This window comes from Heptranchias perlo, chromosome 24, assembly GCF_035084215.1.
Source record: "Heptranchias perlo isolate sHepPer1 chromosome 24, sHepPer1.hap1, whole genome shotgun sequence".
Classification (NCBI taxonomy): Eukaryota; Metazoa; Chordata; class Chondrichthyes; order Hexanchiformes; family Hexanchidae; genus Heptranchias; species Heptranchias perlo.
This window is the reverse complement of record NC_090348.1, coordinates 9,173,528-9,309,776: the sequence shown is the minus strand read 5'-3', so window position 1 is coordinate 9,309,776 and position 136,249 is coordinate 9,173,528. Positions and strand designations below refer to the sequence as shown.

Sequence of the window (136,249 nt, the reverse complement as noted above, 5' to 3'; positions counted from 1 at the left end):
CTGTTAGGAAGGGAGTTCCAGGATTTTGACCCAGCGACGATGAAGGAACGGCGATATATTTCCAAGTCGGGATGGTGTGTGACTTGGAGGGGAACGTGCAGGTGGTGTTGTTCCCATGTACCTGCAGCTCTTGTCTTTCTAGGTGGTAGAGGTCGCGGGTTTGGAAGGTGCTGTCGAAGAAGCTTTGGCAAGTTGCTGCAGTGCATCCTGTGGATGGTGCACAATCCAGCCACTGTGCGCCGGTGGTGAAGGGAGTGAATGTTTAGGGTGGTGGATGGGGTGCCAATCAAGCGGGCTGCTTTATCTTGGATGGTGTCGAGCTTCTTGAGTGTTGTTGGAGCTGCACTCATCCAGGCAAGTGGAGAGTATTCCATCACACTCCTGACTTGTGCCTTGTAGATGGTGGAAAGGGTTTGGGGAGTCAGGAGGTGAGTCACTCGCCACAGAATACCCAGCCTCTGACGTGCTCTTGTATCCACAGCATTTATATGGCTGGTCCAGTTAAGTTTCTGGTCAATGGTGACCCCCCAGGATGTTGATGGTGGGGGATTCGGCGATGGTAATGCTGTTGAATGTCAAGGGGAGGTGGTTAGACTCTCTCTTGTTGGAGATGGTCATTGCCTGGCACTTGTCTGGCGCGAATGTCACTTGCCACCTATGAGCCCAAGCCTGGATGTTGTGCAGATCTTGCTGCATGCGGGCTCGGACTGCTTCATTATTTGAGGGGTTGTGAATGGAACTGAACACTGTGCAATCATCAGCGAACATCCCCATTTCTGACTTTATGATGGAGGGAAGGTCATTGATGAAGCAGCTGAAGATGGTTGGGCCTAGGACGCTGCCCTGAGGAACTCCTGCAGCAATGCACTGGGGCTGAGATGATTGGCCTCCAACAACCACTACCATCTTCCTTTGTACTAGGTATGACTCCAGCCACTGGAGAGTTTTCCCCCTGATTCCCATTGATTTCAATTTTACTAAGGCTCCTTGGTGCCACACTATGTCAAATGCTGCCTTGATGTCAAGGGCAGTCACTCTCACCTCACCTCTGGAATTCAGCTCTTTTGTCCATGTTTGGACCAAGACTGTAATGAGGTCTGGAGCCGAAGTGGTCCTGGTGGAACCCAAACTGAGCATCGGTGAGCAGGTTATTGGTAAGCAAGTGCCGCTTGATAGCACTGTCAACGACACCTTCCATCACTTTGCTGATTATTGAGAGTAGACTGATGGGGTGGTAATTGGCCGGATTGGATTTGTCCTGCTTTTTGTGGACAAGACATACCTAGGCAATTTTCCAGATTGTCGGCTAGATGCCAGTGTTGTAGCTGTACTGGAACAGCTTGGCTAGAGGCGCAGCTAGTTCTGGAGCACAAGTCTTCAGCACTACAGCTGAGATGTTGTCGGGGCCCATAGCCTTTGCTGTATCCAGTGCACTCAGCCGTTTCTTGATATCACGTGGAGTGAATCGAATTGGCTGAAGACTGGCTTCTGTGATGGTGGGGATATCGGGAGGAGGCCGAGATGGATTATCCACTCGGCATTTCTGGCTGAAGATGGCTGCAAACGCTTCAGCCTTGTCTTTTGCACTCACGTGCTGGACTCCGCCATCATTGAGGATGGGGATGTTTACAGAGCCTCCTCCTCCCGTTAGTTGTTTAATTGTCCACCACCATTCACGACTGGATGTGGCAGGACTTGATCTGATCCATTGGTTGTGGAATCGCTTAGCTCTGTCTATAGCATGTTGCTTCCACTGTTTAGCATGCATGTAGTCCTGAGTTGTAGCTTCACCAGGTTGGCACCTCATTTTTAGGTACGCCTGGTGCTGCTCCTGGCATGCTCTTCTACACTCCTCATTGAACCAGGGTTGATCCCCGGCTTGTTGGTAATGGTAGAGTGAGGAATATGCCGGGCCATGAGGTTACAGATTGTGCTGGAATATAATTCTGCTGCTGCTGATGTCCCTCAGCACCTCATGGATGCCCGGTTTTGAGCTGCTAGATCTGTTCTGAATCTATCCCATTTAGCACAGTGGTAGTGTCACACAACACATTGGATGGTGTCCTCAGTGCGAAGATGGGACTTCGTCTCCACGAGGACTGTGCAGTGGTCACTCCTACCAATACTGTCATGGACAGATGCATTTGCGACAGGTAGATTGGTGAGGACAAGATCAAATAAGTTTTTCCCTTGTGTTGGTTCACTCACCACCTGCCGCAGGCCTTGTCTGGCAGCTATGTCCTTCAGGACTCGGCCAGCTCGGTCAGTAGTGGTGCTACCGAGCCACTCTTGGTGATGGACATTGAAGTCCCCCACCCAGAGTACATTCTGTGCCCTTGCTACCCTCAGTGCTTCCTCCAAGTGGTGTTCAACATGGAGGAGGACTGATTCATCAGCTGAGGGAGGGCAGTAGGTGGTAATCAGCAGGAGGTTTCCTTGCCCATGTTTGATCTGATGCCATGAGATTTCATGGGGTCCAGAGTCAATGTTGAGGGCTCCCAGGGCCACTCCCTCCTGACTGTTTATCACTGTACTGCCACCTCTGGTGGGTCTGTCCTGCCGGTGGGACAGGATATACCCAGGGATGGTGATGGAAGAGTCTGGGACGTTGGCTGAAAGGTATAATTCTGTGAGTATGGCTATGTCAGGCTGTTGCTTGACTAGTCTGTGGGACAGCTCTCCCAATTTTGGCACAAGTCCCCAGATGTTAGTGAGGAGGACTTTGCAGGGTCGACTGGGCCTGGTTTGCTTTTGTCGTGTCCGGTGCCTAGTGGTCCGATGCCAGGTGGTCCGTCCGGTTTTATTCTTATTATGACTTTTTTTAGCAAGATTTTACAACTGAGTGGCTCATTCAATCTGTGTCTTATGCTGCTCTCTCTGAGCATAGGTAACTGAAGTGACTTCCATTATCTTGTCATCAGTCTTAACTATCAGTTCAGCCACAAGTTCTCCACTAATACATCTTTGGTGGAGAATCCGTAAAGTCCAATTTCAGCTGGCCTCCTGGTCACGTCGCCCACTGCATTCTGAATCTGCGCAATAATCTTCAATCACAGCAATGTTAATGTGTGAACTTTTGCATCTGACCAATCAGGTTATTATTATTGTCTCCATCAGTGTTTCTATTCCCGTCCCTCTTGCAATAATATTCAGAACTGTAGATAAATTAAGCAAATAGCAAAAAGCCTGAAAGTGATTATATTAAAAGGTAAAAAAAATGCACATCATTTGACAGAAGGCTGGTTGGAAACAGTGGCATAACAGTATGTTCAAAATAAGTACTAATTTTCTGTAACTATTTAATGAGAAACTGGTAAAAATATTTCCTAAGCTTAACCAAAATATCATATAAGAACATAAGAAATAGGAGCAAGAGTAGGCCATGCGGCCCCTCGAACCTGCTCCACCATTCAATAAGATCATGGCTAATCTTCTACCTCATCTCTACTTTCCCGCCCGATCCCCATATCTCTTGATTCCCAGCAGAGGCCCAAGCACTGATCCTTGCAGCACTCCCAAAATACCTATTGACCTCAGTCTTGAATATACTCAACGACTGAGCAGCCCTCTGGGGTAGAGAATACCAAAGATTCACAAACCACTGAGTAAAGAAATTTTTCCTCATCTCGGTCCTAAATGGCCAACCCCTTATCTTGAGTCTATGACCCTTAGTTCTAGGCTCTCCAGGCAAAGGAAACAGCCTCTCAGCATCTACCCTGTCAAGCCCTCTGAGAATTTTATACATTTCAATGAAATCACCTCTCATTCTTCTAAACTCCAGAGAATATGGGCCCATTCAACTCAATCTTTCCTCATAGGACAACCCTCTCATTCCAGGAATCAATATAGTGAAACTTCGTTGCACCCCCTCTAAGGCAAGTATATCCTTCCTTAGGTAAGGAGACCAAAACTGTACATTAGTACTCCAGGTGTGGTCTCACCAGAGCCCTGTATAATTGCAGCAAGACTTGCTTACTCTTGTACTCCAAACCCCTTGCAATAAAGGCTAACATACCATTTGCCTTCCTATTTGCTTGCTGTGCCTGCATGTTAACTTTTTTGTGATTCGTGTACAAGGACACCCAAATCCCTGTGAATGCCAACATTTCTTAGTCTCTCACCTTTTAAAAAATATTCAGCTTTTCTATTCTTCCTACCAAAGTAGATAATTTCACATTTCTCCACATTATACTCCATCTGCCACCTACTCACCGACTCACTTAACCTGTCCATATCCTTTTGCAGCCTCTTTGCGTCCTCCTCACAGCTTACTTTCCCACCTAGCTTTGTATTGTCAGCAAACTTGGATACTTTATACTCGGTCCCCTCATCTAAGTCATTAATATATATTGTAAACCAGCAGAGGCTCAAGCACAGATCCTTGCAGCACTCCACTAGTTACAACCAGCTAGCCCGAAAATGACTCGTTTATTCCTACTCTCTGTTTCCTGTCTCAATCCACGCCATTATATTACCCCCAATCCCATGAGCCCTAATCTTGTGTAACAACCTCTTGTGTGGCACTTTATCGAATGCCTTTTGAAAATCCAAATATACTGCATCCACTGATTCCCCTTTATCTACCCTGCTAGTAACACTCTCAAACAACTCTAATAGATTTGCCATACATAATTTCCCTTCCATAAAACCATGTTGACTCTGCCTGATCATATTATGATTTTCTAGGTGCTCCGTTACCACGTCCTTAATAATAGATTCCAGCATTTTCCCAACTACTGATGTGAGGCTAACTGGCCTATAGTTCCCTGTCTTTTCTCTCCCTCCTTTTTTGAATCGCGGGGTTACACTTGCTACCTTCCAATCCGCTGGGACCAATGCATCGACTATCTCTGCACCCACCTCTTTTAGAACCCTAGGACAGAAAGAGGATGAAATTCAACTTGGGTGGTAGCGCAAAATGGGCGGTATCGCACGACCACCCGTAATACGTGTCGGCCACCCATTATACACCCTCAGTCATTGAATCTGAATATTGGGTGGGCCGTAGAACGGGAGGCCGATTGGATACCGCCAGTTTTGCGCTATGGCCCGAGATGAATTTCTAGCCCTGTAGTGTTTTCACATTACTCACTGACTGCCAGCTCCCAGAGAATGAACCTTCCACAGCTGGGGGCCGCATCAAGTGACATCTACAGGGGTTTTTTTCAGTAAAACCTCCAATGTGTTGCCCTTCTTCAAAAAAAAAAGAGACAGTTGTTAGTAAACTTCTATGGTCTATAATAATGGATGAAATTACTAAATAATTGGCAAAACATGAGTGTATCAGGGCCAGGGGGATTTTAAATAGAGTAGAGGAGCAGAGGGAACTTGGCCTGTGGATACAAGTCATTCAGCATGACAGCGAAAATAGATTAAGACCATTAAAAAAGGCAAATGGAATCCTTGGTTTTTTATCTAGAGGCATAGAATGGAAAAGCAAGGAGGTAATGTCGACATTGAACAAAACCTAAGTCAAGCTGCAGTTGAAGAATTGTGTACAGTTTTGGGAACCCTATTGTAGGAAGGAGATAAAAGCAAAGGGATAAAATGCAGAGTAAATTCACAAGGGTGTTACCAGGGATGAGGGATTACAGGTGAACTTTAGATATTGGGCTTTTTCAATTAGAGCCAAGAAGATTTAAGGATGACCTGATAGAGGTCTTTAAGACTATGCAGGGTTATGATAAGGTAAATAGAGTTAATTTTTTGTTCCACTGGTCAATGGAATGGTAATGAGAGGATACAAATTGAAGACATTCACAAAAAGAATTAACGGAGCCATTAGGAAGAATTTCTTTACAAAATGGGTGGATAGAATGTGGAATTCTTTGCCACAAATCATAAATTCATTTAAAGGGGAATTAGAATAACTGAAAAGGAGGACTATTAAAAGTTATGGGGAGCGAGTAGGAGAGTGGGATTAGAGGAGGTGGCTTGTGTGAAGGAAAACACCATTGCAGATTTGATGGGCCGAATGGCCTAATTCTGCGCAGTGACATTCCACGATTCTAGTTAGTCACCTGTTAAACCTTTAGGGGAACATTTTCTACTGTCACAATGTGGCGCACTTTGAAAATGAACACAAGTTTCTATGTGCGTTGTCCTTTGCCTCATATTGAGTCATGAGGTTAGCAGCTGAGATCAATGAAAATAATATCGAATCATGGTTGTTTATATGGTAAATTAGAACTTTGAAGGCTATTGTATTTCTGTAACCAGTGTGTAAAAGTATTATCATCTAATTATGTAATAAACCTGCAACGTGCATGATAGTGAGTTAAACCATCCCACCCATAGTCATGAATACCAGGGTATTCACAGTAATGAAAATATTAAAACAGCTGCCTCCATGGATTGATAGCTCCCAGTTAAATTCCATCACAAAAGATTCACAATAAATCAAACCCTGATAATGATAGCTCAAGTCTCTGCTAGCTCATTTTCTCTCAGCGTGACTCACTCAAAATATACAGATACAACAGGGGCCACTGTAACGTATAGATTCCAAATTACACAACATTTATGACAGTTGCCGCAATCTACAGCACAAATCTTCTGAAGGTTTTGGCTGAAAATGGAGGTTATGTAAAAAAGCAGGAAAGTGCCTCGTTTGCGGGGCTTCAAAAAGAAGAAAAGGCCAAATCTCTTTGGGTAAGTACAGAGTCTTGCACAAGGTGCATATTTGTCTGTGTGCGTCTTTTAAATGAGACATCCTCATATATTCACACTATTTTCTGAGAGGCACCTGATGGGACTGGGGCATGTACCTCACTCTGCCCTCCATCTGTAGACTTCTGAGGGTGTGGCTGTTGGTGGGTAATGTACAAAAGTCTCACCTTATAATTATTTTAACTTATTATTAATTGGATTAAGCATTCTTGGCTCTGTCATTTCCTGGAAGGTGGAAAAAAATCACTGAACAAATCCAATGTTCAAGTGCATTTGTATATTGGGTCCAGATAAGTTGCTGCCTCTTTAAACACTGCCTTCCTCATCCCATAACATACCTGACCCTAAAAATTGGGAGATCATATCCGCACTAATTTCAATATCATCACCAGAGACTTTTATATTAAAATGAGGTTCTCGCCCATTTTCATGGCTTCCAATCATCCACTCACTCCAGTGTCACTGGCTCTAATGACCAGAAAATCAGCCCTATTAGCTTTGCTGAAACTGAAAGCTCCAGGGTGGATTTGAAAGAAACTTACTTTGTAAATTTCTTTCTCTATTAACCTTGATTTCTATTTCATGTGTGACCTTAGTGGATAGTCTTATAAATACTTTAAATATAGCTTTCAACAGAATTTCATCTTTCAGAGCTGGAAGTATGATATTGGGCCAATCAGCCCCATTATCCTTGCCGAAATAATCGTACGTTGTTATTTCTTGGATTGTGAGGAAGTAATATCCACAATCATTGAAGGGCATTAACCACCTTCTTACTGTGGATTGAAATCCACATTTACATTGGTCTTGCACTCCCTTTCATCCTGAATGGCTAACTATAAATTACAATATTTGAAGTATTCTTTCACACAGATTCCTAAACTGGACATAGCTTCAGCTTTTATTTCAACATAAGACAATTCTGTAATCTCACCAAGCTGCAGCGTTGCCAGAACTTTTTCAGACATGATTTGATTAATTGCGATGTTTTCCATTGCTGTTTGCTTTTTAACTCTTTGAGGACTGCAGCAATTTTGAGTACCGATATGCAACTACTAATGCTTATTCAGATAATACTTTGCATTAATAATTCTGTACGGTTTCATTATGTGCGGTGTTAGGTTAACCGACACCACCAGAAACAGATTAACTGGTCATTTATCTCATTTGCTCTTTGTGGGGCCTTGTTGTGTGCAAATTGGCTGCTGCGTTTGCTTAAAAAATAACAGTAATCACATTGCAAAATCATTCATTGATTGCGAAGCACTTTGGGATGCCTGGAGATGTGAAAGGTGCAATATAAATGCAAGTTCTTTCTATGGCTAAGTTTAAAAGGAAAGTGCTGTCTCAGGACTCGAGTAAAAACCCATATTGGGAGGTGATAGGCCAGTTTAGATAACAGCTTGGCTCAGTGGGTAGCACTCTTGTTTCTAAGTCAGAAGGTTGTTGGTTCAAGTCCCACTCCAGAGACTTGAGTTTATAATGTAGGCTGACACTACAGTGAGGGAGTGCTGCACTGTTGGAGGTGCCGTCTTTTTGGATGAGACGTTAAACTGAGAAGTATGGCCTCTGAGGTTGACGTAAAAGATCCCATGACAAAATTTTGAAGAAGAACAGGAGAGTTCTCCCGGGTGTCCTGGCCAATATTTATCCCTCAACCAACATCAATAGTTACTTTGCCTCAGTATTTACCAGGGAGACTGACAAGGTGGGCATGACATTAGAAGAAGAGATTGAAAAAGAAATAAAGACATTTAAGATAGAAAGGGGGGAATTAATCGATAAACTAATCAAACATAGAGAGGAAAAAACCCCTGGTCTGGATGGATTGCATCCGTGCATATTAAAAGAAGTTAGGGAAGAGATAGCAGGGGCTCCATTCTAAATCATTAGAAAAGGGAATAGTGCCAGAGGACTGATGGACAGCCAATGTGATTCCTATATTTAAAAAGGGCGAAAGGACAAGTCCAGGGAAGTACAGACCAGTTAGCTTAACGTTGGTGGTAGGAAAGATAATGGAATCTTTACTCAAAGATGTAATAGAAAAACATCTAGAAACCGAAAATATAATAAAGAACAGTCAGCACGGATTTCAGAAGGAAAAGTTATGCATGACCAACCTTATTGAATTATTTGAAGAAGTAAAAGAAAGAGTAGACAAGGGTAATATAGTAGATGTAATATATTTGGATTTTCAGAAGGCCTTCGGTAAGGTAGACACAAAACTAAGGTCAGAGCATATGGAGTCAGGTAGAAGAATGGATAGCAAGCTGGCTACAAAACAGAATACAGAGAGTAGGGATTAAGGGTGGCTAATCAGACTGGCAAAAGGTAGGAAGTGGTGTTCCACAAGGATCAGTGCTGGGACCTCTGTCGTTCACCATTTACATAAATGATTTGGACTTCGGAGCGGAAGTACAATTTCAAAATTTGTGGATGACACCAAATTGGGGGGTATAGTTAATACTGAGGGAGAATGCATCAAAATACAAGAAGACATTAATAAACTTGCAGAATGGGCACGTAATTGCCAAATGAATTTCAATATAGATAAGTGTGAGGTGCTGCATTTTGGTAGGGAGCATAAGGACTGCTTGGATAATAAGAGTCTAAATGGAGTAGAGAAATAAAGGGATCAAGGTGTACAGATACACAAATCATTAAAAGTAGCGATGCAGGTTAATAAGGCCATAAAAAAGGCAAACTAAGCTCTGGGGTTCATTTCTAGAAGGATAGAATTGTAAAGCAGAGAAGTTATGTTAAACTTGTATAAAACCTTGGTTAGACCACACTTGGAGTACCGTGCATAGGTTTGGCATCCATATTATAAAAAGGATATAGAGGCATTGGAGAAGGTGCAAAAAAGATTCACAAGGATGATACCAGAACAGAGAGGATATACTTATCAGGAAAGGCTGAACAGGCTAGGGCTCTTTTCACTAGAAAAGAGAGGGCTGAGGAGGTGACGTAATACTGGTCTTTAAGGTAGGGTGGGCATAGAGAAGGTGTTTCCACTTGTGGGGGAGTCCAAAACTAGAGGTCATACATATAAGATAGTCACTAATAAACCCAATTGGGAATTCAGGAGAAACTTCTTTACCCAAAGAGTGGTAAGAATGTGGAACGTGCTGCTACAAGGAGTAGTTGAGGCAAATAGCATAGATGCATTTAAAGGGAAGCTAGATAAGCACAAGAGGGAGAAAGGAATAGAAGGGTATGCTGATAGGGTTAGATGAAGTAGGAAGGGAGGAGGATCGTGTGGAGCATAGACCAGTTGGGTCAAATGGCCTGTTTCTGTGTTGTCGACTTGATGTAACGCGATGTAAATTAGATCATGGCCGATCTGTACCTCATCTCCATTTTCCCGCCTTTGCTCCATATCCCTTGATATCCTTACCCAACAAAAATCTATCAATCGCAGTCTTGAAAGCTCAAATTGTCTCAGCGTCCACAGCCTTTTGAGAGTGAGAGAATTCCAGATTTCTACTATCCTTTTTGTGAAAAAAGTGCTTCCTGATTTCACTCCTGAAGAGCTAGCTCTAATTTAAGATTATTTCCCCTTGCTCTTCATTCCCCCACCAGAGGAAATAGTTTCTCTGTATCTACCCTATTGAATCCTTTGACTTCCTTGTAATCCATTTATCATTAGGAAGAGGAAGTTAGAAAAAAAATTCACACATAGTTAATGGAGTAGGAAATGTGTTCCTTCATGTAGTCATTGTCTAGAGACTATAACAATATTGAAAAGAAAATTGGAAAAATATTTGTCAGGAAGAATATAAAAGGATACCAGGAAAGGACCGAGAAATGGGATTAGAGTAGATAACTCCAATTGAAGAGCTAGTATCAATACAGGTGTGATGGGCCGAGTGGCCTCCTTCTGTGCTGTAATCTGTAAGATTCAAGGGGCACTCTTGATTTAAAAACTTAATGCTTCTTAAACCTTATCCAGCTAAACGAGTTCACTCTAAATAGAACTGGATTTACCCTTTATTTTGCTATGTACAGTATATATTTTGGGGACTATATATATTTGTGCTTTTCTTTTTTTTCACATCCACAACCACAATGTCTAACATGTGTACTGTACAAACTGTATTCAGATTGAAATCAACAGTGAAATCATCACAAGGCTTGAGCTGAGATATCAGTTCAAAAAATGGGCCGTTCCCATTAAGTTTCACTTAACACGACTGACAGGCTTTAACGCACTCTGAGTGATGACTCACCTGCCTTACCAAAGTGGTGTCAAAGGTCACTTGCAGCATATTAGCTGAAAGGATTCTAATGTAATTATAGCTATTTATGTCCAGAGTTTTGGATAGCGGAATATTGCCACTTTTGTTTGTGTCACCATCTACAGTTACCAACCAGAATTGCTAGCATTCATCACTATGTTATTGTGAGAAAGTATAGTAGAGTTATTGATTTCCTAGAAGAATCTTTAGAGAACAGTTGAAGTATATTTTTAAAATTGGATATATATCCATAGTACTCAGCTGCTCTCTCAGAATCCATCTTTGCTGGTGGAGACAGCACTCTTGATTACTTTTTTTTGCTGAAATTCACGGAAACGGGAATATCAGTCCCAGGGAGAAAGAAAGACACCTCTATTGAACTCATAAAAGCATGAATGTAGTTATGCTCTGTCTGGACCTGGGTGAGACTGATGGATGAGGTAAGTAGATGTTGAGTATATTTTAATAGGGAATTCTCTTGCCTTATGTGTTATGTTTTGTCCAGAACAGAAATGAACAGACTATGGAAGATACACCAGACAGATTATGCCATCTTCCATGCCTCGGTCATTGCCCACCCCCTCTGCAATAATTGTCCACTTCTTCAGTGCTTGACTACCATAATCTAGAGAGAGAAAGGCAGCAGGACACCTCTTGAAGGAGGCCCTCAAACCTCTTGAACTGACCGTGGACAGGAGTGAACACATGCTTGCCAAAAGCGTGTGAGCGTACAACAAACATTCCCCATCAAAGCTACATCGCACCAGCCAGCTCCCCATGGGTAACTATTCTATTCACATTCACCACCGAAGTTCTCTAGGAACTTGCCAAAGTTACCAATTAACACATCTTTGCTTTAATTACTGAATCTGCCCTCTCTACCAGCCTGCCATTAAAAGACTGATGATTGTAGATTTATAAGCCATGTTCCAGGGTTTGGTTTCAAATTATGCTGTGTGGATTCCTGCAAATGTTGACTCAATCCCACAAAACCTGTTTCCTAAAACTTATGAAAGATGCAATGCAATGTGCGACCAATTATCAGACACCCTACAGTATTGAGATTTTTATCTCTACTATTATTCGGCTGCAGAAGTCTTAATAAGATGGCAGCAATGTTTATAATGGTTGATCAACATTCATAAAATCAACATCTCTATTTAGCATTTCTGTGGCTTAGTATAAATTCAATAGGATTATCCCCATGATTATAAGGAAACCAAATGGAGCCTACAGATTGCCAAAGATGAAGGTGCCATCTTTCAAAATGTTGGACAGCAAATCCAGAATCAGTTAATGAAGTTTATCTGTGTACAATCCAATGTGCAAGGTGCTGGATTGTATCTGTCAGGGAAGTTGCAATGGTGGGAAAGGGATAGGGGTTGCAATGAAGCCAGAGGCTCCTATACTAAAAGATTGAGGACTATTCCTGGTCCCTGAGCCGTACAAATGCTTTGTCAGGGACAACAGTCGACCTGAACTGTGGAGAGTCCTTCACACAATCTTCAAAGGCCACAGTCAGCATTATGGTGCATCTCTCCTGGCTGTAAAACCTTCCTTCTCAATTAGATCTTACCCCTTGGTACAATCTCCGACGGTGCAGTAATGGTGTAGTTTTCCATCTGTCCTTCTCTCAATACCTCACCTCTTGCTCCATTGCCAACCAGCTTCACTCTTACACAGCTCCAGTTATTATGACCTTGCAAACCCCTTGGCAATCTTTCACAGACCCCCAGTTGTCCATGGACTCCACTTTGAAGACCAATGTCCTACGGGAATAAAGCAACCACGGAAAACTCAATGGAGGATAATCAGGCAAAACGCTTCCCATAGTTCACCTACTCGTCATTTATCATCAACACCATTACCCAAGATCATCAGCATAAGGACAGAGCTAGACCAGGAGAGACAACTCTAACAATTAGGAGTGCAGTGGAACCGGGTAGATATTTCAGGGCAAGTGCTCCTTACCTGTTGTAAGATTTCAGGAGATCCAAGAGGAATTAACTGATAGGCTATAGCCTGATTCTTAATCAGTATTATCTCATGCTCTCTGACAAATAGTAGCCCAGGTTACAGGTTGTTGCCATCACTCTGACTGATGACATCTCTTATGGGTGCAGGGACTTTGCAAACATTTTAAGTAGCTAGACTTCAAGTTGACTGATCTGTTGGGCAAGGTTGTGTGAAAAAGAGGGGACATAGATCAGTCTGTGATCTTAATTCCAATTATTCTCTGTCTGGGTCATTATCTAGAAACCATAGAAACCGTAGAAAAAATACAGCACAGAAGGGGGCCATTCGGCCCTTCGTGTCTGAGCTGGCTCGAAGAACAACCAGGTGCCCATTCTAATCCCACCTTCCAGCACCCGGTCCGTAGCCCTGCAGCTTACAGTACATTAGATGCAGGTCCAGGTACTTTTTAAAAGTGTTGAGGGTCCCTGCCTCTACCACCAATTCGGGCAGCGAATTCCATACACCCACCACCCTCTGGGTAAAAAAGTTTTTCCTCATGTCCCCTCTAATTCTTCCGCCAATCAGCTTAAAACTATGTCCTCTAGTTCTTGAACTCTCCGCTAGGGGAAACAGGTACTTCCTGTCTACTCTATCTGGGCCCCTCATAATTTTGTACACCTAAAGTGTCAGTCTAATGTAACTTCTCCAGACAAAGCAGAGACCATCCAGAAAAAAGAAAACAAGTTGAGGGAAATCCTTTTCTTTTACTGCTGATACTTTCAGGATTGATGGCAATGTGTCTAGGAATGCTGCACAGCTTTGAGCTTGCCCTATCAATGGGGCCTTTTTATCTGCCACCGGGACTTCTTGAACAAAAATACAACATTATCACCCTACAGGTAACAGATTTGGTTCTGTACTTGTGATAAGGTACCATTGCTAACATTTATAGGCTGCTGATAGGACAGTGGGTTCGGACTGCATTTTAACCAGTGCTCAAATCCAGCCTAGATCCTTTCTGATACCTAGAAGGTATGACTTTCGGCACTCTGAATGTGGTTCCCACCGGGGATGCATTCACAGCACAAAACTGACACTAAAGTGGCGATTTTCTGTTGCTATGTGTCGGTGAGTGCAGGAATTTGGCCCGAGTGGTTGCTTCAAATGTACACCAGGAGCGCGACAACCGGTAATTTCCAACTGGGCTGCCCCAGGGGTGAGTAAAATGAGTAAAAGAGCCAGAATTTCAATGAGTAAATGAGGTAGAATTTCAATGAGTAAAAGAGGTAGAAATTTAAACTAGCACTATAGAAATTTGTTGAAATTAGGTATTTTGAGGACTGTACTTATCCTAGTCTCTAAACTCAATCCCTCCTTGCAGGCTTTGCAAGATAGAAGCCAAGTGCCACTGGACAGAGATGAAAACCAGCTCAAATAAATTAGTAAAGGGTAATAAGTGCCCTTTTTATAGGGCCCGTTATAATATTATACCATATTAAAGGTCTTGAATTTATTATGAAGTTACATTTTGTGCCATAAACTGGATACTCGTTATTTATTTGCAGGATATAATTTGCACAGAAGAGGAAGGATTCTATGCAACTAATTCCCCAGTCTCCCTCATCTTCTATAATGAACGTTTGACACCAATCTGTGTATTAATCCTACAAATGTTTTTCTGGTGAATTAAAAAGGACAGGATTACGCTGTACGAACAAGTTTGGTGCTTACATCATTCTTTAGTTTATTTTAGTGGGACCAGAGTAATAATATGAATGATACTACTAGGGAACATTATCATTAAGTTAACATTTCCTTTCATATTGTTGAACCAGGGGGCTGCTGAAAATAACAAAACGCCGTTGTCTGTTATGTCTCCCTCAAGGAAAACAGGAAATCAAAGCGGTGAAAATGAAAGCAGTAAAATGTGGTTTCATAAAATAAATCAGTTGCGAACCAAATTGCACACTTAGCCCCATGCTCGATAAGGTCAGTGAGATGCCGTTGTCCACAATCACACCTACTCTAGATATAGAAAGGGTGACAAATCGGAACCAACGATTGGAACAGAGAAATGTCAGGAGTTTCCATCATGTAAATTTCACCCAAGGAACCTATTTAGACTTTGTGGAAAGGAGCAGCTAACGTGAGGTGACATGAATATGTTCACATAATAATGTCGCCAAATAGATCTGTCATGCATGTCGGTAAATGCCAATGTTACTGCACGTTTGGAATATAAGACACAGTTTATGAATTTGACAAATGAAGTGAAATTTGCCATTATAAACAAAATTATTTGCATTTAGAAAACATACATCCTTCATTGCTATATTCAGGGCGATTGTGTTGAACTTCAAATATATATATCTTCAAATGAACTCTCGTTTAAAGATATCAAGGGGCAGTTTCAAATTATTTTTTGTTTATTTTAATTGAATAGAAAAAAACTCTTTAAATTCTAAACAGTCAGTATGCTCTGAAAGCTTATCGAACTTGCAAGGCTCTTAAAGAATCTTTGGCATCTCACCGTTAGGGAAATGAATCAGAAGCAATAGTATGTTGTAAAAATGTTTATGTCAAATACAATCAGCGCACAGAATGACAAATGTTTATAACCTGTTACATTTAAATTGGCGACGTAAATGATTCATTGTGGTAACAATCTAATTATCTCCTCATTCAATTCTCCTTTAATCAAACTGTATCGGACATTGTTATATATTTTTAAAAATCAAATCAAACATAAAGAAAGGGTCAAAAGTGATAATTTCACTGTTGCATGGCAGCATAATGAAAATACTTCTAGTGTCTATAAGAGGATCTTCATTTAAAAGAAAGCCACCCCTTCTAGCTCAGATACCATATCATTCTGATTTCACTTTGCTATAAGCAAAGTAAATCTTTAGAAATATAGATTCAAGCTATCCAAAAAAACATTTCCAGGTATTTTTCATTTTTAAATGATGTTATCATTCTTTTTAGTCACGTACACTTGTTTAACTTCATTCCATTGCTGCACTGTTATTATATTCTGGGCTTCCAGTAATAGACCCCTGTGCCTGACAAAGTTCCCCGAAGACTTGTATCTTCAGTGCAATCAAATACAGACATCAGTCTTGCCTGAATAACAAGAGCACAGGACCTGTCAATATTCTACTGAAATGGGTCATAGTATTGGTTTGAAGTCCTGCGCTCCATGAAGTAGATATTTCACTTTCTATATTTATAATTTCCACATCAACAAGTGACGCAAGTCCTGTGGATATGTCGCCTTTTACTTAAACAATGTTATCAGTGCTAATGTTTTGTGTCAAAAGTAAAGTGGAACCGTTATAAATGATTAGAAATAGCAACCCCTTTTTCTAAACTTTCAAAAGTTATACCTTTTACATTGAAACTTCTTGTGATAACATAACTGTAGAATGATAAATTGAAAGCTGTATTTTAACAAATGGTGATATATTTCTAATTCTTCGCCTCCGACCCTCAATTTTTATTCCCCTCATCCCGAAAAGGAACAGTGCCAAGTTTCCTCTTCAGGTCTAAGACAGTTCTAACTGGTTTAGAACTGGTGCAATTCATGCCCAAAAGATCAAGAGCAAATAGCATTCAGTTCTCTGGTGTAAACTAATTGAATAATTATTCACAATTCCAGTCACAAACTTAGGCCGGTCTAGGGCAGACATTCATGGTGGGAGAAGAAAATTGCACGTAAGTCAAATCTAAAGGAATGGGGACAACTGGAGGCGAGTGTCACAATTGGGGAACATAAATTCAGAAAGCTTTTGGAGAGCCTTAAAGGGCACCTCAACCCATCAGCCAACCCTGAAGGAGCTGAGGATTAAGAAGTGTCAGGCAAAAATGAAGGGAAATGGAAGCGCAAATGTAAGCATGAGTCCACAGACAGGAGAAGGTGCAGCTCATCCAACCCCATTTGATGGAGGTAGTGCTGCATAAGGTGGTTTTGAGGAGTGCCCTCTGCACTAATGCCATGAATCAGTTCGTCAGTTAGGACGTGCAGCCAAGTTTCAGGCCACAGCTGACCATGACTGTCCATTCACATGCCAGGCCTCTGCTGCATAGTAGCCACAGGTATCCCTACAGCAGTTGGCACAGTTCATCTGGCTCTCTGCCTACCCAGACCCTGAGAAGACAGGTCCTCATGGTCATTGGCAAGTAGGTGTGCCAGCATCTGCAGAAGTGGTTGGTGCCATCTCTTTGGCTGTAGCCAATCAGGCAGCGTCAACTTTCGATCACCCTGGCTTGCCTTCTTTTACACTGTACCGCATAAAGCATGGCATGCCACAATTGGAGTGTTTCTGAAGAACCATCCAGCATAATGGTTAGTCAAGTATTCAGATAATATGATGAAGGCACCCATGGTGGTGACGGTGGGGGGTTCTGTTGACACAGCTTCCTCTGAGAACAGGAGCCCTCCACCAGCATTGTCTGACAATGTGGGCAAAGACAGGGCTCACTGGACAATAAGATTGCCTCATTGACTATTGCTGGGGCACAGATCTCCATGTGGTCCCTCACCTAAAATGGTCATTCTTCATGTCTGATCCAGACAGTGGATGTTGGCGGGCTATTTAACCATAGGGATCATAACAGCTGAGCCCGATTCTTTCCTCACCTTGTGTCCACGCCATTTCTTTCTGCACCAGGTACATTAGACAATGATCATCAATGGAAACTCCAGCTGATTTCATCCCTCCCCCCCACCCCTCTCCTGAGCCCAGGGGTGCTGAGGTCAATTGCAGCTCCCCAAATACTGCACTCAGTGAAATCACAGATTAGGGATCAAACTGAGAACTTCACTGATCTGTAGAGCTCAGTACCACACCAGGTGGTCCATCTATCCACTACAGCCAGTAGTGTGTCCAAATACAGCCAATGGGTTACATCTGGGCCGCAAGCTGTGGCAACCAGATTCGCAAAGCCTAAACAATTCAGATTAACTTGCATTTACCTCTCACCCTATTTGGAGACATGGAAAGGGCCGTTTGAACGGGAAAAAAAGAAAGAACTTACATTTATATAGCACCTTTCGTTACCTCAGGATGTCCCAAAGTGCTTTACAGCCAAGCAGCCAATTTGCACACAGGATGGTCCTGCAAACAACAACGTGATAATGACTAGATACAGTGTATTAGTGACGTTGGCTGAGGGATAAATATTGGCCAGGAGGTCGGGGAGAGCTCCCCTATAGCACTGTTACTTCGTTGGTGGTTAAAGCATTAATCAGAACGCCAAGATCTGTTAGTAGCAGGAACTTGACACATATGCAAATTGATGGGAACAATGATTTAAGCTTTTTATCCATAGTATATACCCAGGAAGACAAAAAGCTTGGACACTCCTGCACTATGGCATCAGAGGAGTTATAAAGCAGCATAATTATCACCAATGATACTGACCCCCTTAGAAAAACTCAGAAATGATAAGTGCACAAAGCTGCTAGTACCAGGCTGCAGAAATGCCAAAGATTGCAATTCAAACAGTCTAGCTAACACCCTCAGACTCCGTTTAGAATAAGAGCAACAACAAAAAATTGAAGAGTTAGGTTGACTCGATGAGTGCACTTTAGAGAATTACAGAATGTAAATTCCTTTTCTTACAGTGATGGCTTTGCTGACATTCTATGATTAAAGCAACGGTTTAATTGGAGCAGGGTAAAGCAGTTTACATATTTAAATACCAGCTTCATCAGGGAAGCGGATAAAATGTCAGTTAATTTTACCAGGATAAGTACCCATCTGAAAAATCTCAGTCAAAATGCTCCTCTTGTGATATTTGAGCTCGTGGATGATCTGACGTGTGGGAAGTTCTACCGAGGTTTATCATGTTATTAATTACAGTAAAACAATTACAACACAAACAGGACTTTAGACTGCAATTTAAAGTCAAGCTGGTACACTCTAGAGACAGTGTATATGTGCTGTTGCTATGATTCATTGCTAAGATTCAACCCATCCCATCCTTGATCTTCTGTAATGTGTACAGTATGTTTACTCTCAGTTCTTTGTTAAGAAATGTTAGTTTTCCACAGAAGTTATAGGAAAATCTAGGAATGGAGGATCCATCCCCACGAACGATACAAAAAATAAGTAAACAGGCAACGGGATCACTTTAGCAAATAAAGCTTTTTTCCAGGCAAGAATCTTTTTCCAATAGTCTGCCTCAAGTTCTTCCCTTCTCCGACCAGCCTGTCTGTGTTATTTCAAGCGCTTCCAACTGTAAGACAGATGTAACGTTGCTTAATGAAAGAAGATAAAGTCTAGAAAATAGAATTATCAGTGAGGTTTTGGAGTCACATCACGAGTTTACTGCATTGTGTAATTCAACTAATCAGTGGGTGGATTGCCTCAGTGTTCACAATGAAAATGGCCAATTTCGCTTATTGAATGTGACGTGATGTGACATGGAATTATTCGGTCTTTGTTTCATTAGAAGTTGCCATTCACCTCTGTAAGCGCAAGCAATGGCATGACATTTCCTCAGTTGTGGAAGCTGACAATATTTAAAGGCTCTGCGCCATTCCATCGGGGAACATGGAGACCGTGCAATCACAATAGTAGCTTATACAGCCTGAAAGTTGTCGCTGTAATGATATGAACCGAAATTGGCACAATTAAAAATAATAAACAGAGATCTGACAAAACTTTTTTTGAAATAAAATATTTTAAAAGTACAATTAAAATCTATATTTTTATACAATATATTATTGCACTGCCAAACTTTCTGAAAATAAATTGTTGCAAAGATTACAGCAAACTTTCATTCTTATGCGTATATTGGAAAATGCAAAATGGCTATTCTAGAAAGAAAGTATTTGCATTTCTATAAGCATCTTTCATGACCTCAGTATGTCCCAAAACGCTTTACAGCCAATGAGGTACTTTTGAAGTGTAGTCAATGTTGTAATGTAGGAAACGCAGCAGCCAATTTGCGCACAGCAAGGTTCCACAAACAGCAATGTAATAATGACCTGAGAATCTGTTTTTGGTGATGTTGGTTGGGAGATAAATATTGGCCAGGACACCTAGGAGAACTCCCCTGCTCTTCTTCGAAATAGTGCTGTGGGATCTTTTACATCTATCTATAACTGCAGGGCTGGTGTGAAGGGAAACTGCCTTTACCATGCTATAGTTGTAGCGTGAATGCACCCTAAGTTGTCTGTAAAATTTTAAACTGCCAGGTGCTTACACCCCATTTGATTGCTCCAGAGCTTAAGTCATACCCCAGCTTTACAAGTTATAAAGGTTTTTATGAAGCTATGACTTATGTGAGATGGGTTTTTATGGTATAATATGTTTATTATTTTAAGATGTTCTGTGAGCTACTAAACAGTGAGTGGCTAAGAGAAGAAGATTAAAGCTGATCCAGCATCTCTGTCTGTGCTGCTTCTTGAACAGAACAATGAATCACTAGCTGAATGAAGATTTTATCATACTAATATTTTGAATCGGCACATTTCAAACCATTCTGAGCCACCATTGAAGATGCGGACAATTGCTCGGGTCGCTTTTACTGATTTATTTCCTGTACCTCAAGCTGCACCAATAGAAACCATCCAATCCACTTAGGATCAACTCTTGTTCATGATCGGTATAAGTACACAATAAAATACATTTAAACTTCTAGCTAAGAGGCTTGCTGTCAGCACACTGATCACAAGAACAGTCATTTCTGAAAGGGTTCTCTTCATGAGGTTTTCCATTTACTGGTTGTATCTTACCGTGGGGTGGGAGCCACTACGGGGGTGGGGGGGTGGTGGTGGGTGTAGATTACAAACTTCTTTAATATGTTTTATAATTAAGTACAAAACCATCATAATCAGACCCAGAATTAATGAGGATGAATGATGGCTACCAGAGTTTGCCACTTATAAGGATGCAAACCTGTACTTCTATATTGTACTAACCTCACATGTTCCAAAGGAAAGATTTTAATGGGTAAGTGAGTTACTGTTCAACCATGCCATTCAACTGTCCCATTTTAACTGGGGTGTCCTAGAATTAAGCAGCACTGCTGGAATGAAAAAAATCGCTGATTGGCTGGCTTTGCAGAAAATCACTCTCCATTCTGGATTCTACCCTTGCAACATATTGCAGGTTGGGAAGTGTGGGGCTGATAATGTGACCTTTGGCCCTTCAGATGTTAGCACCCTGGCTTATGGGGAGCCCAGTGCTGAGAGCTGAGGCTTGCTACACACCAAAGATATGAGAAAGTGGTTGTGAAGTGTCTGTGCTACAAACAACCTGCAGACATGCTGTGCACTAGGCTCATTAAGGACCTAATTTTTACTTAAATGATGGGATGTCCCCATTATGTTTTTGAGGACATAGAAATTTCTAGATGAAAAAGTCCAAGGTCCATCTAGTTCACCTTCTACCACTCTGATAGTCGCATGATACAATGATAATGGAGTTGTTGACTAATCATAGCAATCAATCTCTATCAATTAGTCTGCAACAGACCCAGACATGAGGCGAGAAAATCCCCCAGTGGTGGAGAGCTTTGGGAACCACAGGTCCAAAGTCACCTTTTTCCAAGCATGCTACACTTACCACATGTCATGTCTCAAATTACTCAAATGCTGCATCCCTAAATGTTATTTTCTGAAAGAACTGTATCTAATTTGCATCTGAATGAATCAATACTAACTGCTTCCACCGTCTCCCTTGGGAGTCTATTCCATGGATGGTGGAAACAAGGCAGGAGGGGGCAGTTAAAATGGAACGGAGGAACTTAAAGTTTCAGCAGGGGCGGAGAAATAGCGGTAGCAGATCGGCCGCTCATGATGCACCCCACCCTTTCCATTGACGATGATACAGTGCTTAGTAAGCCTTGCTCTGTATCTAACCTTCCATCCATTTCACCTGGAAGCCATAGTGGGACACTATAGAAGAATGTTTTCACTATAGGTAATCTGTGCTATTCCTGACCTGGGAATGTATGATGGGACAATGTAGACGGAACTTTACTCTGTACCTAACCCATACTGTACCTGCCCTGGGGGTGTTTGGTGGGACGGAGTAGAGGGGGCTTTAGTCTGTATCTAACCTGTGCTGTACCTGACCTGGGAGTGTTTCATGGGACAGTGTAGAGGGAGCTTTACTCTGTATCTAACCCATGCTGTACTTGCCCCAGGAGTGCTTGATGGGACAATGTAGAGGGGGCTTTATTCTTCTTCTAATAAATGCTATGCCTGACCTGGGAGTACTTAAGAACATAAGAACATAAGAAATAGGAGCAGGAGTAGGCCATATGGCCCCTCGTGTCTGCTGCACCATTCAATCTGATCTTCGACCTCAACTCCACTTTCCCGCCCGATCCCCATATCCCTTGATTCCCCTAGAGTCAAAAAATCTATCCATCTCAGCCTTGAATATATTCAATGACTCAGCATCCACAACCCTCTGGGGTAGAGAATTCCAAAGAGTCACAACCCTCTGCATGAAGAAATTCCTCCTCATCTCAGTTTTGAATTGCCGACCTCTTATCCTGAGACTATGCCCCCTAGTTCTAGACTCTCTAGCCAGGGTAAACAATCTCTCAGCATCTACCCTGTCAAGTCCCCTCATAATCTATACGTTTCAATGAGATCACCTCCCAGTCTTCTAAACTCCTGAGAGTATAGGCCCATTCTATTCAACCTCTCTTCATAGGACAACCCTGTCTCCCAGGAATTAATTTAGTGAACCTTTATTGCACCGCCTCTAAGGCAAGTATATCCTTCCTTAGATAAGGAGACCAAAACTATACGCAGTACTCCAGGTGAGGTCTCACTAATGCCCTATACAACTGTGGTAAGACTTCCTTACTTTTGTACTCCAACCCTCTTGCAATAAAGGCCAACATACCATTTGTTTTCCTAATTGCCTGCTGTACCTGCATACTAACTTTTTGTGTTTCTTGTACGAGGACAACCAAGTCTCTCTGAACACCAACATTTAATAGTTTCTCACCATTTAAAAATATTGTTTTTCTATTCTTCCTACCAAAGTGAATAACCTCACATTTCCCCACATTGTACTCCATCTGCCACCTTCTTGCCCATTCATCTAACCTGTCTATATCCCTTTGCAGACTCTTTGTGTACTCCTCACAGCTTACTTTCCCACCTAGCTTTGTATCATCAGCAAACTTGGATACATTACACTCAGTCCCTTCATCTAAGTCATTAATATAGATTGTAAATAGCTGAGGCCCAAGCACCGATCCTTATAGCACCCCACTAATTACAGCCTGCCAACCTGATAATGACCCGTTTATCTCTACTCTCTGTTTTCTGTCCTTCAACCAATCCTCTATCCTTGCTATCCACACTTGAAGGGAAAATACAGAGGGAGCTTTAGTCTGTCCTGTAAACAAAGCTTAACTCTATATCTAAGAAGTGCTCTGTCTGTACTGGAAAACTTGATAGGACTTTGGAGATGGAGCTTGACCCATGCTAGACCTGACCTAGGAGTGTTTGATGGTATGTAGTAGAGGGAGCTTTAATCTGTATCTAACTTGTGTTCTACTGACCTGGTGTGCTTGATGGGACAGTGTGGAAGGAGCATTACTCTGTATCTAACCCATGTTGTGTCTGACCTGAAAATGCTTGATGGGACAGTGTAGAATTGAGCTTTAGTCTGTTCTGTACCTGAATTGGAAGTTCTTGATGGGACTTTACTTTGAATTGAGCCTGCACTGTAACTTCTCTTGGATTGCTTGATGGCCCAGTGTCGAGGGAGCTTCTCTGTATCTATCTGAGATGCCTGATGAAATTAATAACCAATCTTGGCTGTCATCCTGGGGCTTTCGCAAGTCCCCTCTCACCAAACCCAGGCCCTACCCCTCTACAGTCATGAACAGGCTGATGCTAGATATAGATCAGAGCATAGTACATTTGCATTGGACAAATGAATCAACCCAGCCACTCCCCAGAAAAGGTCATGTGGCCCCTATACACCCATGTCTGACCATCCCTCCCTCCCATAGCCACCTTGAACCTGTAACATATAAAGCTGCTGTATTATGGACTTAACCCTTGACTTTAGCTATTCATTTAGTTGGGGGGACTGTTTTGCAGCCTAATGAAGTTATATAGCCTGGAGCTATTGTTATGCATTGTCATGTATCACACAGTGCTGTTGTTACCTGCCCAATGACATTCAACCATCGCCCAATGCTCAAGCAGCTTAGATTTTTTTGCGTTCAGCGAGCCAGACATTTTGGCTTTTGTTCTGTTGGTTGAAGTAACGGTTATATCAATTTGGATTGTGTATATCTTGGGGAACGAAGGGTTGTTAGGACCACTAAACTGTGTCCCCTAATTCTCCTCCACCTATTGATAATGAAGTAGAAGAACCAGCTCAAGGTGAAGAGTAGACCTGTGGAGGAGCAGACCAATGCGAAATACATGCCAAGGCTTCAGTGGCCATTGCACCAGAGCAGGAAGAGATGCAGATAGTGAAGTGAAGCCTCTTGATTCACAAGCGGAGCAACAGCTGATTCAAATATTCCACAACTCTCTGTCTGAGGCAGGTGATGAAGTGAAGCCACACCTAAAGATCACAGTAACTCCTGGCGTGAGGATGAAGTAGCACAATACTGGTATGAGGACTCCTGGTACTGATGTTAAGCTAGGGCAGGTGGACTTTCTGACAATCAATACACTTGTTGGTGGAAACAGCAAATCAGCTGCAGTGAAACCAGGGGTTCATTTTGAAGCGAGTTTAGCTTTGGTTACTTTGCAGGGAGAACAACGAGTCACCGATAAGTAACAGCTCACCAGTAGAGTTGTGGACATTCTTGCTGAAGGAGGGATTGACCACAAGTTGCAAGGACGGTTAGAACACAAGCCAAAAGAAGGCATTGAGCCCAAACGGGGAGAATGGTTTGAGGTCAATTTGGAGGGAAAGGTTGAGCCCAATTTGGAAGAAGGGTTTGAGCCCAAGCCAAAAAAAGGATCGAGCACAAGCTTCGGCTGAGTCTCTGTCCGTGCTCTGCCTTGCAACTTAGCACCTAGAGAGAAGGCATTCTTGCCAGTCTGCGGATAGCATTAGGCAGACTGTGATACAGACATCCAACCCTCAATGTGTTGTCTTGTTGAAGAGTTTGTCATACAAACAATGACAATTTTGGAAAGCACAAGCTGATTTTTTTCAAATCTTTTCATTATAAACAAAATATTTTGGAGGGGAAGGTACAGTATCAGAAATGGAAAATGACTGGGGCCTTTTAAAGTCACGTTTGTAGAGTTACTTGTTCAGGTTAGTTGAAACAAGAAGATCCATTGGAGTTTGTTTATTTGTCATTACTGACTGTTGTTTAAATAAACTAAGTTGTTTCAACTTTCCTAACCTGCCATCTGTGTTTCTTTGATCTACACTTAATTTGTAAATCTAATTCTGGGATGAACGGGCTGATTCTTCGGGTCAGACACTGGTTTTCTACCTCAGGAATCTGAGTTTGAATCCGGCCCACACTAATGGAATTAAAGTTTCCTCTCTACTGGGACTAAGGGACTGGTTCTTGGGCAGGAGTGATCTGTACTTTAATTGAAATTGCAAGGACACAGGTTCAAACTAGTAAAAGGTAAATTAAGGTTGATATCAGGAGGTCCTTCACCTGAGTGATCAACACAGATTAGTGGAGGCAAAACAGATTGCACATGAACAGAGACCAGTATCCTCACAGAAAGATGTCACAGAGCACCCTAGTGCCTGTTCCATGGTTGCTGAAGTCTAGATTATGCTGCATGAGGTGCTTGTGAGGTGAGCTGCCTTCTTTGCAATTCCACAGCACTTTCCCCATGGGTCAGCATTGCAGCATACCTGCAAGGAGATGCAGCCAAGTTTCTTGGCATAGCTGACCGTCACTATCCCTGCATGTGCCAGCTGACTGTTGCATGGTAACCACAGGTGCCCTTATAGCAAATAGCACATCTCTGGATCTGCCTCCCTACTGACCCAGACCATGAGCAGACTGGTCCCATGGTCTTTCCCAGGTAAGTCTGTGTGCCATCTTGGTAGGCACAGGCAATCCCCTTCCTTCACCCCACCATTGGCAGCTGTGCCTTTAACAGTCTAGGCCCCGCAATCTATTTTATCCCTCCCTTAACCCCTTCACTTCCCTCTCCTCCTTTAAAGACCCTCCTTGAAATCCACCTCTTTGACCAGTCTTTTGGTCATCCCTCCTACTATCTCCTTCTTTAGCTTGGCATCTTTTCTTTTTCTGATTATGTCTCTGTGAAGCACTTTGGAATGTTTCTCTACATTAAAAGCGCTATATAAATGCAAGTTGTTAAAGTCTATCTCTAAAATGAACAGTGTAGGGGAGTGTTGCTGTACTGAACTGAGCAAACGCTTCATTTCACAGACTTTTGAAATTATAAGGATGAAAAACGCAGGTTAGAGAACCAAACCAAAATAAGACAGCTTTCAATTCACATAATCATTTGACTCAATGTCTGCAAACTGATTAAGCTGACTAGTGTATCCCTCACTAAAAGCACTCAACTAATCAACCAGTCAGGAAGACATTTGTCTCTCATTAGTACTGCATTAAAATATGGATATGGGAATTTAGAATAGGAAATGTTGTCAGTGTACAAATTATCCATCTATATATATATATATATATATATACACACACATACATCCATGAAGTTTGGGTGGAGATTGAAATGGGTGATTCTACTGTATTTAGGAACATTAGTAGGAATAGGCTATTCAGCCCCTCTAGCCTGCTCTGCTGTTCAATTAGATCAAGGCTGATCTGTACCTCAACCCCATTTACCTGCCTTAGCGCCATATCCCTTGATACCCCTACCCAACAAAAATCTATCTATATAAAAAAAACAAAATACTACAGAGGCTGGAAATCTGAAATAAAAACAGAAAATGATGGAAACACTCAGCAGTTGAGCAACATTTGTGGAGACAGAAAGAGTTAACGTTTCAGTTCGATCATGGACCCCCCCCCCATCTGTTTAATCTCAGTTACAAAAGCTCCAATTGTTCCAGCATCCATAGCCTTTTGTGGAAGAGTGTTCCTAATATAGTAAAACTCTGTATTAATTCTATTCCCAACATACTTTTCAGGTGTGTTTTCAATTCTAAAAAGTTATACCAGATTTTTTTTCCACAACCAGATTTGTTGTGGCTAATAAAGAATCCAAGGATGGGTGCACTGCCTCATTTTAAGGAGTTGGCTTGCAATGAATGAAAGAAGCAGTGAAGTGAGACAGAGTGACCCACCTCAGCCAATGTCCCTGATACAGGAGACTTGGGAGCCACGTGGGTGGGCAAGGTTCCAACACGGCGCATGCGCAGTGGTTGCGAGCGCCATTGGGCGTTCCACCGGTGTGCTGGCTCGCGCTCCTTGTGACGTAGTTTCCGGGCAGCCGCTCTGGTAGTTTGTGAGTTTTGAAAAGTTTCCGTTGACGGCGACTCCCGGCGCTGCCATGGCGACGGCGGCGGCCTCAGGGCCGGGCTCTGCCCGAGCCCGATTCATCGTCGTGGGAGGCGGGATCGCAGGGGTGACATGCACCGAGCAGGTGAGGAGGGTCCCGGGGCGGAGGGTCGGAACCGAGCGGGAGGCCGGGCGGGCAGGGCCCGTGTGAGGGCAGAGGGCGGCCCGGGGAATTCATCGTAACGCCGGGGAAGGGAAGGTCGGTCAATATCAGCCCACCCGCCCGGAGAGCCCCGGTCAATATCAACTCGCCCGCCCGGGGAACCCCGGTCAATATCAGCCCACCCGCCCGGAGAGCCCCGGTCAATATCAACTCGCCCGCCCGGGGAACCCCGGTCAATATCAGCTCACCCACCCGGAGAGCCCCGGTCAATATCAGCCCACCCGCCCGGAGAGCCCCGGTCAATATCAACTCACCCGCCCGGAGAGCCCCGGTCAATATCAACTCGCCCGCCCGGGGAACCCCGGTCAATATCAGCCCACCCGCCCGGGGAACCCCGGTCAATATCAGCCCACCCGCCCGGAGAGCCCCGGTAAATATCAATTCGCCCGCCCGGAGAGCCCCGGTCAATATCAACTCATCCGTCCGGGGAGCCCCGGTCAATATCAGCCCACCCGCCCGGAGAGCCCCGGTCAATATCAGCCCACCCGCCCGGGGAGCCCCGGTCAATATCAACTCGCCCGCCCGGGGAACCCCGGTCAATATCAACTCGCCCGCCCGGGGAACCCTGGTCAATATCAACTCATCCGTCCGGGGAGCCCCGGTCAATATCAACGCGCCCGCCCGGGGAACCCCGGTCAATATCAACGCGCCCGCCCGGGGAACCCCGGTCAATATCAACGCGCCCGCCCGGGGAACCCCGGTCAATATCAACTCATCCGTCCGGGGAGCCCCGGTCAATATCAACTCGCCCGCCCGGGGAACCCCGGTCAATATCAACGCGCCCGCCCGGGGAACCCCGGTCAATATCAACGCGCCCGCCCGGGGAACCCCGGTCAATATCAACGCGCCCGCCCGGGGAACCCCGGTCAATATCAACGCGCCCGCCCGGGGAACCCCGGTCAATATCAACGCGCCCGCCCGGGGAACCCCGGTCAATATAGACATGCTCCAGGGGAAATCAGAATCATAGAAAGTTACGGCACAGCAGGAGGCCATTTGTCCCATCGTGTCAGTGCCGGCGGAGAAAGAGTTACCCAGCTTAATCCCACTTTCCAGCACTTGGTCTGTAGTCCTGGAGGTTACAGCACTTCAAGTGCACATCCAAGTACTTTTTAAATGCGATGAGGGTTTCTGTGTCTACCACACTTTCAGACAGTGAGTTCCAGACCCCCACCACCCTCTGCGTGAAAAAATTTCTCCTCAGCTCCCGTCTAATCCTTCTACCAAGTACTTTAAATCTATGCCCCCTGGCCACTGACCCCTCTGCTATGGGAAGTAGTTCCTTCCTATCCACTCTAGCAAGGTCCCTCATAATTTTATGCACCTCAATCAAATCTCCCCTCAGCCTCCTTTGTTCCAAAGAAAACAACCCCAGCCCATCCAATCTTTTCTCATTGCTAAAATTCTCCTGCCCTGGCAACATCCTCGTAAATCTCCTCGGTACCCCCTCTCTAGTGGAATCACATCTTTCTTGTAATGTGGTGACCAGAATTATACACAGTGCTCAAGTTGTGGCCTAACCAGTGTTTTATACAGTTCTAGCATAAGCTCGCTGCTCTTATAGTCTGTGCCTCGGCTAATAAAGGAAAACATCCCATATGTCTTCTTAACCACCTAATCTACCTGTCCTGCTACCTTTAGGGATCTGTGGACATGCACTCAGAGGTCCCTCACTTCCTCTACTCCTGTCAGTATCTTCCCATTTACTGTGTACTCCCTTGCCCTGTTTGTCCTCCCCAAATGGATTACCTCACGCTTCTCCAGAAGCCCTTGTCGGTCAGGACGCGCCCCCGGGGAGTCCCCCCCCCCCCCCCCCCGTCGGTCAGGACGCGGAGCGCCCCCCCCCCCTCCTGTCGGTCAGGACGCGCCCCTGGGGAGCCCCCCCCCCACCCCGTCGGTCAGGACGTGCCCCCGGGGAGCCCCCCCCCACCCCGTCGGTCAGGACGCGCCCCCGGGGAGCCCCCCCCCACCCCGTCGGTCAGGACGCGCCCCCGGGGAGCCCCACCCCCACCCCGTCGGTCAGGACGCGCCCCCGGGGAGCCCACCCCCCACCCCGTCGGTCAGGACGCGCCCCCGGGGAGCCCACCCCCCACCCCGTCGGTCAGGACGCGCCCCCGGGGAGCCCACCCCCCACCCCGTCGGTCAGGACGCGCCCCCGGGGAGCCCACCCCCCACCCCGTCGGTCAGGACGCGCCCCCGGGGAGCCCACCCCCCACCCGTCGGTCAGGACGCGCCCCCGGGGAGCCCACCCCCCACCCCGTCGGTCAGGACGCGCCCCCGGAGAGCCCACCCCCCACCCCGTCGGTCAGGACGCGCCCCCGGGGAGCCCACCCCCCACCCCGTCGGTCAGGACGCGCCCCCGGGGAGCCCACCCCCCACCCCGTCGGTCAGGACGCGCCCCCGGGGAGCCCACCCCCCACCCCGTCGGTCAGGACGCGCCCCCGGGGAGCCCACCCCCCCACCCCGTCGGTCAGGACGCGCCCCCGGGGAGCCCACCCCCCCACCCCGTCGGTCAGGACGCGCCCCCGGGGAGCCCACCCCCCACCCCGTCGGTCAGGACGCGCCCCCGGGGAGCCCACCCCCCACCCCGTCGGTCAGGACGCGCCCCCGGGGAGCCCACCCCGTCGGTCAGGACGCGCCCCCGGGGAGCCCACCCCGTCGGTCAGGACGCGCCCCCGGGGAGCCCACCCCGTCGGTCAGGACGCGCCCCCGGGGAGCCCACCCCCCACCCCGTCGGTCAGGACGCGCCCCCGGGGAGCCCACCCCCCACCCCGTCGGTCAGGACGCGCCCCCGGGGAGCCCACCCCCCCACCCCGTCGGTCAGGACGCGCCCCCGGGGAGCCCACCCCCCACCCCGTCGGTCAGGACGCGCCCCCGGGGAGCCCACCCCGTCGGTCAGGACGCGCCCCCGGGGAGCCCACCCCGTCGGTCAGGACGCGCCCCCGGGGAGCCCACCCCGTCGGTCAGGACGCGCCCCCGGGGAGCCCACCCCCCACCCCGTCGGTCAGGACGCGCCCCCGGGGAGCCCACCCCCCCACCCCGTCGGTCAGGACGCGCCCCCGGGGAGCCCACCCCCCACCCCGTCGGTCAGGACGCGCCCCCGGGGAGCCCACCCCCCACCCCGTCGGTCAGGACGCGCCCCCGGGGAGCCCACCCCCCACCCCGTCGGTCAGGACGCGCCCCCGGGGAGCCCACCCCCCACCCCGTCGGTCAGGACGCGCCCCCGGGGAGCCCACCCCCCACCCCGTCGGTCAGGACGCGCCCCCGGGGAGCCCACCCCCCACCCCGTCGGTCAGGACGCGCCCCCGGGGAGCCCACCCCCCACCCCGTCGGTCAGGACGCGCCCCCGGGGAGCCCCCCCCCCCCGTCGGGTCAGGACGCGCCCCCGGGGAGCCCACCCCCCCACCCCGTCGGTCAGGACGCGCCCCCGGGGAGCCCACCCCCCACCCCGTCGGTCAGGACGCGCCCCCGGGGAGCCCACCCCCCACCCCGTCGGTCAGGACGCGCCCCCGGGGAGCCCACCCCCCACCCCGTCGGTCAGGACGCGCCCCAGGGGTCTCAACTTCCACAAGATAGTAGCGGAAAATGCTCAAAACACTCAGCAAGTCGGGCAGCATCTGTAAAGAAAGGACGAATGATAACATGTTAGGCATAGCTTTTCATCAGAACTAGAAGATATTACAGATGAACAGCTTATAAGAATGAACAGTGCAAGGTGGGAGGGAGGAACACCACATACATGATCCTGGTAAACTATGATGCAGAAATGAAGCTGCTTTTATAGGTGTATTTTAGAATATGTTCATTGGTATTTTTGTAATGTTAGAATGTATATAAGAGTTATGGTTGTTAAAATTCACTTAAGTTACACTTCTCTGACCTGTGTTTTAATAGTTCTGAACAGGTGAAATTTTCTTTTTGTTTTTGGTAGCTGGCTGGAGAGTTCCCATCAGAGAAGATCCTTTTAATTACAGCGTCGCCACTTATTAAAGCAGTGATGAACTTCAAACAGGTGCATAGGATTTAGTGTCATAAAAAATGAGCCATTTCTGCCTTTGCTTCTTTATCTCTGAATCAATATCAGTATGGGTCACAAATTTGTCTTTTTTAATGCATCTGAAGGTTTCAAGGATGTTGGAAGAGTTTGAGGTTGAAGAGAGGCCAACTCGCATACTGGAAGAACACTATCCCAATGTTAAAGTGATACAGTCTGCAGTTCGAGGACTGGACGCAGCACAACGTGTAAGAAATAATTCCTTTAAAAAAATTTCATGCTTATCGGTTACCAAGGAAAGATTCTTGGCGGTTGGATCCATACAGAATGTTTTAAAGTATTATCAAAAATGTATTTTTTTGAAAATTTTGATTACAAATTGAAACTTTTTAAAAATTTCACATGATACTGCTTTCACTTTATTTTACATTTTTATCAGCGATTCATCAGCTTGCTAAAAAAAAACTATTTTTGTTGTAGGAGAAATGCCCCAAGAATTGCCTTAAATGTGTAAATGGAGTCAGTAGTCAGACTGAATGCAAGGAAAGGGCTAATGCCAATGAAACCACAAAGGTGTACACAAACATAACATTCCTTACCGGGAATAGAAGACAAGCCTTCAAGATCACAGGCCCAGAAATAGCTCGTTAAGTGGGATATAACTCTCTTCTGTATTATCTAGACCTGTGTGTGAGACCCTGTGTTAGCAAAGACCTGAAAAGCTAGGGAATAAATGAGCAACCTGGCATATCCAGGTGCCAGTGTTTCATCGATTTGAAGGTCATTGGGGTACCAACTGGGATATAAGAGGTGATTGACACCAGAGGGGCTGAACTCTTCTAACACGTGTCACTCAGATTTGTCAATTGAACTGAGGTAGTTTCTTTGGAAATTAAGGATGTAGAAGATAGCATTTTGTGACTCTAGTCTTTAATTTTCAGTTCTTAGTTGTGGTTCGTTTAGTAGTTCTTAGTAGTTTTTGTTGTAGGAGTTTTTGTCTACTATATGTAAAAGGATGTTTCTGTAAAATTGGAAAATGCATCTCCAATAGAGAGAGAGAGAGAGAAATTACAGAACTTAAGATTCTACGGTCAAGCCAGTCAGATACAGGTAGATAAGTGTATCATTCAGATGTACAGGTTTCCCTGAGTTGAAGGGAGGTGAGATTTAAGCCAACTGGTCCAGATATAGCTACCAGTGCAGAAGGTGATTTTACCCATAGCAGAGGATCGGATAGCCCCTCTACAGACAAAGGTTCATCACTCTGATGTCTCAGAAGACTAATAGTATCAGCCACGCCAGCTCATAAGGACGAGGTCGTATAAGTTCTGGAAATATTGCTAACTACGAGTATATAGACTTTAATCTATTCAACAGACTGGCTTTCTAATGCTGTTAAATTGTCAGCTATCTAAGAATCCTAAATTAATCTCATCAATTTATATCAATCGCAGACACTGATCTCAACTGTAAATTTATAATCAAGCAGTTAATGCTAAATTACTGTACATAACTGCCTGCCTTTGTAACCTCTTATTTATTTTGTTAATTAACCCTATCCACTAACTTTGCATACTCAAATGCAAATGTTTAAGTGATGCTAGCTTTGATTCTTAGCAGGTTATTTCATGAAACTGAAGTATGCCCTTTGCTAATGTACCCAGTGATCTGGTTGATTAGTACTGAAGATTGGAAGTGTCTTTTCATTTGTATTTATTTATTTATAGCATTATTGTAAAAATAATGGTACAATATGTATCCAAGAATGGTGTCAACCATGGCTCAGTGGTAGCATTTTTGCCTGTGCCAGAAGGTTGAAGGTTGCAGGTTCAAGCCCCACTCCAGGATTTGAATTCATAATCTAGCTACACTCCAGTGCAATACTGGGGGAGTACTGCATTATCTGAGGTGTTATTGCTCAAATGAGACATTAGACCAAGGCCCATCTGCCTGTTTAGGTTAGAGATCCAATAGCATTATTTGACGGACAGGGAGTTCTCCCAGTATCCTGGCTAACATTTATTTTTCACTCAACATCACCAAAAACAGATTAACTGGTCATTCATCTTGTTGCTGTTTGTAGGACTTTGTTGTGTGCAAATTGGCTGCTGCATTTGACTACAAAGCAACAGTGATTATACGTCAAAAGTAATTAAGTAATTTATTGGCTGTACGAGGCTTTGAGATGGCCTGAGGACGTGAAAGACGTTTTTATAAATGAAAGTTGTTTCTTTTTCTTGCATGTAGTAACTTTTGCTTTTCTGTTTCTACTTATTGGCTCTTGCGTTACTGATACTTTTTCTCTAGGTAGTCAACTGATTCAGAAATATATGTCAAGTAAAAACTTTTGCAGGTGTTTTATTTGTACTTCATTTAAAGATTGTCCCGTCAATGCAAACTTTTAATGAAAATTTAAGTTGATCTTAATTTCCTGGAGGTCTTTGTTTGGTTGGATCTATGCTATTCTGCAGCACTGTCTTTAAAAGACTTCAAAAAGTATGAATAGCATGTTTTAATTTATTAGTTCGGTTTCAGCTAATGCACTTTATGGCAACACCATTATAAAAAATTATTAACTGAATGTGATCTAATGCATTAAAATGTGCTTATTCATATTTATTGAGCAGTCAGCATGACTTTCATATGTAACCTGTGATAGTTTTAATGGGGACAAAAAAGAGATAGACAATGAGGCTTCTCAGGATTTTATCATTTTGCAGTTTAAATTATTTTTCATCAAGGTTGTAAGTGTAATTATTTACTACAACAAAAATGCTTCGTTATTAAAAAAAATTGTTGCACTATGTGGAACTGTGGATAGGTCTAAAAGGATTTCTTTATACTTTGTGCTTAACCCATAATTTGCTCTCCTTACTAAAACACTGTTATACCATGTGTTTTTGTTTCAGTTCTTTGAATGTCATTGCTTGCACCATGCCTAACAGTAATATGTTTCAATATTATTTGGGCGTTAATCCCCAGCCTATGACTGAGTAGTCATTTATATTGTATCGATCAAATGGTGTCTGATGTGTAGCCGCAGATTCCTGTGTCAGTATTTCAAAGCTGTTGTCCTTGTACCTGGACCTCTGGATATATGACATTATCCCCCTCATTGTAAGAAAATTGTTGAGCACTTGAGTGTTGAATACCAGAGTCACATACCATACCTTTCATGCAGTATATTGTTCATATACATAGTACTTTGCATTCAGAGGTATACGGAATTTAGTACAATCTGTTTTGAGACTCATTTTCTTTTTGACAATTTTGATAATTTGCTTCCAGAAACTTTACACAGAAGAAGGCAAAGAGTATATTTACGAGAAGCTGTGCATATGTGCAGGAGGCAGGCCAAGACTGATAGTCAAAGACAATCCATACGTATTAGGAATTCGGGATACTGACAGTGCAAAGGTAATAACAAACTTTTAATGTAACCATTCATGTAATCTAATATGTTCAAAGAAGAAAAGATTGTCTTTTTTTTTTAAAAAAGTAACTTTCTAGTTGTGAATAAAACATGCATAACATATAGGCTAATAACTATAAGCTATAGTATGTTACATGAGAAAAAAACATTGAGTTCAGATGACATGAACCATAAGATTTTTTCAATGTGATCTGAACTCTGAAATGTATTAGCTCCAGCTTGTGGTAATTTGCTTACTGGGTGAGTTTGTAGAGGTGGTTTCATTCCATTTTCTTGTGCTGGATGTTGTAGAAGGCAATGACAACAACAACTTGCATTTATATCGCGCTTTTAATGAAGTAAAATGTCCCAAGGTGCTTTACAGGAGTGTAATCAGACAAAAGTTGACTGAGCCAAAGCAGGAGACATTAAGAGCAAAAGCTTAGTCAAAGAGGTAGGTTTTAAGGAGCGTCGGAGGTTTGGGGAGGGAATTCCACAGCTTAGGGCCTAGATGGCTGAAGGCACGGCTGCCGTTGGTGGAATGCCTGTGATCCAACCACTTGATTTAAATAGAACTGTTGTATGGTGTGATTTGAGCAGCAGTACTGTTCATTTTACTTCATTGCAAGTTACAGGAGAACAGCCTTTTTTTACACTATAGAAAACTAATTGGGTTTGAATATATCGCACAATTGATGGGTGCAGCTGATGCAAGTCATGAGAGTAAAGGTAAAGTAGTTTGTTGGTATCTGAACTCCCAAGTTTAAATTAGGGAGTTTTCTGGTACACAATTCCAAGGTCAAGGAGGTGGGAAGAGGGCCAGCAGGAGTAAGCAATTGAGCCCAAAACCCTGGGATTCCAGCCCATAAAAGGACACGGCATTTCTTTTTGGGGGCTGGAGTGGCCGTGGCTTCATACACCCTACAAATGACCTTATAATTAAAAGGAGGGAGGGTGGCACGGTGGCATCACTAACCACATTTCCTGTGGCTCTGGCCTCCTGAGCAAGATACTGGAAGTTACTGGCATCCAGGTCAATGGAGAGGCTAACGTGGGGCCTACAGGTCTTGTCCACACCTGGATCTTGGCCTGGAACAGTCCAGCAGATGGCAGACAAGCACGATGAAATGGGCCCTCTTATAAAAGGATCTGATTTACCACACTGGGGCCATTTTCAGATGGTGACACCAGCTTCTCCTCTGAGTGGTATTCTAGCGTGCCGTCTTTCTCCCTTCACCCTCTTGCGGGCGCATATCGAAATGATGAAAATGAGCAAATTCCACCCTGATCCTTGATACTCTGGCGGGGTCAGGAGTGCAGGTCACCAGTGCATCAGGAGTCCCGCTCCACTGAACTCATGGCAGTGGAGTAAGATTGACGAATTTTTGATTCAATGGTCTGCAGCCCATTCCAGATGAAATGCTATTTTATATAATGGTGGACGTTTTTTGTATTTATCTGCATGTTTGTTTGCTGTAACATTCCCTTGAAGATGGTCATGGATGTGTCATATAACTGGAAAGGTGGGCACAGGCTAGTTATAACAACGGTCTTAGATTAGGATGTAATGTGATGGGAAGGGACAGTGATACAAGTACTGTATTTTTACTCCTGCCATCCTGGGGAACGACAGCCATTACATATTGTGAACCTATTTCAATTGTACTTGTCCATAATTAACCAGACTAATTTTATTGCTCGATGAGCTGACTGCTATGAAGTAATCTTAAGATGCTAAATGATAGAAATGTTGAAGTAATCTTAAGATGCTAAATGATAGAAATGTTTTAACTGTCTTGTAGTCCATACATTTCTGGAACACAGTAAAATGAACACCATTAAGTTACATCAAGTCTACAGCACAGAAACAGGCCATTCAGCCCAACTGGTCTATGCCGGTGTTTATGCTCCACATGAGCCTTCTCCCTCCCTACTTCATCTAACCCTATCAGCATATCCTTCTATTCTTTTCATCTTCATGTGTTTATTTAGCTTCCCCTTAAATGCATCTGCTAGTCACCTCAACCACTCCTTGTGGTAGAAAGGCAGCTTTCTTCAATCACGGTGTAGAACCTAAGGAGCAGGAGAAAAGAAAAGGAAAAAGCATGGAATATGTGTGGTGCATGATGTTTTTGAAGTCTCTTTTTGTCTTTTCAGGAATTTCAAAGTCGTTTGGCTAGGGCCAAAAGGATTATTGTTATAGGGAATGGAGGTATAGCACTGGAACTGGTGTAAGTATGTCTTGTACATGGAAATTCTAAGTGATAGATTAAAACATGCAAACCAAGTTAGAGTATTTTTATAGTTTGAACTAATGAGGTGCGGAGGGGGGTTGGACATGAGCTTAGGACTGGTTGACATAGTGGGTTAGACACTAGCCTTTTCACCTCTGGGTTCCAATTTTTTTTTTATTCGTTCATGGGATGTGGGCATCGCTGGCGAGGCCGGCATTTATTGCCTATCCCTAATTGCCCTTGAGAAGGTGGTGGTGAGCCGCCTTCTTGAACTGCTGCAGTCCATGTGGCTCCTGTCCGGCTGTAAAGGTCCTATGTGAAATGAGTTTGGGCAGTTCTCAGTAGACTTCAGCTTACAGTCCATAATTGGCCATCTCATTTAGACGGACCACAGGATGGGTGTTGTGGGAAATAGGGAAAGGTCACAATGGTGCAGTAGGGGTGCATTTGTGAGCTTCAGGCTGAGGCAAATTGTTGGGGTAGATTAAGGTGACAGTTGCCATGTTGCATATGACCTAGGAGTGCTAGATGCCGACCCTACAGTGCCTGAATGGAAAGCGTTGCATTTCTCTACATTAATATCTATTGCCAAAACCCTTCTGAATGTGTTAATTTTTAAAAATCTTGAGTTGCATATCACATGTATTTTGTTATAAATTGTGATGTATTCCTCCTCTTGTTACATACGAACATATGAAATTGACGGGCAGGAAAAGACCAGCTGGTCCATCAAGCCTGCCCCATACCATGATGGCTGGACCATCATGGCTAAACATTTTCCCCACTTCCAACCCACCCCACAGCCATGTAATCTCCTGGGAGAGGCAAAAAAACCCAGGGCCAATAAGGGAAAAAAATACTCTGGAAAATTCCTCTCTGACCCCCCTCAGGTGATTGGAACCGGTCCAGGAGATCACATGGACCAAGTGTTATCCATAAAGACATTTACCTTCTGCACGATGCGATTTCTGCCCCAGTCAGGAACTGGTCCAGCTACCTGTTGATGGTCACCACACCAGCTGGCAGTGTATTCCAGTGGCTCATAATTCTCTGGGAAAAGAAGAACTGCCTAACATCCAGTCTATTCCCACTCTTGCATAGTTTAAACTCGTGTCCCTGGTCCTCCCCAATCCGTTAAACTGGAATAATCTATCAATTAGGGATGCTTTCCAGCCTTTTAATTATTTTATAGATCTCTATCAGGTCACCTCTAATTCTGTGCTGCTCTAAAGTAAATAGACCAAGGTCTTTAAGACTATCTGAGTAGCTGAGGTTCTTTAAGCTAGGAATCATTCTAGTAGCTCTCATCTGGACCTTTTCCAAGGCCATGTAGGGGGACCAAAACTGGGCATAGTACTCTAGATATGGTCTGACCAGTGACCTGTATAGTGTCAAAATGGTGTCCTTTGATTTATACTGAGTGGTTCTATTAATACAACCCAATACCTTGTTAGCTTTAGCTATAATTTCTCTACAATGGTCATGAATCTTTAGTGATCTGTGCACAATAACACCAAGATCTTTTTCTCTCTCAACCTCTTTAAGTATTGTTCCCTGCAAATGATACTTGTGTTCTGTATTCGCTCTGCCAACATGCACAACACTACATTTATCTAAATGAAATGTCTTGCCAATGTGTGGCCCACTCCCCTAGCACATCTAAATCCTTTTTGGATATGATTGCACTCCTCTACTGTCTTAACCCAAACACAGATTTTGGTGTCACCTGCAAACTTACTTACTATACTTCCAACACCTCTGTCCAAGTCATTAATAAAGACCGTGAAAAGTAGCGGTCCCAGGGCCGATCCCTAGTGGACACCACTAGTAACATGTCTCCAAGCTGAACCATGTCTGTTAGCTACAACTTTTTGGCTGCGCAATTGGAGCCTACTCCTAATCCAGTGTTTCAAATTTCTATTAATACCGTAAGAATCTATCTTGTGAAGGAACCTAGTGTAAGGTACTTTATCAAAGGCTTTCTGAAAGTCCAAGTAGACAATGGGGCAGAAATCACTCCCGAAATATCCGAGGAGCTCAACCAGAACTAGGGGCCATAAATATAAGATAGTCACTGATAAATCCAATAGGGAATTCAGGAGAAACATCTTTACCCAGAGAGTGGTTAGAATGTGGAACTCGCTACCCCAAGGAATAGTTGAGACGACTAGTATAGATACATTTAAGGGGAAGCTTGACAAATGCATGAGGGAGAAAGGAATAGAAAGATATGTTGATGGGGTTAGATGAAGAAAAGTGGGAGGAGGCGCAGGTGGAGCATAAACCTGTTGGGCCGAATGGCCTGTTTCTGTGCTGTACATCCTATGTAACATCATATGTTCTTAAATTGTTTCTCCTTTGTGTTTATAGGTATGAAATTGAAGGATGTGAAGTAATTTGGGCAATAAAAGATAAAGCTATTGGAAATACTTTCTTTGATGCAGGAGCAGCACAATTTCTGATTCCTCAACTCAAGGCTGATAAGCCTGAGGCCATTCATCCTTGTAAAAGGACAAAGTACACTACAGAAGGTAATTGCAAAGATGCAGCGTTTATGATCCACTTTACAGTGAATGATGTGTCGATAACTTTAGAGCAAATGAGCCATTGTTAAAGCTGCATTATCCCACATTTTGTTTGCATCTGATTTTGGAATATTTGCTCACCTCCTCTCCCAACACCTGATGAAATAAAATTAACCTGAAATTCCATTTATTCTTGCAGTCACCTGCAGCTTATATATAATCTATGTCCCTGTGCTTACATTAATATCTTTCAAAGATTAGTGCTTTTTTTAGTACTTACAGTATCACAGTCCATCAAAAAGTAGCAAAATTTCAAGTTTGACTGTTCTGTTCCCTCCCCTCAAACTAGATTTCTGTATTATTTTAGAAATAATTTTAAACAATGCAGACAAGTATCTTGAAAAGACCTGGTTTTGTTAGATGTCTGGAATAAATCTGATCTCTAGTAACCCCGTGTAATACATTTTGTGAAATTGAGACTATCTAAAGGATCATTTAGAATCATACAGCATAGAAGGAGGCTGTTCGGCCCATCGTGCCTGTGCCCGCTCTCTGAAAGAGCTACCAATTAGTCCCACTCCCCCCTGCTCTTTTCCCATAGCCCTGCAAATTTTTCCTTCAGTGTATTTCCAGTTCCTTTTTGAAAATTACTGTTGAATCTGCTTCCACCACCCGTTAAGGCAGTGTATTCTTAATCATAACCACTCACTAGGTTAAAAATATTCTCCTCGTCCCCGCATTCCCCCCCCCCCACCCCCCCCGGCTTTTTAGTCTATTATCTTAAATCTCTGTCTTCTGGTTACTGACCCTCCTGCCAGTAGAAACAGTTTCTCTCCATCTGCTCTATGAAAACCCCATATAATTTTGAATCAAAATTAAAAATGTTGCCTATGTGGTGAATGGCCTAGATGGATAAGCTGCTTATTTACAAATCGGTTGTGTTAAATGCAGGTTTGGAAACGGAAACTGCTGCTGAAGATGGAGCACACGGCAGTGCATTGGGACCGGATTGGCACGAGGGTATGAAGCTGAAAGGAACAAAAGAAGTAATAAGTTGGATCAGTGCTGATTCTAGTGTGTTCAAGCTAAAGCAGTAGTTTTTGAAGTTTAATTTTTCTTGCACAATCGAGTTTTTAATTCCAAACTTGTGCACTATCTTCAGATTTCCCACAGAGTCCATGTTGAATACCAATGTGAGATTGATAAGATTTACCTACATGAAGAGTTTGCCTCGTCACAGAAAACATCGTTGGCATTTCCTGAAAACTTGTCCGAAGAAAGAGAAGGAAAAATTGATGAAGGTATTTAGAGAAGAGATTTTCTTGTTTTTTTTAATCCAAGTTTTCTTTTGTTGTGACCCCTGACCTCAAAGCTACAGTGGCTATGAATTAAGAAACAGCCAAACTAGGAAGACCCTGTCCAGTGGTTACTATACAAGGTTCGCTGTTCTCATTTTTCAGTTATTAATTTTAAAAAAAGTTGAGGCTGCATCTAATACTGATGTGCACTCCTGTAATATCTGTATCGTAATTCTGTACCTGTCAGAACATTTCCAATTTAAAAACAAGGGTACTGCTGTTCTGATGAACGACAGCTGCTTCAATCTATAGAAAGACTTCAATTTTCAGTGTTTAGAGGGTTAATGTTGCTAATTTGCAGAATGCATCACAGTTCAAAATTCTGATGATTGTCCAATCCATAATCTTGGGAGCCAGTGATGATGCGACCATAGCTGACTACTTAATGCTACAAACAAGATTCCTAATATAGATTATGGATGCAGTATTTGGTTAAGTGGAGTAAACTGGCTTGTCAGTGTTTGACATTCAGTTATCAGATAAAAATAAATAAATGAAGAGGGTAAAAATAGCAAACTAGTGTATAACTGTATTCAATCTTCATTTGGTTCTGCCTGAGATCTTCCAATGGTATAAAAAGTGAGCAAAACGTTTTCATGAGGATTTAAGTTGACAGACTGTTTTGACTCCCTTGAGCACTGCAATAACAATGAAACAAAATGAATGTAATATGGTTAATAATGGATATTGCAAGTTAGAAATGCTTTATTTATGGAGCTATATAGGACAATGGATTAGTACATTATTGTTTCCCCGCTGGAACCTACATTCAAATTCAGCCCAGACTGACCAAAGTTCCCTCTCTCTGCCAACTGTAAGAGTCTTATGCCAAATATGTCTGGGCAGAATCAGCCCAGCTCCTAGTGAATTTGGACCAATGGGAGAAAACTGTTCAAAAGTCTTGCTTAGAGTTGCAGAGGACAGTTGGTTATTCCTTGATGGATCACTGGATATACGTAAGGCCCAGTGCAGTACTGTGTGGAGAAGGTTGCAGGTATGTCTAGATTCCCAAACAATATTCAAACAACAAGAGTTAATTTGAATTTACTTTTCCATTCCTTTCAGAATGTTGGCCTATTTATGTACAGTTGACAAATGGAAAGATCTATGGCTCTGATTTCATAGTGAGTGCAACTGGAGTAATACCAAATGTTGAACCATTCATCACAAACAATCATGTAAGTACAGTATATAAGTTTATCCAGTCACTTGAGTACAGTATTAGAAATCAGAACTGTAACCCAGAACTAGGTTTAGAAGGTTCTTCTCCACAGAAATACATTTTTTGTAAGAAATGAGTCAGAATCTTGAAGTATAAATGATTAAATCAGGTGTGGATTTTTTTTAGCCTCACTTGGGCTATCTGTTAAATTTGATACCACACCAAAAGCTTCCTCCTTGCTATACTTCTAAAAACAGTAAATCTTTCACTTGTTGAAAACAGTTTATTGATCCTGGTTTTTACCATTTGTTAAGTTCAATTGGGTTAACACTGAAAGTCTGCTTGATTTCCACACCCCTCTGAGTGGGCATTAACTGTCATTGGTAAGAGGAATTACTGATATTTTAAAACCTAAAATTTGGTCTCTTCAATAATAATTTGGGGTTACTGAATTTGTAACAAGGATTAGTCTCTCTCTTTTTGTCTTGAATAATAGGGTCTTTGTCGGTGAGTCCAACTCTTACTCTCAGAATTTGGCTAGGTGAACCAGTTTATACTGTTATCCATAAACCTGCACAGCACAATTTTTTTATTGGAGACTTGGAATTTGGTAATGCTTTGTTGCATAGAAATACGGAATTTCACAATAAGGTTCTCCTAAATACTCCCTATTATATTAGCACATGCACAGAGTGTACAGTTAGGGCCACTGGTATGTAGTAATATCCCCAAGCTTGTTGGAAAAATTGAGCCAGAAAGGCCCAGGGAAAGAAATTGTACAATGAAAGACGCAAGTCAAAATTGAAACTCCAGGCTTCTCGCAAAATGATTAGACCTCTGCATAAAATATGAACAAAGACATTTTAGACACACATAGCAAACTCTATTGGTAAGCTGATATTGTGCTGAATTATTTTATTTTTTGTTTTTCGTGTTTGGAAACTGTTATTTTGATAATCTCTCAGCAAACTCACCAGAGTTTTCAAAAATATTTTGAACAATTTGATTGGCGTACATTCTTATTTTGTTAGTAGCTGTTGGCTGTCCATTTTGACTTGTAGATTTTTAAACTTTAATGGTGGTTTTCATTCCTACTTGCTGATTTGGTATGTTATGATTTGCTGTTTTATGAATGCGTTTATTTGCATATAAAGGAGCATGACATGAGTTTGATGGAGAAAGTGTACAGTAAACATACTGTTTTGTACATACGTTAGCAGATTTCCCATGAGCAGATTCAGGCCATTCAGAGTTGAATCCTTTTATCAGGGAACATGGGAGATTGTAATGTGTTTTAGGTTGGAGGTTAGAAGTGTAGGTCAGAAGCACCCAGTTTTTTAAGAATGTTTTCATCTTTAACAAAGTGTGACCTTTGGATTGTGAATTCCTCAACTTGTGAGTGGAGGTAGATAAAACCGTGAAAAAAAAAAGTCTACTAGCATTTTGGGTTTTATAAATGAGCACAGAGTACAAGAGCAAAAACGTTATATATTTATACACGGCAATGGTTAGACTGCAGTTAGAGTAGTCTGCAGGTTTGGGTGTCCCATTATAGAAGGGACATTGTAGAGCATACAGCGTAGATTCACCAGAATGATACTGGAGATGAGGAACTATAATTATGAGGGGAGACTTGAGCTACTGCGACCATTTCCAAAGCTATGAGGAGCTAAGAGGTTTTAAAATTAATGAATGGTGAATAGGTTTTTTCTGGTTGGGGATTTGGTGACGGTGGGTTTAAAATTCTCGAAGGGTTGCTGAAGCATGCCTAGGGTTTAATATAGTTGGGTTGTTTGAGTTCTACATTAAACCAACCTCAAAATGAATGGTTAAATTTAAAAAAAAGATTCTGCCAGCAGTGAGAGTAAAGTACAGCACTAGTTAAAAATCATTGAACTCTGCGTAGAGAAATGAATGGCAACAGAGTTGTGTATCAATCACAATTTTTCTAATTGTATGCGTGGTTGTTGGAGCTACGTTACAGACGGTACAATTGTTTCAGAATTACAACAGCACTGTATTAGCTCGATTCAAATTGATATGACATTACTCAGTCAGCATTATGAACTCAGAGTTTAATAGAACATATTGTAGCTCAGTTTCAGAGTTACGGTCCCAAGGAGTATGCTATTGTATGCAATTTTGCGGCAGCATAACTAATAGCAATCGCATGCTCTCAAAGTCTTGGTTTTTAAAAAAAAGCTAGCAACTTCCTTGCCCTGACAGTGGTTGGTGCATGCTTGGGTTAAAGTGGAATCCCCTCCTGGTTGTGTTTCTCTCTTAGCATGGATTAGTTATGGCATCCAGGTTATGCCTTCCAAGTGTTCTCCACAATCATCCATCATTCCTGATTTGTCAAAAGTTGCCTTCTCTGTTTTGTTCTCAACTTACAAAAACACTGTTAGGCCTTTGATATGTTACTGGTGAGTCTTTGTGGTGCCAAAATGTCTGGGCCCCTAACAGTGTCCAGCTAAGGTAGGATGGTACAGTCTTGCAAAATTTGTCAATTCAAAGGGCCGTGGCAACTTATTAAAGGCTGACCCCTGCTGGCTAGCTTTAGGATATTTCACAGGAGGTACTTCCTGATGAGGAAAGAGTGTCTTGAAACATTTGTTTTTCAAGAAGCGTCTCAGTCATAATAAACAGGTATAAAAGCAGGAGAAGGTAATTCATTCCTTCCTTGGCCAATTGGTGCTTCTGCATTATTTTTATTTTTATTTTTATTTTCAAACACAGATAATAACCGTTTAAAGATCCCAAATATCAAAGTGCAGTTTTAACCCTGCCCTATCTTGTTGAATTTGCGCCTACATTTCCTATGGCTTTACCTTTCAAAACGTAAAGATGCCTTCTGAAATGAAGCAGAGAGAATGATTAAATCAGTGGTTCACTGATGCAGCATGTTGATGAATCAGAGGTTTGTACCATGCAGTGATCCGATGTGGGTTTGTGCTTGTAGTTCCTCGTAAGGAATTCTCAATCCAGGCAGTTGTAGGAGAAGGACAAAATGATTGTGTGCATGTGCACACACACCCCACCTTGTGGATATTCAGAGCAGAATCACCAGACCGATCGCCTGTCGGTTCCTAAAATTCTTTTCCTATCAAAACCAATCTCTTCAAATTGAGGAATCAGTGACAAAGGGCTGTCAGTTTGAAATCCTCACTGAGTGAGGAGAGAGTTAGCGGAAATTTCTTTAGTGTTAAAGCATGGAAAACTTTGCTGTCATCTATTTCTGATCATTGAAAATCATTTTGCACTAAAATGATTTGAATTATCCGGTAATTTAAATTAATTTATGTAAATAGCATAGGAAAGTGGGAACTTGGTGCTAAAAAAAATTTGAATTACCAGGTAATTTGACTTAAGTTACTCTGAATTAAGAGGACTAGACTGTAGTCGAGGCAAAGATCTTTTAAGGGAAAAGTGGATTAAAAATTTGAAGAGGTATCGGCTATGGGGAGAGAATAGGGAAATGGGATTAGTTTAGGATTGGTCTAGCAAAGAGCCAGCACAGACACTATGGGCCAAATGAGCACCTTCTGTGCTGTAAACTTCTGTGGTTCTAAATAAAAAATGACTTCAAAATAGAGAGGAAATTTTCAAATTGAACTTTTCATTCAAAACAGTTGGAAGCATTTATGTATTGCTAATACTGTTCTAATTGATAATTAGCAATTATGACTTTTTATAGTTTGACGTAGCAGAAGATGGGGGCCTTAAAGTAGATGAGCAGATGCGTACTTCAGTCCCAGATATCTTTGCTGCTGGGGACGTCTGCACTGTGTCTTGGGAGTCTCGTGCTCTTTGGCAACAGGTACAAGAGATGCCATTTGTCACAAAGTATTTTTCATTTACCTTCGAAAATGCAATTTGCCTGAATGATTGATTGCAGTTGTTTTTGTTCTATTTACACGACCTACCAGATGCGACTGTGGACCCAGGCTAGACAGATGGGATATTATGCAGCAAAGTGTATAGCAGCAGAATTATTGGACGAATCGATTGAATTAGACTTCTCCTTTGAAGCATTTGCTCACGTCACCAAATTCTTCAATTATAAGGTAAGCTTGAAAGCAATTATCGCAAAATGAGTAGAATTTCATGGAAGTTTACCTAAAGCGCAAGCAGTTGTATTAACAATGGGGGAAAATCCCCCACATGCTACTTTCTAAATAGGTTTACCATCTTTTGCACACAACGAATGCTGAGAGGAAATCTTTCTCTCGTGTTGTAAATTAAATCACTCATAAAGCTGTTATAATAACTCTGTTACTAGCTGACTTGAGATTGTTAATGTTTTTCTTATCTTGCAGGTGGTGTTGTTAGGAAAGTACAACAGCCAGGGTCTGGGGACAGATCATGAGCTATTACTGCGCTGCACTAAAGGCCAGGAGTATGTGAAAACAGTGATGCAGGATGGAAGGATGATGGGAGCTGTGCTTATTGGTGAAACCGACTTAGAAGGGACCTTTGAAAATCTAATTTTAAATCAGATGGACCTTTCTGCATATGGAGAGGACTTACTCGACCCTGACATTGACATTGAGGACTACTTTGATTAAGATGAACAAATCTGTGCCAGATAATTTGCTCTTTATTAGGCAGGTCCTGTAATTCTGTCCAAATAGGTTAGAATGAGGTACCATGTGTCTGCTCAGGTGGTTGTAAAAGATCCCATGGAATTATTTGAAGAGAAGCAGGGAGTTCCTCCCAGTGTCCTGGCCAATCTTCCTCAACCAACACCACCAAAACTTGACTAGATGGTCATTCGTCTCAGTTGCTGTTTTGGGGGCCTTGTTGTGTGCAAATAGGCTGCTGTGTTTGTTTACATAACAAATCAACTCTCACTACACTTCGAAAATACTTCATTAGCTCTAAAGCACTTTTGGATATCCTGAAGATGTGGAAGGTGCAAGTTCTTTCTTGACTGGTGATCAGTGCTTTAATTTGCAGTTTTACTAAAATGCCACAAATTGGTGACTTTTTTTTTCCCCTCTCTGGCTTTTTCAAATGAATTGTTTTCGTCTAGAAAAAGCAGTGCTCTGAATTAAGTTTTACATTTGGTTAGTATTGATCTCATAAGAACAGTTGCTTTGATGAGCTGGCATCTTGCTGTACTTTGTTTTGTAACGTTTTTTTCAAAATAGCATCACGCCAGCAGCACTTTGATATCTAGACATTATGGAGCACAAGTGAAAATTGTAATTTCTTTTGCCTGTATGCCCAAGTAATCAATTTTTCTAACTAGTCACTTATCTCCTGTTAATGCTATCTTTGTGCTTAAAGCTGCTTACTTTAAACCCACTTTGTAAATAACATATTTTTAAAAAGTCGTTTACTCACTGGAACCATTGAGCATGTAGTGTTAGTTTTTATATTGAAGGAACCCAGATGACAAATTGCAGTGTACTACAATACATACAGTGTATGTATTCATGAGTGAGGCCTCCGTAGCAGTCTCTCCACTAGACAACTAGGAAACATCATTAACACAAGGTTGCGTATCCCCCATCTGCCTCCCAACAGACTGCTAGGGTTCAGACCAAAACTCCTTCATTACTACGGTTCCAGTCACATACAGTTGCTCAGCACCCATCATTTTAAAGGATGTCCCTGGTAATATATGCTTTGCAATCCTAGGATCCCCTGTCATGAGGACCCCGGCTATTTTATTGATCCTGAAATGCTGGGAATCACGGCCTAAAGATTCAGGGGTTTCGAGATTCTGGAAATGAGTGAAGCACTAGGATCAGTGCCTAGGATTTGTCTCTTATATTTTGTCTTCCTTTTCTGATGTGCCCCCTTTTCTCACTGGTGGCCTGTTGGTTGCCTGGAAACCATTTCTTCTGGAGTCCTACAATCCCAGGTTCCTGTATCCACAAAATCTGTACACGTGCATTTTAGATATTATTTAATGGGGCTCGTGAATTGCTGGTGGTTGCCATTTTTTAAAAAACTTTTGAGGAGCATTTAGTTTGTAAAAACAAAATTCCCTCACTGTCCAAAAAGAACCAAAGCCTCTGAAAACTGTATTTGCAGTATGGTCAATAAGAAAAATTAATCTCTGACAGGTAATCAGCCAGTAAATAGTGATGTAACATGCTGTAGGTTTTAGTTATTTTAATTCAGTTGAGTTTTTTGAGCATGGGGTGTGCCTTTTGCTTTGCCACTATTATTGAACAGTTTTCTTTTCACGTCAGCAAAGCCTGCTCTTCAGTCTGATAGTCATGCAAACAAGGCAAATAGAATTGTGAAATGTATAGCCTCTGAAGGAGTGATGGCTTCAGAAAACAGGAAATGTGCTCACCTTGTAGCTTTAAAATGGAATCCGTTTTGCATGTTTAAGTTTACTTAGTGGTAGCTTGGCTCAGTGGTAGCGCTGCTGCCTCTGATTCAGAAGGTTGTGGGTTCAAGCCCCACTCCAGGCTGACGCTTCAGCACAGCACTGAGGGAGTGCTGCATTATGTCAGGTGCTGTCTTTCAAATAAGATGTTAAATGGAGGCCCTGACTGCGGATGTGAAAGATCCCATGGCACTTTTCTGAGGGATAGCTGAGTTCTCCCAGTATTCTTTCCTCAGCCAACACCACCAAAATAGATTAACTGGACATTCACTCACTGCTGTGAGCATATTGACTGCCATGTTTGCCTACAAAATAACAGTGACTACACTTCACCGGCAATTCATTGTCTTTGCAGTGCTGTGAGACATCTTGAGGTGAAAGGCGCTATATAAATTCTTTCTAATAATAACAACTGCACGTGTCTAGCTGATTTCCTCAATACCCAGCCCCGCCACCAGAAAACTTCAGCCTAACATCACCCTCGCCCTCAACGTCTGCCCAGATCTCCATCCAGAGCCACCTGGCCATACCCACAGCCTGCGAGCAACGTTGCAGGAGAGCCATGAGTATATTTTTAAAAAGTCTTTGATATGTGTGGCCGTCTAGTGTGCATTGTTTCATTTGCTAGCAGGCTATGTTGGTGTGATAAATACGGAATGACTTTGCATTGTTTCCTTGGAGTAAATCCCATGAATGAATGTGTGGAAACATTTTACCTCATCTCTTTAGTCAATTGGATAAGCGGAAAATATTTGTTTATATACACATTAAAAATCTTGCAGTTGTGTGTACTTCCAGTCAATTTTTTCTATAAAATTCCTTTGTCCACATTTATAATGAAACTGCCTCTGTAAACTTGCCACACTGTAGTTACATTCTGTCACCAGAGGAGGTGATGTGGGGTCACCACTGGCTGAAGGGTTTAATGACAAGCCTATGGTCATGTCTATTACCACCACTGTGGTGGAACTAACATATTCTGGTATTGCCACCGACAGGATGTGGGAGGACAATACTCACCCAACCCTTTGTGTAGCATGTGTAATTTGATCTAGTCTGCTGTAGAGTAATTCAAGTTCTCTGCAATATGTAATTTGATCCAGTCATTGTCAGGCAGGTTACAGAGTTCAGAGAACCTACAGCGCTGTCACTACTGAGTTCAGATAGGAGGGTGAGGCCATGGAAGGATTTCAACATGAGGATGACAATTTTAAAATAAAGGTTTTGGTGGACCAGGAGCCAATGTAGAACAGCGAGCACAGGGGTGATGGGTGAATGAGACTTGCTGCGAGCTAGGATTCATGCAGCAGAGTTTTGGATGAGCTCAAGTTAATTGATGGGAGGCTGGCCAGGAGATCATTGGAATAGTCAAGTTTGGAGGTAAGAAAAGCGTGGATGAGGCTTTCAGCGGCAGATGGGCTGAGACATAGGCTGAGATGAGCAATGTGGAGGTGGAAGTAGGTGGTCTTTGTGATGGAGAGGATATGGGGTTGGAAGCCATTGCAGGGATAGGCAATAGTGGAACAAAGCAAGGGTATTCCCACTCAACTGGACAATGGAGAAGATATGTTGGAGAAAGATGGTGTGGTTAACCGTGTTTAAAAACTATTGAAATAAAGATGAGGGATGGTGCACAATGGCCACAGTCACCGAGGATCTCACTTTTGACTTTGAGTAGGACCGAAACCTGATCGGTGAGGTTCAAACATGGAGTTGGGGAAAAAATGGCAGACAGGGTATGGGGCTAGCAGACAGTAGCATTGCCTTCTACTCCACAAATAACGCACAGTGCCTTTTGGAATATAAGCGATAGCTGTTGAGAAGTGTAAGCAACACAAAGTGCACAGTGCCTCCTCTTCACTCCTACGGCTACTCTGCCAGTTGGGTTATGTGTATATATGAAGGCTGCTCATCCTCCTTCCATTGCTCCTCTTCATTCAAGAAAAAGAGATCACAAGATAACTGGATGAGCATAGCCATTTGGCTCACCTTGAATCAAGTGTTGATCCCTCTTTGTGTGAAGAATGATTTCTTGATATCATTCCTATATTTGAATCTATGTTGGTTTCTCCTATACTAGCGATCCTTGTGGCTTTTCTCTGCACTGGCCACAGCACATCAGTAGCTCCCTTGTGCCTCAGTGACCAGCACTACACAAGGGAGTCAAAGTGAGGTCTGAACAGTAAACTGTTCACAACTTCCTCTGACATAAAGGCCTGAACTTTCCTTATGAAAACCACTGACTTCTGGCAAGTGAAGTGGGGCAGGGCACCTCAGCCAAAACTCCATCCCAGAACTGGTCACCTCAATTTCTGCCATGATTTCCCTCCCATGACCCCTCTGTGGCCCTAAACGTTCTGCTGGCAGCGCACCCACCGGAACCAAATGAACAGGGTGGGGGATTGCTAATTTCAAACACACTGGCAGTAACTTGCCACTACAGAAGTAACAGCTGCTATATCCTCCTCCTAATGTTTGGCTGGCAGCTGCATTGATTTCCAAGACTGCCACAGGAACATAGGAATAGAAATAGGCCATTGAGCCCCTCGAGCCTGTTCCGCCATTCAATTACCTAACTGTTGCTATGCATCTTAACTCCATCTACCCGCCTTGGTTCTGTAACCCTTAATACCCTTGCCTAACAAAATTCTATCAATCTCAGTTTTCAAATTTTCAATTTCAACAGCTTTATGGGGGAGTGAGTTCCAGATTTCCACTACCCTTTGTGCGAAGAAGTGCTTCCTGACATCAGCCCTGAATGACCCAGCTCCTACCAAAGGAAATAGTTTCTCTCTATCTACCCTATCAAATCCTTTAATCATCTCAAACATTTCAATTAGATCACCCCTTAATCTTCTATACTGAAGGGAGTACAAGCCTAGTTTATGCAACCTGTCCTCATAATTTAACCCTTTTAGCCCTACTATCATTCTGGTGACTCTGCGCTGCACCCCCTCCAAGGCCAATATATCCTTCCTGAGGTGCAGTGCCCAGAATTGAATGCAGTACTCCAAATGGGGTCTAACCAGAGCTCTGTACAGCTGTAACATAACTTCCACCTCTTTGTATTCCAGCCCCCTTGAGATAAGGGCCAACATTCCATTAGCCCTTTTAGTTACTTTTTGTACCTGTCCACTAGCTTTAGTGATTCTGTACATGGACCCCTAAATCTCTCTGCTCCTCCACAGTTCCTAGCTTCTCGCCATTTAGAAAATACTCTGATTTATCGTTCTCAGGTCCAAATTGGATGACCTCACACTTTCCCACATTGAACTCCATCTGCCACAGTTTTACCCGCTCAATGTTCCTTTGAAACATATAAAATTCTGACCGGGCTAGACAGACTGGATGCAGGGAGGATGTTTCCCCTGGCTGGAGGGTCCAGAACGAGGGGTCACAGTCTCAGAATACGGGGTAGGACATTTAGGACTCAGATGAGAAATTTCTTCACTCAAAGGGTGGTGAACCTGTGGAAGTCTCTACCACAGAAGGCTGTGGAGGCCAAGTTACTGAATATATTTAAGAAGGAGCTTGATAGATTTCTAGACTCAAAAGGCATCAAGGGGTATGGGGAGAGAGCGGGAATATGGTATTGAGATAGAGGATCAGGTTTGAAGGGCCGAATGGCTACTCCTGCTCCTATTTTCTATGTTCTATGTTTCCAACTTTCTGCTCCCTTCTACACTATTTACTGTGCCAACTAACTTACTGACATCAGCAAACTTAGGTATACGGCTCTCTATTCCTTCAAGTGATTTATAAATATAGTGAAAAGTGGCCCCAGTACAGACCACTGGGGACACCACTAGTCACATCCTGCCAATTTGAGTACATACCCTTTATCCCTCCTCTCTGTCTCCTACCTACTAACCAATTCCCTATCCAAGCCAATAGGTTGCCTCCAATTCCATGCGCTCTCATTTTTGTTAACAGTCTCTTATGTGGAACCTTGTTGAATGCTATCAGCATGATCTGTAAAAACTCCAATGAAACTCCCCTGTCTGGGGAGTGAGGTCTCCACATTGCGAGTAGCTGCAGGGGGGATTGTGTGGGCAGGCATAAGTCCCACCCTGCCCACTTCACCAACACCATCTCATTGCTGTTTGTGGGATCTTGCTGAGTGCAAATTGGCTGCCATGTTTTGGTTCCTTTATTTCTTTCCTTCCTTCCTTTCCCTGGCATGGCCCCCATCTTCACTCCTGTGAGCCCAAGGGGCACAGGCCTGGGTGTATCCAATGCACAACACGCTTAACCATCCATCACCTTATCGGAATGGACAATATCAAGCGCATTCAGGCCTCACCCTCCTCTGCCAAGATCGTCTACTACTCCAGCATCAATCGTTTCCATAAATTCGCCCCTACTTACCCCTCACTTCCAACAACAAATTGGGAGGAACTCACTGATGCCTTGGAGCACTATCCCCTCTCCTCCTCAACCTCATGGCCCACAGTCAACGATCACCATCATGCCTGGGGATTCAGCCTGCTGCAACGCTTGATGTGGAAGGGCATCTCGGGAGCAGCAGCAGGTGGACCTTTGAATGGCCGACAATCCTAGTGAAGCTCCCATGGAGGCCTGCCTGCCGCTAAACACCAAAATGGCAAATAACACATAAATGATATGTAATGCATGTTGGTAGGACCAACACAGAATACGCTATAATTATAGGGAATAATACTGAAAGAGGTTGAGAGAGACTAAGATCTGGGTGTTATTGTGCACAGATCACTGAAAGTTCATGACCAATGTAGAGAAGCTGTAGCTAAAGCCACCGGTATTGGTTTGTGTTAATAGAACCATTCAGTACAAATCAAAGGACCCCCTTCTGTCATTATACAGGTCGTTGGTTGGACCACATTTGAAGTACTGCACCCAGTTTTGGTCCCCTCACACAGTGGGTGATAGAGTGGTCTTGGAAAAGGTCCAAAGGAGAGCTCCGAGAATAATTCCTAGCTTAAAGAACCTTAGTTACTCAGATAGGCATAAAGAGCTGGATCTGTTTACTCAGAGCAGCGTATACTTAGATGCAACCCGACAAGAGGATGGCTGAGGAATGGGGGCGGCGGGGAAGAGAGGAACAGGGCGGGATAAGTCGGGCAGAGTCGGGAGCAGCAGCAAGAACATGGTGTGTGGAAGTGATGCCGAGAGAGGAGCAACTAGTAAAGGGGTGAATGAAACCTGGGGACCTTATTGTGGGTAAATAGTGAAAGATTATTTCCACTGGCAAGCCAGGCCCCACCTTATGGAGGGCTGCATGGCGTCAATTTATGCCAGTCGCTGTGAACCTGGCATCATGCGTGGCACATCATCAACATGATCTGTAAAAGCTCCCATCTGCTGGAGGAGTGAGACCTCCACATTGAGCAGCTTCCTACTTCGGTTTGACTTTGAAAATACTCTATGCCAGGCCAACCAGCAATTGACTTGTGGGCCCCATCAAATATGTGGCCCCATGAACGGGCACTGCAAAATCATGTGGGGAGCTGTATGCATTTCTTTGAGGCTGAATTTGACAAATCTGCAGCATTGACTATTTTCTTAATTTGAGCTGCAAGGTTGGTTTAATGAGGGCGCATTTCATTCAATGAGAACGGGTGAGGGTGACGTCATTGGAAGTGAGGTCACTAGCAGAGCAGTAGCTTTTTAGCATGTGTTGCAAGTGACGTGATTGGTTGGCCCGTCAGGAGGACGTCAAGCATCGATCAAAAACCAGAAGTACCCACACTGTCACTAATCACTCCGTCAAACACCCTGGGAGAGAGCTATAGTGACTGATGGGGCAATGTGTGTGGGTCATGGGTTGTTTTCAGGGTTAGTGGATAGAAAGTGGTGGGGGGGGGGGGTCACATTTACATTACAAAGTGAATAGTGACACCGCATCCAATAATGTCACTCGCTGCGCATGCGCTGAGCTTTCCAAGAACTCAACTCGCTGTTGTTCATGCTCAAAAACATGGTCCAGGTCTAACAGGGGGGAGGAGAATGTGATAACAGGGGGGAGGAGAATGTGATCCAGGTCTAATGGGAGGAGAATGTGATCCAGGTCTAATGAGGGGGGGGGGAGGAGAATGTGATAACAGGGGGGAGGAGAATGTGATCCAGGTCTAATGGTGGGGGGAGGAGAATGCGATCCAGGTCTAACCGGAGGAGGAGAATGTGATCCATCCCGTCGTCTGGACCATGTTCCCCATCTTCCCCCCCCCACCCTCCCACCTCCCGGTCTGATTGTCGCCCAATCTCTTAACCCCTCTTCAGCTGAAGGCTACACTTGATGCTGACTCTTCATGAGCAATGCTATGGGAGATTGACTAAAATATACGCACCCACACATTTGATGTTTGGAAAGGAAAAATAGTCTGTAGTCGCAATTGAATTTGTTTATTTTTAAATATGGATATATTGATGTCCCTTCTGTATTATAGTAAGGAGAAATAATTTATTTAATTCATTAAATTGCATTCGATACTTTGCCTTTAAATCTTACTTGAAGTATTGTGATTTAATTCAAAACTGAGTGATTATCTCTATGTTTTTCTCACTTGAATCCAGGAGCAGCATTTCCTGAAAATAATTTTACTCCATGACTTTTGTTTTCTTGTTATACAATGGTTATTACTTCCATCTGTTTAAATCCCTTCATGGTCCCGACCCTCCCTATCTCTGTAACCTCCACCAGCCCCACAAACTCCCCACAACTCTCCATTCCTCTGACTCTGGCCTCTTGTGCACCCCCCCTCCCTTCACGCATCATTGGCAGCCGTACCTTCAGAAACCTAGGCCCCATGATCCCTAAAACCCCTCGCCTCTCCGCCTCTCTCCTCCTATGGTCACCTGTCCTAATATCTCCTTTTTTGGCTCGACCTCAATTTTTGAGTATGCCTCAGTGAAGTACCTTAGGGCATTTTTCCACATGGAAGGCACTGTGTAAATGCTGTTGTTGTGTCCTATGTTAATTGAAATGAGAAAGTAGAACATTGTGCTTGATGTAAGTTAATAGTTGGGTTGTAAAGTCACAGCACTCTTGGGATTTATGTGACTTTGTAAACTATTCGTTCTTTGTTGCAGTGGTTTATGAGATCTGAGCCTTTTGTGTTCTGATCTTGTAACTTATTTGAAGTTTGGTGCATCCCAAACTTGCAAATAGAAAATTTAAATTAAGATTGCTAAGAATATTATAAAAACATGAATTATAATTGCAAATTTAATTACAAATCTTTATTTTGCTTTATGAACGTGTTTGCTGTCTGTTCAAGAGCAAATTAGCTGCAGACTTCCTTTTAAAACTTGTAAATAACACACATAATTAATAAGTGTGAAGATTTAAACTCATTCATTTAAGATGCCCATTATACTATATACAATACTGTAAATAAATTAGATATTATCTTTAAACAACATAGAAACCTGGCTTTCAGAAATTTGGAAAAAGATTTAACACCCGCTAATGACAAGTGGGGAATATTCGTCTGTTTATTTAGAGACAACACACACCAACTTAAAAGCAAGTAGTTGCACACTTCAAATTCAGGACTATCTGAATTTGTGTGTGTCTTTCTACAAACCGACAGTAGATGGCAGCAGAGACGATCCTTGTTGAATACTACATCAGTCATCTGCTGGTTGTAACTGAGCCCAATACACAATGATATGCTGGAAATATTAGATCAGTAGATACGCAGTTTAGAACAATTATGTGAGTTTATTGTTGCAAATACAGCTGTTTTTCATGGTAGTTATAATATTGAATCATTCTTATCTAAACTGCTGCAACAGGAAATGTATTGTTAGTATTCTCACTGCCATCTTGTGGTAAGAATATGCAACAACACCAATTTGCATTTATATAGCGCCTTTAACGTAGTAAAACATCCCAAGGCGTTTCACGGGAGCTTTATCAAACAAAATTTGACTACAATATTTGTTATTAGCGGAATGGACCTCCTCAAATGTATTCTTTAATTGTGATTATTTTATACTGTTAGATTATGTTTCTAAACTATCTCCAAAACAAGAGAAAATTAGTGAGTAGGATTCTTTGCATTAGAATTAGACGGCCAATTGTTGTGCATTTTGACTGAAAGCAGCTGAGTGGTGAAAAATAATTATCCTGATTATGTATGCACCACAAAGGCCCAGAATTAGCGCAAGCAAAACGATGCCAAAATGGGCACCGCAAATTGGTAAAAACACACACGAGAGACAAACAAAACTTAAATTTATTAAAATGTTTTTAAGAAAAACACAAGACACAGTATAGGACATGGAGACACTTCTCAGGGTGCAGCCCACAGAGACCCAGTCAGCACCATGTCTCTGTTCCATACACTGTACTGTTATGTAGGAGAGGGAGGGGTGTAGGTTTATGATGTGCGTTTCAGGAGAAACGAGTTGAAGAAATGGAGGTGGCTTTACCAAGGTGATTAGCTTCATCTCTTCACTAGTTCCTCTCTTATTCTTGTCTTTGATCATGCTTTCTTCTTGTAATGAAAAATTACATAGAACGTAGAGCACGGAAACAGGCCATTCGGCACAACTGGTTCATGCCGGTGTTTATGCTCCAAGCGAGCCTCCTCCCAACCCTCTTCATCTAACCCTAACTGCATATCCTTCTATTCCTTTCTCCCTCATGTACATACCTAGCTTCCCCTTAAAGGTATCTATGCTATTCGCCTCAAATACTCCAAGTGGTAGCAAGTTCCGCATTCTAACCACTCTCTAGGTAAAGAAGTTTCTCCTGAATTCTTTATTGGATTTATTAGTGATTTTCTTAGAATCATAGAATGATACACCACAGAAAGAGGCCATTTGGCCCATCATGCCTGTGCTGGCTCTTTGAAAGAGTTAGTCCCATTCCCCTGCCCTGCAAATTATAGCTAAGGTCACCAGCTGCCTCTAAAATAGAAACCTGCATTCATTTTGGAGACCTCCTGTTTCTTGGATATCAGTCTGGCTCAATACACCTAATAACTCCTCTTAAAACCTGTCCTCTGTCGTCCAGCTCGATGGGACTGCTCTTACTTGCTTCCAATGTATCCGATAGTAACCAAAGCCTCTCCAGCCATGGCTTCTCTTCCCACCTCTGCACTTTTACCATGGGAGGCCCCCAAGGATCCACCCTCGGCCACGCTTCTTCGTCTATATGCTGCCCCTTGGTGACATCATCTGCAGACACAGAGCAATTAAACAAATACTTTGGTTCTGTCTTCACGGAAGAGGACACAAATAACATCCCAGAAATGCTAGGGAACCAAGGGCCTAGTGAGAAGGAGGAATTAAAGGAAATTAGTATCAGTAAAAAAGGTGCTGGAGAAATTAATGGGACTGAAAGCCGATAAATCCCCAGGGCCTGATAATCTACATCCCAGAGCATTAAAAGAGGTAGCCATGGAAATAGTGGATGCATTAGTTGTCATCTTCCAAAATTCTATAGATTATGGAACAGTTCCTGCAGATTGGAGGGTGGCAAATGTAACCCCACTATTTAAAAAAGGGAGGGAAAGAAAACAGGGAACTGCAGACTGGTTAGTAGTAGGGAAAATGCTAGAGTCTATTATAAAGGATATGATAACAGGACATTTAGAAAATATCAATGGGATTAGACAAACTGACCATGGATTTATGAAAGGGAAATCATGTTTGACAAACCTACTGGAATTTTTTGAGGAGGTAACTGGTAGAATAGATAAGGGAGAACGAGTGGCTATGGTGTATTTTGATTTTCAGAAGGCCTTTGATAAAGTCCCACATAAGAGGTTAGTGTGCAAAATTAAAGCACATGGGATTGGTGATAATATTCTGTCATGGATTGAAAATTGGTTAACAGACAGGAAACAGAGAGTAGGAATAAATGGGTCTTTTTCGGGGTGGCAGACAGTGACTAGTGGGGTACCGCAGGGATCAGTGCTTGGGCCCCAGCTATTCACTATACATCAATGATTTGGATGAGGGAACCAAATGTAATATTTCCAAGTTTGCTGACGACACAAAACTAGGTGGGATCATGAATTGTGAGGGGGATGCAAAGTGGCTTCAAGGCGATTTAGACAAGTTGAGTGAGTGGGCAAATACATGGCAGATGCAGTATAATGTGGATAAATGTGAAGTTATCCACTTCGGAAGGAAAAACAGAAAGGAAGAGTATTATTTAAATGGTGATAAATTGGGAAATGTTGATGTACAAAGGGACCTGGGTGTCCTTGTACACCAGTCACTGAAAGCAAACATGCAGATGCAGCAAGTAGTTAGGAAGGCAAATGATATGTTGGCCTTCATTGCAAGAGGATTTGAGTATAGGAGAAAGGATGTCTTACTGCAGTTATACAGGGCCTTGGTGAGACCACACCTGGAGTAGTGTGTGTAGTTTTGGTCTCCTTACCCAAGAAAGGATATACTTGCCATAGAGGGAGTGCAGCGAAGGTTCATCAGACAGATTCCTCAGATGGCAGGACTGTCGTATGAGGAGAGATTGGGTCGACTCGGCCTGTATTCACTCGAGTTTAGAAGAATGAGAAGGGATCTCATTGAAACATATAAAATTCTGACAGTGCTAGACAGACTGGATGCAGGATGTTTCCCCTGGCTGGGGGGTCCAGAACGAGGGGTCACACTCTCAGGATATGGGGTAGGACATTTAGGACTGAGATGAGGAGAAATTTCTTCACTCAGAGGGTGGTGAACCTGTGGAATTCTCTACCACAGAAGGCTGCAGAGGCCAAGTCACTGAATATATTTAAGATGGAGCTAGATAGATTTCTAGACACAAAAGGCATCAAGGGGTATGGGGAGAGAGCAGGAATAAGGTATTGAGGTAGAGGATCAGCCACGATCATATTGAATGGTGGAGCAGGCTCAAAGGGCCGAATGCCCTACTCCTACATTTTCTATGTCACCTTCCAAATGTATGCTGATGACACCCAAGTCCATCTCTCCGCCACCTCTCATGAGCCCTCCACTGCATGTGCTGTCAGACTGCTTATCTGACATTCAATCTAGGGTAAGCCACAATTTCCTCCAGCTAAAGACTGGGAAAACTGAAGCCATAAACTCCAGCCCCACCACAAACTCTGTAGCCTCGCCACCAACACCATCTCCCTCCCTGGCCACTGTCTCAGGCTGAACTGGACGGTTTGCAACCTCAGAGTCCCATTTGACCGAGCTGAACTTCCAACCCCATATCCTCTCCATCATAAAGAACGCTTACTTCCACTTTCCTGGTGTTGCTTTAAATGCTAAATAGCAGATGCCATAGGGTTGAAAATCAGTAATAAATACTCTTACACATTTCTCCTTACATACACTAATTTTAAGCTCTAGCCCCAATGATGCACGTAAACTTTAGGCATAGTGTGGTGCATAACCATTGAAATTTTATTGCAATAGACCAAGGCACAGCACATGAATGAAATGCAAGTACTTAGAAAAACTTTCCTATAATTAAAAGTATGCAAGAAATAGTGCAACAGAAAATGAACAGTAGTATAACTGTGGATAATTGATTAAATGTTAATTGAATGACTGGTTTTCCACAATTGTCAATATTGGACAAACGGATATCACTTTGTTACGATTATGCCAGGTATCAGTCGCGCTACAGAAAGCACTACATCCGGCAAGAATATGGGTTGTTTTTGCTGATGAATTAGCACTACAGTACTGCAGCTGGACTCCAGGTGTTCTACTACTGTTGCTCACGGTCAGTCACCATACTGTACAGCATAAGTGAAGCTGGACAGATAACTCATGATTGAAATAAAAAAGACAGAAAATGCTGGAAGAGAGACAAGGCGGCTTCTGACATTTCGGGTATGTATTCTTCATCAGAGCTGTTTCCGATGAAGGCTACAAACCCAGAATGCCATAACCAGATGTTCTCTTTACAGACGCTGACTGATGATCTGTGTATTTCCAGCATTTGCAGATTTTCCCTTTTTAATTAACTCATAGTTGAGATATGGTCAGTCTTGGGAATGAAGAAACTCAAAATTAATTAACAGATGATTTTCAACAGTATTTTTACAAATTTTATAAACTAAAGAGAAATCAAAGAGTTATCACAATCAATGGTGATGTAATTTTACCTCAACTGGTATTCCGATGAATCGTTTATCAAACCAATTACTCAAAAATGATCATGTGTTGGAAAGATTCAATTCCCCAAGTATCGTGACATGGCAATCGTGAGAGAGACAGATTTACTGCTGGATGACTGTACAGCAATGTACAATTCATCCAAGCAATCCAATCTACAGCTATCACAAACTGAGCCAGGTTTTTTTTGGAAGTTATTTTGTTCTCTTCCTTGCAAGTGTGACGCCATCTCCAGCTTCGAAGTGTGGGAAGGAGGCGGGTCTCTGATGCTAACGTGCTCCAAGGCCTCTGCCAATGCAACTGATGAATGAACATGACCCAAAGTGAATGCTTTTCTTTCTTGCTCCCCATCAATCAGAAGCATTTAGCTTCTACTTGGCCGCTCAATAATGCAGAGATTGGACAGTCTATGTTATTAGGGGGAAAGCAGAGACAAATAGATGGCCTATCACTCCATGGTGCAGCACTTTAGAGCTCCAACATCCCACACCCATCCCATCCATATTCCATTTTACTCCATGATTTGTAGGGGGATAAGCATCTACAAAAGTGGTAGCACTCTCACCTCTGAGGCAGAAGGTTCAAGTCCCACTTGAGACTTGAGCACATAATCCAGACTGACACTCCCAGTGCAGTATTGAGGGAGTGCTGAACTGTCTTCTGGATGAGACGTTAAACTGAGACCCTGTCTGCCCTCTCAGGTGGATGAAAAAGATCCCGTGGCCCTATTTGAAGAAGAGCAGAGGAGTTCTCTTGGTGTCTTGGTCAACGTTTATCCCTCAACCAACACCACTAAAACAAATTATCTGGTTATCTATCTCATTTGCTGTTTGTAGGACTTTGCTGTGCGCAAATTGGCTGCCGTGTTTCCCTATATTACAACAATGACTACCCTTCAAAAGTACTTAATTGGCTGTAAAGCACTTTGGGATATCCTGAGGTCCTGAAAGGCACTATATAAATGCAAGTTCTTTCTTTTATGGTGCTCAGTGGGTCGGATATTGCACAACTAGCAATGCCTTTAAAAAAATGTAAAAGATCCACAATTCACAAGCACTGTGGACAAATACAGATGGGACATCTTTGCCTTAAGCAAAATGAAATCAGTAATGCGCCAAAACTGGTTCAATATTTTGTGGAATTTATTTACAAAAAACACTTACAAAAAATGACACTTAGATTTTGGCCGATTTCAGCAATGTGTAAGGAGCTGCACTTCCACCAGTTGCCAACTATAGTCACGCAGTCACGTGAGAGGTGATAGCAGATTTATCCTTCAGGTGAAATTTTTATTTTCACTGAGGCGAAAAAGCAGTGCAGTAAACAGCAAAAATAGCATCTATGTCCATTTAGTAAACACTAGTCTTTTTTTTGGTAAGACACCTTTATCGGCTATGGTTTTCAGCTGTCTTCCATTTTTTTGAAATCATATGCATTTTTCTCCTCATACTGACTAGTTCTAGTTTCTAGCTGTCCTAATGAAAGGAAGTAATCATTTGTACTGGTCCCCTACTATACTTGATAACCTGCAAGTCACTAGGTGTATGCTTTCTACTAAGGCAGTCCAATCAGTCTTCACCATCCTGTCGGTGGCCTCATTTATTGCAAGGATGCATGGCTTTAAAAATAATCCCCCATGTCTAGACTGCCTCTCAGTGATCAACATCTAAAATTGCAGATTATTGAAGGAATGCTTCCTTCCTTTAACAGCTTAGTGGGGCTCTTTCTTTTTACAGTGTCCTGAAACATATTCTCAGTTGGTCCACCATTCTCACTTGCACTGTAATTGTGTTTGTGATTACTAATCATACTTATGCAGGATTTTAGACTCTTCTGAACATTTTTTTTCAGCTGATGAGTTCTTGGCAAGCTCGCTTTTGCTAAAAGTTTTCTGGTTTTCTTCAGCACCTCCCTTTTCCCCACACTCTGTTCCATTCCTGAAAGGTATTGATGCACCTCATTTATGGAACACTCTCTTCCTGAGGATAAAGTCAAAACAAGTCACGTGTTAGCAAGCAATTTGTGCAAATTCCAGCAATCGTTTTTTGAAGGAGTTAAGAACAAAAGAAGCGATTCCTCAATTTTGTGCTCCAGTTGGACAGCTGGCCTGAATGGAGAGACGGGATGGGCCCCCAATAATGGGAGACGGGATGGGCCCCCAATAATGGGAGACGGGATGGGCCCCCAATAATGGGAGACGGGATGGGCCCCCAATAATGGGAGACGGGATGGGTGCCAATAATCAGAGATAGGATGTCAAAGCCGTATCCCCAATTTTCTGACTAACGTGACCACTGTACCCTGCTGGAACTGTGGAATCGAGGAATCACCTTAACATTGCTTTGTTATTACATTTCCCAAACATATCTTACTAGAAGTACATTAGGGAGTATCACATAGAGTGAGTGTCTGTATATTTTATATGTACGTACACACATATATATACACATATATAAAAATATAAAATTTAAAGAATTCACTCAAATGAATTAGCACATTGGGAATAGTATTATTCCCAATTTGCTAATTCATTCGAGTAAATTATTTACTTTGCAATTCTATTTTTTCTTTAAATAAAACATTCACAAGGTGATAACCAGTAGATGATACTAGTGGCAGTGCATCACTGCTTTCAGTTCACTTGTGAGAATGGGCTTCCAGTGTGATAAGGAAAGCAGTCAGAATCAGTCAATGATACTAAATCCTATGTTTCCCTCATGACCTTCACTGCATTCAAAATGTTATGTTTTAAAATATTTATTACGACATTTGACGGATGAGGAGATGGGTTGGAAAAAAGTTCAGTCAACTATATCTTACTGTTCGAGTGAGGGTGAATCAGTCCAGGACAAGTGAAGTATCCTCGGGCAGCTTGCTTTTCTTGTTGCTAGTGACTTTGTCTGCAATGGAAGTCTGTTTACGTTTACTCCCAGACTCCTTCGGCTGAGTACTTTTGACTTTTTCTGGTACTTTCTCAGTAGCAGAATTCACCTACAGATTGAACATAAATCTAGGACAGTCAGACTTCCTCTTAGAAACAAATATTAAACAAACTAGTGCTTTTTTTTTTTTACTTGCTTACATTGATATAAACCCAATTTTCACCCCCAAATAAGGTACAAAAAGGCAACAATGCCTCATCAATCAATCAATTAAATAGCAATACTAACTGATATTTGGACAATTGATCTATCTATGGGGAAATCTCTAAAATTCTCAACGTACAGTGGGTATTAGTTCTTGCACACCAGCCTTTCACCCAAGATAAAAGATGGCTTATACATATGCATTTTGAGCGTCAGGTGTGCAATGGAATATTCACCACTTGCCTGGATGGGGGCAGCTGCAACAACACTTGAGAAGCTCAACACCATCTAGGACAAAGTAGTCCATTTGATTACTGCCCCTGTCACTGAACTCAACATCCACATATCCGCACTGGCATCATGTGGCTGCAGTATGTATGATCTACAGGATGCATTGTAGCAAGCCATCAAGGTTACTTCCAGAGCACTTCCCTCTCCTGCGACCTCTACCACGGAGAAGGACAAGAGGAGAATTATCGCGGGAATAGCATCACCTCCAAGTCACACACAAACCCTTTGTTACTGACTTAGGCATATATTGCCATTCCTCCATTGTTAAAATCCTGCAATACCCTATCTAATGCTATTTTGGGCGCACCATCACCAGAGATACAGCAGCAATTCAAGGAAAAGGCCCACCACCAACTTCTCAGGGTAACTAGGGATGGGCATTAAATGCAGCCTTGCCAGAACAAAGTTAAAAAATTGAATATTGAGCAAGAGACTTCCCTTTCTCCTTCTTTGTGATTACTCTTTCCACTTCTTCCATACTTCAGGCTATACAGTTTTACACAATTCTTACAGTTACCTTTTTACTTCTCAACCTCATATGCACGGAAATGACATGTTTCCCATCACTCAGCAGATTAGCCTTGGCCGCCTGCTTCAGGTACGAAATTGTGGCGAATGCAGTAAAGCTGAACTCTTCTCTGTAAACCAAACAGTAACTCAATTATACTAAACAAAAGCACTGAATTGTAAATTAATTTCAGTTAATCTTAATACTGCATTGAAAAATACTCCCAACAAAGACTCATAGAATCAAAGAAATTGCAGCACAGGAGGAGGCCATTTGGCCCATTGTGCCTGTGCCGGTACTAGCTCTTCAACTGGAGCTCTCTACTCTAATCCCATTTCCCAGCCCTTTCCGTGTATCCTTCTTTACTCTTTATTTTCAAATACTTATCTGATTCCCTTTTAAATGATGTCACAGCTTCTGCCTCAATAGCCACTAGGGGTAAAGCATTCTACATTCTAATAACCCACTGAGAATAAAAGTATCCTAAATTCCCCCTTTGTTTTTCTAGTAATAATCCCAAACCCTTTGTTACTGATTTGCCATCTAGTCAAAACAATCTTTCACTATTTGTCTAATCAAAACTGTATATAAGTTTGAAGACCTTGTTTAGATTCCTCCCTTAATCTTCTCTGTTCCATTGAAAAAGCCTTAATTTCCAAGCCTTTCTTCACAATTCTAACCTCTTATTCCTGCTATCATTCTAGTGAATCTTCAATGTACCTGTTCCATGCTCCAATTATCCTTTTTAAAAAAAAAACTCACTGAAGGATCATCATACTTACTTCAAGTATTGTTCTAGAAGAAGATGGACAATCACTTCTTCCATTTCACTTCTGGAGAGATTTGGAGGGTTTACAGAGGCCACCCTCAGTTTCGAGGGACCTTTCCCATTCCAGGATTCAATTAACTTCAGTGGAGTGAGCTTCTCATTGAGCTGCTCAGCTTGTTTTAGTATTTTGATTAGATCAGTACAGTAACCAGTTACATCGACCTTTTCATATGCTACAAGATTAAAAAAAAATTAGGCATTGTGGCATCACAAAGGATCATTTTTCATTTTTAATTAGACTGCTGCTACACTGTCATTTATTTATCTGAAGATTTGTAAATATTAAATTATGGTACTGGTCTTCATGAATACATTCCACGCAGTTCTGTTCCAAGTGGAAACAATACTTTCCATTCAATAGCAGCTCCTATATAGATCATTCTCCCACCCTCTCCCATTCATTAGCAGCTCCTATACAGAAAATCATTCTCCCACCCCTCCCATTGCTGTACAAGTTCCCAATTGGTAGTTTGAATCCTAGTTGTCAATTGACATCCGAACTCCATTTCAACAGTTCTCCTCCAGGCTGCTGGGGGGAGAGGGGGGACAGGGGTGGGAACACAATCCAGTTGTAATTTAAAATCCACCCAACAGTGGGAATTAAAATTGCAACATTAGCTTTACAAACTCAACTCTACCCTGACTGGCTACAAGCAGCTGTTTGAATTCTGCTAAGAGCTGCTTGTTTCATTAATATAAACATATGCATAGCTGAACTTGCCTTTCGACAGTCTGACCCCACTGCAGAGTGTTTTCACTATTAACATGTACATTTTTAAATAAAATCTTTTCTTGCTGTTACTCAGTCTCAATTATAGTCTAGTGTGAAACACCCGCCTCTCTGTCTGGTGATCTGAAATAAAACTCGGTAACATCAATGGAAAATACAAACTCAGGTGCTGAGTCCAAAACAGAATAATTCTAAAAACATAAATAGTGCTAAAATGAAGTGTCGATGGGTATAACACACTCTTCAGGTGTGATGAGTGCCTGAACTGCTCACGCTTCAGTTTTGCTTTTAATGAAGTGATTTTGAATGCCTTGTGATGTTGTCTCAGTTTATATCGTCTACATTACAGGGACTGCTCAGAATTATTTTCTAATCTCCCTGTTTATCCCATTGTTATTTTTTCCTGACCAGGTATCGTGATCTAGTCATGCTATGGAATCCACAGAATGATGTACAATTATTTCTACATCTCTGTTTTAGAAAATAAATGACACAAATGAGTATGTGTTGCTTTTGGAACTCACTGAAGAAGTTTTAGACTATTCCTATCCAATAAATAAGAAATGAGCACCGTGCCTCCACAGTATTCACGTACAGACTGCACATAATGAAAGATGGGCTCCTCACAAGAAGTTCCTGGAGTACTTCATTGTTTCTATGGGGAAAAGATCTTGAATGTGGGAAGAAAATATCAATTAGAATCTCTATCAACAGAACAAATCAGGACCTGAAAACTCAGAAATGTACTTACATGCTTCATTGTTGCAGTTGTCACACATCTTGCTGCACTTTGTTGAATCCCAGACTTCATCAAAATGTTGAGCTATCTGCACACGTCTGCATCTGGAAATATAGTACAATGACACACTATGATAAACATATTGGGCCCGATTTTACCAGGGGTGCGGGTTGGCAGCGGGTGGTCGGGCGGGCTCGAGGAAAACGCGCCGGCCAAATTGAGTGCGTTGCGCACGCGATCGCGGGATGATTGATGTGATTAGCCGGCAGTTACGGGTTCCGCGCTTCTCAGCTGCGTGCCGGCGGCCTGCGCATGCGCATTGACGTCTGAGCGATGGTTGCGCTCTATTTAAAGGGGCAGTCCACCAAAGCCCCTCCAGCCACAAACTACACTCCATCAAGGATGGAGGAGCACAGGGGTAAGGCTGCTCCCCGTTTCACGGACCACGCCCTCCAGGTGCTGCTGGACGGGGTCCGCATGAGGAGGGAGACGCTGTTCCCCACGGATGGAAGGAGGTGCCCTGCCAGCGCCACCAAGAGGGCATGGGAGGAGGTGGCCGCGGAGGTCACAAGCAGGGGAAACACCACCCGCACTTGGATTCAGTGCCGCAAGAGATTCAATGACCTCACCAGGTCCGGAAAAGTGAGTACACTAACGCATTCTGCATCACTCCGTCTTCCACATCACCTCAAACACCTCACAACCCCATCTCCACTGACAGTACTGCGCTCCCGCACCAATCCTCACAGCCACCCAACTATCATCCTCACAGTGCCTGCACGTACCCACCGTCCCTGTCCCCACTCGACCACTACCACACACCCCAATGCCCATACAATGGGATGGCCATGTGGCACACGCATCCTCCCATCCATCTGGCACACGTTCAACCCAATCACACCAATGCTTGAAGCGTCTCACATTGTAATCATCACTCAATAACGTTTTTGTGTTTTGCCCTCACAGGAGAAGAGGGCCAGGAACGCACGCGATAGGGCATGCACCGGAGGGGGCCCGCCACACGAGATGGCCCTGACAGACGCCGAGGTCGAGGCACTGGAGATCAGCCGCACGCTGCATTGCCTGTCGATGGCGGATGGCGAGTCTGGTTCTGGCGAAACGGCCGGTAAGGGAAAGCTGGCACTCATCACTCATGATCGTGAATGATCGTAGCATCACATGGCATATGCCGCACCGCCACATTTGGTCACATGCCTGATATTTCCCTCTGTTCTCTTCCAGGACCGTCTGCGATCGACGTCTCGGTTGAGGGCGATTCCTCAGAGGACATGCCCGTCTCTGAGGGTGCATCGTCACACATGAGCCTTGCATCCACCAGCGCAGATACACACACCTCGGTGGGTCCCCCCCCTCAGCTAGTTGGGATTGCACATGGTGAGTCACCGCGCACACATGAGCATGAGCAGACCCTGGTGGCAGGGTCAGCCGCGGAGGGTCCGCGTCGGTGGGAGCACTCTTCTCCAGGCTTTGCTCAGCCGGACCCAGATGCTGAACCCAGGGGGCCACCTGTCAAAAGGAGAGTCGTCGAGGGGCACCAGAACATTGCTGAGGTACTGGGAGAGGTGCCACGCGCACTCTCCACAATCGCACGGAGGATGGAGGAGTCCAACTCCTGCATGAGGGGAATGGTGGCACAGGTGCAGGAGGGTATCGCCGAGATAGTGTCGCAGGGACGTGAAGGCATCTCTGAGATAGTGTCGCGGGTAGGTGTGGGAACGTCTGCGGTGGAGGACAGGCTAGCCTCCCTCGAGCGTCACGCACAGCTCACCAATGAGTCCATCCAGGCCCTCACAACGGCTGTTCGGATTCAGGGTGAACAACATTCTGCCGCCATCAACAGGTTGACAGATACATTGGAGGTGGCCTTGCAAGGTCTCACCCACGTCATCCAAACTGCCGTCCAGCAGGGTGGAAGGGGTGATGTGGGCCTTGGCCATGAGAGGGAAGATGGTGAACGGGGAAATGGAAGTGTGGACGCTACTCAAGGCGCCCCCAAGTCTCACCCGTTGCCCCCCTCTCAACCAGTGCCCGCAATAGTCCATCCTCTCCAGGTGGCCGAGTCTGCCCCTGCACAGGTGCAGGAGGAGCAGTCTGTGGAGGTGCCCTCACGGGCACCGAAACCCAGGGGGCGTCGGCCCAAAGCATCTACCCGGTCAGGGCACGAACAGGAGCAACCTGCCACCACCTCTGCTGGAGCCACAGGGGTAGCACCACGTAGGGGGTCCCGAAAACGAACGCCTAAAGTTCCGTGAGCACACAGGGATTGCAACAGGGTGTTTGTCGTTTTTTTTTAATTTTCTACTCTTTGAATGTCACCACAAAATAAACTCACTTTTTCTCACCAATGCTGCCACCTCTTGTCCATAATTCTGCGGCTTGTGCAATATGTCCCTTCCCTGCGCCTCATCATGACGACGACCACCCCGTCCCACCCATTGAGCATAATCCAGTGGGTGCAGGTGTACAGGCACCACTCTTCTGTGGAGGGAGCCTGTATGGACCCTCGTCTGTGCACGTTATGACATGTGAACGCCTCACACAGTGTGATGTTAGGAGAACCGTTGGCATATGAGTGCCTCCCTGGCCTGACGAGCACGCAGGTGAGCCGGTGTTCGGCGCATGGGTCGTTCCTCCTCCTCTCCCTCTTCCTCCTCCTCCTCTTCCTCCTCCACCTCCTCCTCATTGTCGTCCTCAATGTGGGTGGCGGGTGTGCATGGGGCCTCCTCCAGCGGCACCCCTCTCTGTAGTGCCATGTTATGCAGGGCACAGCAGACAACTATAATTCGTCCCACTCGGAGTGGCGTGTATTGGAGCGCTCCCCCGGAACGATCAAGGCACCTGAAGCGCATCTTGAGCAGCCCTATAGCCTGCTCAATTGTAGACCTGGTAGCAATGTGGCTGTCATTATACCGACGCTGTGGCTCGGTAATGGGGTTCCTCAGAGGTGTCATAAGCCACGTGTGCAGGGGATATCCCTTGTCGCCGAGGAGCCAGCCGTTGCCGGCGTTGGGTGCGTGGAAGAGGGGCGGGACGGTGGACTCCCTGAGGACGAAGGCATCGTGGCAGCTGCCAGGGTATCTGGCGCACACGTGTAGGAATCTCTGGCGGTGGTCACAAATGAGCTGGGCGTTCATGGAGTGATACCCTTTCCTGTTGATAAACAGCCCTGGCTCATGTGGAGGTGCCCGTATTGCTATGTGGGTGCAATCGATTACACCCTGCACCCGTGGGAAGCCAGCCACAGCATGGAATCCAACCGCCCTCTCCGTCTGGCTGCGCTCATCCATGGCGAAGTTGATGTAGGTCGAGGCCCTGCGGAACAACCCATCGGTGACCTGCCTTATGCACTTGTGTGCAGACGACTGACAGACCCCGGTGATGTCCCCCGTGGCACCCTGGAAGGATCCGGAGGCGAAGAAGTTGAGGGCAGTGGTGACTTTGACGGCGACGGGTAAGAAGATGCTGCTTGGTCCATCCGGGAGCAGCTCGTCATTGAGGAGGCTGCAGATGTCGGCGACTACCTGGCGAGTGACTCTGAGCCTCCGTATGCACTGCTGCTCAGAGAGGTCCATGAAGCTGAGCCTCGGTCTGTAGACCCTGTGCGGAGGGTAGTGCCTCCTGCGACGCATCTCTCTCTGCGGATGCCCTCCATCCTGCTGTGCAGGTGGATGTGCCGCAGCACCGTGTTGTGGGGATGCATGTCTCTGAGGCGGACGGCGTGGACTGCGAGGCTGCTGAGGCTGGTCATCCTGTTCGTCCTCCGAGGATGTCAACGCAGCACCCATCTGGCAGGTTTAGGTTTGCGGGGTTGTGCACGCTAGAAAAGTGTGTCCTCGCACAGGGGTTGGACTTCCACGCCGGTGAATCTTCTTGCTTGGAGGAGGGTGGTGGAGGGCAGGCGTTGCCCAATGTTACGGAGTGTCCTCCTGCGTTGGTGAAGGCTCTCCCCCCCCCCACCTGTGGAATGCACCTTGGCAGCTGCCACAGGCTGCTGGCTGCAACACGTCCGTTGAGAGTGTGAGTGTTTCCCCCAGTATGGGAAACAGTCTCATTTCACTGTAAAATCCGACACCTGTTAAATAAACAGCTCAATCAGGTCATTTAATGACCTGAAATACCAAGATAAATACACTCAAGTGGAACCCCGCTGGCTTTAATTGCCTGCGGGATTCCCACCAGCGGGGCCAACGCACGCACCCCCGCACGTCAGCGCGCAACCCGGAAGTGGGCGGGATCGAGGCGCGATCCGGTCCCGCTCCTCGAAACCGGGATTTTAGAGGCCCCCCCGCCGAGAACGCACCCGGAACCGGGTGCTAAAATCGGGCCCATTGTTTCAGCATTGTCAGTGTGAATGTACTGCATTGCTATATACATTGGGTTAAGGCAGTATCGCAGTGTGAATGTACTGCATTGCTATATACATTGGGTTAAGGCAGTATCGCAGTGTGAATGTACTGCATGACTATATACATTGGGTTAAGGCAGCATCGCAGTGTGAATGTACTGCATGACTATATACATTGGGTTAAGGCAGCATCGCAGTGTGAAGGTACTGCATTACTATATACATTGGGTTAAGGCCGTATCGCAGTGTGAATGTACATTGGGTTACAGCAGCATCAGTGTGAATGTGTTGGGTTACTATATACAGCAAAATATCTTTTTGAGGCAGTCTCTCTAACCTATATTCCCTCTGTTTCCCAGATCACCTAGCTGTGACTGGAACAATTTTTCACCAGGTGAAGCCTTAGTGCAAAGGTCGTTAGAGACTGGGATTCCAACTGGAACCTCCCAGGTGAGGGTCCAATGCGCGAGCATGGAGCCAGCTGGGCCATCCCAAAAGCTTTCCTAAAAAAAAAATTAGGATGAACATAGCAATCTATTGACAGTAGTTTAAAATGTACCTTCTTGAATCCTGACAGTATGCCACCATCTCATAAAGTTTCTGTTGTCCTACATTCTCCATTACCACCATTGTGCTCTGCCTGAAGATATCCATAAACCCATAGTACAGAATGCAATCGGCTTTAAGGTCATCTCGACCTACAAAACATAATACAAAGCAGTAGGTTTATATTGCTTGAAAGATGCCTCCATCTCATTAGGTTCAGTCACTGCATGATGTGGCGCCTGATTTGATCTTTGAGTTAGCTAATCTCAGTCAGGGAACAGTAAGGTCATTGTGACCTACTTTACTAACCATGGCCAGGAGGGGGAAAGAAAACAACAGCATACAGTTGAGGAGCTTGCCAACATTCAATGTTGATATCAACATTCATTATCTAGGATCTTACTCAAAAAAGCCTACCAGTAGCGGAGGGATTATACCACAGCACTGTCATTGATTGCATGAGAAGAAGCAAAAAAACTGGGCTGGGGGCAGGGGGAATACTTCCACCGATACAGTCCCCACTGCTTATAGCAGGCGTGTTGGTAATAAGGCGATTCGCCTGCTATATGCAGTGGATAGTAAAACCAAAAAGGTAAGTTAACCAACATATTTTTAATAAACAGGAAATCTCACTTCGCTACTGCTTCTCCTACTTGTTAGCAGTTGCAACCAGAATCTCATCACTAAAGTAATTAACAACAATGTCCCAAGGCGCTTCACAGGAGCAATTATCAGTCAAGATTTGACACCAAGCCATATAAGGAGATATCAGGACAGGTAACCCAAAAGCTTGGTCAAAGAGGTAGGTTTTAAGGAGCGTCTTAAAGGAGAAGAGAGTTAGAGAGGTGGAGAGGTTTAGGGAGGGAACTCCAGAGCTTGGGACCTAGGCAGCTGAAGGCATGGCCGCTAATGGTGGAGTGATGAAAAATAGAGTAATTAATTCTTGTGGAGCACTTTGGGATGTCCTGAGAATGTTAAAGGTGCTATATAAATACAAATTCTTTATTTCTTTCTTTCTCTGACCTCGCTTTCATCAACCACCTCAACAGCCATCTCAAACTGAGTCAGGTGTTCAACCTCGGCATCCTGCTCCAAACTAAGCACAGATTCCTCCCTCGTGTCCTCCCTGTTCCCCAAACCGCTTTATTCCACCTCTGTAACATCGCCCATCTAAGCCCCATCACTCCCTTTCTCTGCCAAAATCCTAGTCTCTGCCTTCACCACCTCAAAGCTTAACTTCTCTAATGTCCTTCTAGCTGGCCTCTCCAGCTCAACCCTGCGCAAGCTTCAGCTCATGCCCACACCCAAAACAACACCCCCCCCCCCATATACTTCCATCACCCCAACCCTCTACCATTCCCTCATCCCTCTCTTGAGTTCCACTGGCTTCCTGTGCCCCATCATGTCAATTTCAAAATTCTCATCCTTGTTTTCAAATCACTCTATGGCCTTACCCGCCCTACCTTAGTGTTTTCCACCTGCTCCTCTAACACAAGACTTCTCCTAATCTCTTGATTCCTCAGCTCCATCATTGGTAGCTGCTCATTCAGCTACCACACTCCTGCCCTCTGCCTGCTCATCTTCCATCCCTGCTTTCAAAACCTTCCGCTTTGACTGTGCCTTCAGTTGCCCATGGTAGGCTCTTTATTCATTCCCCTTTGTCTATGCTTAGTGCCCACTGTATCCTTTTCCGCGTTACTACGAAAGGCTCTGAGGTGGGTTTCTGTCCATGGGGAGCACTCTCTCTCTCTCCTTAATCAACGACAACAACAACAACTTGCATTTATATAGCGCCTCTAACGTAGTAAAACGTCTCAAGGTACTTTAACAAAGTGCGAACAGCCGATTGAAACTGTGTGAAGACCCGACTTCGCCTGAAGTCAGCAAAACCGTTTAAATCGGTAAGTACTTATTGAACTGCCCGAAATAGTCGGCGCGCTTAATATGTTATAAGTGGCGCCTTTGTAATTGACTCCTGTGGTAATGGAAAATGGTTAGCGCCATTTGCGGCTGTCCAGGGTAAGTGTGGATGGTGTAAGTGGCGGGGACTATATTTGAGTATTATGAATTCACATTAAATTTTAGATTTAAATAATGGAAAGGTCATAATCACTTGTAAGAAAGTTTAACATTTAGCTTTAAAGGTGGCGTTCTGACCATTGGGACCAACATTTAATAATCAAACTAATAAAAACATTGGCCAAACTGAACACCCATTTGTTTTTATTTAATATTTATCATACAATGAATCCCAATGGCATCAAAGTACTTCAATTGTTTGTTAATTAAGTCCCTTTATACTACTGAGTTCATTAATTCATTATAGCCCTCCCCGATGATGCAATCAGGATGATTTAACCAAAAATATGGTAACAAGGGGGCACAGATTCAGGATTATCACCAGAAAAACGAAGAGGGAAGTTAGAAGATTTTCTTTTGCACACAACGGATTATTAGAACATGAAATGATTTACCGCAAGTAGCTACTGAGGAAGGAAGTACAACATCATTCAAAACAGAACTGGATGAATATTTGAAAAGGAAGGAAATGGTGCAAAGGCAGGGAAATAGAGCTGGAGCTTCAGAAGAGCTAGCACTGCCACAGGCCCAATGGACCAAATGGCCTCCATCTGTGCTGTAAAGTTTATGATTCTATGAAAGATATTCAAAATTGAATAAAATGGGCAATGGGATGTTAACGCTAGATTGTAATTCTTTGAAACTATTGTGATCGGCATATTCCCATATTCAGAAATCAGTTCTTTTCTCGTACTGCACCTGCCCGTCCACTCTCTTGGTAGTAATTTTCCATGGATTTGCTGAGAGACTGATGAAGCACGAATCGTACATCAGCTTTGTCAATGCCCATGCCAAATGCCACTGTTGCCACGATAACCTAAGAAAGGAAACACTTGATAATCAGAACCAGCCCATTAAAAGGTGCAATACCCTACTTTTTAAATCAAGTTTTTTTCCCCCAAGAAAATCTCTTTAAGGGGAAGCACTTGAATTAAAAACTACAAAGAATCTGTTGCTTTTTACAATGGACTTTGGGGGATATTCACTGAAAACATGGAATTTTCACCAACGTGAAAGACAGCATGAATAGCACAAACCCATCGGTCCATAGTCATCCTGTTCCCCCAAGGTCACATCATAGATAGCACATGGAACTAAACACTACTGTTGGAATATGATTATGTATATATTTAGTACAGGTTGCTGTTATAGTTATAGAGGGATTTTCTGCAGGTTAATGGCACTTGCTTTGGAATACAGCTCTGTGGATTTTTGTTGCGATTGTATTTAGTATTGCCTCCAAAAAAGGCCAAGCCATTGGGAGGAAGGAGAAGGGGAATCCTGTAACATAAATCAGGGTTTGTGGGATCTCCTAGACTAGCTTCAATTGCCTAAAGGGGTCGGAGAGGAATTTTCCAGATTTTCACCCCCTTAATTGGCCTGGGTTTTATCTGTTCTTTTGCCTCTCCCAGCAGATTGCATGGCTCCGGTTGGAGTAGGGAGTGTCTGATGTGTGATGCACAAGACATCACAACTATGTGGGACAGGTTAGATGGACCAGTGCAGGTTTGTGCATGTTAGCAGCTTTGTGCAGAGCAGCATTTGGGCTTAGCCTGCAATAGGGAGCTCCCTACTTCAATCGATGGTCAGGGGGCTGTGCTTTCCCAACAATGGAAGGAGGGCAAGTAAATCTAAACAACCAAGTCAACAGTGCTTTATAGCACAGGTGGAGCCTTGGGAAAGGTCTGCAGCACGAGGTGTAAAAAGCCAAGATCGCACACAGGCTGATTATCTTTATCAAGGAGTCATGTTAAAATAAATGACAGTGAAGAACAGGAAAAGCTATTAGCAATCATTCTCATTTTACCAGACCTTTATTTTATTGACAGTCCAGTCCTTATGAATTTTACTCTTCGCAGTAGCCTCCATATTAGCATGGTAATAACCAGCTGCGATGCCGAGATTTTGCAGGCTGATAGCGACCTGCTCAGTGTCTTTTTGGGAAAAACAATAGATGATTCCTAGAAGCAAAGTTAGTAGAATCAAAACGACAATTCAATTGCATTACATGCTAGCAGAAATGCACTTTGAGGCACAGCATTAAAAACACTAATACAAGGAACCACAGAAAACAAAAGAAATGGCTCCTCCATCAAATATAACCTGGAATATCACTCCAAAGGCAGACAGCCAGAAAATAACTAGAGTACGCTTCTGAAGAGTGTTTAATCAATATCAGTGATAGTGAGCGGATTAAAAGGAAAGAGAGGAAGGATCAGGTTAGATGAGGAAGAAAGCAGGAAACATGAAATCACCACCCTTACAGGTAGGAAGCAGGATTGTGATACAGGGAAGAGGCACACCTTTGGAATCCCTGCATCTCCCCAACCCCTTATCGTAGCTACTCCTAGATTTGCCCATGTTAGCATCGACAGATAAAGGGGGCTCATTGGTTGCAATTTGGTGTGCACCAAAAGGAAGATTATATCGGAAGAAGCTTAACCCGATTTAACTAGAAAGTGTGTCTGAATCTCTGGGCTATTTTTCCAGCGGACCTGGGTCTAAGTAGACTGTTCTGACAGCACGTGCTCAGAAGGTCATTCGGCCCATCGTGCAGGCTCTTTGAAAGAGCTATCCAATTAGTCCCACTCCCCCAATTAGTCCTGCAATTTTTTTCTTTTCAAGTATGTATCCAATTTCCTTTGGAAAGTTACTATTGAATCTGCTTGCACCACACTTTCAAGCAGTGCATTCCAGATCATACCAACTCGCGGCGTGAAAAAAAATTCTCCTCATCTCCACCCTGGTTCTTTTGCCAATTATCTTAAATCTGTGTCCTCTGGTTATCAACCCTCCCACCAGTAGAAGCAGATTCTTATTATTTACTCTATCAAAACCCCTCAGAATTCTGAACAACTCTATTAAATCTCCCCTTAACCTTCTCTGCTCTCAGCCTTTTGTTGCAACCAAATATCTTGCCACTACTCTGGATTTTGATATTTGCCTCACAAAGCTATATGGTACTCCTTAGGTCTATATAAAATGAGATGGCATGAAACGAGAGGGCATACCGAAACGAGAGGGCATGAAACAAGGTGGCACGAAAACAAGGAGACCACTTTTTTTGGGTCCCTGATGTGAATTATTATGGGTAAAAAGAGCTCGGGGGCTGTCTGTGAAGGTGACCTGTCCGTGACTCCCTGGAACAGAGTACGTGTGCCATGTCTCACAATGCTGATAGAGATTCACACCTCAAGCTGAAATTTGTGAAGCAGTGACTTAGGACTGAACAGGCGTACTCTCCCAAAAGCTGGGACATATAATAAGGAGCTCTACCCCAGTGGGTTTGCAAGCTCTACAGCTGAAATGATCAGAATTGCTACTGGGAGAGGGGATCAGGCAATGAGAGGTATAAGAAAGGAAGATGATGGGCAAGGGCCTTCAAATATGCGAGTCTTCCCAAATCAACAGGCAAATTTGCACTTATGGAGGAATTAAAAGGAAAATGAGACTGCATTTTTCAATGAGATGACAACATATCTGCTTCATTTCCTTCTATGCATGCCTGGTGGGAGTGTGAAGCTAGCAGGTTTTGATGGTTTACGTCCAATGTAAAAAACAAGGTACCCGATTTCCCTTTGTAACGTCCGTTGATGATTTTGACCATATCTTCGATGCAGCTTTCAAAACTTGCTGGTTTCTGTCGGATCTGTGAAATTTAAAGAAGTTACAATTAGTAAATGTTGCAAGGAAAATAGGTTGCCGGTCCACTCATACGCTGAGTTTCTTCACCTGACAAAAAGATTGATGGCCAAGGGCACTTTGCACATTCTGTTCAGGAAAGACTGCCTGATAACATGGTGGGTCATTGTTTTTTGGTAGCAGGTCCAAAAGCATAAGTTGTAAAAATGTATTACTTTTAATTTAACACAATTAGCCATCTATTGGCAAAACTGTGTTAATACTGACTGTATGACTAAAATGCTGGGTTCCTGACAATTGGCAGGGACTATGCTGTACTTTTAACTAGGTAGACACCATCGCCACTAAATTGTTATGGACACATTATACAGGTAGATAACACTTGTTTCTTCCTCATTTGATTGGAATTGCTGGAGAAAAAATATAAACTGGCTTTTGGAGTGAAATAGCGAAATAGCAGCCTTTCTGCCCCTTCTCTATCCATGGTTGCCTGCTATTTTCATCCATCGTTTCCTCCTTCAGGCACCTTATCTCTGTAGCTGTGGCCAGCAACCTGGGCTTCAGCTTTTATAATTCACATAGTCAATTTTTGTCACCTTATTCTTTCCACCCTTAGAAAAAGGGGGAAAAATACAAGTCTGTGGAAAATATGAGTCAGTGGACAACACTCAATTAAATGGGGTGGTCAAGAACCTACACAAATATGGCAGGCTATTTGAGTGACAGAACGCCCTGGAAACATGCAACCGTTTTGTTCGGACTCAACTGTTTCAATACTGGGTCTTATTTACCACAACATTGCTTATGTTAGGCTCCACTCAACTCAGACATTATGGCCAACCATCCAATAATAGCACATTGAGTTAGAGACATATTCACTGACATTGCCAGTGATCTCCAAGTTTTTTTTTTAAATATAAAAGAAAAGCCACATTGTCCCCCCATGCATTACTAAATTACTACCATGTACTTGTTATATTCATAACCAGAAAAAGATTTCAGTAAAGCCACAGTTATGGGAAAATAACAGCAGAGTTGTTGCCGTATTGGATTATCATGGTAGAGCGAGACCCACATTTTGCAAAGACAGAATCTGTAGGTCCTGAAATGTTTTAAATAAACCCCCTGACCGAGGTGTAACAACAGATCCTGGGATGTTAACCAAATCTCCCAACCCCAGGCATAATGATCTACACCAAGATTTGCAATGCTTAACGTACATGCGTAAGAGACAGACAGACAGATAGAGAGGAGGCAGTAAAACTGCAAGTGTTCGAGAATGTGAGAAAACATATGAGGAAAGTATTGCTAAAGTATGTGAGAGATGATCGTGAGTAGAGTGTGACAGTGTACGTCTGTGCATCATCAAGGGGAGGAGGACATGTCTTCCTGGCCTCGGAAGGAGTGCAAAGAAGGGCAACTAATCTAATAAATGGGAATGGGTACTCAATCTATAACGAAAGGCCTGCTAGGGATGTTTACACTGAAGGTGACTTATTGAGATATTTCAGATCTTGAAGGGAATCAATAAATTGGATCCAGAATGTAAGATATTAAGAGAAGCTCTAGAAATAAGGGATATGGATTCAAACTTAGACAAGAATGAGTGAACATATGGTTTAGATACAATTTCTTCACACCAAGAGTGGGTGGCAAACATATGGAATAGCCAAGTGAGGGAGGTAATGCAAGTAGGGCACATTAGAAATTTTGAGACAGGTGATGGATTAATGTTTGGCACCAGAACTATTAAAGTATATCAGAGGTAAAATGGGATAACCAGCCTATGATCATTCAGCCCGCCCTATGAATGCAGGTGTTTGTTTCCAGGCCAGTATTGCCCTACCTTCCCAAGGAAATTAGGATCTATGGGGTGGAGGGAAAGGTGGTTAGTTTAAGAACGTCTAGTGATACATCATGGGTAAACGTGGTCTCCTAGGGTTTGCTTGATTGGTTTAGGGAATCAGTGAGAAATTTTCCAGATTTTTACCTGAAATTGGCTGTTGCTTCCTCCAGGAGTTAGCATTACGAGAGATTGGGAGGGTGGCAGACAAGGCTGTGCCATCTAGTGGATAGGATGACCTTCCTGTTTGTATGTTCGTGTGTGCGTGAGACAGTACATGAGGGAAATTGAGAGAATGTACGAGATTACTGGCACTGAGATTTCGAAGAGGTGACGAGATTACTGGCACTGAGATTTCGAAGAGGTGTATACAGATATACAACACCTCAACGAACATTTGTAGGGCTCAAAATGCACCTTAGTGATGCAATTTATTGTGGTCACACTTTTCTTGACGGTTTATATGTCGCGTCTGGTGTGCTTGGAAAATACAGGACTTTTAAATCTACTTAGTTAAGTAACAGCTGTGAACCTTCATGGTTTTGTCCCCCAGCAGTTGAGGGTGGGGAATGAAGTTTGAGAACCCCTAGCAAAATCATAGCCCCCACGCCCCCTCCTTTAAACTAACTAACGCATGGACCATAAAACTGCATTCATTGCTAGTTATGATTTAGAAAACTCACCATCCTCCAATCCTAAAGTATGAAGAACATGGTTTGTGATAATGTGTATTAAATTTCAGTGCATTTGGTTTGTACTGTATAAATTCAAAGTGAAACCAACATGTACAACAAAGAATGTACAAAACAAATAACATGCAAATTGTTCAATATTAGGTACCTCATAAAACAGATTGGGTCTGTTGAAGGAAGCTGTAAACGTGAGGCATTTGGGAATGCACAGGATTTTTTTCACATCCTCCAAGACGTCGCTTGTTGCAGTTGCTGTCAATCCAATCAATGGAGTATTCGGGAACTGCCGTTTCAGGATACCGAGGCTCTTATAGTCTAGAGGAAACAAGGTTTAATGTTCATCTCTAAAAGCACTTACAGGAAAGACGTCTCCTAATCTTTTAAGCGTTTCCCTCAAAAAGTTACTTCTGAGAACTTACTCCAACAAGAATGTTTTAGTCATTTGTTTAATTGTGTTTGGATAAACAGTAAATTTTTTAAAAATCAAGTACTCACCATCAAAACAAAGCTTTTTAAACTGTAGCATTCTAAAATATTGCTTTCAAACTCAGTTGAAAGTTTAATGGAAAATGGCAACACAACAATTTGTTGCAAACAGCAGCACTTTTTGGCCCCATAATCTCTTAAAATATGCTAGTACTATACATGCATGATGTGAGCGGACACACTACCCAAAAGTTTATTAATTTAAAGCAGTATAGTTCTAACAACTAATTGGTTCCTCATTAAAATCGAGTCTTCCAGGGTTCTAAAGCCGTAAATATTACTGCTAAAAAGCAGGCTTCTGCCATCTTGTCAAACAATCCTACTGGGTGTCTGATGTCAGTTGATAATTCATCAGCAGCAACATAAATTTGACAGTACTTAAGTAAATAGTCACGATTTCAAATAATTGGGAATTTCATAGTTTGTGGAAAGGAAAACCGGGAGAGGTGTATAACGGACGGCCCCTCCGATATCATCCGTTTTACACTATCGCAAAAAGTTAAAATTACCCCCCTTAATCAAAGCAGTTTGCACTTAAAAAGTAAAGCAGTAAATAGATCAAACTACTTTAATTTTATTGTATTCAGGTTGGCTCAGTTGGTAGGAGATTAATAGGGCCACGGGTTCAAACGTCAATTTGAGGGAGTGCTGCATTGTTGGAGGTTCTGTCTTTTGGCTCAGATGTTAAAACCGTTTAGATGAGCATAAAAAAAAATCCCATCACGCTCTCCAGAAAGCAGAGTTCTCCCAGTGTCTTGGCCATTGTTCCTCCCTCAACCAAAATCGGCAAAAAAAATCAACTGGTAATTCATCTCGTTTGCTGTTTGCGGGACCTTGCTATGCTCAAATTGGCCATTGCATTTGTCTACATAACAACAGTGACTGCACTTTAAAAATAATTCATTGGAGGTGAAGTCGTTTGAGTTGTCCTGAGGACGTGATAAGATGCTATATAAATGTAAGTTCTTTCTTAATGTGGAATATTTATTAATGTACTGCCTTCTAAATTCAATGCATATTGTCTTATTTCTTAATATACAACTATCATATGAAGTGCAAAGCTGTAGGTACTTTTCCCCATTGGGACTTCTGAAGACTTTAGTACTCACCAGGCCTGAAGTCATGACCCCATTGACTGCAACAATGAACTTCATCCACAGCAATGCGGGCCAGGCATCCCGCTTGGTATGCCTTTTCCAGCTTGGACATGAAGACTTTACTTTTAGCAATCTTCTCTGGGGTCACATACAAGAGCTTCAACTTGGAGGTCTTGTTGAGCATTTCGTCATGGACCCACTTTACATGCTCCTGTCAAAGAAAGTATCACTATAAATAATTACTGTACTACGGGAACTAAATGTCCCTCAGGAGGGGTTACCAAATCTCACTATCAAAATATAGAGAATTAGTAAAACAAACATATCCTCAGCAGCGGTTAGCAAGCTCAACTTTGAGCTCAACACTCAACGTCACTTCCAGATCGCAATTGCTGCCAAGAAGCTTTTCACTTTACAGCACTCAGGTCTGTGTGGATGTTAGAACAGAAATGGAAGTTGGTAAACAATGATCCAACACACACGCTCATTATTACCAGTGAAGGTCTAATGGATCTTTCATTAGCTCAAAGTGTAACGTCACTGGGCCATTCTGAAGGATCCTCAAAAGAATGTCCTGTGAAGATGGTGCAAGGCCGGTGCAATTATACTTTGTAGTTAACTGCAGAAAAACTTTGTTCACAATTCACAGTAGACACTGGTGTAATGAACACAAGGTGATAAATGCCCATTGTCAGGCAGAACTTTGCTCTGAATCTGACACACAGTCGACTATCTCGTCAAACTTGAGGTAGTCAACTTTGCAGTTGTTGATGAGCTGGATGCACTGGCACTGACCATAATTTTCGAGGAACAGCAGTAGGCCATTCACCCCTATGAGCCTGTTCCACCATTCAATTAGATCATGGCTAATCTGTATCTTAACTCCATTTACCCAACTTGGTTCCGTAACCCTTACCTAACAAAAATCCATTGATCTCAGTTTTAAAATTTTCAATTGACCCCAGCCTCAACAGCTTTTTTGGAGAGAGTTTTCCAGTTTTCCACTCCCCTTTGTGTGAAGAATTGCTTCCTGACATCACCCCTGAACGGCCTAGCTCTAATTGTTCTGGACTCCCCCACTAGAGGAAATAGTCTCTCTATCTACCCTACGAAATCCTTCAATCATCCTAAACACCTCAATTAGGTTACCCCTTAATCTTCAAAACTTGACGGAATACAAGCCTAGTCTATGCAACCGATCATAATTTAACCCTTTTAGCGCCAGTATCATTCTGGTGAATTTGTGCTGCACCCCCTCCAAGGCCAATATATCCTTCCAAAGATGCCTTGCCCAGAACTATATATAGTACTCCAGATGTCAGGGTCTGTAGTGGTTGCTGAGTGCATAAAAGGCTCAGAGATTCTGTGTTGAATCAGAACCTTCCCGTAGCCTCACTGCAGGGTGTCCAACCTGCAGCCTCCAAGGCCTCGATATTGAAGAGTTAAATATGAGGAACATGGCCCCCAACGTGCCATGCACGCCCCCTTATTAAGGCGGTGGATATCAGGACGGCTGAGTGTCCCGCTGTAGTGAGGCAGGAAATCTAATTAACATATTTAAATTGGGGTCCCCCAGCGCAATTGGGAGCCTGATTTAAAATTTCCTGTTGCTGCACGGGTTTCCCAGGGGTCGGAAAACCCAGCAGTGAAAGAGAGGCAGCAGCTGCCAGCTCCACAAGGTAAGTGGCTCTTTCAGCACTGCTTGTGCACCAGGAGGAGGAGTACTCCGCCCGGCCAGTCATAAAATCCTTTGGTCTCCCCAGCCCTGATTGAAAGCCTCCACCCCTCCCCCAGCCCTGATTGCCGATATCTCTTCCCAGTCCCGATCACGGCCTCTCCCACCACCACCCCGATCGTGGCCTCTTCCCCCCCCTCCCGATCGCAGCCTCCTCCTCCCCCTGATCGGTGACTCTCCCCCCCAACCCCCAAAACGATCGCAGCCTCTCTCTCTCCCCACCCTCCCCCCGATCGCGGCCTATCAACCTCCCCCCCTCACCCGATTGCGGTCTCTCTTCTCCCCTCCCGCACCCTCCCCGCAAATTTCAGGGCCCAAGCCTCAGCAACATGGCCCTTGAAGCCCAGGCAACTCAATCGTCTTTGCACTCATCCTTATTTGCTGATATTTCCTGTAGGTTTTCCTGTTGCCTGGAGGTTTAAAAAGCACTATTTTTAGTGCTGTTACCTCATTGGTGGATGAATCCAAAATCAGAGCACCAAGATTTATTAGGATAAGCAACTTGAGATATCAGCTAATTGATGGAAACATCGGTTTATACATGGCCTTCGAGGCACCATAGAACGCAGTATGCAGCCCACAAAGATAAAAGGGTAGGACATCCCTGGACAGATCTCGTTCGGTGTTTGATGGTTAACTGTGTGTTTGAATGGTTGCATACAAGGGTCAAAATCACTGGAAATGACACTGTTTGGGACCGAGGTCTATAAATGGAAGAGCCTGTCTGTACACCTCCACTCCCTCATTCAGACTAAACAAATTAGCCATATCAAACAAAGCAATACTAACATCTGTAGTATGTTACAAGGATAGGCAACATTTAAAAATGCATTTGATTTCAAATGGAAGTAAAAGATCCGATGGCACTATTCGAAGAAGAACAGTAGAGTTCTTTGGTGTCTTGGTCAACATTTATCACTAAAACAAATTATTTGGTAATTTATCTCATTGCTGTTTGTGGGACTTTGCTGTGTGCAAAATGGCTGCTGCGTTTGCCTACATTTCAACAGTGACTACAATTCAAAAAAATACTTCATTGTCTGTGAAGCACTTTGGGATGCCCAGAGGTCATGAAAGGCGCTATATAAATGCAAGTTCTTTCTTTCTTACCTTACTGCTGTTGGAATTCAGCATGGTGGATGGGATTTCTAATTGTTCTAGGACCATTAGTTGATCTTCCATCAACGAGATCAATGGACAGATTATCAGAGTGAATCCTAATCAAACAAGTGAGCAATTATTTCCCCTATACCAGCTTTTAATATATATTCACCATCAGTACTTCTTAAAAATCCAAGTTACAATGAATTCTAGTCACCTTTAAAGTTTTTGTGGGATTTTTTAAACTTTATCATTAAACTCTATGGGCCCGATATTACCATGGTGGCGGGGGGTCGATTGGGCGCGTGGGTAACGCGCCCGGTGAAATCAGTCTACCCCGCGCGCAATCGCAGGCTGATTGGATCCACTTGCCTGTTGTTCCGGGTTCCCCGCTGCTAAGCTGCGCGGCGGGCGGACTGCGCATGCGCAGTAAGATCTGTCATCTGGAGGAGCTCTATCTAAAGGGGCGGTTCTCCACTGACTGATGCTGCAACAAATAGCAAAAATTACAGCATGGAGCAGCCCAGGGGGAAGGCTGCTCCCAGGTTTAATGATGCCTCACTCCAGCTCTTATTGGATGGGGTGTGGAGGAGGGGGAGGACAGAGATCTTCCCCCCGGCGGGCGGGAGGAAGCGGCCTGCCTCTGCCACCAAGAAGGCCTGGCTCGAGGTGGCAGAGGAGGTCACCTGCACCACCAACATATCGCCCACCTGCATACAGTGCAGGAGGCGCTGCAATGATCTAAGTAGATCAGCCAAAGTAAGTACACTTACTCATTCCCCTACACTCCGTCTGCCACATCACTGCCCCCACCCCACAACTCCTTCTGCACTGCCAACACTATCTCTGTCACAACTCCCCTCACACCCACTCAAACCTCATCCTCATCTTACCTGCACTTACTCACCTCGCCAGTACTCATCCCGCCACTACCACTCAACCCAATCCTCATACAATCTCATGGCTCTATCTCATACTCACCCTCTCATGCATCTCTTTCACAGTCAGCCTCACTCAACCTGCCACTACCTGTGCTGCAGCCACAGGGCATGCATCACATATGTGCAGTAGGCAGCATAAGGCAAACATGTCGTGAGTATGAAGGGGATGCACAAGGGTGTTTGAGGGTTTGTCATGGTTTTTACTTATACTTAATTTCTGACCAACTCACATTACATATTATATTGGCACCACTACTGTCACGTCTTTGCGAATCTTGTCTGGTTTGTGCAATAAAGCCCTTTCCTGAGGATCACAATGAAGACCCACACCTGATGCCACCCATTGTGTCACTGCAAAGTGGGTGTAGGTGTATTTGCAGGGCTCTTTTGTGCAGATGACTGAGAGACGTCGGCGATGTCCCCGGAGGCACCCTGGAAGGATGCGGAGGAGAAGTTGTTGAGGGCAGTGGTGACTTTGACAGCGACAGGTAAGAAGATGGTGCTCGGGCCAGCTGGGAGCAGCTCGGCATGAAGGAGGCTGCAGATGTCCACGACTACATGTCGAGTGACTCTGAGCCTCCGTGTGCACTGCTGCTCAGAGAGGTCCAGGAAGCTGAGCCTCAGTCTGTGGACCCTGTGGCGAGGGTAGTGCCCTCTGCGACGCATCTCTCTCTACACTTGCCCTCCCTCCTGCTGTGCAGGTGGATGTGTCACAGCACTGTGTTGTGGAGCTCCACGTGTCAGAGGTAGACGGCATGGCCGGCGAGGCTGGTGATGCTGTTTGCTCTCCGAGGAGGTCATGACTGCAGCCACGGCGGCCCCCATCCGGAAGATGTACATCTGAGGGGGTCCGCAAGGTAGGTACATGTGTCTGGACACCGGGGTAAGTGAGCAAGTTAGTGAATTTTGTTGTTAGGAGGAGGATGGTGGAGGCCAAACTTTGTCCAAAGTGACAGAGTGGCCTCCTGCAATGAGTGAGGGTCTCCCCCCACCCGTCAAATGGACCTTTGCAGCTGCCACAGGCTGATGGCTGCAACACGTCCATTTGAACTGGGAGTGTTTCCCCCAGTACGGGAAACAGTCCCAGTTGTTTGCAAAATCCCAACCCTCCTAAAATATCACGTTAATCAGGTCTCGAAACGACCTGAAATACCTAGATAAATAGCTCCGGCGGGAGTCCCACATGCGGGGGCTGCGCGCGCATATGAGCGCGTCAGTGGGGAACCCGGAAATGGGGCGGATTGGAGCTGGGCTCCTGACCCGCCACGGGAATCCCCGATTTTCGTAGCCCCCCCCGCCAGGAACGCACCCGATCGCGGGTGCTAAAATCGAGCCCTATGTGTGCATCCCAGTGCTATTTTATAACTAGTCTATTGGTTAAAAGAAACTAAACAAAGGTGTGACTTAAACACCAGTTTTCATTGTATGTAGGGTTAATCAGCACGAGAACTGCAATTGAATAGGTCACTGAAATGGACAAGGTCACTAAAGCCACCTAAGCTAATAATTGTACCTACTGAATTTAATTCACTTTCTTCTCACTGATGGTCCCAAGCTGTTCTAGAGTCAGCCTTGGCTCAGTTGGTAGATCTCTCAACTCTGAATCAGAAGGTTATGGGGTCAAGCCTCACTCCAGAGACTTGAGCACATAATCGAGGCTGACACTTCAGTCCAATACTGAGGGAGTGCTGCACTGTCGGAGGAGCCGTCTTTCGGATGAGACTTTAAACCGAGGTTCCACCCGTCTGGTCAAGTGGATGTAAAAGATCCCACAGCACTATTCAAAGAAGAATGGGGGAGTTCTCCCCAGTGTCCTGGCCATTATTTACCCCTCAATGAACATCACTAAAACAGATGATCTGGTCATTTATCTCATTGCTGTTTGTGGGATCTTGTTGTGTACAAATTGGCTGCTGAGTTTGCCTACACAACAGTCCAAAAGTAATCAATTAACTGTGAAGAGTTTGGGGGCATCCTGAGGACATGAAAGGTGCTATACAAATACAAGTTCTTTCTTTATAACATTCCCAAGCCAGTACTCCTGAAGTGAGCAGCAGTCACCGTTTAAACATGAATATTTTGAAGCATGGTAAAAGCAAAAAGAAAAAAATAATGATTTAAAAAAAAATTCAGATGACAAGAATCACTTAGGCTTCTTCAACACTCAAAAGTATTGATAACTAACAACGTACCAATGAATTGGGATGGAAATAAAATACTGCATTACTGAAAGGAACAACATCAGCACCTTGCAGTACATACCAGAGGAGCAGACAGCTGGCAGCTCATAGCACAAGCTCTTCCCACCACCTGTAGGCATTATCAGAAATATATCCTTTCCTGCCATTGTAACGTTGATGGCTTGAAGCTGCAGCGGTCGGAAGGTCTGCAGTTTAAAAACGCTCTTCAAAACCTCGCCAACCTTCTGTGACCATGAAAAATCTAGCCAGGAATAAAAAATAAATTATACTGATAAACTACATTTGCAAAAAAAAACAAACTACTGACCACAGTGTTGATCACTAAGTAATAACCATAATTTTCAGCATTTAAATTTCAGTACTACTACTATTATTATATATATTATAAAAGAGAAGTTTCTAAAGATCTATATATAAACATCCAACCCAGCCAACCTTCCTTGCATTGTATCCTGTATATGGATAACTAATATTTTTGGATACATATAATGCATTCCTTCAACTATTTCTACTATAATTTAACTTGGCTCAGTTAGTAGCACTCTCAGCTCGGAGTCAGAAGGTTGTGGGTTCAAGCCCCACTACTGACCTCAGCACATAATCTAGGCTGACACTTAAGAGTGCTACTTGTTGGAAGTGCCTTCTTTCAGGTGAGACATGAAACCAAGCCCCTGTCCGTCAGCTCATGTGGATGTAAAAGATCCCATGACAGTATTCAAAGAAGGGGAGTTCTTCCAGCGTACTGGCCAACATTTTCCCTCAACTACCACCATCAAAAAACAGCTCATCTCGTTATTCATTTGCTCCTTGTGGGACCTTGCTATGCACAAATAGGCTGCTACATTTGCCTACATAACAACAAACTTCAAAGGTAATCCATTGGCTGTAAAGTGGTTTGATGCGTCCGGAGAGCATGATAACGTATTATATTAGTTCTTTTTATCTTCCTAATTGACATTTACAATCAATTTACAGATAATTGCAATCAGACTGTTCTACTTCCAGTCATTTTTACATTCTTAACATAACTTAAAGTCATTTTAACTTGCATAAAACATTCTAGCAACATGGAGCATTTATTTTGCCGTAAAGGGGGGATTTTATGAATTTGTGCTCCCAGCACAAAGCTCCACGGTGGGAGCATTTATCGCATATTTGGGCATTGAGGTCAGTGCGGCCCCATGTGATGTTCCATCCATTAAAATTAACGGACAAAGAAAACTCTGCTGGGTGTGTTGATCTTGACGGAGTTCCTAACATGCGCTGCCATTGCGTGAAGCTCTGTGGCAGGAGCGCTAATCCTTACAGTCGACTCGATAACGAAAGATGGATGGAAAAATCACACATGGTTCGCACACCACTGCACCCGAATTTCCGATATACGCTCATGTTGTGTGACGCTCGACACAAATTTGTAAAATCCACCATGCAGACTTTGTGGTTGTACTTGTGTGAACGCCAAATATGGTCCTAATTACCACGAGTCCTTCAGCTGACACTGTAACTAAAGATCTGAGGTGGGGTGTTTGCAGACCCTTAGCAAGAAACCTACGGAACTTTTACAGTTTCAAAAAGTTCAAATTATCATGAGCAGCTCGTAGAAACACAAGGCCCAAGGTTAACTCGCAGACGAGAATGGGGCTTGTGGGGGTTTAAAATCAGAGCAGCATCCTACTCAAGGATCCATGACTACTTCCGCCACGCACCTTTTTTCCAGGCGTATTTTGGCCAGAGTGCGAGGCCGTCGGCCCAGGCAGACGAGGGCCTCACTGAAATGGGACGGTCGGCGTCTGATGATGTCATTCAGACCCCTGACGAGATTTTAACACCCAGTCACGTGTTCGGTGCCCACTATTGGTCTCGTCAGGGAAACCTGGCGCCATGCAGGAACAGGCCCAGGCCCAGGAGAGGGCCAAAATTTTTTAAGCTCTCCTTGTGAGCCAGGAGGAACAGGATTATGGGGCAGGCTGGGTGGACCATGTCCAACTACCGCCGTCAAATCTAATCCATTTACCTGGCCTTTCCCATTATCCTTTTATAGACTTCCTTTTCAAATATTTAACCAATTCCCAGTTAAATGTTATAGTCTTTTTCTCAATAGTCACTTGTGCTAAAGCATTTGGGGAGGACCAGGGGACATGAGTTTAAACTATGCAAGAGTAGGAATAGACTGGATGTTGGGCGGGTCTTCTTTTCCCAGAGTAATGAGCCACTGGAATGCGTTGTCAGCTGGTGTGGTGGGTGCTGACTTTCCACACGCCTTCAAGAGGGAGCTGGACCGGTGTTTGACTGGAGCAGAGATCGCATCATATAGAAGGTAAGTATCTTCATAGATAACACTTGGCCCGTTTGATCTCCTCGGTGGGTTTCGATCGCCGGAAGGGATTGGAGAAGAATTTTACAGAGTATTTTTTCCCTTACTGGCCCTGGACTTTTCTTTGTTTTTTTTTGCCTGTCCCAGAAGATTACATGGCTGTGGTGGAGAGGGAAGAAAGGGGGTAGGAAGTGTCTAGTCATGATGCTCCAGCCATCATGATGTGTGGGGCTGGCTGGATGGGCCAGCTGTTCCTTTCCTGCCTGTCAATTTCATATCTGCGTATTCCACGTACTAATAACCTTCCACATGACAACATTTTGTGGAACTCATCCCTTCATTGTTCTAGTGCAATTCCTGAGTCTATGTCCCCTTTGTTACTGCTTCGCTAGCTCGCGGTGATCCCCAATCCTTAACCTCTGTCCCCAAATATTTGAGCCTTTCTTCATAACTAGAACCAACACAACTCTCAGATCTGGAAACAACACGGCTGGGAGATGGACCGAAAAGGGCGAGCAGCTGTAACTGAGGTGATCTCAAAAGGAGCTTTGTACTTTGGGTGTCAGTACCATTCTCGCCTCTGAGTCAGAAGGTCAGACAGTACTGCACTGTTGGAGTTGTCGTCATTCAGATGAGCCGTTAAACCAGATGAGCCCTCTCAGGTGGACGCAAAAGATCCCACAGCACTATTCGAAAGTGTACTGGCCAATATTTATCCCTTAACCAACATCACTAAAACAGATTATCTGGTCATTATCTCATTGCTCTTTGTGGGACCTTGCTATGCGCAAATTGTGTATCCTACATTGTAACAGTGACTACACTTCAAAAGTACTTCATTGGCTGTAAAGCTCTTTGGGACGTCCTGAGGTCATGAAAGGCGCTATAGAAATGCAAGTCTTTCTTTCTTAACATTCTTCAAACAAAAGTGGATCAGATCTGATCTGGTTTCACTATACCTTTCTTGTTCCAGTCTTCTGCAGATGCCCTTGACATTGCGCTCGATCCGGCCTCATAATTGTCGGACAGTTTTTCTATCTTTTTCTTCAGTCGCTGCTTCCTTTCCTGCAGCACCTGCTGTCTCTGCAGCAGTTCCTGAATCTGGACCTCCAAGGCCTGCATCTCACTGTCGATCAATGCCAATTGCTCCTCCAGATCTATATATAATATAATTTTTAACCAAGATGCTCAAGTTACTCCACCAATAGCATTGGAACAGAATAAGAGTATGAGAAGCGTTTACATAAAGTGGAAAATTCAAATACTAAGAGATTTTACAAACATTGGTAACCCAAACTTAAATTAAATAGCATTTAAGTGGATATTATTGCTGTAGTTTTAAATTTCTGTATATAGTTCTGCAGTGATGTCCCTGTAATGGGAGGTGCTATGGAAAACATACAGGTTTAACAAATCTTTTATTAGCAAACTAGCAACTATTGGCTCAAGCCACTCTGAGGGCCAACCAAACATCCAACCCCAAGGGGCCAATTTTCCTGACCTCTGCTCCAAGGAAAAGTCTAGGGGGCGGAGAGCCATCGGGTGGCTCTCTAGACCGGGATTGCTGGGGCTTCCTCCGAAGGGGTGAGCAGGACCTATGGCTGCAACAGGAGCTGGTCCAACGTGTTTCCAGCCCTCCTGCCAGCTGAGCACCCAGACCCAGAGGGCACCCAATGTAGCTAGTGGTGGTGGGCCTATTGTAAGTGACTGCCTCAGATTGGAGAATCTGAGAAGGATCAGCAACAAGCACAGAAGGAAAGTAGTCCTCTTTCTTTTTATATAACAAGACCAGGTTGATTTTGGGGCCACATACCCCAAAGCTAACAGCCAGGCCTGCAGCTACGTTCTTATTTCTGCCCAGTTTGCTGGTGCAAGGCCCTGCCAGGGGACAGGGCTGCCGAGTCAAGGTAATGGCTCAGTACACCAAAGTCAGCCATAGCTTGGCCTGGACTGGAGCAACCAGTGGGGTGGAGAGGGAGGGCAGGGCAATCAACCCCCACGTTGCAAATTGCCGGTCTTCACACAATCTGTAAATGTGTTCCTCTCACCCTTTCCTTTAAACAAACTGTTTGGCTATCAAATAACATTAGTGTCAGATTTTAATTCAAAAACAAAATGATTAAACAAAAATTATACAGATACTTAGGTAGATTATTATACCCATGCCTATCACTTTATCATAGGAACAGGGGGAGGCCCACTCAACCCCTCGTGCCTGTTCCGCCATTCAATTAGATTATGCTACACAGTCTTCCTCCAGTAATATTTCCTACTGTATAACCAGATTCACTTGCACACCTGTCTGTTCCCTTACAACTACTTCATTATTTCCATGTACTTAAGTCCACAAAATTATAATACTTCAAAATGAGATTAGCTGATCGCGCACATGTCTTATTTTTACTACTGATCTTGGTTAAGGCAGAAGAGAAAGATTTAAAAACTGGAGTCTGGCCGACACAAATTCTGAGCAAATCTAGAACGCCTTCTACTCTGCTTTTATTGCTTGAACAAAAAAAAAATTAGGGAGGTAATCTTAACCTAACTCTCCGAGCGGGAAACCCATGGGATCGGTTGGAATGCCAGTTTTCCACCCCGCCCAATATTACTCTCCATTCACTTCAAGGGAATAAAATTGGGTGGGGTGTAAAAACAGTATTGCACCCGATCATATCAGTTTCTCGAAGTCCGGGTTAGGTTAAAATTACCCTCTAAGTGTCTCCTCTCTCTGATGGCACAACCAAGATCCAAAGATTCATCAAAGGCACAAACCTGCATCCTACCGCTGCATGATACAGTGATTTGGGGTACCCACATAATGAATCATGGCGCCACTGCGACTTAACATTGTCCTATCTGGAGTTGGGCACACAATGGATGAGGAACCTGCCCTTTCACCTCTGCAACATCGGTTTGAATGCAGCTCATGCTGATCAGATTAGAATCTCTTCTCTGTGTTAGCTCTAAATGGGGAAATTCAGCAACCCTATGCTCCCAGCACTAAGACCCAATAGATGGCAGGTCAAAGAATCGGGGCGAAAGTGCTGTCGCCCTATCTCCAACTTGCACTCCCATCTTGCAAGGCTCAGCACTGGGATCTGTGAATAAACCCTCTAGTTTGGTCAGTCTCAACTCATGTCCTAGTGGCCACAAGTCAACAGCAGAACTCCTCATAAAATCTAAATGTGAATTGGTAATCTCGCTCTACAACCTACTCGGCTAGGGCAGAAATGTTACACAGGTGCAGGAGATGCTCTTCCAAAGTTAAGTTTAAAGCTCAACGTTGAGGCAGCTGTACTCTGCCCTAGGAGCCTATAATGCCGACTATCTCAAGCACTGAGTACAACATTCACCAAGTATACATCAAAACAGAGTTCTTACTAACAGTGTGCCACTACAGCAAGTGATTAACTCACCTGAAACATCAGCCATTCCTGAAACAGTAACAATCCACTCCTCAGAAATACTCGTATGCCTTCAAAACCTATAAAATATATAACCAAGTGAATTGCAGTGGCATTTGTAAGAATCCCTGGCTTTTTACAGGTCCATATTAAAGCCTCCCTGCTTAAAAGTTTCCGCAAGGCTTTCATCCTGACCATTTGTTATTGTTAAACATTATTTAAATGCATTGTAACAACTTAGTTCCTGCAGTGGTGTTTCCAAATCACGACATATGCACAGATGGCATTCTGCGGTACAGATTGTATCAGGGGTTCCCAATCTACAGCCTGTGGGCCCCATGGCCACGAGCTCTGGCAATCCAGCCCATGCAACACCGTTCTATTTGCGCTTCGATTTCCTTCTCGCGTGTTTGCCCGGTCTGAATTCCGAGGACCTTGGACAGGGTTGTTCACGGCACTGTTGCCTTGTTGCTGCATAAATGCTAAATTGCCAAGATCTGTTAGTACTTGCGGGCTGGGATTGGAGCAAATTAATAGAAAAGTGACCCATGAGGCTCCGTGGTACAAGACTAATCCGTCCAAAACTACAAAAAGCTGGGACAGTCCTGGGTTACATTACATGTATGGTGGGGGAGGGGGAAAAGAGGGTCAAAACACAGAAATAACTCAGCTAACGCAATACCGTACATCCAAGTAGGCAATATAGAGCAAGCCACGTAACCAGAGTTTGGTAACCTTTCACATTTTGTATTTAACATGTAGGATACAAGGATGTATCTTCTGATTACAAATGTCATTTTGTCCACTGTTTGTTTTGTTGTCAACACCTTCTGGTCCGAATCTGAATTTTGGCCTTTGTTCATGCGCTATTCAATCATAAAAGTCCTGTGTTTAGGACACTTGAGAACTTTGGTAATCTTGGCTGATTCTGCAGCAAAGAATTTGGTCAACATGAAACCTCTTGGGAATTTTCAGCTCGGAAACGTTTACATCTGTCACAGTTCTAAAGCCAAATTTGGCGGCCTGCCATCACAGTACCAGACACTGAATGAGTCATATGAACATAGGAATTGCTAGACGAAAAAAGACCAAAGTCCATCTAGTTCACCTTCTACCATCCTGGTAGCGACATGATACAATGACAGTGGAATTGTTGACTAATCACAGCAATCAATCTCTATCAATTAGTCTACAACAGACTCAGACATGTGGGGAAAACCCCAGTCAGCGGTGGAGAGCTTTGGGAACCAGTGGTTCAAAGTCATATGTTCCTCCTGTCATGATCTTATTTTTAATTTTAAAAAAAGGTGTTGCCTTAAACTTCTCAACTGGAACATTGTTGGAAACTTATGACAACCCTCCCCTTCCTGATCTCCAGGTTTTGTTTCATTTTCTGAATTCAATTATATTTTTTAAAAAATAGGTGAAACGACCTGCAAGCAAATCAGATGAAAAATTGAATCAAAACTTTCAGAATGAGGAAACCTCGGGCTTAATCTGCAAAACGGTTTTTGCAAAGGAAAAAATAAAATACCAATCAGCATTTAGAGCACTCGCCATTGGCCAACAAACAACGAATAACATTAACCCAGACACCAAGGCCGTGCAAAGCTCCGCAGGCCTTTCCATGACATCACCACGTCCGGTGTCGGCCGTTTCATTCAAATTCCCGGATTGTTTATGGACCGTCCGCCAGACTGGCATCGCCACAACCCAAACCAAACCAAACCAAACCAATCCACCGAAAGACACGGGCCCCGCCGCCCTCACCGCCAGAGAAAATCACGCCCCGGTACTCGCCGCTTCAAACCTGTAATCGGTGCTCAGCACCGGAGCTGAAGGAAGGAAGCGGCAGCGCCCCGCGCGCGGCTCCAGACAGAAGGCGGGGCCTCCTCCCCCCGTCAATCACTCGGCACCAGAGGGAGGCGGGGCCTCCTCCCCCGTCAATCACTCGGCACCAGAGGGAGGCGGGGCCTCCTCCCCCGTCAATCACTCGGCACCAGAGGGAGGCGGGGCCTCCTCCCCCCGTCAATCACTCGGCACCAGAGGGAGGCGGGGCCTCCTCCCCCCGTCAATCACTCGGCACCAGAGGGAGGCGGGGCCTCCTCCCCCCGTCAATCACTCGGCACCGCGCGCACCAGAGGGAGGCGGGGCCTCCTCCCCCCGTCAATCACTCGGCACCGCGCGCACCAGAGGGAGGCGGGGCCTCCTCCCCTCTGTCAATCACACGGCACCGCGCGCACCAGAGATGGAACCTCCTTCCCCGTCAATCACTCGGCACCAGAGGGAGGCGGGGCCTCCTCCCCCCGTCAATCACTCGGCACCAGAGGGAGGCGGGGCCTCCTCCCCCCGTCAATCACTCGGCACCGCGCGCACCAGAGGGAGGCGGGGCCTCCTCCCCCCGTCAATCACTCGGCACCGCGCGCACCAGAGGGAGGCGGGGCCTCCTCCCCTCTGTCAATCACACGGCACCGCGCGCACCAGAGATGGAACCTCCTTCCCCGTCAATCACTCGGCACCAGAGGGAGGCGGGGCCTCCTCCCCCCGTCAATCACTCGGCACCGTGCGCACCAGAGGGAGGCGGGGCCTCCTCCGCTGTCAATCACTCGGCACGGCGTGCGCGCGCCGCCGCCCTCGGAAGCAGCGGGTGCTAGGTGACGGGGGGCGGGGGGAGGCGCGTGTTTCCGGAAGACGTGGCGGCTGATGTGGATTTTGAGAAGCCGATGAGAATCAGCGGCCGCCAACATGATTTCCCTGACGGACTCGCAGAGTAAGTGATCCCGGGGACGTGTCCACCCCGAGCGGGGCCCGCTTGCAGCTGAGCTGTGAACCGGGGAGGGGCTGGCCCTTTCCTTTTTAAAAATAAACCGCCCTGCGGCCTACATACCGGCCTGGGGCCGGGCCGGGCCGGTCCGCAACGCAACAGCTGTGGGCACCGGGCGGCCATTCATTAACCGTGTCAGTCAAGCCTTTGAAGCGGACCCAATAAACACGGGAGGCTTGCCTGGCTTGAGCATAACCCTGTGGTCAATGGAGTTAGACCGAGTCTGAACAGCGGCGCCCCGCTCCCAGTTAGGGTGATGGCGGCTAATTGTAGGGGGTCTCGCTGCGTGTGAATATTCACTCGTGTCGGTACAAACAACATTTGAGGAGCACACGTGAGGGTGAGCAAGTAGAAGCGGCTTTCTGTGGAAACCTAAATCACTTGTTGCCCGGTTTAAATAAGCTAATGGGGATGATGCTGGTTAGATAGATAGACTTGCATTTATATAGCGCCTTTCGTGACCTCAGGTCGTCCCAAAGCGCTTTACAGCCAATAAAGTACTTTTTGAAGTGTAGTCACTGTTGTAATGTAGGAAACTATGCAGCCAATTTGTGCACAGCAAGATCCCACAAACAGCAGTGACCAGATCATCTGTTTTAGTGATGTTGGTGGAGGGATAAATATTGGCCAGGACACTGGAGAGAACTCCCCTGCTCTTGGAATAGTGCTGCCAGATCTTATACATCCACTTGAGAGGGCAGACGGGACTTCGGTTTAACGTCCCATCCGAAAGACGGCCCTTCCAACATTGCAGCACTCCCTCAGTATTGCACTGGATTGTCAGCCTCGATGTCCTCAAATATCTGGACTGAGACTGGAACCCAGAACCTTCTTACTCAGGTGAGAGTGCTACCGCTGAGCCACAGCCTGTCACTAACAGGCAACTGCACAAGTGTCCCCTCAAACTGAGGAAGCACCACTAAAATAATTAAATGTACAATCTAATTAAACTTGTGATTTAAATCATAATATTATCAGTGTGGATAAGACACTCTTAAGTTTTACTTTTTCAAGTGCAGCATAATCCTCTGTTGCAAATTTTGGCCCCTGGGAAAATAGTGTAGGAGTCACCTTTTTGTATTCTGGCTTTGATCGTCTAACTCATTCCCCTTGTATAGCATGGCTTTTTGTATCATGGGATGTATCCAGAGCAATTTTTATTGATGATTAAGGCACTAAACCAAATTGCCTTTTGTGCATAAGATAAGCTAGATGGATCAAATGCTCTCCCTCGCTTGTATTTATCCTTGAGATAAAATTGAAACGAAAAGGAGAAGAAATCTGATGTTAAATACCCAAACCCTTGTTTTATTTGGTTTTCAGATTTTAAAAATAGTTACTCCTAAGAGTGATGGTATGATTTAAGATGATACACTGTTGAAGAAACAATATGCTTATGAAAAAGTAGCTTAATTCCTCAAGAATATTTTAAACCCCTTTTAAAAAAAAAAATTATTTTAACAAAAATCAAGTGCATCTCAAACCCAATTAATTCCATATCAAATGGAGTGACCAACGCAATAAGTTTTTATAAAAGGGATAGATTTGAAATGGGGTAAGTCTACACTTGGACCGTCATGTACAGGTGCAGTTATACTACACTACCTAGTCTTAACTGAGAGTTATACTGCAGGCTGTGACTTGATGTCTACCTGACAGATGAAAACTCTGCACATATGTACTTGAATTAGGGAATTGTATTAGGGAAAAGTGGGCTGTAGATTTGCCTCAAATGCCCAGGGAATTCAACAGGCTGCATAAACACCTTGAAAAAAAAAGATTCACACCAGATTGGGGTTACAGCCCACACGATGCAAAGCCCAAACAGTTTGAGATGCCGTCTAGAAAGAGAGTCTCTCATCCCTTGGCATTATTGCATTCAAGTGTCTGATCAGAGCTCAAGTTATATTACCACTTTCACATTGTGCACCCAAAAACATTAGCATTGATATGAAAGTGACTATATAAATCCAACTGTACAACCATCCAAACACAGTGGGGTAGAGTTTCTGCTTTGGGCACAATTAGGAAATTGCACCCAAAATGTGCTTGAAATTGCACTGGTTAGATTAGGCCTCAAGTTTCCATTAAAAATCATTTGCATAATCACAAACGTAAAATCTTCCATTGACCATTAGAATGTAATTGTTTCTTTTTTTTCTTTCCATTAAAAGTATTCCTTGATGTATTTGAGTGGTAACCTGGTGCAGTCTTATTAATACAGCTGGAAATGGGTTTATCAGCAAAAATAAGCATTTTTAATAAGGGTGTCCAGTCCTCCACCTGTGAGTAACCCGATTTAGAATCACTGAAAATGACTTTTTAAAAAAATAATTATTCTGAACCATTTAATAGTTTCATTGGTGTACACTAGTCAGTTTCTAACACAAGTGGTTTTGGGCGTAAGTCAATTGCGTTTAAAATTCCCCGATCTGTTGCGCTGGTCCGGCCAATTCCGCCGGGATTGCGCTGATATAACTAGCGGAAACTCAACCCCAGTAAGTTTTTATCTGACCGGGTAGTAGGAATATCCCTTCCACCGAGGTTAATTGCAAGAAATGTATGTAAGAGTAATTGTAGTATCAGTGATTTTACTGCCACATTTCAGCAAATTAATTCCCTGCAATTTGGTTTCAGTCTTAAAGTGGAAATATTATGAACAAAAATACAACGTTTCAATATCTCAGCAGGAACTACAGTAACCATCAAGGACAATGCCCAATCATGCCCTTTGAAACATTTTTTGCAAATTTTACATGTTTAAACTCTGAACAATTGAATGAACCTTTTGGTACACGATGCCCCTCCCTTCGATGTCTGGAGGCTTCTTTGCCTGGATATGTTGTGTAGGGAGGATAAAGAAATTATGCTTTTTTTAAAAAAAAAGTGTAGGACGAGATATAGAATCATTTGTTTTGCAAATGTTATTTTTGCTTGTAGCACTACAAACGCACAGGCAGCTCCTACTGCGCACAAAAATTGATTTATGTGCTTTGTGTCACGAATAGCAGTGTGGGAAAGTAATGTTTTCAATGCCCAATAAAATTCAAAAAGGGTTTGGCACCTTTTCCCTTAAGTTAGGCTTTCTTGCTTTAATGTTGTTGCCATATATAGAACATTTGATGTGGCATTCTTCACATTTGCATGCCCTTCACTAAGTGTAGTTACATAGAAACATAGAAAATAGAAGCAAGAGTAGGCCATACGGCCCTTCGAGCCTGCTCCGCCTTTCAATATGATCATGGCTGATCCTCTATCTCAATACCGTATTCCTGCTCTCTCCCCATACCCCATGATGCCTTTTGTGTCTAGAAATCTATCTAGCTCCTTCTTAAATATATTCAGTGATGTGGCCTCCGCAACCTTCTGTGGTAGAGAATTCCACAGGTTCACCACCCTCTGAGTGAAGAAATTTCTCCTCATCTCAGTCCTAAATGTCCTACCCTGTATCCTGAGACTGTGACCCCCTCATTCTGGAACCCCCCCCCCCCCCCCCACCAGCCAGTGGAAACATCCTCCCTGCATCCAGTCTGTGTAGCCCTGTCAGAATTTTATATGTTTCAATGAGATCCCCTCTCATTCTTCTAAACTCGAGTGAATACAGGCCGAGTCAACCCAATCTCTCCTCATACGACAGTCCTGCCATCCCAGGAATAATTCTGGTGAACCTTTGCTGCACTCCCTCTATGGCAACTATATCCTTCCTTAGTTGCCAAAAATTTTGGTTGCTGTCCATCAGTAACATTGTACACTTTCAGTTTGAAGTGAGGCTTGTGCTTTGGATAATCCAGAGTGAAGGACAGAATGTTAAGTCTGATTGTAATATATTTTTATGTGCTTCCTTTACAGAAATTGGAATGGGATTAACAGGCTTTGGCGTGTTTTTCCTGTTCTTTGGCATGGTTCTGTTCTTTGACAAGGCACTCCTTGCGATAGGAAATGTAAGTTTGGTTTATTGAACCTATGTGCTTCTCTAAAGTCTGAATTTATCCCCATCATGACAAACTAATCTTTTTGACGTGTAGATGCCCTTTGCTATAATTGATCATATCTTTTTTTTTAAAAAGAAAAAGGGGGAACCAAGTTGTACTTTTTATTACTACTTCACTCTGACGTCCATTCCTTTGAAAAGAACATCTGTTTTTGTATTATGTCTAGTAGGTGGCAGGAGAAACATTGAGATAATTTTGATCTAAGACTTAAGGTAGGATATATGAAGCTGATTGAAAATAAGAATCCAATTTAAAAACAACTCTCCTGTACTGCAGTGTAACTCAGTGTTGTTACTAGGCATGTTTAGAATGTTGGTACATAAGCCAATATCCTCAGTGTTGTGCAATGTGCATCATGTGTGATGCTCTTAAATCGTCATTTCTAATTCAGTAATAAACCTGTAACCACCAGTAGTTCACAGGCTTTGGTGCATGTTTCTTGTTCTTTTGGCTCGGTTTTGTTCTTCTCAAAAAGCTCTCTACAGGCGCAACCCAAGTTGGAAGGACAAAATGTAATTGTAACTGCTGGGTGGTTTTTCTAGTGGCTCGCTTGGTTCCATTCATATCTATCCAGTCGTAGCCAAAGAATCACCTGCAATGACTTCTCTTCCCACTCCTGCTCTGTTACCTTGAGTTCCACAAGGATCCATCCTTGGGCCCCTCCTATTTCTCATCTACATGCCTCCCCTCAGCGACATCATCCGAAAACACAACTTCAAGTTTCACATGTAAGCTGACGACACCCAGTTCTACATCACCACCACTTCCCTTGACCCTCCCTTGTCCGACTGGATGAGCAAAAAATTCCTCCAACTAAATATTGGGAAGACCGAAGCCAGTGTCTTCAGTCTCCGCCATGAACTCCCATTACCTAGCCACCAACTCCATTCCTCTCCCTGGCCACTGTCTGAGGCTGAACCAGACCATTCACAATCTTGCCGTGCTATTTGACCCTGAGATGAGCTGCTTAAAATTCTCATCCTTGTTTTCAAATCCCTCCATGGCCTCGCACCTCCCTATCTCTGTAACCTCCTCCATTCCTACAATCCTCAAGGATCTCTACGCTCCTCCAATTCTGGCCTCTTGTGCATCACCAATTTTAATCACTCCACCATTGGCAGCCGTGCCTTCAGCTGCCTAGGCCCTAAGCTCTGGAATTCCCCCCCTAAACCTCTCCGCCTCTCTACCTCTCTCTCCTTTAAGATGCTCCTTAAAACCTACCTCTTTGCCCAAGCTTTTGGTCATCTGTCCTAATATCTCCTTATGTGGCTCAGTGTCAAATTTTGTTTGATTACTCTCCTGTGATGCGCCTTGGGACATTTTACTACGTTAAAGGCGCTATATAAATGTAAGTTGTTGTTGACATGATACATAAAGTTTAAGCAGCCATTATCGTGTTGAAATCCTAGTGACAGCACTGTAACTGATGTCTGTTTTGAAAATTTTCAGCTAAACTTTATGGAATGTAGATGTATAGAAAAAATTTCCAATTGTATAGGACTTCAGCTACTTTATGCCTAGATATTCATGCTTCAAAGTTCATTGGATACCTGTGACATATGGAGGTACTTCTGCCCACAATTGATTTGCTTACCTTTAGTATTCACAAAATCATCTGACCACAAAGAAACCATCCAGAGTACAAATAAGTGTTTTGCATATTAAATAATTCAGCTATTATCCTATTTCATAACACTTGACTGCTCTTGATGAGGGGAAAACGTACACTTCAGAATGATAGAAAATACTGTTGGGAAGAACTAGATGTTGGGAGGAATGCTCTGTGTTTAAAGTTTACAGCCTGGGGTTCTAAATTGGATGCACGGTCTCGTACATGTATGCTTTTCAGCCATTCCAGGTAGGTCCTTCTTACAAGCTTGATTTTTTTTTCCTTTACAGATTTTATTTGTGGCGGGCTTGTCCTTTGTAATTGGTTTAGAAAGGACTTTCAGGTTCTTCTTCCAGAAACACAAAATGAAAGCCACGGGTTTTTTTCTGGGTGGTATTTTTGTGGTGCTGCTTGGCTGGCCTGTAATAGGCATGGTTCTCGAAATCTATGGATTCTTTCTTTTATTCAGGTAAGATTACATTAGGACTCTTACTGACTGATTCATTATCCACTCCACTCTCCATAAAACAAAGTATGCTGGTGTTATGGATAGTTGATTTCTCTAAATTTTGGGCACTAGAATTAAACAAAAAAATAGCAATAAGATCATTGGTTCCAGTGGTGATTGGACAAACAATAATTAAGAGGCTGGAATTCATTACTTGAAGTGGGCTTCAGGATACCTACTGGCCCAGAATTTGCTGGAGCAGGGTATCTCGCAGCGTACCCCTTTAAACTTTTTCCCTCACCTTTCAGCTTGAATATTTTTTGTACTGCAAATTGCTGGAAGTGCGAGCGGATAATGGCGAGGGGAACATGGAAACATAGAAAATAGGAGCAAGAGTAGGCCATTCGACCCTTCGGGCCTGCTGCGCCATTCAAAATGATCATGGCTGATCGAACAGGGAATCTGGGACCTTGGTGAACGACAGGAACAACAGTCTGTCTCCTTAACCAATGAGATTCAAGGATTGAGAAAGAAATAGGGTGAATTAAAGTCAAATCAGGTACAGAAAGAGTAATAAGGAGAGGGAAAGAAAGATTGGATTAAAAGAGACAGAAAGGAAAAGTAAGAAAAAAAAATTTAAAACTTTAAAAATCTCTAAGAACAATTTACTACCTGCAGGAATGAGACTCCACAGTTTCAATTGTTCCCTTTCTGGGTTGGAGAGGTTGATAGGCATTACAGGAACATAACTCTGGTCATTAAAAAGTTACTTGCGCTGTTAAGTACCAGCCCTGACTTTCTGCGGCGAATTTAATTGGCAATTAATGGGCAAATGCAGCAATTTTCTGAAACTCATGGGGAGGTTGAAGGCGAGCTGCAATCTTCGTGGCTAACGGCGGAGTATCGCACAGGGGTGATCTCTTCCACGCCACAGGTTGCTGGACAATTTACACATTTATAACGGTGTGCACACTAAACTTGCTGATTATTTGACAGCAATTCTAGCCCAATATGATTTAACTTTTTAAATCTCTTTATCCGCACACAAACACTGTTTTACTGCTTCGTTTGCATCAATGCAAAGCTGTTTCAGGTGCCAATGCGTGAGTCGAACTTGGGCATTGGATCAGTAATCTGATTTCTGAGCGCATCAAAGATGGGAGGTGCCAGATCACCTCTAGTAGATACATTCATAGAACCATAGAAAGGTTACAGCACAGAAGGAGGCCATTCGGCCCTATTCAAGAGCAATCCAGCTAGTCCCACTCCCCTGCCCCATCCCCGTAGCCCTGCAAATTTTTTCCTTTCAAGTACTTATCCAGTTCCCTTTTGAAGGCCATGATTGAATCTACCTCCACCACTCCCTCTAGCATTGCATTCCAGATCCTAACCACTCACTGTGTAAAAAAGTTTTTCCTCATGTCACCTTTGCCAATCACCTTAAATCTATGTCCCGACCCTTCCACAATGGGAACAGTTTCTCTCTATCTACTCTGTCTGGACCCTTCATGATTTTGAATACCTCTATCAAATCTCCTTGCAACCATCTCTGTTCCAAGGAGAACAACCCTAGCTTCTCCAGTTTATCCACGTAACTAAAGTCCCTCATCCTTACAATCAGTCTAGTAAATCTCTTCTGCCCCCTCTCTAAGGCCTTCACATCTTTCCTAAAGTGCGGTGTCCAGAACTGGACACAGTATTCCAGTTGTGGCCGAACCAATGTTTTATAAAGGTTCATCATAGTTTCCATACTTTTGTACTCTATGCCTCTGTTTATAAAGCCCAGGATCCTGTATGCTTTTTTAACTGCTTTCTCAACCTGCATTGTCACCTTCAACAATTTGTGCACATAAACCCCCAGATCTCCCTGTTCCAGTCTATCCACATAACTAAGGTCCCTCATCCCTGGAACCATTCTAGTAAATCTTTTCTACACCCTCTCTAAGGCCTTGACACCCTTCCTAAAGTGCGGTGCCCAGAATTGGAACCAATACTCCAATTGTGGCTGAACCAGTGTTTTATGATGGTTCAACATAACTTCCTCGCTTTTATACTCTATGCTTCTATTTATAAAGCCTAGGATCCCGTATGCTTTCTTAACCGTTTTCTCAACCTGTCCTGCTACCTTCACCGACCTGTGTACGTTTACCCCCTGGTCTCTCTATTCCTGCACCCTCTTTAGAGTTGTGCCCTCTAGTTTATATTGCCTCTCCTCATTCTTCCTACCGAAATGTATCACTTTGCATTTTTCTGCGTTAAATTTCATCTGCCGTGTGTCTGCCCATGCCACCAGCCTGTCTATATCCTCTTGAAGTCTATCACTATCCTCCTCAATGTTTACTATCCTTCATTGCTTGTGAGTGTATTGTAACTAGCCTGGTGCAAAGCCACGTTTTAAGAGTGGAACTCCTGGGAACTTTTGAAACTTATTATGGAATCTATTTAACATTAGAAGAAAGCTGTTCCCTTGCACTCTGTCATAACATTAAAAGTTATCCCACTGCCTCTCTTAGCCCAGCAAACTTATTTGGGGCGGAGTGGATTTTGCTGTCAGCTGGGCATGCCTGGTATGGATTTTATCCATTCAGTCGGGGTGTGGGGGACGTCCAGGGTAGGATATTTTTCTCTCAGCTGGTGGGGGTATTGGAGAGTGGTTTTTGATTTTCTGCTTTGTGTCATGGGCAGTGTTTCTTTTTTTTTGTAGAATCTTTTTTTAAAACATAATTCCCCTCTTAGGTGATTTTAGGCGTGTTTTATATATTTTTGCTTTAGCTGGTCATATCACATAAAGGTGTGTCACATAACACTCTCAGAGCCTCCGACAGGTGCAATGCCTTTGGAATGTTGTGACCATACATCATTTTTTATGTTTAATAATCAGTAATGCATCAATTTGCTGTATGCTTTATTGGAAAAAATAACACATTTGTGAGAAAGATGATTTAAAGAAAGTAAAGCATGATATTAATCATTTTCCTTATTGGATTCTATATTATGATTGTATACCGTCCCAATTTACTGGTGTATCCTTCATTTCTCAATTTGTTAAGGACAAATTAATATAACAAACTGTCTCGTTTACTAATGAAACAGATCTAATCATCTGGTGCTTGCTGGAGAGGCTTTCTTTTGACATAGAATTAGGAATTTTACAACATCTGTTAATGTAGATTTTAAGGAAAGTTATTTTTTAAATTCTCAGTTAAATTCATATAACATCACTAAGCCAGGCCTGCAATGTTAACTGAACAATGGAAGTCACGTTTCTTTGTTTTGTTGGTTAACAGAAGCTATTATCTGGTCTTAATTCTTTAAAGTAGTACAGTCCCTTATGTTTATTCCTCGGATTTTAATTATCAAAATTAAAGTGGACTTTCATGCGATAGAGGATCTTGTAACTTTAAAGTGAATCCGGGAAAGTTCAAAAATATGCAGAAAGGGCTAAGTGCTACCAAATGAGTAAGTTTGTATTGTTCACACCTGCTTTGTAACAAAGAGACAAACTGAAGACTTGACTTCATTGCCTGTAGTTCTAGTACATTTTGTGTGTTTTTTACCCAAAAAGTTTCATTTCCTAAAAGCCTATTGTTTTCCCTCTTTTTTTTTGCTAGGGGTTTCTTCCCAGTGGTGGTTGGCTTTATTAGACGAGTGCCTATATTAGGCTCCATTCTGAATTTACCTGGAATAAACTCAGTAAGTATTTATATTATTCAATGCATGTTAGTGTATAATCATGCCATCTTGCACCATTTAAAGAAGGTTAAAAACAATTCTGAATTCTTAATGTGCTTTTAACAGATGCTGTTCCTAAGTCTACAATCAATAGCTGGCAGTGAATTATAGGGCCTGTTATTTAGCCAAACTATTTTAAGTGTCCTCCTAACTGAAAGGGGAAAAACTCAGTGGCCATGAACTGCAGAACTCAGATTGAATTGCAGCATTAACCTCACTTTCAGCTATATATTGCATATTGTAATTTGTATGGAGTGGAGTTTATAAAGCATTTTATTGAATTCCGTAAAGCTCACAGTTACATACGAAAATGACGGGCAGGAGAAGACCAGCTGGTCCATTGAGCTTGTCCCATATAGTCATTGGGTTAATGGTGTTCAATTGCACCATCTGCCCCTACCCACCAGCAGTCATGTAATCTCTTGCAAGAGGCAAACAAAAAAATCGATTAAATAAAAACCCACGGCAATTGAAGGGGAACAAAATCTGGGAAATTCCTCTCCAACTCCCCGAAGACAATCAAAACGTGTTCAGGAGGCCACAGTGACCATGAGTCACATTGACCAATACTCCACCTACCTTTTGTACGCTGTGATGTCAGTCACAGCCAGGAACTTGTTCAGTTCCCTTTTGAATGCTTGGAGTGAATTCGCACTCACTACATGAACCAGCAAGCAACTTGTTCCAAAGGTAGATGACCCCTTGTGAAAAGAAAATTCTGACATCTAACCTAAGTCGATACTTCGTTGACATATGCATGATCCTTGGTTCTACCTAACCTGTCTAATTCAAATAGTCTATCCACATGGATGCAGTCTAGTCCCTTCATTTAAAAAAAATCTCAATTGAATTTCCCCGAATAGAGTAAAAAGATCCTTATCGCCCACCATATGAGGGGACCAAAACTGGACCAAAAAATCTAGTGTTCTAGATTAGGCCTAACCAAGGTCTTATACAAGGACAATATAGTTGGTGTTTATTTTATATCGAATCATCCTAGCAATACTTCTGAATATTTTACTTGCTTTTGCAATTGGTTGTCTTGGGTAATGGCAGACAGCAATATGTCCTCCCCTAAACCAAGAGACCCCAAGTAAACTCAATTACATTGATATAACTGAGATGGAAGTCCTACAAATGGTTCAAATCAAATAGATCCACTGTGCTGCAAGAGACGAGGAAAGAGATTTGTGAAGTACTGGTAATGATTGAGGGATCAATGGACAGTGGGGCGGTACCAGTAGATTGGAAACAGGCTAATGTGATGCCCATGTTCCAAAATGGTGACAAAACAGACTCGGGCAACTACAGATCCATTAGTTTTACTTCCATTTCATGTAAAATAAGACAATTCATTATTAGGCATAAAACTTGGTCATTTGTTCAGAAATAACCTAGTTGACATGGATTCAGAAGGGTAAGATCCTGCCTAACCAATCTCCTTATCTTTGAGGAATGAACAACCCAAGTGGACTGTAGTAAACCCTATGAAGAGGTGTACTTTGACTTCCAAAGGGGTTTTGATAAAGTTCCACATGACAGGCTGAAAGCTCTGGAGGTTAAGAATAAGCCCTGGGAATGGATAAGAAACTGCTTGAAGGGTAGGAAACGACAAGTACTCGTTAGAGGACTTATGAGAGAGATGGGGTCCCTCAGGGCTCAGTACAGGGACCACCATTCTTCATGATTTACATAATGACATCATGACCTGGATTCAGAAACTCAATGCAAAGTGATCAAGTTTGCAAATGATACCAAAATAGTTAGGGCTGTAGAATTGGAAGAGGCAGTTCTGAAATTACAGAATGAGTTGGGCAAAATATGTAAGTGGGCAGAACAGTGGCAGATGACATTTAATGCAGACAAGTGTAAAGTGCTACACATAAAAAGGAAAAATAGATGACACACATACTCCATGAATGGTGTTGAAATAGCTATGGACAAAGCGATGGAGACCGAGTTATTCTTAGTAGGCTCGACATTAAAAATGTCTAACCGATGCAGAGCATCAATCAATAATGCCAGTAGGGTATTGAACTGCATAGTGAAGTCAGAGGAGGTAGTGATCAAACTTTATAATGTTCTGGTTAGACCACACCTTGAATACTGCAGCCCGTTTTTGGTTGCCAAGAATCGAAAGAAATTCAAGTGTTGGAGGTAGTGTAGAGAAGAGGCATGAGGCTGATCCATAGTGTCAGGGGTCCCAGTTATGAGGAAAAACTGGAGCAACTTGGGCTTTTCAGCATAAAAAAGATGCATCTGAGAGCTGATCTTCTAGACATATATAAGATTGTTACGGGTTATAGAAAAAGTTAACCCGGAATGCTATTTTAAATTAAAACGCAGGAGTAGAACAAGGGGACACAGGTTAAAACTAATAAAAGGTCATTTAAATTAAAACGCAGGAGTAGAACAAGGGGACACAGGTTAAAACTAATAAAAGGTCATTTTAGAACTGATATCAGGAAATTCTTCTCACACACACACGCGCGCGCGCGCACACCGTCCCCACCCCCGATCAATATGTAGAATGGACTAGTGGAGGCGAAAACCCTTGCAATTGTTTAAGAAACAATTTAATCCATTTAGAGTGACCCTTATGTTCCCAATTCCCCCGCCCCCCCCCCCCCAAGTGGGGGGACATTAGGATCTCTGGGTGGATGAATTAAGATTTGCCTTCATCCATAATTATTTTGTATTGCAGGTTATATTATGTGGTGACGCACTAGATATTGAGGCTTGATAGGGGAGCGTGGAGCTTAGAATGGGTGAGGAGAGCGTGTTGGGAATTGAAGTCCTGGGTGAGAGTGGGATTTGGGCAGTCTCTCTGAGTGCTGGTGTGATTGGGAGGCTGGGGTGGTTTTCGTCGTCAAATAGTCCTGGAGCCCCTTCGGTTGGATGAGAAGGAACAGGAGGGAGTTGGGGAGGCTGGAGATGGGATTGGCCTGCACATGTTCCCCTGGTTTCATGTACAGCCTTTATGTTACTCACTCAGACTGCAAATATCGCACAATTGATTGGTCCATTTTTATTTTTGTGGGTGTTGTGCTGCACCACGTCAGTGGGTTCACCTTTTTTCTTCTGAAAAGTTAGAGCAGATTGAGTGCAACCTGTGGGGCACTCTTCTGTTTTGAAACAGGCCAATTAGATACAGTGGGTTCTGGAGGATGGGGAATAGTCCTTATAGCGAATCAGATCTTAATCCAGAAGTCCTGGACCAGACCAGAATGTATGCCGTTGAGTATCTGTTCGGCTGTAGTTCCACCATCAATTATGTCTTGGGTGGAATTTGTGTTGTTTATATGGGATAATGCATATTTGGTGCAAGATTTTGAACTGGCCTTCTCCTCTGCTGTAGGTGAAACCACATCATGTCCTCCACCATTCCCCTCTTATTGAGTGACCCACACCTTGCTTCCAAGAGCTCCATGTGGTCTCAAAGATTTTGCACCTGCGATGATGTCTACTTGGAGCTATCATGGAGGTTGGCAGGGTGGAAGATGATGTCCTCAGGGCAGCTTTGTGCTACAGAGGAATATTTGTAATGGGGTCGGTTTACGCTGTATTTTGGGGTGAATGGTAGGGTCGTTAGAGGTAGTATAAGTTCTGTGGCATAAGGTGGAACTTGTCAATGAGTTGCTGGGCGGAAATGATTTGGTTCTCAGGAAACAGTTTGCCTACTTGAGTAATGCTCTTTTAGTCATGCCTTCACTTGCAGTGAGCTCCTTTCGGAGGTCATTGTTGTGTACAAATTTGATACATGTTTCAATTTGATACATGCTTCTCTCTGGGCTGTTATTGATATTAGGGGGTGTTTTGGGTTCCCAAGGTCTTTTCCCAGGACTAGAAGCCTGAAAGGAATGATGTGTAGAAGGGCTAGCAAGGTGGTGTAATCCTCCATTCCCAGCCACAAGTTCTGTGGAGTGGCTGTGTTCCAGCCAATGATTCCTGGAGTTGTGCCACCCAATAGTACTTAAAGGACTTTAGGAGAGAGCCTACCTTCAGCACATCATGGAAAGTTTTGTCAGCAGGGCTTTCTGTTCAAGAGGTATGATTCTGTTGAATTTGTGAGCCAAGAAACTTTATCAGATTCCAGTCCTTTAATGGGTATTTGAATCTTCCTAGCTCAGTTGGTAACATCCAGTACCTGTGATTTCTTCCCTTAAAGGTAGGACAGTGGCAAGATGGCTACGTGAAATTTTGTGTCCAGCCTTGAGCTTTGTGCCTCATTTGTAAAGAGAGGAAAGTAGTAGTTGGCAGTTTTTACATTGATTTGAGGATTTGCTGACAGCTTTGCCATCTGTTTTGTGAATTGTAAACAATTTTACAACACCAAGTTATAGTCCAGCAATTTTATTTTAAATTCACAAGCTTTCGGAGATTTTCTCCTTCCTCAGGTAAATGTTTCAAGATCTCCTTGAAGCCTACGCATTTATACATATTGAATAATACATGGTGTTTACAGACTGCCCCTGCAACTGCCCGTTGCCAAGGCAATCACCGTGTTCATAACTTGGTGTTGTAAAATTGTTTACAATTGTCAACCCCAGTCCATCACCGGCATCTCCACATCATGACTACCATCTGTTTTGTGGATTGACACTGGTTCAATTCTACTCTGGATTCCATATGGAGTAGGCTATAACTTTTCAGATTTGTCTCCAATTTTGTAGTAATTTGCCTTGGTGTACTGGAGAATCTTTTTCTGCACTTGTGGAGAGGTTATTTTGCCTCTCCTTAGTTGCAATCAGGAACCTGTCAGTAAGCATTACAGGAAAAAGAAATTCAAGTTATGAGGTCAATATTCCATGGCTTATGGGTGTGAGAATTCAGTAGTGCGAGAGCTGGTCAGTGACTGGGCGTGAAAGCCAGTGTCCAAGTGGCGCAACATATGCAAATGAAAAGGAAGAATTGCCAGGTTCTCATGGTGCTACTAGGAGGTCAGGGCTCAACAGATACATGCTGTCACTCCATTCCTTTGTCATGTTGGAATACTCAATTGGTGCCATTGTCAGTCCAGGTTTTGGGGATGGTGGCTCACAGGTGAACGTGGAAGTAACTGTCATGGTTGTTTTGCTTTTAAGACGTGGTCACTACTGGACCGATTGGAAAACAAATGGAAGACATACATTCATGCACAAAACTTCTTATTTTATAAATAAACATACAGTACACATTGTGGCAGTAGATAAGTAGTCACTGTGCCCACTGCAGCACGTGTATCCTGGTGACCTAGAACTGAAAGAACTTTAGTACCCGTTGAATTATGGATACTATAATATTAAAAGCAATTTTCCCTCAGCAGTAGGTATTACCAGTTTTTTAAAAATGCTACTTAATGCACACTTTATAAAGGGTGTGCAGTACACTGAGAGTTTAATCCACAAGGGATAAACTGGCAGTTGGATACAGTTGATTGTAATAGTGGGATAGACTCAACATTCCACTGCGTAATCTGTTTTATGCTGTGCGTATATTGGTGATTTATCTGATTTTTGCCTAAAAATATTTTTGGCTCCACAATGTTTATGAATAAATGGATCCTTGGTACTGATTGATGGTCAAAATAGGTTCTAGGTTCGAGTTAGCTGATCTCAGCTGGAACAATGGGGGAGACACTACATCGGGCCTCTGTGCCTGTGGCTGGGGGAAGGAAAATTCAGCCATGGTTTGTTGCATATTGCTTCAAAATGACCCTAGCTGAGCCATGCATGTGTGTGGGTATATGGTGAGCATAGATTGGCTGTAATACTCCCTATGGTCAAGTAGTCTGCTGACACTTGCTGTACATCTCAGACAGGGCGAATGGTCACGTGAGTGAGTTACTGGGAACTATCCAAACCCATAAAACTGCACTAAACACGAGTCACTGTCTTTGGGGCTTGTGTTTTTTTTCCCATTTTTAATGTTTGTCTTTCTCATCAATTGAATCCTTTACACTTTGTCCATGACATCACAAGCATTGACAATTTCCAAGTACAGTTGAGTAAAGATTGTTAAAGGTGAAAGAAATGATGGGGATAAACACTTAATGCAGAATGTGTGTTCCTGGTATCTTGTTAGAAGATGAAAGTGCAGCAACTGGAATTCCTTGGTGTTGAGAGCATTAAATGAATTTTATTTTTTGAGCTGTTCAAAAGGAGAATCTACCCAGATAATTAGTTGCTTCCAGTTTTACATGGCCTTCAAGCTACTTTATGGTGCTGGTAGGCAGTAGAATTATGTCATTGAAGAAGTTGTGGTGACCTCTGAAAGAAATTGTTTTTCATAGGTGGTAGATAAACTAAACTTTCTTGTGTAGATTGAGTTCACAACTTCTGATACAAATGGAGGCTTCCCAGCTGTCATCTATTTTCAGGAATATGAGTATGTGGCTTCACCGCAGAATTGCTAGCAGAGTCATTTTAAGCTTTGGTATTCAGTTGCTGACAGGTGGATTTGGTATTTCTATAATGGAAGCTTTTAGAACATTTTCTGTATTCATGCTAGAGGAGACAGGTAGAACATTTAAACCCCTAAGTATTCCGTTGACACAGATTATTTTGCTGTTTATGAAGTTTTTTTTTGGGTGATGCCATTGTGTTTGATTTACACGAGAATGTGCCATATTATGTAGTTCAAAAATTGTATAGTGCTTGGATAATTTGGTGATGTGGCAGTCAGTTAGGTTTGATGCATCAAGTCATTGTTTTTTGCAGTGTTTATTTTGGTTTACAGGTGACCAATAGAGGAGATTTAGCATCCTTTAAAACATTGATCATCTAGCTGGCTGGATAATAGTGTGCTGGCACATCATTATTTTGGGCACGGGATCGAAGAACCTATGCCCACAAATCCTCTACAGGAATCCCAGTCATGTTTTCTGGAGGAGGTACTAGAGGCTTTCACACAGGGAAGCAAAAATCAGATGATGAATCTTATGGAAAGTTGCTTTTCTACCTTCCTTAGCTGTCTCGAGTAGTATCAGTAAAGGTCTAGGGGCATAACCCACTTACCTGCCCTTTTAGGCGAGCAATGGTGCATACTGTGGGAGCATCCGAGTAGATCAGAAATAAAGCACAAAAGTAGGGAAAAACCACCAAAAAATCTGGAACGTTTCTTATGCAGTAGTAATGCCCAGTTCTATGTGTTCCACATCAGTTTATCTTCATTGTTAACTTTGAGCCATTCGTCCTCTTGTGCACAGAGTTCAGTATTAACTATTGCTTGGATAATAGTCATATTTTCAGGCATGTTAAGGATAAGAAACATTTAACTAAAATACAACTTCATTTTATTCTCTTTAAAGTGTAGTAGGTCCTCCCCGACTAATAGGAGTTACCGTAGACCCTAATTCAAGCATAGGTCTTGTTTGCTTCTACAACTCTATTGAACATATCTGATATGTAAAGACAGAAAAGTGGGCAGATTCACACAAGAACAGAGAGACTGCCTGGACAGTGCCCGCACAATGAGGAATTATTGAGAAAAGCAAATTTAAAAAGTGCCAGTTGCTCCAAATCAGCAGCAGGGATGGGACAGGGGGAGGAATTTCAATGAATATCGAAGATGAACTTCAGTTGAAGAATGAGGAAGACATGCAAAGATAGGTAATGCTCATTCATTTATGTTTTATATACATTAGGATTGGAGTGCAAAAACAAGCGAGTGATTTACTTGATTTAATGAGCAATTAAATTTTTAAAAAACAAGCAACATGGTGAACAGCTCATCATAAAAGGATTAGTGCTATCATTGCACAAATTTTTTAAAATTAATATGCAGCAATAGAAATAGCATGCTAATAATTTAACAAATAGAGAAGAGCACAGAAATCTGCTGACCTTGTAGACTCACTAGGGTTCAATGACCCCAGTTTGAAAACCTTCACTCTGCGCCACCTTGTACCCAGGGCAGATTAATGTATGAGGGCACATTTGTTAGGACAGAGTAGAGGGTGCTCCTGGCCTGCATCTTCCTCATGCCATATTTAACTTAAGGTGCAAAAAAAATCTAAACTTTTCTAATCCTGGGGACTGTTACTTTCCCCTAACTAAAGAAAAGCAATTTGACATTAATTGCATTTAAAGCAAATTTTCTATGTTTATCCCACAACAAATATTCCATCGTTTAATAATTGAGTAAACCTTGTAGTAATTTCTTGCTTATGATGGGACTTTCACCTAGATTTTCCATCCCATCTCATTTTCAGCTTTTTTTAAAAACATGTAATTGAAGCATCCTCAAGTCATATCTCAGGTGGGGATGTCTAAGATTTGTTCACTTCTGTATAAAATTTAATTATAGTTTGGGGGGTGCAAATGTATTTTAGTAGAAATACAAAAACTGTAAATGCTGGAAATTTAAAACAAAATTCTGGAAATACGCTGCAAGTCGTGTCAGCTTCTGTGAAAAGAAAATACAGGTTAATATTTCGGGTGTGTACGCTTCATCAATTCTGAAGGATACACCCAAAATATCGTAACCTGCCTTTTCTCTTTCCAGATGCTGTCTCAGCTGCTGTGTATTCCCAGCATTTTCTGTATTTTAGTAGCAGCTGACATGTATGTCAGGTGGTTTGGTAACTACAATAGGATCGCTTCCTTTATGGAAGGTCAGCCATTTAAAGGCAGACCTGGCGCCTATGCTACTCGTGAAAACTTTTACTTGGACAGATCATTGGACCACTTCATGCTACAATATAAAGAGATTATTCAAGTGTCACTTAGCTCAGTTGATAGCACTCCTGCCTTTGAATCAGAATGTGGAGATGCCGGTGATGGACTGGGGTTGACAATTGTAAACAATTTTACAACACCAAGTTATAGTCCAGCAATTTTATTTTAAATTCACAAGCTTTCGGAGGCTACCTCCTTCCTCATTTTCCACATCGTTCACCTGAGGAAGGAGGTAGCCTCCGAAAGCTTGTGAATTTAAAATAAAATTGCTGGACTATAACTTGGTGTTGTAAAATTGTTTACAATTTTGAATCAGAAGGTCATGGGTTTAAGCCCCGCTCCAGGACTTGAATACAGAATCTACTCTGACAAACCTGTGCAGTACTGAAGGAGTATTGCATTGTTAGAACTACTGTCTGTCTGAGGAGATGAAAAACAGGATTCCCTCTGCCTGTTGTGCCAGTCATAAAGATCAATGACACTATTTGAAAAAGAGCTGCGAGTTCTACTGGTGTCTGGCCAACACTTCTGCCTCAGCCAACACCACCATAAACAAATAATTGGTCATTTAATTTGCTGTTTCTGGTACCATGCTGTGCACAATTGGCTGCTGCATTTGTCAACAGAACAGCAGTGCTGACTGCACTTCAAATGTAATTCATTGGTTGCGAAGTGCTTTGGAACATGCTGAAGGCATAAGGTACTATATAGTTGCAACTTCTTCCTTGTACTGTAATGTTCTCATCTCCCTTTATGATATTCAGCATTCTGCAATTCATAAATTCTCATTCACATAAATGTGGGGTGAGGATAAAACTGAGTTATGGATGATCTCCAAGTGGAAATTCAGTAACCAACTCTGCATTATGTTAATCATGCGCTGCAGTTGTTTGAAGTGTTACCAGTAAAAGTGGAAGAATCAGTCGTTCCAAAAAAAAAAACAATTTTTTTAAAGTGGCCTTTCAAATTGGCAAAATCCAAAACACACAGCCATGGGCTGATCACTAACACTTTTGAATCTATTTGAGTTTCTGGTTTCCAAAAAATGTAAGTATCTGTGTAGTCAGAGTGTCTGACTCTCAACTTAAACTTGTTTTGAAATGGTTGTGTTCTACTATTAGGTGTCAATCCACATTATGTTTACACACTGCACCTTGTGGCAGAACGTCCTCCTAAGATAACAGTTTCTGGGAGTCCACGTTTAAAGTCTCAAACTCCCAAGTGACAGCTCCTTTACATTTAGATCATCTGTTGGTATGTGTTCTGTTCATTTTTGCCTTTTGTTCAAATGAACCTGCAAGAAAATGTTTACATAATCAAGCCATCTAACGCTTTGAATAATGAATTTGCTGGTACTATGCTACTTGTTAATAATTGTTCCGTTAAATATCTTTAAAGCTGACGATATCATAAAGGAGGCTGAGCATGAAGTACGTACCTTGTTACATTTTCATAATGGTATTTTTTCATAACCTGGAGGGAAGACTACTGCCTACAGCAGTCTAGTTTAGCATTGCTTTTTTTTGCGGAGATATAGTGCGAACTTAACTTAATTTAAAAACTGCAAGCCAAGCTAATAAGATGTACATGGGGCACTAACCCAGACCCTGTGCCACTGATCGGAACTCGCACGCAAAGAGCAGCTTATTAGAAAATCATGAGTGTGCTGCCCGCACTCTGAGCGGAAAATGACTGGTGGTCACCCACAATTCTCCAATAAGCCACTCGCTGCATACGACTCCCCATAGATGGTATGGATCTTGGGAAATTTAGCCCATAGTGCGTTAAAGAATAGATCTATAGGGTAGAAATACTGTGACCCTAATGTTCCTTGGGCTGAATGACGTGCTTCATTGACTCTTTTGTTGAGAGAGATTTCTGAAATAGTTTTTATTTTTAACATTCTAACAAAAACCAGATCCAATCATACTTCTGCGAGTTGAACTCAGGAGGCCTGTACTGTTTTTATCTGATGTGAAATTGCTTTCCCCAAGCTATGCACTACACTGATAATCAGAGCTGGCCCCTTATATACTATGCTCACAGCACGGGAGCACTCTAATTTTAAATTGTGTGTGCTGAAAGTGCAGAGGAGATGGTAACAGAATATTAAATTCAATGTTGATCTAATGGATGATACAAACTTCAGTATTTGGAACCTATTCATTTGGAACCCATGGACTATGAGGTGATTTAACTTATTTGCTCTTTTTCCCCTTTACTGAAGTATCCCTGTGCTATGCACCTTCCTTGATCAAGAAGATAGGCTGGAAACCTGCTCCCAATGCTATTGTATTACAAGCTGCTAGGGGGTGTGCTGCACTTCTCCCACCTCCCCATTGAAGGTTAGGTTAGAAAACTTACTGCACAGAAAATTGTGGGTGCAGGTCTATGTCCTACGACTCTGAACCAACTCATTGCACCCCCAATTTGTATCACCATGCACTCTTTATTTTTCATACTGTTGTACTGAGTTATGGATGTCTCTTATGCATTTACATTTGTGTTCAAAATATGGAGATCAGCTACTTGGAAGCAGTCATGGAATATTTGAGAGTCACCAAAAGAAGGGTTGGACTAGCATTGGAAGATTAAGCAGGATATGGAAGGCTAAAGATATTTTGGTTAAAAACAAAGGCAAGAGTTTATGAAGCAAAAGATACTAACAGCAGAGATGGGTTGGTTGAGAGGAATACTGGGAGTATCCAGGATACTAAGAATCTAGAATAATATAATAAGAACATGGCGTGGACAAGAAACGGCGCTCCTACAGATGATCCAAAAAAGACGTCGGCAGTGGTATGGGCATGGTTTAAGAATGGAAACTGCTAAAATACCTTTCATGGCCCTGCACACAAATGGAACAAGAAGCCGAGGAAGACCAAGGAAGTGCTGGATAGACAATGTCAAGAGTTACTTGTCACAGAAAGGGATACAGGTGACTGACACGGCCAGGGCTGGTTCAGAACTGACAACAGTGGAGTGAATTCATTCGGCCCCATTGTCACTGCTGAGCTGACGGATGGGAATTTAGTAATTGTAGTGGTAGTACCATGGGCTGCTCCCAGCCATACTGGTAGCTTGTTTTAGAGCTGGGAGCAGGTTGCATGGGATGGTGTATAGCATTGAGAAAACTAACCGGGGAAAGGGAGAAAAGAACCCTTTTTTAAAAAAACAAAGCTTGCCCTTATCAAAAACTTTCTAATTGGTTTTGAAATTATTTTGGACTATAAAGGAGAGCATCTGTAGTTGTTACTGGCTTGTGTCACAAGTATGGAGGGCCGCCAAAGTTATGATTATCACAAGCACAGGTCTTTCAAATTCAGCTCTAATATAATCTATAATATGTTAAATATGTAGAAAAATCAAATCACTCCTTCAAAAATTATATAATTTACTTAATATAAATGATTCCTATGGTAATAGGGCTCAAGAATCTGTTTTGGTATTGGCCCTGCCCTTTAGATTAGTGCATGGAGAGAGAACTCCCATTTGGGAGGTGAGTTAATTGCACTGGTTTTTTAATGGTCAGTGAAGCAGTGTGAGTTTTGAATGTTTTTTTAATTGTCATTGATGTAAGACAACTGAATCAAAGTCTTTGAATATTGAAACTAATGTAATAGCAGCTCTTAGTTATGTTTTGGTTAATTAAGATTCCTTTTTTTTGCAGTTTGTAGATAAAGTTGGAGAAAGCAACAGCATGGTATAACACAGACTGGATGGACAGCTGCTACAGAAGTATACTGTATAATATATTTATAAGGTTCACCTAAGGCAAAATTTCTAAATTTATATTTTACTGAGTTACCTGTGTAGGAACAAATAAAACTTGGTAACATTCGTTGTATCAAAATATTTTGACGTAGAGGGGAAAAGGTGGTCATGGCAATGAAATCCACTCTTTTTGACCTTTTCCTCCCCTCCCCCACGTCTTCTAAATGTCTGTCCATGCAGGATGCTTGGCACCACACTTCCTCCAGCAGGGAGGGCAGGATGGGCTGGGCTGTGGGCTCCACCATTGCCACCATCAATGCTGCTCAATGATCAGCAGGAAGGAAGTGGATCTTAAACTGGGTGAATTGAATCAAGCAAGACCAGCTGAGAAGGAACATCTTGCTCGTGAACGGCCCTTTGTTCCATTGAACCTCATTCAACTAAGGCAAGTGAATTTGAAAAATCAGAAGGACTCTGACTTACTGCCACTTTTTGGTTTGCAAGTCAAGTAATTAAGACACTTGAACCAATGGGCCTTGTACCATTATTCACTTAATAAATGTATATATATTTGGCTGATCTTGTCTTTTACATTTAAAAAAAAAACTAGCTTACATCCATGATTGTCTTGCCCCATTTGTGTTTGTCCCTCCCTGTAGATATTTTTGATCACATCATTGTCTCTTGTGTTATACCTGTATTTTCCTATGTGAAAGGCCAGGTTAATGAGTTTTTATCTTTGTGTCTGCCTCATTTGACAGGACTTTCGTACAAACACCTGACTTATTATGTACCTTTAACAGATGGTGATTATAGGTATTAAAGCAGATTTTTTTTTAGAAAGATTACCTTCTCAAACATACAAATTCTTCTTAGTGTTAAAATATTGTAAATAAATGTTTGAAGCAAATGATTATCACTGAATTTTTTTAATGAAATGTTCCCTTAATATGGTGACAATCGTCACTGTGGATTGCTAAAACTGAATATCAGTATGTTTTGCTTATATGTGCAGTGTTTTGAAAGCCCCACATTTATCTGCCAATGGGAGAAAATGTTTTTCATTTATTTTTAAAAAAAAGCAAAATAGTAAAAATAACATTGACTTCTAGTGGCATGGGTGCTGTACTTGACCAAAAGGAAATTCTACTATGGAAATCAACCTTTCTGATCTTTTAGAAATAAGAGACTGATAATTTATCTGACCCAGATTATCAGCTAATTTATATGAAGTATTTAAAAGTAGAAGCTCAAAAAAAAATTATATTGGTTCATTGTCAGTAAGGGCGCTTGTTGACTTTAACTTTGGAAACCAAATAATTTCTAAAATGCCACCCTGTGAAAACACCAGAACTGCTGGTGCAATTTTCATAATCTGTAGTAGTACTTTATTGGGACGTGTGTTTTCATCTTAAGTAACTTGTATACAAGATAGTAGCTCAGCTGGAGACAAACTACAGGGGGCAAGTCAGCCATGAATGTAATCGAGAGTGGAGGTATACTTTGAAAAAGATTTCAAACTTTTAAAAAAAATTTATAGGAATAGAATTCTGGTTGGTTGCATAATTCTGTATACCACACCAAAACAAAACTACAAATTCTAGTATTTGTTCCAGCACAAAGTAGGAATTTTTTTTTGCAATGTATATGGCAACTGCTAAACATGTCAGAATTGCAATTTTTTTTGTATGCTGCTGCCAACCTCGAGCAGAAGTCAATGCATTGTCGTATCTTTTGTTGTGAATATATATCCAGAACTTGGGATTCTGTTCATGTTTCTAAACTGCAGAAAGCAAATAAAAATTAATTATGGTTGTCGCTGGTTTTCTAAAGCACTTGTAAAGAAAAGTTTGCATGTATTTAATATACCAATCCTTTCAAACATTGAACAAACTTTTATAAAAAAAAGGTGTAGTTATTTTAATTTTTAATGGATTGTGGGTAGGAAATCAGTATAAAATAGTTGGGTGGGTGTGATCCCCTTTTCCCTCTTCTCCGTCTCCATTTTATGAGGACACTGATCTTTCCACTGAGTTAGCTGTCTTTAAAGAAATATCTGTTCATTTGGAAAACAGATAACTTATCCTGTCTTGATGTGCACCATGGTAAAGAAATGAAGAGATCCGGTGTCCCCAAAATCAACAAGTTTGTGGAAGTGCACAAGTCTCGAGCCCAGTTTGTCTTCTAAATTTATGGATTTAAGAAAACCGGATTGAAGAGTCAGTCCATCGTTTCATCCATCACTCTGGGCTTGGGCGTCCCTGAAGGCAGCTAGATACTTCTGTAAATGCCACTATTAAGAAGCTGCACTTAATCTGAATTAAGGGCTTGAATAGGATAACTTTCTAAACTGTTGTAGTGAGGTAGCTAAAAATGGGGCCCAATGCTGGCGGTGCAGTGGACCTTTGGGAATTCTAACACACTTCTGCAAATGCCATAGGTTTGCAGTAGTCTTCTGGGTTGAAATGTTCCATCATGAGTGGATTTTCTGGGAATGCTTGTATCCCAGTCAGCTGCTACGGTGACTCAAATTTGGTGTGTGGCTAGCCTATGGAGTTTGCCTGCTACACCTGAGATTGATAGTCACCAAAGCTGTGTTGCACATATGCCACAGCTTGACTAATAGCCAAGCGTGCAACTGGAGAAAAAGAAATAATTCAATAACTTGTATAAGACATTGCATCATTTCAGAGATCAGTTTCTCCCCCAGCCCCTTGCCCATCATCTGCCAACTTTCTGTTGCTGTTTGGAATTCCGTTACCCTTGTGACTAGTGGGGTCTGATTCGAAGACAGACCATGGTTATTCAAATATAAGCTACACTTTGCTCTATTTGATGAATAACAAAATTCTGTGGAAACCTATTGTCATTTTTTTCTGCAACAGCTTAGATACCTGCAGTTCAATTCCTAGTCCTGCCATCTTGTGATCATAGAATCATAGAAAGTTACTGCACAGAAGGAGGCCATTCAGCACCTCGTATCCGTGCCGGCTGAAAAAGAGCTATCCAGCTTAAATCCATTTTCCAGCACTTGGTCCGTAGCCCTGTAGGTTACGGCACTTCAAGTGCACATCCAAATACTTTTTAAATGAGTTGAGGGTTTCTGCCTCTACCACCCTTTCAGGCTGTGAGTTCCAGACCCCCACCACCCTCTGGGTGAAAACATTTCTCCTCAGCTCCTGTCTAATCCTTCTACCAATTACTTTAAATCTATGCCCCCTGGTCACTGACCCCTCTGCTAAGGGAAATAGGTCCACCCTATCCATTCTATCTAGTCCTGTCATAATTTTATATACCTCAATTAAATCTCCCCTCAGCCTCCTTTGTTCCAAAGAAGAAAACCCCAGCCTATCCAATCTTTTCTCCTAGCTAAAATTCTCCAGCCCTGGCAACATCCTTGTTAATCTCCTCTGTACCCTCTCTAGTGAAATCACATCTTTCTTGTAATGTGGTGACCAGAACTCTACGCAGTACTCAAGCTGTGGCCTAACCAGTGTTTTATACAGTTCCAGCATAACCTCCCTGCTCTTTTAGTCTATGCCTCGGCTAATAAAGGAAAGTATCCCGTATGCCTTATCTACCTGTCCTTCTACCTTTAGGGATCTGTGGACATGCACTCCCTTTGTTCCTCTACATCTCTTGGTATCCTCCCATTTATTGTGTATTCCCTTGCCTTGTTTGCCCTCCCCAAATGCATTACCTCACACTTTTCTGGATTGAATTCCATTTGCCACTTTTCTACCCACCTGACCAATCCATTTATATCTTGCAGCAGTCCACAGCTTTCCTGCTCGCTGTCAACCACATGGTCAATTTTTGTGTCATCTGCAAACTTCTTGATCAAGCCCCCCCCCCCCCCCCCCAACCCCACATTCAAGTCCAAATCATTAATATATACCACAAAAAGCAAGGGACTTAGTACTAAGCCTTGCAGGACCCCACTGGAAACAGCCTTCCAGATGCAAAAATACCTGTCAACCATTACCCTTTGCTTCTGCCTCTGAGCCAATTTTGAAATACTTTGGTTCTGGCTTCACGGAAGAGGACACAAATAACTTCCCAGAAATGCTGGGGAAGCAAGGGACTCGTGAGAAGGAGGAATTGAAGGAAATTAGTATCAGTAAAAAAAAAAGTGCTGAAGAAATTAATGGGACTGAAAGTTGATAAATCCCCAGGGCCTGATAATCTGCATCCCAGAGTACTAAAAGAGGTAGCCATGGAAATAGTGGATGCATTAGTTGTCATCTTCCAAAATTCTATAGATTATGGAATAGTTCCTGCAGATTGGAGGGTGGCAAATGTAACCCCACTATTTAAAAAAGGAGGGAGAGAAATCAGGGAACTACAGACCGGTTAGCTTAACATCAGTAGTAGGGAAAATGCTAGAGTCCATCATAAAGGATATGCTAACAGGACACTTAGAAAATATCAACGGGATTAGACAAACTCAACATGGATTTATGAAAGGGAAGTCATGTTTGACAAACCTACTGGAGTTTTTTGAGGAGGTAACTGGTAGATTAGATAAGGGTGAACCAGTGGATGTGGTTTATTTGGATTTTCAGAAGGCCTTTGATAAAGTACCACATAAGAGGTTAGTGTGCAAAATTAAAGCACATGGGATTGGTGGTAATATACTGGCATGGATTGAAAATTGGTTCACAGACAGGAAACAGAGTAGGAATAAATGGGTCTTTTTCGGAGTGGCAGGCGGTGACTAGTGGGGTACCGCAGGGATCAGTGCTTGGGCCCCAGCTATTCACTATATATATAAATGATTTGGATGAGGGATCCAAATGTAATATTTCCAAGTTTGCTGACGACACAAAACTAGGTGGGATCGTGAGTTGTGAGGAGGATGCAAAGAGGCTTCAAGGTGATTTAGACAAGTTGATTGAGTAGGCAAATACATGGCAGATGCAGTATAATGTGGATAAATGTGAAGTTATCCACTTCGGAAGGAAAAACAGAAAGGCAGAGTATTATTTAAATGGTGATAAATTGGAAAATGTTGATGTACAAAGGGACGTGGGTGTCCTTGTACACCAGTCACTGAAAGCAAACATGCAGGTGCAGCAAGCAGTTAGGAAGCAAGTGGTATGTTTGCCTTCATTGCAAGAGGAATTGAGTACAGGAGCAAGGATGTCTTACTGCAGTTATACAGGGCCTTGGTGAGACCACACCTGGAGTATTGTGTGCAGTTTTGGTCTCCTTACCTAAGAAAGGATATACTTGCCATAGAGGGAGTGCAGTGAAGGTTCACCAGACTGATTCCTGGGATGGCAGGACTGTCATATGAGGAGAGATTGGGTCCACTGGGCCTGTATTCACTCGAGTTTAGAAGAATGAGAGGGGATCTTAATGAAACGTATAAAATTCTGACAGGGCTACACAGACTGGATGCAGGGAGGATGTTTCCACTGGCTGGTGGGGGGGGGGGGGGGGTTCCAGAATGAGGGGGTCACAGTCTCAGGATACGGGGTAGGACATTTAGGACTGAGATGAGGAGAAATTTCTTCACTCAGAGGGTGTTGAACCTGTGGAATTCTCTACCACAGAAGGCTGTGGAGGCCAAGTCACTGAATATATTTAAGAAGGAACTAGACACAAAAGGCATCAAGGGGTATGGGGAGAGAGTGGGAATATGGTATTGAGATAGAGGATCAGCCATGATCATATTGAATGATGGGAGTAGGCTCGAAGGGCCGAGTGGCCTACTCCTGCTCCTATTTTCTATGTTTCTATGGATCTAACCAGCCACTTTCCCTTGGACCCCATGGGCTTTTACTGTTTTGACCAGTCTGCCATGTGAGACCTTGTCAAAAGCCTTGCTAAAATCCATGTACACTACATCAAACGCATTACCCTCATCGACCCTCCTTGTTGCCTGCTGAAAAAATTCAATCAGGTTAGTCAGACATGACCTTCCCTTAACAAATCTTTGCTGACTGTCCTTGATTAACCCGTACCTTTCTGAATGATGATTTATGCTGTCCCTCAGAATCGATTTCAATAATTTGCCCACCACCGAGGTTAGACTGACTGGCCTATAGTTACTCTGTCTATCTCTTTCTCCCTTTTTAAAGAACAATACAATGTTAGCAGTCCTCCCATCCTCCGGCACCAAGAGGATTGGAAAATGATGGTCAGAGCCTCTGCTATTTCCTCCCTTGCTTCTCTTAGCAGTCTGGGATACATTTCATCAGGGCCTGGCGATTTATCTACTTTCAAAAATGCTAAACCCCTTAATACTTCCTCTCTAACCATCCCATCCAATATTTCACACTCCTCCTTAACTACAATCTCTGCCTCGTCCCCCTCTTTTGTGAATGTAAGGAATCTTACAACACCAGGTTATTGTCCAACTGTTTTATTTGAAAATCACAAGCTTTCGGAGGCTTTCTCCTTCGTCAGGTGAGTGTGGGATTCCATGGAAGGTTACCGCATTTATAGTCAGAGAACAATACCTGGTGATTACAGATAATCTTTCCAACTGCCCGTTGTCAAGGCAATCAAAGTGTTCAGACAGAGAGATGTTACCTACAGGACCACCGAATATACAAACGGCCAGAACAAAAGACAGAGAGAGAAACATCCGAAAGGAAGAGAAAGACAGCGAATGACCCGTTGTATTAAAAACAGATAACTTTTTTTCGCTGGTGGGGTTACGTGTAGCGTGACATGAACCCAAGATCCCGGTTGCGGCCGTCCTCATGGGTGCGGAACTTGGATATCAATTTCTGCTCGACTATTTTGCATTGTCGTGTGTCTCGAAGGCCGCCTTGGAGAACGCTTACCCGAAGATCGGTGGCTGAATGTCCTTGACTGCTGAAGTGTTGCCCGACTGGGAGGGAACCCTCCTGTCTGGCAATTGTTGTGCGGTGTCCGTTCATCCGTTGTCGCAGTGTCTGCATGGTCTCGCCAATGTACCATGCTCCGGGGCATCCTTTCCTGCAACGTATGAGGCTTTTGTGAAGACAGACACACAGTATTCATTAAGAACCATATCCACGTCTTCTGCCTCCACACATAGATTACCTTTTTAGTCTCTAAAAGGCCCTACTTTTTCCTTAGTTATCCTCTTGCTCTTTAGGATTTATAAAACATTTTTGGGTTTTCTTAACTTTACTTGCCAGTATTTTTTCATGCCCTCTCTTTGCTTTCCTAATTTCCTTTCTAATTTCACCCCTGCACTTTCTATACTCCTGTAGGCTTGCTGCAGTATTGAGCTCTTGGTATCTGACATAAGCTTCCCTTTTTTGCCTTGTATTACCCTGTATGCTCCTTGACATCCAGGGGCTCTAGATTTGGCAGTCCCACCCTTTTTCCTTGTAGAAACATGTTTACTCTGTACCCCTTGAATGCCTCCCACTGCTCTAACACTGATTTACCTTCAAGTAGCTATTTCCAGTCCACTTTTGCTGAATCACTTCAGCTTAGTAAAAGTGGCCTTTCCCAAATTGAGAACTTTTACTCCTGTTCTATCTCTATCCTTTTCCATAACTATACTAAATCTAACTGAATTATGATCACTACCACCAAAATGCTCTCCCACTGGTACTCCTTCCACCTGCCCAGCTTCATTCCCTAAAACTAAATCCAGAACTGCACCCCCGCCTTGTTGGGCTTGCTACGTACTGGCTAAAAAAAGTTCTCCTTAATGCAATTTAAGAATTCTTCGCCCGTTATACCTTTTGCACTGATTGTATCCCAGTTAATATTAGGGTAGTTGAAATCCCCTACTATTACTGCCCTATTGTTTTTGCACTTCTCAGAAATTTGCCTACATATTTGCTCTTCTACCTCCCTCTGACTGGGGATCTATAGTACACTCCCAGCAGTGTGACTGCCCTTTTTTGTTCTTTAGCTCAACCCATATGGCCTCATTTGATGATCCTTCTAACATATCATCTATCCTCACTGCCGTAATTGTTTCTTTAACCAATATTACCATTCCCCCCTCCTTTTTTGTCCTCTCTATCTCTTCTGAAACCCTGTAACCAGGAACGAAGAGCTGCCATTCCTGACTCTGTTTAAGCCATATTTCTGTAATAGCTAAGATATTGTACTTCCACGTTTCTATCTGTGCCCTTAGCTCATCTGCCTTATTCACTATACTCCTTGCACCGAGGCATACACCATTAAGCACTGCCAAACTCCTTTGTTGTCTAGTTTCTAACCTTTGTTTCCTCTGCCTTCCAAACTCACTAATTTTCTGCCTTCCATTTCCAGCTCTGCTTCTCTCCCTTCTGAATCTACGCTCAGGTTCCCAGCCCCCTGTGATCTACTTATACTGTAAACCACTAAGGCACTTCATAGGGCTGACACTGCGGATGACTTCATGACCAAAGCCATGATGCAAGAGAGGGTGTTTAGGAGGCTTTTGAAAGTGGAGAGATGTGAAGAAAACCAGAGCAGTTTAGAAAGAAAATTCCAAAGTGTACAACGTGATGTTTGAAGGTTGTATCACTGATTTGATGGAGAAAGCTGCACAGTAAGTCAATTGGGAGCATGGAGGATGCAACCAAAATTTGACACCGAGCCACATAAGGAGATATTGGAACAGGTGACCGAAAGCTTGGTCAAAGAGGTAGATTTTATGGAGCCTCTTAAAGGTGGAGAGAGGGGTGGAGAGGTTTAAGGAGGGAATTCCAGAGCTTAGGGCCTAGGCAGCTGAAGGCACAGCTGCCAAAGATGGAGTGATTAAAATCAGTGATGCACAAGAGGCCAGAATTGGAGGGGCGTAGAGATCTCGGAGGGTTGTGGGGCTGGAGAAGGTTACAGAGTTAGCTCAGGGTCAAACAATGCTGAGTTTGTGCACCATTGGGTCCAACCTGAGAGTACACCTCGACAGGGGAATGGAATCAGGAGCTACAGTACAGTTTGACCAGGCTTGAACAGGGTGGCTTTTATCTTGGCATTGTTTGAGCTGAAGAAAGTTCTGGTTAATCTACAACTTAAATTTAGACGAGCAGCAGAATAACAGTTGAGAGTGGTGGCGGAGAGGGAAAGTTGGGTCTCATCAGTACGTATATGCATACACGCTAACTCAAAAATTGATCAAAGCTGGCATGTGGCTTCAAAAAAAAAGGCTGACTGGCCAAAACAGTCCCCAATGAAAGCTGTATAACCTGTGACGGCAAGGAGTCGGACTGCAAGTGCAGCAGGACATGGACTGGTCGTAATGTAAGCTGCAATAATCCCATTATTCCATCACTTTTGTTTCTGGAGGGAAAAACAAAGTACCTAAAAACAATTTACAGCAGTGGTGGATTGAGAACTTATTGAAGGCAGATGTGAGTGCTGAAGGCATGAGATATATTTTCTTGGGGTAACTGGGGCCATTCCTAGAAAATGTTGATCTTGCCACTTAATTTGGTGCATTTTCTGATATTTTGAAACCAACTAATTTGGCTTCTCGAGCTAAAAATAATTACTCTTGGAAGGATTAGTGATACTTTAAATGTGGAAATAAAGGTAGGTTTGGTGACTTTTTACAGAGTTTATTAAATCTGTGCTCAGCTACATCACTTTGACTTGTGAACCGGAATCTTTGGAACACATGCCTACAATAATCGCAATTAGTGCATTCTGCTTGCACGAAACAAAACTGGTTTGGTATTGCATCAGTCCCTGGCCTGACCCAATGGCAGCCTAGAGGCAGGTGTGGAATGATATGCATTGAAGGTATGCTGATTTAGATAAACAACTTTTACTTTTAAATAGTTTTAGGAGGGATAAAGATGTCAATATTATTGAAACAAAACTGTATAATGGAATTCTGATGAACGGTCACGCCCAATGTTAACCTGTTTCTCTTTTAGATACTGATCAACCTATGTATTTTAAATATCTTCTACATGTGAGGCTGGTAATTGCTATTGATATCAGATCAATGCTTAACACACTCCTTTGACATTCCTGTCTGCTATTTTAACAGAGGGGTTAACATATTTAAAATAAAAGGGTGAAAGAATTCCATTTAAAATAGCAAACAGTTTACTGACTTTCCTCTGTCAGTAATCTCTGTCCTATATTCTTTTGACTGTCAAAAAGGCTTATCTTGTAGTGGAAATAAAAACTGCATTCATTAAAATCCTAATATGTGAAAACATGATTTGCAGGAATAGGAGGGGCTGAATTTTGTGAAATCGGGTGGACTAGACTGTAAACATCAAACTGGGGCAATCTATTATATTCTTATTGGTATGGCAGTGTAATGGTTATGTTAATGGACTAATAATCCAGAAAACATGTGTTCAAATCTTACGATGACAGTTTGAGAATTTTAATTCCGTTTATAAAATCAGGTATCCTGTATCAGTAAAAGTGACCATGAAGCTGTCGGATTATCATAAAAACCCAACTTGTTCACTAATGCCCTTTAGGGAAGGGAACCTGCCATCCTTACTCGATCTGATTCTGTGACTCCAGTCCCCCAACAACATGGTTGACTCATAACCGACCTTTGAAGTGGCCTAGCAAGCCATTCAGTTGCATGAAACTCTCAGGGCAACTAAGGATGGACAATAAATGCCAGCCTTGCCAGTGACGCCCACATCCCGAGAATAAACTTTTACAAAAGTTTATGTCACTTCTCACATTTCCCCATGTTTGTTGATTGCTCTAATAGAATCAGTGTGGGTTCTCTCCCTAGATATTGGATGGTATTAGGGACCTCCGATAAGTATGAAAATAAACTGTAAACTGCTTTCAAAGTTACAGAACACAACCAGGCCTACAATGGAAACCTTTCAAATTTGAGATGAAACTAAACCAGGAGGGGCAGTGGAATATAGGAGGCAGCTCAGAAATTACAGAATAAATTGGACAAAATATGTAAGTGGGCAGAACAATGAAATTTAGTGCAGACAAATGTAAAGTACTGCACAGAAGAAGAAAAAATGGGCAACAAATGTACTCAATGAATGGTATTGAAATAGCTATGGATGAAGTTGAAAGACACCCAAGAATCTTCCACCTGATGCTCAACACGTCCAGCCAATGCCGTGAACAAAGCCAATAAAATACTTTCCTCGTCTGTGATCATCTTGTGACACTCATGCTAGTCCATGGAAATATTAGCTGGCCAGACTGAGCGGAATAGCGTGAATGTAAGTGGGTAACTTATGGGAGAGATGATGAACCAGGTAGAAAATGCAGGTAAGTGTTGTAGTAATTTTCATTCACTTTTATTCATTTTACCATTCTAACTGAATCATGAAATAGCTGTTGCAAACTTGGCTCAAGTGAAGCAGGATTTCCCCTGGAATGAAAAGTTTAGCTTTGACGCTACCATGTACAATACTGCAATGAGTAAACTGTATTATTCACAACATAACCCTATGTTTAGGATATTTTAAAACCTTTTGTGTTCTCCTGGCATATTCAGTAAGCATTACTGACAGTTCTCTTGTACATAAAAAAGGTCAAATACTGTTTTGCTTGTTTTGCTGTAGGGGAACATCTCCTTTTACCTTAATAGTGGTTGACATTTTGATTTTTATTCATCACCCCCACAGAATGCAAGATTATAGCCACAATATAAAATACATATTGGGAGTGTCTTTCCATCAGTGGTGTAATTCTTGACCTGTGCAATGACCCGTTGAAAACAATCTTGTATCCTAGTTGACTATTTTGGATCAGAATCTTCTTGCATTCAATAAGGGATAGTTTCATCTGACACATCATGGAGGGAGAGAGGTTTCTGAAGCAAGAGTTTCAGAGTCTAGTCACCTTACTGAAAGATAGGAAGCTAGCAGTGGTAGAGCACAGAGTGGTGACTATCCACAGGTCAGGGAAAGTGAGGAGGGTCCGGCTCGAGCAGGAATGTCCAGATCAAATTACCACCTCCAAAAAGTTTGAAACACTGGCTTCCTGTGAGGAGGAGAAAGACTATGGGTAGGGCCATCAAATGGATTACAACATTACCGACAGACATAAAATGGCTCAAGGTGGAGGAGAGATTAGCAATTTAATTAGGAATGCAGTAGTAATAGGGCTCGATAGAGAGGTGGACACCACCTTTTGCAGTCCAGATTGAAAGGCTCGGATGTTCTATTGCCTCCCAGTTGCTTGGGTAAGGGATATTTTAGAAAGACTGGAAAAGTTCATGGAAGAGGAGGGACAGCAGCCGGTCATTGTGATCCAACAACGTGGGAAAGGAAAGGCCTGAAGTCCTGCAAAAGGATTTTAGGACATTAGGACGCAAATGTAAGAGTAGGACTTCAAGGGTGGTAATCTCTGGATTACTCCCCCAACCACATGCTAAAATAGGGAAGGATAGGAAGATTAGGGAGGTCAACCCATGGCTAAAACGGTGGTGTCAGGAAGAGGGTTTGATTTTTATGAGCTACTGACACCAGTTCTAGGGAAGAATGGAGCTGTTTCCCAAGGATGGACTACATCTGAACATTAAGCTAATGAACTGGCAAAATGGATGAACAGGGAAATGAAGCGTTATTTAAGTCATTGGGAAGGGAGCAAGGAAATTAAAAATAATCAGAAAGACCAAGTAGATAAGGTAGAAATAAATGAGGTAAGTATACCAATAAAGAATTTGGCAAAAAGGATAGCGTGCAGAAGGAATAACGGGTGTAGAGAAAGAAAATTGAATTGACCAGTTATAAGCAGGGAAAAGACTGAGGTAAAGGAATGAGGTGTTATCTTAGACAAAAAATATCAAGGGAAAAGCAGTAGCTTTAAATATAAGCAAAAAAAAGGATAAAAGTGCACGTAGAGTACTGCTCAGATTGTCCAAAATAAACTTGGGGAATTAGAAACTATTTGTCACAAGAAGATATAGATTTAGTAGCATTAACAGAAACTTGGCTGCAAACTGGGCAGGAAAATAAACGTATTGGTTATAATATATTTATGAGGGACAGAATCTGTAAGAAAGGAGGAGGAGTGGCAAGATTGGTGAAGGAGGGAACACGCCGCAGAGAGTACCCAAAAATAGATTCATACAAAATCAAAATGGTTAGTGAGCAAAGATAAGAAAAGAATTGTTACATTTTGTGGGGTTGCACTACAGACCCCCTAATTGTGGGAGGGAATGGAAAAGGAAATCTGTAGACAGATTAGGGATAACAATTATTGTTCTTGGAGATTTTAATTACCAACTCAAGCAGTATGTTTGTATGCCTACAAGGGGAGAGGGGTTGCCAGATCTGGTTATGAGTAATGGAACAGATCAGCTAGATGAATTAAACGTGGGTGAGCACCTCGGGAGTAGTGACCACAATATGATTAAAGTTTGAGGTCCAAATAAAAAGGGAAAAAGTGAGTACAAAAACAAGGGAACCGGACTGCAATAGGACAGATTTTAGAAACATGAAGATTGAGCCAGCTGAGGTGAGAGAAATTGGCACACAGGCCTGTAGATCAACAATGGGATATTTTCGAAAAGGTGATTGCAAAGTTTCAGAATACGACATGCCATTTTAAAAAAAAGGAGACTACTTCAAGCTTCAGAATGCCGCGGATAAATATAAAGGTTAGAAACAAACTAAAATTGAAGAAGAGAGCATAGAGGCCAATAGGTTTAATAAAACATAAGAGAGAATATGAGAAAATAAGGAAAGAGGTTAAAACATGAATAAGGAAAGTAAGGAGGAGTAGGTATGAGGAGAGAATCTCAAAAATATTGAAAAGATATTCTACAAATATATCAGTAAAAAGCAAATTGTTCAATGGGGAGTGGATAGGGAGTTAGTAAGGGATAAGTAGAAATTGGTAGGATACTTAACAAATACTATGCTTCAGTGTTTACAAAAGAGAGTGATATTTAGGAGGAGGTAAATCCTGAATCAGTTAAAAGAATGATGAGAGATCTTACAATAAATCAATGGAAAGCATCAGAGAAGTTAAGCTAAAGAAGTGCTGGCATCTAACAGGATACATCCAAGGATCCTGAGGGAAATGGGGGAAGAAATAGTGGGGGCCCTAGAAATTATATTTCAGGGTTCTTTTAAGAATGGATGTGTGCCAGAGGACTGGAGACTGGCCAATGTAATATCCCTTTTCAAAATGGAAGACAAAGCTAACCTTTATAATTACAGGCCAGTTAGATTAATATTTATGGTAGAGAAAAGTTTGGAATCTTTAATTAAAGATTAAATTACTAAATATCTAGATGAAGGGAAAATAATTACAAGTAGCCAACACCGATTTCAGAAAGGATAATTGTGCTTGACAAAGCTGATAGATTTTTTGAGGGGTTGACAGATATTGGAGATTATGGGGGCGGTGGGTCGCGGGGATGCAATGGATGTGATGTACATGGGCTTTAAGAAAACCTTGGATAAGCTACCATACAGGAGACTGTTGGAGAACATTAAGGGGAATGGTGTTAGGGGAAGGGTAGAAAATTGAATTAAAACCTAGTTAGAAGGAAGGAAAGAAATAGAGAGCAGGAGTTAAGGGCAGTTTCTCAGAGTGGTAGGTAGTGGGTCCCACAGAGTTCTGTTCTGGGACCCACTTCTGTTCACTGTGTACATTTATGATTTGGATATAGGACTATAGGGAATTGATGTTCAAACTTGGAGATGATACTAAAATAGGAGACATTGTAAATCATTCTGAGGAACAAAGAAAGCTGCAAGGAGACATTAATAAGATGATGGAATGTTCAAAAAGTGACAGATAGAATTCAGTGCCAGTAAATTTGAGGTGGTACACTTTAGTTTTAAAAAAACAAAAGTAATAATTATACTTTGAATGAGGGAAGGCTGAGTGAAGTGGAAGAACAAAGAGATTTGGGAGTTCACGTTCACCAGACATTAAAAGCAGTACTTCAAATGATTATGGCCATAAAAAAGCAAATGGAATACTAGGTTTTCAAAGGCAAGAGTTACAGAATTTTTTTTTTATATTTCAAAAATATACTTAATTCATAACATTTGTAAAGGTAAACAGTACAATACAACTATCACAATACAACTACAGGTCATACATGTTAAATACAGTTCATGACACTCCAGGGTGCTTCATTGCACTTGCAATCAGTACAGATTACAGTTACATTACATCAATTACAGTCATTACACATTCATTACGAGGAGTTTTTTTTTGGTTTCCAGTCCCTCCACGTACGATGGCGAGAGCGTCCAAAACTGTGGCCTTTCCCCATCGAGCTTTTGCAGCGGCTGCGTCTCAGTACCCAGTCCTGGAAATGCTTTAATATCTAAGGGTTGCTAGGTATTTTGCTGAAAAACTAACGGGACGCGAACGACAAACACCACTATTAATCAGCCAGCAAGTCCTTCGCGCTGATCGCTTGGATAGACAGTGATTACAGCTTGGAAGTTACTCCATTAAAAACTCACCGCACTGAGAGCGCATGTTAAGTCAAGATATAATGGTGAATCTATATAAAACCTTATTAAGACCATAGTTGGAATACTGTGTGCAGTTTTGGACTCCACACTATAGGAATGTTTTTGGGGCAATAGAGAGGGTACAGCACAGATTCGCTAGGTGCTACCGGTATGAGGAAATACAAATACAAAGAGAGACTTGAAAAATTGGGGTTCTTTTTGTCATAACCGAGGGGTATAAAGGGTGATTTAATAGATGCGTTTAAAATTATGAAGGGATGGGACAGAGCAGATAGAAACAGATGGTTTCCAGTGATAGGTGGAGTATAGATTGTTTTCTTCACACAGGATTGTGAGGTTGTGGAATGCAACACCAGAGTTAGTGGTAGAAGTCAACTTTTAAGAATATGTTAGATGGGTGATTGAAGGAAAGGCGGATAAAGCGATATGGGAACAGGGCTGGCACAAGTGATTAGGACTACTGCTCAAGTGGAGGATAAACACCAACATGGACTGGTTGGGATAAACAGCCTGTTTCTATGTTGTATTTTCAATGTGATTCTATGTAATATATAACTGATTTTATCTCTAATTCTGTTATAAGTGCATGAGTTGTACAGAAAATCCAAATAATGTCTCATATCTGTATTATGTTATTCCAACATTCACACAAAACATACCAGGATCTATGCCTGCCTTGGTGGTTATTATCCTCAGGCAAGTGAATGCATTCATTATTTTACAAATTAATGTAGTCAAATTCTATACAAATGTACAAGATGAACAATCTAAAAAGTTAAAACGATCCTCTTTTTAAACAAAAACTTCAGACTCTCTTCCTATGAATCGCATTAACTTCTAATAAACATGAAAAGCTTGTGTGATTTGGCAAATGATTTTGCAAAAGCCTCATCCAATCTCTAAGGCATCTGTGTGAAATTGAAACTTCCAGGTATGTGATGAGTGGAGTCCCTGTGTCTGATCAAATTTCATCTTTTATTCTGTGTTCAAAACTGACTAAAAAGAATCCCCTTTCAACAGTTAGTAACCAAACTTAGAACATGAACAAAAATATGAAGACATGAAAACTTGTCTCAAGGTGGGAAGTATTTTTTTTAGCTTCATGGCAAATCTAAGCATCTAATAAAACTGGAAACTTGGCATTTCTGACCAGAGAGCCTGAGATTGAATCTGAGCTGGGACTGATGGTAGAAGTCAACTAAACCGATTCCTGTAATTCTTAGCTGAAGTCCGCAGCGGGACTATGTTGCAGCAAGAAATTACTTCATCCTGTGATGGGAAAAAGTCAGTCTGTATCTGCTGTGCCCCAAAGAAGAAATCTTCAGGAGTTCCTCTGATGGTTCTGAGTGTTTATCCGATGAATAACTGAGCCATACAGATCCGGAAGGTCACAGGTTTGATCTCTAGTTGGTATTGAGTTAGCTGATCTCGGTAGGGGAGTGAGAACTGGCCTCAGTGTGTTTGGATTAGAGTTGGGAAGATTGGCCAAGGCTCCCAGTCTTTCTGGCTGTCCAGCAAACTCTGCTGAAAGTGTTCATGTGTGGGTGTCAAGTGAGAGTATTGAGCTCTTATGGTCGAATAGTCTGCTAATACTACCAGGGCTCACATGTGAATGATGACCATGTAGTCAGGGTATTGCAGGATGGACAATACCCACAGAACCACATTCCAGCAAGTTATTATTAGGAGGGAAGGGGAGAAAATTAACAAGGGAAAAAAATTGTCGTTAGTTGATCACGGGTCGCTCCAGAGACTTGAGCACATAATCTAGGCTGACACTTCAATGCTGCACTGAGGGAGTGCTGCACTGAGGGAGTGCTGCACTGTTGAATGTGCCATCTTTTGAGCGAGGTATTAAACCGGGGCCCCGTCTGCCCCCTCAAGTGGATGTAAAAGATCCCATGGCACTATACGAAGGAGAGTAGGGGCATTCTCCCAGTGCCTTGGCCAACATTTATCTCTCAACCAACATCACTAAAACTATTTAATCATTTATTTCATTGCTGTTTGTGGGACCTTGCTGCGCACAGAGTGGCTGCCACACTACAACAGAGACTAGACTTCAAAAACACTTCATTGGCTGTGACCTGCTTTGGTACAGCTCATGGACTTTTTTTCTTTCTTGTCACTAGTAAAGTTGAATAAAATACATATTTAATACTTTTGATTTTTTTTTTACCAATGTTCTCTTGAAAATAATGGCCCAGGTATTAAATATTATTTAACCTTCTGCTTCAACATGTAAGGAAATATTTCTGTTGGTTTGACACTTTGATCCCTGTAAATGAGCCGATACATTGATGAGCAGATTGTGATGCCAGTATAACCTTATATCCCAGACTCAGAAGTACTTGGCTAGGTAGTCAGTGTTACTTTAGAAAATTGTAGAGTCAACTCGTGTTTTGACAGAAATGTACCTCTCTGAAGCTAATACAATTAGGATTGACCTTTGCAGATCCCTAAAGGATATTGGTAGTGACGCACCTAGAATCTGACAGTTTATGAAAGGTACTGTTTACAGATACTTTCAAGCAATCTGGAATTACAGTGCTCTTTAATGAAATGAGCAATCACACCTTCTGTCATTCTATACTAATCCCTTATATACAAATAAACAGTATATAGAATATTGGTAAATGGAGTATTTCTCAAAATGGTTTTCTAGTAAGAACTATAAAAG

At 43.0% G+C, this 136,249-nt stretch overlaps 3 protein-coding genes across 3 annotated transcripts; 2 read left to right on the top strand and 1 right to left on the bottom strand.

Annotated features, from left to right (window-relative positions):
• The first annotated feature begins 27,267 nt into the window (after positions 1–27,267).
• Positions 27,268–48,039, top strand: pyroxd1 (pyridine nucleotide-disulphide oxidoreductase domain 1). The gene is made up of 12 exons (XM_068004732.1): positions 27,268–27,420; positions 31,430–31,510; positions 31,621–31,740; positions 34,781–34,909; positions 37,062–37,135; positions 39,509–39,669; positions 40,615–40,709; positions 40,826–40,964; positions 42,087–42,199; positions 45,878–46,000; positions 46,110–46,247; positions 46,500–48,039. Exons 1-12 carry the CDS (start codon positions 27,328–27,330, stop codon positions 46,746–46,748), a joined length of 1,515 nt encoding a protein of 504 aa, XP_067860833.1. The 5' UTR covers positions 27,268–27,327; the 3' UTR covers positions 46,749–48,039.
• Positions 48,040–61,743: 13,704 nt separating this feature from the next.
• On the bottom strand, positions 61,744–95,157 carry recql (RecQ helicase-like). The gene is made up of 16 exons (XM_068004731.1): positions 95,060–95,157; positions 93,262–93,329; positions 90,805–91,002; positions 87,593–87,772; positions 84,399–84,505; positions 81,566–81,764; positions 80,119–80,285; positions 77,361–77,442; positions 75,606–75,754; positions 74,493–74,610; positions 71,728–71,866; positions 66,815–66,906; positions 65,287–65,506; positions 64,514–64,634; positions 63,440–63,610; positions 61,744–62,598 (listed from the first exon to the last, which is right to left on the bottom strand). The coding sequence occupies exons 2-15, from the start codon at positions 93,275–93,277 to the stop codon at positions 63,458–63,460; spliced, it is 1,941 nt and encodes a 646-aa protein (XP_067860832.1). The 5' UTR covers positions 93,278–93,329; positions 95,060–95,157; the 3' UTR covers positions 61,744–62,598; positions 63,440–63,457.
• Positions 95,158–95,851: 694 nt separating this feature from the next.
• LOC137341554 (vesicle transport protein GOT1B) lies at positions 95,852–120,040 on the top strand. Its single transcript, XM_068004729.1, has 5 exons — positions 95,852–96,019; positions 99,923–100,014; positions 101,965–102,143; positions 105,734–105,815; positions 118,182–120,040. The coding sequence occupies exons 1-5, from the start codon at positions 95,995–95,997 to the stop codon at positions 118,218–118,220; spliced, it is 417 nt and encodes a 138-aa protein (XP_067860830.1). The 5' UTR covers positions 95,852–95,994; the 3' UTR covers positions 118,221–120,040.
• Positions 120,041–136,249: the final 16,209 nt, after the last annotated feature.

Excerpts from the sequence above, each read along its gene's own strand:
- recql (XM_068004731.1), bottom strand. Across the intron at positions 81,765-84,398 it reads TGAATTCCAACAGCAGTAAG|GAGCATGTAAAGTGGGTCCA; the intron begins GTAAGAAAGAAA and ends TTTCTTTGACAG. Across the intron at positions 65,507-66,814 it reads CAACTGCAACAATGAAGCAT|CATATGAAAAGGTCGATGTA; the intron begins GTAAGTACATTT and ends TTAATCTTGTAG.
- pyroxd1 (XM_068004732.1), top strand. The coding sequence starts at position 27,328 with ATGGCGACGGCGGCGGCCTCAGGGCCGGGCTCTGCCCGAGCCCGATTC. Across the intron at positions 39,670-40,614 it reads GACAAAGTACACTACAGAAG|GTTTGGAAACGGAAACTGCT; the intron begins GTAATTGCAAAG and ends TGTTAAATGCAG. Across the intron at positions 40,710-40,825 it reads AGCTGAAAGGAACAAAAGAA|ATTTCCCACAGAGTCCATGT; the intron begins GTAATAAGTTGG and ends CACTATCTTCAG.
- LOC137341554 (XM_068004729.1), top strand. The coding sequence starts at position 95,995 with ATGATTTCCCTGACGGACTCGCAGA. Across the intron at positions 96,020-99,922 it reads TTCCCTGACGGACTCGCAGA|AAATTGGAATGGGATTAACA; the intron begins GTAAGTGATCCC and ends CTTCCTTTACAG. Across the intron at positions 105,816-118,181 it reads ATTTACCTGGAATAAACTCA|TTTGTAGATAAAGTTGGAGA; the intron begins GTAAGTATTTAT and ends TTTTTTTTGCAG.